Here is a 139,502-nt window from a genome sequence, read left to right as displayed (position 1 = left end):
TTCCCTTTGTCTGTAGTCATAGCTCTTCAGGGTATGGCAGAGGGCTGTCATGTTCCAGTACATCACCCAAAGCCACCAAACGACTTTTACAATCTACTCTAAAAAACAAGTCACTAATCTCTCAGACTAACATCTGCAGGTTGGACTAGATCAGATTTATTGATCAGGAGAAGTTCTCCCAATTCCCAGCAAAAATCTCATCTGAGGGCACCTGCTGTTCCAGATGAAAATACCACACAGAATCAGACCAGCAGCAGTAAAGAAGAACGAGTCACACTTGGAACAGGACTTCTGAAATCATGACCATGATTGCCACTGAGCTCCTGAATGACAGGGCCAAAGTCCCAGGAGATGGGAGTTAGAATCTGCTCCTCCTTTAACCTGCTGTGTGACAAAGGCAACTTGTTTTGTTTCCTGGTGTCAGGATTACTCAGCATGTGACCATAAACCTGCTGCACAAACAGTGGGGACAGCATTTGGCAAGCTGAAATGCTCTGCAGTTTCCTTTAGTTTGGAGGGAGCAAAAGCAATTGTGAAGATGCTGTCCCAGCAATAGTGCCTCTTCTGGAATCATTTTTAAGGAATTCATTGTAACAAAGTCTAGAGTCATATCCATGTCTTAAATTCCTGTTGCCCCATTAGAGCTCCTTTCACTTCTCTTGAGCAACTCCAAATGGAAGTGAGGAGCCTCAGTGAAAACACTCTCTGCCCACTCATCCCTGTTCTCCTTAAGGTTGGCAGAGATGAAAATGGGTGTGGGAATAGTGTAAAAGGTACCACTCCAGAACCTCTTGCAGCAGTCAGGTTACAGTATCTCAGCCTAGTAATTCCCCTTCTGCCAGCAAAGCAGAAACAAATTATGCTACACATCACAATCTACAGCTGATGGAAGGGATGCAAGGTGAAAGCAGGCAAGAGGACCAAAACCCACCACCTTGCAGACCCTGTTTACATGGTTAAGCAGAAGAAGATGCCTCTCCCTTCTGTACCTCCCACTTTTCTATATGACCAAGCTTCTTTAAGCCTCACTTCACAAGAATGATGCCCCAGGGTGGGGTGTGGGAAAAAGAACATATGCTAGTTCATAAAAACAACTCAGTGTAAAGCCTGCTGCCAGATGCACAGCTTTTATGAGTAAGACACTAACTAATCTCTTGACTCACAAGAACTGTCCCTGTTTAAAGGCACAGTGTGTCCTTGTTGCTCTTCCACTGAAGCTCATTCTTTCCCAGAACCAATAAACCCTGGATCTACTGAGAAGCTTCTTCCTTGAATGAAACAGATGCCAAAGCAGTGGCAATGCAGGAGGACCTTCCAGAGTATAATTCAAGTTCTAACAATAATCAAGTTCAACTCTACTGGAACAGGCTGCCCTGGGACATGGCTGAAACCCCATCCCTGGAGACATCCAAGATCAGCCTTGATGTGGCCCTGGGCAGCCTGATCTAGTTGGAGGTGTCCCTGCTGCCTGCAGGGGGTTGGACAAGAAGCCCTTTGAGGGTCCCTTCCAACCCAATGTAATCTGGGAATCTATATTTTACATCACAAGTCTCAGTTTCACTCAAGATCTTTAAATTTTAGAATGGAGAGGCAATCAAAATTAGGACAAACTTGAACCCAAATTAGTCCATTATTGCTTTTCCTCCAAGTTTGTTCTCTTCAGACAAGAAGCAGGTGCTTCATCCTTGTCCTAACACCATGTAAAAGGTTGGAACAAGGTCCACATGTGCCAGCTGAGAGGTACTGTGCTTGACAAGAGACACACAACAGCTTTATAGTCATTTGAATGAAGTTATCTGAAAGTTTTCCAAAGACAACACCAAGACCTGCAGAACTAGATCAGCACTCTCTGGCTGAACCAGGTAGACTACAAAGAGCAACCTTGAAGTGCTCCATTTTACTCTCCTGTGAGTTAAAAAAAAAAAAATCAGCAGAGAGCTCCTCCTGAGTCTGTCATTTGTTCACTTTTGTTCTTTAAGTAAAATACATTCAATGTGAAATCTGCTTAGTGGTGGAATTTTAAGATCAGAACATCAGTGTTTTCATAACCCATGCCTTGTACCTGGAACACTTCTTTAAACACTCTGGAATGGACTGAAAGGGAAGCTACAAGCCACTGGGAGCTGAAGGACATAATGTAGAGTTTGCAATAGCTGTCACCATCACCCCTGGTCATCACTGGAAGGGACTTTTGACAAGGGCTTGTAGTGATAGGACAAGGGGGAATGGACTGAAGCTTGAGGAGGGGAGATTTAGACTGCAGATTAGGAAGAAATTCTTTAGAGACACTGGAACAGGTTGCCCAGGGAGGCTGTGGATGCCTTCTCCCTCCCACAGCAGGGAGGTTGGAGTAGCTGATCTCTGAGGTCCCTTCCAACCTAAGCCACTCTGTGATGATTCTTCAGTCAAGAGATGATTTACCTTCTTCTCTTCTACAGATTTAAATAACTGCAATTCATTCAATCAACTAGGAAACTTCACTTCCCTAGCAGTGCACAACAACTAGAGCAAGGGTTCAATCTAAAAACCTGCCTCACTGGAGAGAATGGAGACATGAATTACACATCCCATAACACAAAGTAGCTTTTCCTCTGATCAAACTGTGTGGGACATGGCATGGGAGGAGCCTCATGAACTATAACCTCCCTGGAGGCATGAGGCCACAATGGGAAAATGTAACTCAATATTGTGATTTGAAATGAATCATTCAATAAACAAAACCAAGCTCCTTGGGGTTTTGAGAATGTCCCAAACGTTTCACATCACTTGGGAAGTTTTCTTTCTACAAATTATTTTCAGAGACCCTGCTCTGCAAAATAAACTATCAAGAAGATTAAAAAATAAAAATATGTGTGTGTGTGTATATATACACATATATATAAAAGACTTCTTACAGGATGAAATTCTGAATTTCATTTAGAATCTTCTTACATCTTCATACCAAATACCCTACTAGAAACATTGTCCAAGTGATCTCCAAGGACCCTTCCAACCTAAGCCACTCTATGCTGATTCTTCAACTAACCAGGTAACAGAAATCCTGTAAAGCCACTGCAAAAACTCTCTGGTTTTAAATTCATGTGAGGTATTGACTTGACAAAACCATTCAGAACAATGGCACTGAGCAGTGTTCATAAAACAAGGGTTGGGAACCTCACTAGAAAAACAGCAGCATGGATTTGGACCATGATCAATAGGACTATCTGCTGCCATGGCAACCACACATTCAAGCCCTGTGGTCAAGTGCCCCTTGCACTACTGACTGTTACAAGGGCACTGATGAGAGGCTTGCAAGAGTCCTTTCACGATCTGCAAAACTGGCAGTCACAACACAAAGACACAAGGCCTGAGGAGAGCTGCAAGAAACTGAACAGGAAGAGTCAGCTTGATTTAAAAGCGTCTCACCAGGGGTAAAATAATGAGAGTTCAAAAGAAAAATATTTTAAAAATCACCCCAAAGTTGCATGGGATATGTGAAAGAGCTCCCTATGGGGACAGGCTGTGAGAGGCTGTTCAGACTGGAGAAGGGGAGGCTCCAGGGAGACCTTACAGCAACCCTCTAGTACCTGAAGGAGAGCTGGGGAGGGACTTTTTACAAGAGTATGTAGTGATAGGATGAGAGGGAATGGATTGAAGCTTGAGGAGGGCAGATTGAGACTGGAGATTAGGAAGAAATTCTTTACAGTGAGATTGGTGAGACACTGGAACGGGCTGCCCAGGGAGGCTTTGGATGTTCCTTCTCTGGAGGTGTTCAAGGCCAGGTTGGATGAGGCCTTGAGCAACCTGGGCTGGTGGGAGGTGTCCCTTGCCCACGGTGGGTGGTTGGACGTAGGTGATCTTTAAGGTCCATTCCTACCCAAACCATTCTATGAACTATGAATTGTGAAGGCTATGGCACTAAATAGTCAGTTGCAGCTATCTAAAACTCCACTCACTCTCTCTCCTGATCACATAAAGCTTGTTGAATACATAGATATGAGATGGATAGATTTATGGAAGCAAATATCAACAGCATGTTTCATGTCCCTGCAGGTCAGCTTCTGTAGATCAGAACAATTTCCCTACCTAATCACTCTGCTCCCCCTTCCCAAGCCACTCACATAGTTCAAGAAACTCTGCTCTCTTGCTCCTTAACTAAGAATTTCAAGAGGTAAGAACAAACCCATACACAAAAGCCCCACCTCCTTTTCCTGCTGCCATTCAAGAGTTTTTTATTCTTCCCTTTCTAAGGGCTAGCCAAAGAAGCCAGCTAGCATCCAGTCACCAGCAAGCAAACTATCAGCACAGTATTTCTACTTCTAGCTTTTTACATAGTTTGGTCCCATCCAAAGCAAACAGCAGACTTCTCTACACATACCACAGAACCTGGGGAAAGCAGAGGGTAGACACAAAGGCAGGGCAAGGTCCAACACAGCAAAGGCCACAGGAAAGGAAGGATGAGTGGAAATTGCTCCCATAGATACTGGGCATGGATCGAGCATCTGCAGGAAACTTTGGGGGAAGCAAAGGCTTACATTAGGAAGTCATGTTTCTTTCTGCCACCCATGAAAAACTAGGACACTGCACAGACGCAGGGAGAAGTATAAACACAGATACATTCCATCAGGCAGACCAAATGTTTCCTGTAATTAACCTACAGCAGTTTGACAGCACCTCCAGAACATTACGGGTAAGCAGCACTAAGCAAAAAATGCAGGTTCAGGGCTCTAATAAAACCTGAGCTGTCACTAAGTAGCATGGGGAGGAACACACCAGGCAGCAGCAGGGCTTGTCCTGCTGGAAAGCAGCTCCATGGAGAAAGACCTCAGAGTCCTAGTGGACAGTTAAGCTCTCCATGGAACAGCAAGGAACTGTTGTGGCCAAGAGGGCCAACAGTATCCTAGGGTCAAGAGAAGTGTGGCCAGCAGGTCTAGGGAGGCTCTCCTCCCCTCTATTCTGAGACCACACCTGGAACACTCTGTCCAGTTTTGGGCTCCCCAGTTCAAGAAGACAGGAATCTGCTGGAGGGACTCTATTGAAAGGTGTCCCTGCCCATGGCAGAGGGGTTGGAAGCAGATGATCTTTGGGGTCCTTTGCAACCCAAACCATCCTATGAATCTATGAACTAAAGGGCTGATTCCACCATGCCTGTGTAGATTTAGAAGGAACTCACCAGCAATGGTGATTTTTGGGTTTGCAGGATATTTTTGCCTTATTTTTTAATGCTCCTTAGAAGGAAAGCTATGATGCTATCACTTCGTATTCCATAGGAGGTTTAAGAAGTTGTCTCCCACCTGGCAGTTTTATTCTAGTGGAAAGATGAAGCTGATAATGGAGGAGTTACTGCATCTGCTTCAAATCCCTCTGCCACAGCAGGTTATGCAGCAAGTAATTTTCTCAACAGAGAAAAAAAATCAGAAAGTATCACAGACTGTTTTACACTTCAAGAGAAAGAACAGGAAAGGGAAAAAAGGCAGCTCATGAATGGAAAAACATGAAATGTAGCAGTAATGGCCATGTAGCACTAAGCCTTCAAAAGCCAGAAGGATTCAAAAGAAGCTCCACCAACTTGGGAAACCTTCATGCCTTCCAGTTTCTAAGATATGAGTGCAAATATCTTTAGAGATCAGAAATTCCACAAGTCACTAACATAAAGGTAATATGGAGAGTATCCCAGTCTGGGGACTGACATATCTGACCCAGTGCTGTGTGAGGGCTGCTCCTCCCCCAGACTGTTGTACACCTGCTTGTTCAAGCCTCCAAGCCCACAGTAGAGCAATAATACACAACAATAAAGGACTGCCAGGGGAGATTCCCCTCTTGAGAATGGTGAATGAAGCTCATTTTCTTGTATTTTCTTAAATTACAGGCACATTTCTCCACTTCTGTGAAATATGAAAAGGAACTGACAAGACATCCTCTACAACCAATGCAAAAAGATCAATTGCTAGCTCACCCAGGTTAACCTCTGCAGTTACAGCAAAACACAAGATTTTTCCAGAACTAAAAAACCTCTGCTGGAGCCCAGCAGGAGCTGCATCCTCCTACAATGCCAACAACACTCAGTGGCACAAAATCTCCAAGAGGAGCAGTTCCCAGTCAGTTTTCCCCAACTATCAACAGCTAACAGGGAAAATCCAGCTGACAGCCTGTGCTTTCCAGCTACAGGTTAGTTTCCAGCAACTACAAAAAGCTACAAGCTGATAGCAACATTGAAACCCACTCCCTGCTGCAGAGCCAACCATGCAGATCATGTGAAGGATTACAAAAAAAAAAAAAAAAAAAAAAAAAAAAAAAAAAAAAAAAAAAAAGCCTTGGGTGCACAGACAGAAAGCAGGGAGCAGACTGCAAAGGTGCAAGGCTGCAGCAGCTGCTTGAGCTTACCATACGTCTCGGATCTACTCTCCTCCGAGCTAGACTTTGTCTTCTTGGAGGAGCTATCTGCACGAGAGCAGGAGAAAAGGAGAGAGAGATATAGAAAATATGGAGACCAAACATGAGAAAAAAACAACAAACTTCATGAAAAACACAGACTGATTTATTAGGTTAAATCGTGCAAAACATAAATAAGATGTGAACAAAACACAGGTGAAACACTTGGAGCAAGGAGTGAATAATATGAGCATGAAGACACAGGTAACACCACAAAGAAATTAATACAGGATCTAAGACATCATAAAAGAAGTTCTTTGCAATGAAGTACAGAAAGTATCGTGGATAAGAACCAGGCCAAGCAACTCTGGTAACGTTTATGTCCAGAGCAACTGCCACCTGCATTCTGAATTCAGCCCTTAAAAAGAAAAGGAGGTTACGAAGGCTACAGCACAAAGTTCATCTATCAGAGCAGATCACAAGCACTGCAACAGTGGTGCCAGCTAATAGCTCTCAAAATTGGAATGACTTTCAATCAGATTGAGATTAGAGAATTCCTGAAGTTTGCTTGTGAAGAAAACAAACCCCTACAACACAAGCCTATAGCCTGAGACCTATCCCCACCTGAAATAACTTGAGATTACCTACTGCTAAGGACAAAGGGAAATGAGACAAGCACTACCTCAGGGTTGTTTTTTTTTCCAGTACAGGACTTTAGTATATCTTTTAAATTGCTATTAAAATCCCTTTTTATTGGTGCACACTAGGAAGGAGTCATGCAGCTAGTGGCAGAAAGCTAGTGAACAGGATGGTTTAAAAAGATCAACTTTAAATGTCTTGTGCAAAAACCCCACATTCTACAAGTTCTTCTACCTTTCCATTCGACTCATCTCTTCCACAAGCCCCAGGGAAAAGATTGGACTACACAGGAGAATGCACAGACATGAAAAAAGCACATTGCATGGGGCCAGGAGGCTCAGACAAGAACCTGTCATGCATTTCATGAACATACACAGTAGTCATCGGGTTAGTGTTTCAGAGAAAGAATGAAGTATCCCTGCATGCATCCTAATTTGCAAGACAGGCTTACCAAGCTGACCCTAATTTAACCTTCTGCAAGGGTTAAAAAAATATATATAGGGTAGCATATCCTTTAAAAATAGACTATGGTGGAAAATAAAAGTTCACTTTAGAAGTAAGAGATGGATCAAAATCCACTAAGGCTCAAAGAAAAGAATAATAAATCCAACAGGAATAGTGGCTGTAGCAGAGGCTAGAACATCTCCAATTTCACACTCCAACTAAAACAGCTAATAGAACTACTCACAACTAATTACAGTATCTGCCTGCTGAAATTTCAGACTGATTTTTCTGCAAGAGGAAGTCGTTCTAATTATTCACTGACACCACTAATCCAGGTTTATTCTTGCCCAGTTAACAGCTGCTTTGTAGATCAGCGTCTTCAAAAGCAAGTCCATATTCATTTCAATGCCTGCATGCTTCAGAAAGGCTCTGCCACTGCAGAACAATGCAACTCTGAAACCCACCTCTGTTGACACATAAAAATAATTTCTCTTCCCAGCCCCAGCAAGTCTGGATTTTCCCCTGGGAAGTGTTAGGACCTTACCTGTTGGATCAAAGTCGTGTGCGCTACTGCAGCGTTCAACCTTCTGCTTCTTGTCAGCGGGAGACTCTCTGCTCAGAATGCTGCCGTGTCTGTGTCAAACCAAAGCAGAGGATCAGAAAAGCAGAGGGGAAAAAAAGCAAAGGAGCAGGCTGCCCAGAGAGGCTGGGGAGTCTCCTTTTCTGGAGACAATCAAGACCACTCTGGATGTGTTCCTATGTGACCTGCTCTAGGTGATCTGCTCTGGCAGTGGGGTTGAACTCCATGATCTTTTGAGGTCCCTTCCCATCCCTACACCATCTGTGATCCTGACCACCAAGCACTGCCCAGCTGTCTAGGCACCTGGAAATAACTACAGCTGGTACTGTTCGCTGACGAGGAAGTGGGATTAAAAGGCACAAATTAACCTCACCTAAAAAAATTCCTTATTCCCAGACTGAATTAAAGAGAAAAACTGATAGTAGAGACTAGATACTGTAAAGAAATTCTGTCCAGTGAGGGTGGGGAGACACTGGAACAGGTTGCACAAGGAGGCTGTGGATGCCCCTTCCCTTGAGGTATTCAAGGCCAGGCTGGATGAGGCCTTAAGCAACCTGGGCTGGTGGGAGGTGTCCCTGCCCATGGCAGGGGACTGGGAACTGGATAATCCTTAAGGTTGCTTCCAACCCAACCCAACCCATTCTATTATTTTTTAGTTTTAAAAGCATTTCTCCTCCAAAAAGGTTCTGTCATAATTTACAATACAGGTAAAACAGATTTCAGCAACTCACCTTGTAGGTTTTTTGAGAGGAAACCTGAAAACAAGAAAGAACAAAGTTTAATGATTTTATTTTTTTTTTTGGTATTGTAATCAGCTTCATCCCTCTCTCTAATGAGCGCTGCATTAAATCTGTTTACACCCAAAATGCTGGCCAGCTCACACATGCAAATTGCCCAGGCAAGCATGCACTAATATGGCAACTCTGAAACAAACATCTGATGACACATTAGACAGTGAAATTCAAATGTTGCCTGCGTGGTACTGAAAAATAATTACAGACACCCAGACACTTGCCATCTTTTAGATAGCAGCTTCAAATTTGGTTGAAATACAACAACCAGCTTCAAATGAAGAACCTTTAATTGTGTAAGACTTAGGAAGCCATGGGTAAAGCAGCACAGAAGTTAATAAATTGAAGAAAAAGGTTGCATAGGGACTCCACAAAGAGCAATAGCTCTCTTTCCTCCTCCCTCAGAAGCATTATTTTCATCTGAGAAGTCTGAGAAATCCACACTGCTTCAATCAAGAAACAAGAAGCTAATGAAACCTCTCTTCATTCTGTTCTACCTGCAGCAAAGTCAGTTCACACTTAGGCTAGTGTGGCTGGATCACTGCCTTACTTTCTGTCCAAGGATGAAGGGCAAATGTTTTATTTTAGAGGTCTAGAAAGTTCTGTAAAAATCTTTCTGTGTTGGCCATTGTCATCCCTTTTTTAGCAACAGAACCCTGACAGCACTGAAATCATCAGGAGTTTTGTCTGATGCTTTGACCTTCGCAGTGAGCACAGAAGTGTCTCTGAGTGAGGGCCAAAAGCCCACAGCAGCCTGGGTCCTGCTAGGACAGGGCTAAACCATGCCAGCTCATCTGGGACTCCCCAGGAGAATTCCCACCACACCCAACCTGACAGCTTCGGCTGTTAGATCCTGCTGCTTGCTCCCCCTGGGCTCCACCACACGCTGCTGTGGAGCAGGCTGGGAACAGCTCCTGGAAGCTCTGGAGACACCAACTTCCTGCTTTTCTTTTCTCTCCAAAGCCAGCAGGGAGGGAGGGAGGGACGTGGTGGGGAAGCAGGCAGGCAGCAGGTCAGCATCAGGGCCAAGCTTCTCAGGCACACAGAGCCAAATCTGCGTGCAGCAAAGGGGTTATGATCTGGTGGCAATGACAGAGATGTGGTGGGACAGCTCACATGGCTGGAATGTGGTCAGGGCTGGCTCTGTCCTTTTTAGGAAAGGCAGGTCAAGAAGGCGAGGTGGTGGAGCTGCTCTTCACATGAGGGAGCAACTAGAATGTATTGAGTTCTGTCCAGGGGCTGGTGAGGAGTGAGTCGAGAGTCTGGGGGTGTGAACTAAGGGGCAGGCCAGCATGGGTGGTGCTGCTGGGGGTGTCTGTTACAGCTACCTGATCTGGACAAGGAAGCTGATGTGGCCTTCTACAGGCAGCTGATTAGAAACCTCCCAATTGCAGGCCCTGGTTCTCAAGAGGGATTTTAACTATCCAGATATTTGCTGGAAGGCCTCCTCAGGCAGCCAGCCACCGTTCAGGAGGTTCCTCCAACGCCCTGGTAACTTCTTGATGCAAATGGTGGATGAGCCAACTAGGGGAAGGGTCTGGTTGAAGTGAAGGTTGAGGGTGGGTGCCCTGCTGCCAGAGGATCCAAAGGCAGAGCTACTGGATGCTGCCTTTGTCTCTGTCTATAGTGTTGGAGACTGTCCTCAGCCCATGGGTGCTGAGAGAGCTGGGTCTCTTTAGCTTGGAGAAGACTGAGTGACCCCACTCATGTTTATAAAGATGTGAATGGCAGGTTTAGGAGACAGAGCCAGGCTCTGCTCCGTGATGGCCAAGGATAGGACAAGGGGCAACAGGTGCAAGCTGGAGCAGAGGAGGTTCCACAGGAATAGAAGGAAAAACTCTCATTGTGAGGGTGACCAAGCCCTGCAGCAGGCTGCCCAGAGAAGTTGCAGAGTCTCCTTCTCTGGAGACAATCAAGACCCTTCTGGATGCGTTCCTGTGTGACCTGTTCTAGGTGATCCTGCTCTGGCAGGGGAGTCGGATTCGATCTTTTAAGCCCCCTTCCAACCCCTACCATTCTGTGAAGCTCTCCTCACTGTGCTATAGCCCCACATATAAGACACAAAACATCTACTGTAAACACCATGCAAGCTGAAGGCACAGCAGGGTGTGGTTAACAGCTGGAGACTTCATTCCAAATCGAGCTGGCAGGTTTAGGCTACACGATAAAACCTTGTAGACATTTTGGATGACAGATGAGGAACATCAGCACATTTTCAAACAAGTTGTTCCACTCTCCTGAATACCAGGAACAATTAAAAGCCAAGTCACACATGTTGTTTTTAAAATACAGGGTCAAATAATTTAAATGCATTAAATGACTAAAAGTATAAGTTATTAGTCATGCTGCACGGGGAAAATGAGTTACTGTAAAGCCAAGGGAAAGAAATATACCTCCAACTGGGAACACTGTGGAGCAGAAATCATTCTAATCCATGGCAGGGGGGTTGGAGTGGATGATCTTCAAGGTCCCTTCCAACCTAAGTCATGGCTTAAGTTGGAAGGGACCTCAGAGATCATCTATTCCAACCTCCTTGTCATGGGCAGGGATGCCAACTAGACTCAGCTGCTCAAGGCCTCATCCAACCTGGCTTTCGGCACCCCCAGGAAGGAGGAGGTATCTACAGCCTCTCTGGGCACCCTACTCCAGAGTCTCACCACCTTCCTACTGAAGAACTTCTTCCTCAGATCCAGTCTAACCCTGCTCTCCTTCAGCTCAAACCATTCTGTCCTGTCTCTAGACACCCTCATCAAAAGTCCCTCTGCAGCCTTCCTATAGGACCCCTTCAGCTACTGGAAGGCAGCTCCAAGGTCCCCCACGAATCTTCTCTTCTCCAGGCTGAACACCCCCAGCTCCCTCAGCCTGTCCTCACAGCAGAGGTGCTGCAGCCCTTGGATCATCTTTGTGGCCTCCTCTGGACTCACTCCAACAGCTCTGTGTCCTTCTTATGCTGGGGACAGCAGAACTGGATGCAGTATTCAAGGTGGGGTCTCAGCAGAGCAGAGTAAAGGGGCAGAGGAGAAGTTAGCTCACACATGCAAGCTCCACTCAGCACTGGACCACTGCCTAAAACTACCTTGAATTTTTAAGACATCAGTGAGGAAGGATTCCCAGCTTCCAAGAGTACAAAGCATTCCATTCTAGCACAGGAGGTTGAAAATACATCTGACCATAAATAGCACAGCATTCAGATCACCATGTTGGGGATTTTTTCCTCCCATACTAAAATATTACCAGAATCCAAGTATCTGCTATCTCAAAAACTCATCAAAGACAAAAAATATTTAGATACAGACAAGGTCTCCAACCTTGGAAATATTTACTCATGTGCCTAACTTTAGTTCCATTTACTTCAGGCCTATTCACATGCCTGAAATTAAACTTCTGTGTGTGTTTTGCGCCATGCAAGTAGAAATTACTCTGACTTGTGCTGAGATGAGTAAGAAATATTGTGAAACCCATACAAAAGGCAACAGCCAAAAACTGCTTGCTTGACATAACTCATCTTTAATTAGGAGATGAAGAGCTGTAAGAGAAGCTTCTCCATTGCTTTACTAGTTTCATTTAACTAAGAAGTTGCTTGTTACAGGCAAATCTTCTTCAAAGAAGTCTAAATTTGAAAGGAAAATACCCAAACTACACAATCACCCCAAACTCAGGAGAGATGAGAAATATTACAGGTTCACTTGTTGATTTTTCATACATTTAGAAAGAAAAGAGGAAAACCAAAGTTAATTCAATGTCAGATTTGTGCCCCCTCCCCCCCCCACCTCACAAGAAAAATCCCAAACTATGTCTACTTAAAATTACATCATCCTACTTTGGGTGGTTTGCACCAAGGAAGTAGTCAATGAGGAGCTTTTGGCCAGGACCACCTCCATGGATTTTGGTCAAAAAGTGAGTTGTGTGACTGGCAGCTACACTTCTGGAAGGCTGAGCTGGACTCTCCTCTTGCTTATAACACAGACACATAGAATGGGTTGGGAGGGACCTTAAAGACCACCCAGTTCCAACTCCTCTACCAGGGCCCAGGACACCTTCCACTAGACCAGGTTGCTCTAGGCCTCATACCAACCCTGGAGGGACATCACTTGTCACTGGTCTCCACTTGGACATTGAACCTTTGACCTCAACTCTCTGGGTGCAGCCATTCAGCCAATTCCTTATCCAGCAAGTGGCCCACCCCTCAAACCCATGCTTGTGCCATTTGGTGACCAGAATGTCATGTGGGACAATGTCAAACCCTTTCACAACTCCAGGTAAATGACATCAGTTGCTCTTCCCTTATCCACTCATGCTGTAATTCCATCATAGAAAGCCACCAAGTTTGTCAGGCATCATTTGTCTTTAGTGAAACCAAGTTGGTTTCTACAAGGAGTCCCATGAAGAAGATGAGGGGTGATGGGGATAAGTTACTGCTGGGGAGATTCCCATTGGACTCCAGAAGACAATTTTTCCCCATGAGAATGGTTGTACATTGGAATTATCTCCCAAGGGAAGCAGTGGATTCCCCTACATAGGACAGTTTGAAGACTCAGCTTGGCAGGGTGCTGGGCCAGCTCATTTCAACTCCACTCTCACCTAGAAAGGTTGGAGCAGATGATCCTTGGGGTCCCTTCCAACCTGGCATCCTGTGAGTCTATGAAATGCTATTCTGCAGACAATTTTCAGAGTTTCATCTTGAAAGAGACAGGAAGAACCAAGGAAAAAAAAAAAAAAGCCAGTTTGTTTGTTTCCCAGTTTGCAGATCCACCACTGCCCGTCCTGCAGGGGCTTAAAAGCCCTGAGAGAAGCATTCTGGGAGACTGCTGACACGACCTGAACAAAAGCAGTACCAATGTGACCTTACTATAGAGCTAAAGGCAGTCTCCTGTCACAATAAAAAGGGGTGGCTGTGTTCTGTATGGAGCAGTGGGTGAGTAAAGGAGTGATGAGATAGCAAATGACAGGCGGATAGAGAGAAGCACAGATGCAGCAAGTGGACAGCTATTAGCAACCAAGAAAAAACGCAGACACAAGTCTGCCATTTCCCTTTGCTGCCCACAAACTCCAGCTGTGACCACAGCAGCTCTTCTGTGGCCAACAGTGATTCAACACACTGAGTCTCTTCACTTCAGCATTAAGCCACTTAAAGAGCAGTTTTATGCAGTGTCATCTTTTGCCTGTATCAAAGCACGGAAGCTCAGGAAACCACAGAGATTTCTTCCTCAAATACAAGTCCACTGCATAGTGATGGCACCAGATTGTAACACAAGCTGAGAGAAGCAGCCAGGCTAAAGAAGGGACCCAAGGAGTGTGGATTCCTGGGAGCTGTCAGAGCCTATGGGCAGATGCTAGGAACTTGAGGCAAGTGCAGAAGCAGGCGAAACCGAGCTAGGCAATAAAAGTTTCCATGTTATTTTTGTAGGAGTCCCAGGCAGCAGCCACAGCTGATGCAGTGACTCATGGAAGAATCGTTCATGGCATTATTAGCTTGAGATTACTGACAGCTTTGTGAGCAGGCCTGGTCACTGCCTGCTGAGAAGGAGCAGAGGAGAGGGTCCAGAGGAGGCTGTGAAGATGATCAGAGGGCTGGAGCAGGCTGAGAGAATTGGGGCTGTTGAGCCTGGAGAAGAGAAGGCTTTGGGAAGACCATAGAGCCCTCTTCCAGTGTCTGAAGGGGCCTTCAGGAGAGCTGGGGAAGGACTTTTTACAAGGACTTGTAGTAACAAGGTGAGAGGGAATGGATTGAAGCTTGAAGAGGGCAGATTTAGACTGGATATTAGGGATCATTTTGCCTTCACACAAGGAGCTCCATGGAATTTGCTGATCAGACTGGCAGCATGGTCCACCCAAATGAGCATTGCTCTCTCTGGGAAACACTCCTTTGCAGAGAGATGTGACCAGCTCTAATGTAGTTTGCAAGAGTGTTTGCTAAACAGACTAAATAAATGAAATGAACAAGAAGCAGGGTACTTTGGATACACCATGGCCAACTGGAACTCTTTCCTTAGCACCCTCTCGCTCCAATACTCTCAATAGGTAAGGGTTTAGATTTCTCTATGTACAGTAACTTTTGGAAAGGGTAGAAGAAAAAAGCATCTCTAGGGAAGTTTCATCCACAGTTCAGTCATTCAGTCCCAGCCCAAGCAAGTGCCTCAGCTATTTTCCATGACACAAGCACTTGGATTTTTCCAAGAGCTGATGTCAGGGCTTTTCATGGAGACAGAACTGCATTTACAGGGCAGGCAAGGAAGGAGGGCTTCCCCAGCAGCTATTCTCAATGTGGCCTTTGTGCTGTCCTGCTGCTGAAGCCAGGACCCTGCAAGAACTTCTAGTCCCCACAAAAACTCTACAAGGGGAGGTGACAGAGACATTTTCAGCAGCCAGTACTGTTCTTCCACTCCTGACTGACTTCCAAGGCTCAGAAGCACCAGCTTGCCATCTACAGGGCCTGAAGTTACAACCTCTTAAGACAAGGACACCTATTGTTTAGTATCTCTACGATGGGGTGGAAGCAGGCAAACAAACTAAAACTGCAGAGGGGGGCAGTGGTAGAGAACATAAATAAACCAAGCTGCTCATGTCTCCCTAAGGCTGCTTTTAGGTTCAACCCAAAAGCAAGACTTGGGCAATAGGGCTATGGTTTCCCCACAAAGTAATGCAGAGCAGGAACAAACTCTGTTCAGCAACTGATAACGAACAGAGGTTACCAAATCACAGCTTATTTCCTACTAGTTTCCCAACATGACTGTTTACAAGTTACTAAATCAACCAGTTTCCACCTCTGGAAAAGAAAACCTTCCATCTATGAAATGGGGAACCCCCCCCCCAATGAGTGAAATACTAGAAATGCTATAAAGCACCAAGTCTTTATTTCTAAAGAGACCTGGGGCAAATGTCACCACAAGAAGAACAGAAGCACTGCAAGAAATGGCCACCATTTGTTCTTCTGCTGCAAGCTTTCATTGCATGACCCACTTAACAGAACTGACCAGGTACAGGAGAAAGGTCAAGACTTGTGATTTTAGGAGTCATGACCTAGTTTTCTCATGCCTTTATTTTTAAGAGGGTTACAGACAAATATTGCCAGGCTCAGAGAACTCTCAAGCTTCCCTGAAGCAAGGAAAGGGAGCTAAAATATGCACAGTTTGGCCATACTAGAGGTGCACCAAAATAGCCTTTTTTTCCTTCACATTTTGATATCATCTTGGCAACTGGAGCTTGAGTTCTTTGAGTGGTGTGGGGGGAAAAAAAAAAAAAAAAAGAGCAGAACGTGTGTGTGTGTTCTGATTCTCTTCTCCAATCTGAATGTCTGAAACTCATTTGAGATCCTTTTTCTGCCCCTCGCTGAAACAATCAAATAAAAGCACCAAGGTTTCTTGCACAGACAGGGCGTGGCAGTCAAAATTAACCTGCCTCCCTAAACTGGAGCTAATTAGGGGGAAATGAAATGTTTGCTTTGCTTGCCAATAATTGCAATACAGAACTGGCTCAATGGAAGCAAGCCCTGCTTCCCCGCCTCCCTACCACCACTCCTCCTACACAGTGTCTGGAAAAGCTTTCTAGTTAGATGCACACAGACCAAAAATCAAAAAGCAAGAGACAAAGGAACAAGAGAGCTGTGCCAGACAATTTTATTTTCCTAAACCAACCGTAGCAATCGAAAGCCATCGACCGCCGCGGGATTTGCTTTCACCCACCGCGTGCACGAGGGCTGGGAGCTCACTCGTGTTACCCCGCCGTGTCAAGTGCTCGTTGCATTTCATTAGGCACACAGCCTAGTTCCTTATTAAGGCCATACCTAGCTTGTGGTTGTTATGAACCAGCAAGGAGAGGAGTGTGGAAACAGTTCCTGAAAGCCAGCAAAAGACGGCAATTAGAAAGGGAGAAGGCAAACCCCACCGCGCTCAGTGCAACTGGAAATGGAGTTTGCAAAACACTGAAACGCTAACTCCAATTACCCAGCTTTAGGTTTTGCAAATATATGCACAAGGTTCAGAGTCTTCCACATTGGAGTATTTGGCCCGGAGTTCACATTTCTGGTGAGTGAGTACAGTTGCCTGGCACAGGAACACTGCACCTCCATGGCTTGTTACTAATAAACATAGCTCGGGTGCTAGATGCCAGTAAGAAAGTATCCAGATTAAGGCATGATCATAGAACGGCTTAGGATGGAAGGGACCTCACAGACCATCTACTCCCACCTCCTTATCATGGGCAGGGATGCCTCTCAACTCAACTCAGATGCTCAAAGCCTCATTAAACCTGGCCTTGAATACCCCCAGGGAGGAGGCATCCACAGCCTCCCTGGGCAGCCTACTCCAGAGTCTCACCACCCTCCTACTGAAGAAGATCTTCCTGAGATCCAGTCTAACTCTGCTCTCCCTCTGCTTCCAACCACTCCCCTTCTCCTGTCTCTAGACACCTTCATGGAAAGTCCCTCTGCAGCCTTCCTGTAGAAACTCTTCAGCTACTGGAAGGGAGCTCTGGGGTCCCTCCAGAGTCTTCTCTTCTCCAGGCTGAACACCCCCAGCTCCCTCAGCCTGTCCTTATAGCAGAGGTGCTCCAGCCCTTGGATCATCTTTGTGGCCTCCTCTGGACTCTCTCCAACAGCTCTTATGCTGGGGACACCAGAAGTGGACAGAGTATTTGAGGTGGGGTCTCACAAGAACAGAGTAAAGAGGAATTTATTATTCCACCACTTCTTTCAAAAGGTGTTTAAAAAAGAAAACCAGCAAGGCTAAGTTATTCTTCTGTCCCTCAGCATCACAAACTCATGTCTGGCTTAGCATCCCACCTGAGATTTACCTTGATAACAGATGGTACTACAATTTGAAAACAACAGCAGAAGTACTTAGCTCAGCAACACTTTCACCAATGGATTTATCTATTCAAAAGCTATTATCAGCCTGTCTGACCCAGTGCACAACACAAAACTCTTGTACTCCAAGAAAGACATCTTGTCTTAATTTAACTTCTCCTTCAGTGCTCTTGTTAGCTTGTTTTAAAGGTTAATGTGAGTTTACTGGTCTAGAAATGCAGTGCTGACACTTCAAACACAAGATCTGCCTGCTCATCAGAACCAGGAATTTATCAGTTCAAAGCTAAGCAGACACTCAACCCCCAAAAAAACCAAAAACAAACCCATTTTCAGCCCTGCTTTCCTTTTCCCAGCCAGTCATGAATCTTTGGTCAAACTACACCCATTCTGCATGGGGATGTGCAGACAACATCCACCCTTACGACCTTTGCAAAGCTTTTTAAGATTTGCCAGCTGCAATAAACTAATTTACACCTAATATATCTTAAACCACCCAAAGGCCAAGTGCTCCCAGTGGCCTAGTTTCCACCAGGGAAAAATTGGATGTGCAACTTAACAAACAAAACTGCAGCAAAGAGAGGACCAAGAAATCATCACCACATTGTTGCTCAACCTGTAGGCTGTTATTATTAGCTCTTAGTCCTTCCCAGCTCCCAACCTCACAACTACATTTTGATATTGAAGGGGACATACAGGAAGGCTGGGTAGGGACTGTTTAGAAGGGCTTGGAGTGATAGAATGAGGGGCAATGGTTTGAAACTGGAGCAGGGGAGATTTCTACTGGACATCAAAAGGAAGTTCTGTACAATGAGAGTGGTGAAATACTGGAACAGGTTGCCCAGGGATGCGGTTGAGGCCCCATCCCTGGTGAGATTCAAGATCAGCCTTGATGTGGCCCTGGGCAGCCTGATTCAGTTGGAGGTGTCCCTGCTGAGTGCAGGGTGAGTTGGACAAGATGCCCTTTGAGGGTCCCTTCCAACCCTATGCAATCTGTGAAAGTTTCTCAACTATACATCTCACTTTGTCAGAATTTAACAAAAAAGAAAATGTGAGGGAAAGTGAACTATAAAAAGATCAGCAACATTAAAGTTAAAGCTATCTTAGCTATTTCCATGACCTAAAAGCCCCAAGTAGACTTCTGTGATATGCACATCTATTCTTTCTGCCCTGAAATGCAGGTCCCATCTGTAAAACACAGAACATGCACACAGCATGCACTGCATGAGAGGTGAAAAAAAAAAAATCAGCACAGGCATTTGTGGCATGCTTTGCTCCTTCACATTTCATCTTTCCCTTCATCTAAATTAGAGGATATATTCAGAAAGAACTGTAAAGGACTGGAGCAGAGGATTAGGATTTCACAGCAACATCAAGTCCTGTTTCTTCTACTCTAAAATGGAAGAAAAAAAAAAACAGTAGTGAAGCCATGGCAGTTGTAAAATGGCTCAAGATCCTGAGAACAGCATGTGAGTCAAATATGTTGCTATTAATAGGCCTCCAAAGATGTTTGTATCAGTATCTTCCTCTTGGGTCTCTTAAAATAAATAAAAATACATGGAAAGGAAAAGAAAAAAAACACAAAACACATTTACTCAGGAAACCTACCAGCTGTTAAGAGGTGATTGCAGCTAAATTCCTCAGCACATGTGGCAGCAGTAGAGATATAAGCAAGCTACCAGAAACAAAAATAGCAGGTTTGTTTCCCCACCTGCTTCACTTAGAACAGTTCTTAGTACCTGCTCCTCAGCCAGGCACAATGCTGAGAACTGACAACTCTCCCTGATTTTGGTGAGAGCAGAGCTTGCAATAACTTCATTAATACAAGGACATGGGAGCTGTTGGAGCAGGTCCAGAGGAAGCCACAAAGATGATCAGAGGGCTGGAGAACCTCCCCTGTGGGGACAAGCTGAGAGAGTTGAGACTGTTCAGCCTGAAGAAGGCTCCAGGGAGACCTTATAGAGGCCTTCCAGTGCCTCAAGGGGGCTACAGGAGAGCCAGAAAGGGACTTTTTACAAGGGCTTGGAGTGATAGGATGAGGGGGAATGGATTGAAGCTTGAGGAGGGCAGATTTCGACTGGAGACTAGGATGAAATTCTTGACAGTGAGGGTGGGGAGGCACTGGACCAGGCTGCCCAGGGAGGCTGTGGATGCCCCCTCCCTGGAGGTGTTCAAGGCCAGGGTGGAAAATGAGCATTTGTCCCCAAAAGGAAGTAACCAGTATGTAGTATATCCACTCAAAAAACCCAAAACATAGCCCCCAAACCCCCCAAACTAACACACACACACACAAAAAAAGGCTTTTTACATGTCTATCATATATACATATGTAAGTAAATCTGTAAAAGGCCTTTGTCTGCCTATATATAATGTATGTAAAAACCTAATCCCCCCCAGCAGTGCTAAGCATCCCCCAGCCACACACATCAAAGCCTCCTACCCAGCCATTAGCAGAAACTATTGCAAATGGAGAGGAGTCTCCTGGTCTCTATGTTGCCTGTCACTGTATTAACACTGCCTGCATTCTGCACCCACAGTACTGACCAGACCACCACTGGGGCTACCTTCTACTGAAGCAATCTGCTTGCTTCATTTTTAGAAAACTTCCCAAGCAAATGAGAAAAAGATCAGTGAAAACTGTATTCAGAAGATAACCCCTGAAAAAAAAAAATCCCAGATGGTTTCTAGAACACCAGTAGCTAATTGAACATCAACAGCCAGAAAATATCAGCTTATCAAAAAAATCACATCCACTCAGACTGCAAAAGCTGGAGAGAAGGTTCTGCTAACATGCTGGGGTGTAAATTCAGCATTGGGAAATGGAAAGAAGGTAGTGCTGCTAGCATCTACATCTTAGGCATCCTTCCTAGCTGTCAAAACCTTTGTTCCTGAGCTAGGACACCAAGGCAGAGATTTTTCAAAGCAAGCATATGCAATTGGCCATTTTCACAATGAAAATACAAAAGAGTAACTAAGGTTCACACAGCAGCTATTAAAAGAGAGGAAAAAAAAAATAATAAAGGAGTAAAACCTTCCCTCCCACCCTTTTTCCAAGAGACATTAAAGGAAAAAATTCTTTCTCCCTCCTCTGCATTTGAAGAAGCTATTTTCTCTTCTCTCAGCATATTCATCTAACACAGAATGGAAACAAAGACTCTCAGATATTACCTGTTTTGGAAGACAAAGTCAGCTCAACAGGGAGATCCCAAAGGCCCATTTCCAAGGGGAGTAGACTCAGACCAAGTCCTCTTCAAGGAGCACAAGCTACCCCTCTTGGAAGCTTTCTGGTTTTTGAATGCTTATCCGATATCCTTAAGAGGCATCTGCCTGCTTGTTTCAGTGACCACTTGAGGGAAGGGAAGAAACTCCACCTCTTCTCTCCCACCTCCTCTCAACCACCATCAGCTGTGGTCCAACGCCGCACTGCTAATGGACACGGAGAGAACAGCATCCACATACAGCCCACAGAGACTGCATGCAACAAGACAGCAGGGGAGAGCTAGATTTTCAAATTGAGCATTGCCAGCCACCCTGAGGGACAGACCAATCTACCCCTGCAGAAGTATTTTATGAGTATCCAGCAGATATGTGCATCCCCTGTGTACTTATGCATATATACATATGCATGTGTATGTCTAGAGAAGTCTATGGGCATGCATGGCATTAAATCAGATCACTGATCAAAGAAACTGCTTCACAGGAGGCATAGAAACAAAGGCTTGGCAGAGGGCTGCAAGATTTCCCCTTCAATCCACTCACAGCCTTTTGCAGAGTCACACTGTGCCACGTAACGGGTTTTGTTTTCAGGCATTTTGAAAACACACGACCACTCCGGCACCTGAAAAGCACAGCCTCAGATGAAAACAGAGCCTCTGTATTGTTTCAGAAGGGCAGGAAAGAGGGTGAGCATGAAAGCGTGCCTCCTTCTGTCATCCAGGGAGAGAAACTGGGAGGTCATATCAGGGGGGCAATGAGCTTAGTGCTCTTATAGCTTCTCTGAGTGGTCAAGCCCTGGAGAAGAAGGACTGGAGGGTGACGGGGCTGTTTTCTTTTTCTGCCCCAATAACCTAATTAAGTTTGTGAGCACTGCTAGCAGGATAGAAATTTCTTCACGCTACACTGTCTGTTTGTGTTTGATTAATGTAAATCTTCCCAGGGCTCTAACCATGCCCCAGGCACTGTGATGCCTGCCTCTCCATTAACAACCACCCCAGCTGCCAGTACAGCAGGATGAGAGGGGGAAAAGTCAGATCTCTACCCCAGCCTTTGCCATAAAACCATCTAACTCAGTCAAAATAATTTCTGGTGATTTGAATTACCATTTCTAATTAAATTCTGCCTTTCCCCCCCCCCTCCCAATTCATGGGGTCTATCAAAAAGGTGAAACTGCAGCAAACCTCTTAATAATTAACATTAGTTGCTTTCTTTTGCTTTGCCTCAGTTCTCATGACCAAAGATTTTAGACTACACTCACCACAACTTCTGTGCTGCCCAGTCCAATGCATGCTGGTACCAAATATAATCTCCAAGCCACAACTGCATCAAGGCTACAATTACACAGCAGACAGGAAGCCAAAGAAATCAACTCCAACCCCTCTATCTATTTGCTCCACAGTTCTAAGCATGCAATAATTTCCCAGGCAGAGCTTTTATTTTCCATGCTTCTATCCTTTTCCAGCGGCATGCATCACCATCTCCTAAACTGCATTTCATTGGTTTGTTTTTTTGAAATATTTGCCCAGCTCCTCATTTTCTAGGAATTTCATAAATCAGAAGAAGAAAATGTCAGCTCTCGAGAAGAAAATGGTAACCGGAAGAAAGCAGAAAGCCCAATCCACAGCCAGCTGCTCAGAGTCTGGCCAGCAGCCCTTCCTTCCAGGGTCCTGCTGTATGATCTGAAGCACAGAGCAGAAGGAGGGAAATGACCAGGACAGGGTTTTCTTGAAGCAAACATCAAGTCACAAAGAGTTAAGGAAGAGAGGGAAAAGCCTTTGCGAGTGGCAGATCAGAGCTTCACATCCAGTTTGTTCATGCCTGAGTGAGAATCACGTGCAGCCAGCAGCCACTGCTAAGGCACAAAGAGGGTGTCAAAGCAGAGGTATTTTTAAACCTGGATTATATTTTAAAATAATAATTCTCCTAAATGCTCCTCATCATTAAGTAGACGAAACAATGTGAGCAGGCCAACCTGCCTTGCTTTACTCCATGATGGTTTGCTTCCCACTTCCTTCCTTGCACTTTTACCTACTGAAGCAATACACACAACGCACTCCAAGGAGCAGAGCTTGGAACAGGTGGGCAGAACCAGACCTGCTCCCCCTTCAGAGAAATTCACATTCCCCAGCTGCATGCCTCAGTTTACCCTTCAATAAAACTGCACATTGCCCTGCTGCAGGGAAATACCACAAGGTTAAGATTCACAGAATGGTTTGGGTTGGAAGGGACCTTCAAGATCATCCAGTTCCAACCACCCTGCCATGGGCAGGGACACCTCCCATTAGACCTGGCTGCTCAAGGCCTCATCCAGCCTGGCCCTGAACACCTCCAGGGAGGGTTCCACATCCACAACCTCCCTGAGCAACCTGTTCCAGTGTCTCCCCACCCTCACTGTAATGAATTTCTTTCTCATCTCCAGTCTAATTCTTCCCTCCTGAAGCTTCACTCCATCTTTGAGGTCCCTTCCAACCTAAGCCATTTGATGACTCATGGTAAACATAAAAACTCAACAGCATCAACACTTGGGAAAACAAATGTGTTTGTACCATGAAGCAATCTTAAAACCTTCAGAAATAGCTATTGCAGCCTTCTCTTCATTGTAACAAAGTCAAAACTACTTTGATGAATCCAAATGAAATTTCAGTCTCTCAGGAAAAGGATCAAGTAGAAAAAGGATTTAAGCTCAGTGCACAGCACCAGCACTTTTGGAAAGCTATTGCGTAAAAGAAGTCTTGAGTTGAACACAGAATTTGCTCATTTCTTGCTCTAGGGTTTCTCTCACACTGTAAAAACAATATGGAAAGCAGTGGTCTAAGTAAACAGGGCCAGTCCTGTAGATGGCTTCTTTGCTGAATTCCTGACTTTGTGTCAGAACATTGCTTTCTAAAGCACCTTTGAAAGCTGATTATGGCTAGACTCAAAATATCACAACGGTGGCATGCATCAGGACTTGAGACAAAGTTCTCCTGCTTACTAAAAATGAGGAAGGGCATAAAACCAACTGATTTTAACAGGATCACAACCCTGTTAAATCTACCCAGAGCAGGCACATAAGGCTTCACAGCTGGCTGCAGGGTTTTTGCCTGTGCACATCATAAACTTCTAATTTTACAGCATTCTTTTTTATTTCTATTTTATCTACAGCTTTTGGGGGAAAAGCAACACAATGCATTCCTTTCAAGTCCAAACCAATGCAGCTGCCAGGAAACAGTGTAAAAACAAGAAAGATTCAGGAATGGAAGCTTGTATCTTGCTTCCGACCCTGATTTCCCAGATTTCCTTCCCTCAGTACTCTCTTAGGCACAGGACATAAGAAGAAAACAATTTGAAGGAGAGAGAAAAAAAAACCAAACAAAAATCTTTGCAAAAAAAAAGTTTTTACAAGAAATCAGAGATTGCTAAGACTGTAAATGTAGTTTTTAGAAGACAACAGAAACGACTAAGACTGTAAATGTAGTATCCCTTTTTTTAATCTACTGGGGGTTCTACAGTCCAGGACAACAACAGGAAAGGAAAATAAGGAAAGAAAGCATGGAAATGGAACACCACTTTCCACGTCACTGAAAAAGAAATTTCTGCTAAGAACATGTCATGGAAAGAAAAAGGTCATCTCTCATACCTCACAGAATGCCTTAGGTTGGAAGGGACTTTAGAGATCATCTACTGCAACCTCCCCACCGTGGGCAGGGACACCTCTCAGCTAGACTCATCTGCCCAAGCCTCATCCAACCTGACCTTGAACACCCCCAGGGAGGAGGCATCCACAACCTCCTGTTCCAGAGTCTCACCACCCTTGTACTGAAGAACTTTTTCCTAAGGTCCCGTCTAACCCTGCTGTCCCTCAGCTTCCAACCATTCCCCCTTGTCCTGTCTATACGCACTCTATGAAAAGTCCCTCTGCAGCCTTCCCATAGGATCCCTTCAGGTTTTGGAAGGCAGCTCTAAGGTCCCCTTGAAGTCTTCTCGAGTACAAGCTAGAACATAGGAGGTTCCACCTCAACATGAGGAGACACTTCTTTACTGTGAGGGTGACAGAGCACTGGAGCAGGCTGCCCAGAGAGGTTGTGGAGTTTCCTGTGGAGATTTTCAAAACCCACCTGGATGCATTTCTTTGCGACCTGCCCTAGGTGATCCTGCTTTGGCAGGGGGGTTGGACTTGAACTCTGAAGGTCCCTTCCAACCCCCACCATTCTGTGATTCTGTGAGTAGAGGATGAGAAAATTCTTAACAGCTCTCTCTTGCTTTACAACCTCATTTATTGTGCACCTCACTGAATGATTCACCACTCAAATCCTCTAGCTCTGCTCTGAACAAAACCAACCTCCCAGGCTCCAGCCAGCTGAGGAAAAAGCAGATCTCAGCACAAGTTAGGATTAGACTGGCAACCTACTTTACAGAGTCAATCATTACAAGATTGAACCACATCTGTCTGTTTTTAATGCATGGCTGCATTAACCCTAAGCAAAACACAGCGGTTAAAAAAGAAATCTTTGGAAAAGAAAACACTGAAGTCATTAAAACTTTGAGCAAAATTGCTAATTGCATTCCCTAGAAATAGATAAGTAAAGAATCTGCTAAGCAGAGGGAAAGAAAAAATTCAGCAGGACTCACCAATTTCTGCTGTGACACACAACATGCTACTGGACAATTTCCTCCAGACAGTAATTAAAAGTTCCAGTACAAACAGGCAAACTGATTAAAAGACAGCTGCTAACTCTGTGACGCAGTCAAAAAGCCCAAACCTAGCTGGAAAAGGAAAAAGTGAAAGATCCTTTATGAAAGAGAATCCCAATTCTTTCAGTCTCTCATTGTCTGGGCTGACTTCTGGCATAGGAAAAATGGGGATATATAGAGCTTCATCTAAAAGGTCAGAGTGTTTCCTTCCTTCATCTTTTACCATGAACAATTTTAGAAGGCATTAAACATTCAGGACAGCCTATCTAAACAAATTTTTGCTTATCCTGTCATTGAATTAAGTTCAACCATTTCCAGTAAAAAAACAAACCAACCAACCAACACTCCCCAAATCAGCTCCAAAATATGGTATCTATCCCAGTCACTAAAGGCAAACTCGAGTCCATGCCAAAACAGCAAACTAAGCTAAAGAGAGACAAGGAATTATTGTATAGCTGAGAGTCTGAAAAGAGAGAAACTAGAACAGGGATACTGCATTTTCTAGGATGAAATCTGCTTCATTCATAAAAACACAGACTGGGTTGGGTTAGAAAGGACCTTAAAGCTCATCCAGTTCCAACCCCCCTGCCATGGGCAGGGACACCTCCTACCAACCCAGGTTGCTCAAGGCCTCATCAACACCTCCAGGGAGGGGACATCCACAACATCCATGGGCAGCCTGTTCCAGTGTCTCTCCACCCTCACTGGAAAGATTTTCTTCCTAATCTCCAGTCTAAATCTGCCCCCCTCAAGCTTCAATCCATTCCCTCTCATCCTAGGACAACAAGCCTTTGTAAAAAGTCCCTTCCCAGCTTTCCCGTAGCCTGGCAGCTTCACCTTGACACCCCTCACATATTTATAGACATTGGTAAGATGTCCTCTTAACATTCTCTTCTCAAGAAGACTAAACAGCCCCAGGTCTCTCAGTCTTTCTTCACAGGATGGATATTGAAGTTCCCCAATCATCCTTGTGGCCTCCACTGGACTCTCTCCAAAAGATCCCTGACTCTCCTGAACCAGACAGCCCAGAACTGGACACAGTATTGCAGTTGTGGTCTTGCCAGAAAGCTTTACCATTTTAAGTACAGCAGTGGAGCTGCTTCTTCCTTTGCAATTCCAAGGCAGAAGCATTCACAAAACTCATTACAGCAGTGTAATTAGGGGGGGACATGTTCCTCCAAGAGGCAGAGCAGCATTTGAGTGGGGCCTGGGAGCTGGATCATTTGATCTTTTTAACATTTGCTCACAAGCCCAGTACTGCTACAGCCTCACAAGACACTTCCTGCTTTTGTCTCTGGAGGGCTTTTGTTGTTTGTTTTATATAAAGATATATATATATATATAAAACTATTCAAATTTTAACACAGCAACTGCAGCTGCTTCGCAGCTAACATCTGATCAGCCAATACACAAAATTAAGTATTCTAATTTTCACTTAGGCAGAGCATGTATGCAGCTTATCTACAGAAACTTTAATGTGCTTGTTCTTATCAGCTAGATCTGAGAGTCATCCATGCTTGCAAGAAACCACAACTCCCTCAATGTTTTATCAAAGCATGCTCCAAATGCCAATATACAGACTGACCTCTCTTATGCCCCCAGCACCAGAAGGACATGGAGCTGCTGGAGCAGGTCCAGAGGAGGCCACAAAGAAGAACAGAGGGCTGGACAACCTCCCCTGTGGGGACAGGCTGAGAGAGTTGGGGCTGTTCAGCCTGGAGGAAAGAAGGCTCCAGGGAGACCTTAGAGCTGCCTTCCAGTATCTGAAACAGTCTACAAGAAAGGTGGGAAGGGACTTTCAAAAAGAGTTTGTTGGGATAGGATGAGAGGGAATGTATTGAAGCTTGAGGTGGACAAATTTAGACTGGAGATTAGGAAGAGGGTGGGGAGACACTGGAACAGGTTGCTCAGGGAGGTTGTGGATGCCCCCTCCCTGGAGCTGTTCAAGGCCAGGTTGGATGAGACCTTGAGCAACCTGGGCTGGTGGAAGGTGTCCCAGGGGGGTGGAACTAGATAATTTTTAAGGTCCTTTTCAACCCAAACCATTCTATGAATCTATGAATTTATGCTGGAGTCTTCTCACTGAACACTTTCCCTACCCATCAGGGGTTGTGCACAGTCATATATCCTCACAGGACTTAAAAAGATGTGTTTTCAGCATAACCAATATTGAGTTTAAGCACCAGAGATGATTCAAGTTAGCACAGATGTAAGAAGCTTGCAAACATAACAATTAAGCACTGATCAGCAGCAAAACATCAGGACTCAGTGCAGGAAATCAGCAAAGGAAAGAAGGTTTTGTTTAAATTTGTGAACGACCCACAGCAAGGCAAATTTCTCCCAAGCTATTTTCTGCCTGGAGTTCTGAGATGGAATAGATGTAATCAGAGCCACTGCAGCATGGAAACCACCAGGATGCCAACAGAAGTGCTTTAATCTAAAGCAAACATCTCCACATGACGGAAAAGAGAGAGCAAGGGGAGAGCAGAGGCAGCTTGCAATCTCACAAGACAAAACTCATTCGCTACTGGGCAATTCTCTGTGCACATCATCACACAGCTGAATTGGCTTGGCTGCCATTGAGAAACACGTCCTGGGGCCACGGGGACAGCCAAAGTATTTGTCACTGACAAAGGGCTGCCCCACAGATCTGTTATTCCTGTGCCAGATTCATGCAGCCTGACATCTATATCCAGTACGCACACAGCTGGAGAGGTATCAGAGACAAAGGGAGGATGAAGCCTTCATGGATTCTCAGAGCATGCAACCACCTTCAGGAATGCTACCAGACTTAGCACCACTGAGAAAGTATTTCTTCAAAGCCCACAGGAAACAGGCTTTCCATTTTTGGCTCCCAGATATTTGAGGAGGCTTCTCATTGCCATACAACTGATCATTGTATTTCGAATTTACCAGCACAGCAACCCCATCCAAGTACAACTTTGGGAAGAAGATGAAGAGATTTCACAGGGGGAGCTGAATAAACAAGGTCCCTCAACAGAACAATCCTTGTTCAGAGTGTCCAGAGTCCCCCTCCTGCCTGTCCTCAGAGCCTATTAACATTTTTCCCCCTCAATTTTTCTTTTCTTATTTTTAATAACAATCAACCAAAAAAAATCCCAACCCTCCACCACATTATTTCTATGCTCTCTGCTGTTTTTTCCCTCTTTACCTAGCTGTTGAAATGCTCTTTTGGGGCCAGTTGCAGGTTTGATCTAAAAGGAAAAAGGAAAAAACAAACAAATGACCAAGCAACTTAGTCCCCACAGGCTTTCTAAATAACATTTATTTAGGGGAAAATATATTCCCACTTCCTAATAAAACAGAGGAATCAGCTTATTTGGGAGGAAACTTCAGCAAGTTTCTGAAGCCATTTGCTGATCAAACAACATAGATTCATGGAATGGTTTGGTCTGGAAGGGACCTTAAAGATCATCCAGATCCAACCCCCTGCCATGGGCAGGGACATCTCCCACCAGCCCAGGTTGCTCAAGGCCTTATCCAGCCTGGCCTTGAACACCTCCTCTAGGGAGGGGGCATCCACAGCTTTCCTGGGCAACCTGTTCCAGTGTCTCCCCACCCTCAATATTCTGAGCAGGATCTTATACATCAGAAGGAACCATTTTCTCCATATATGAAGAGCAACAGATGGAGCAAGCTTTTTCAGATGGAGTGCTGCAACGTTCTTGTCACTGCAGTAAGAAGCAGGTTCAGTGAAGCTGCCTCCCAGTAGCTGCAGAGCCACGATGACAAAAACAAAGGGAGAAGAAAGGGGCAGGTTCTCTCCAGCTGGCTGAACTCCAGCAAGAGCATTTGGAATTTGCAGGCTGCCCAAAACCCAAACCTGTTGCAAAGCTATTTCCTCTCCCCCCCTTCCAGCAAATCTTAATTATCTGCTTCTGCTTTACACGTGACCCAGGAGCTCTGCTGAGAGAAAGCCTCCTCCAGGAAGCCTGCTGCTGTCAAAACAAGCCCTGAGCAGCACCCTGTGCTTCTTCCCCTCTGCCTGGCACCCAGGAGGCAGCGTTCCAGTATCTCACACCAGGCAAGCATGTTTCACGCCACCAGGAAAGAAACTTTTTTTCTGGCTTAAACCAAAGACTGTGGGTCTGGATGCACAGGGTCAGAGCACAGCCAGATAGCCCATCTGTGGAGGGGGAGGCAAAGAAATATCAGAACAGGTGCAGGCACCAAAAACCCAGAGTTACCATCTCACTGATGAGTGCAAAAGCTGATAATAAGTCTGCTAAAAGGAAAAGGGAGAGGAGGTCAAGGTTTGCTATGCAATACGTAGAGCTGAAGTTGCACTGGTTAACATCCAAAGTAAACAACACTCCAGCATTTAAAGTTATCCCAACCATTCCTACATCTTTCCATACTGGAAGAACAAAAAAGCCTTCTTATCTTGGGTTTTTTTCTGCCTCCCTCCCTTTTCCCCACTCCAGCATTGCAGGGTTTTATTCTTCCAACAGTTTCTATAATGTGAGTGGGCTGAACACTTTATGTAACTCCACAGCCCTGACAGATCTGAGTGTAAATCTCAGGGCTTTCAGTACTGCTTGAAGAGCTGCAGTGCTTGGCAACATCACACCAACCAAACGTTGAGTAAGTGTTAGCAAATTGTACACCAAGGCACCCACCACTGCAGCAACCAAACCAGGTACAGAGCAAAGTTCTTTCAGACCTTGTCCCCATCTTCAAATTATCAGAGATTCACAGATTGCATCGGGTTGGAAGGGACCCTCAAAGGTCATCCTGTCCAAGCCCCCTGCAGGCAGCAGAGACACATCTCTAACTAGATCAGGCTGCCCAGGGCCACACCAATGCTGATCCTGAATGTCTCCAGGGATGAGGCCTCAACCACATCCCTGGGCAACCTGTTCTAGTGTTTCACCACTCTCATTGTGCAGAACCTCCTTCCAACACAAATTTCCCCTGCTCCAGTTTCAAACTATTGCTCCTCATCCTATCACTGTAAGCCCTTCTAAACAGTCCCTCCCCAGCCTTCCTGTAGGTCCTCTTCAGATATCACGATGCAGCTCTAAAGTCTTCCTGGAGCCTTCTCTTCTCCAGGCTGAACATCCCCAACTCTCTCAGCCTGTCCCCACAGGAGAGCTTCTCCAGCCCTTTGATCATCTCTGTGGCCTTCCTCTAGACCTGCTCCAGCAGTTCCATGTCTCTCTTGTGTTAGGAGATATTTTCCTTTACTCTTGAAGGTTCTGTTGTAACTCAAGGGTAGAGAAGAAGTCTGCCACAAAGGTATTCATTTCAGCAGTGCCCTACAGACTTGGACGCATCCTTACAACAAAGAAAATCCCACAACAATTGCAAACAGCTCTCCCTGCAGTATCCCCATACCACCTTCACCAGCCAAAATGATTGAGCTTGTTGGTTTGCTAAGATCAGATCTGCACCCACATCAACCACTTCTGCTACTCAAACCACAGGGACTGTGCAAGGCAAACCACAACCTATCATTTTGTGTCTCTCAACAGACAGCAAGAACAAATTGCCAACTTGAGAGCTGCAGTTCATCATGAAGAGATCTCTAAGCTAAGAGCTTTTATCCTTGACACAGAACTATTTCTTATAAACCAGCATTCCCCACTTCCTTCACATTGAGGAAGTTCACATCCCATAAATTCATCCCCTTCTAATACAGCACCTCCTGAATACTTTTTTCCCCAAAGTTGTTATGGTGCTGCTTAGCTAAGTCAGGTTATTGATGGTTATACAGTGGGCTGCAGCAGCAGGAAGGAAAAAAAAAATCATAAATCACTCTTTTAAAACCAGAAATGATTTGAGAACAGCAGCTTGCTTTTGGCTGACATCCCTCCCTACCTTGGGGCACCACAGAAACGTGATTTTGCAGAAGGCAGAAATAAATATCTTATCAACACAGAGCAGAAGACAGAACTATTTGCTTCCTTGCAAGCACAAACTCTGAAAGGGAACATAGCAAAAGAACTGCAATTACCATCATCATGGCTCAAATATGGGATTGATGTCACTCAAACCAGAACAAAATTTTGGAAGGCATTACGACAGCTGAAAGAGTTTTCTGGTCCTGACCAGTACAACACAGCTTGCTCAAGGAACAGATACTCTCAGACACCAAACACATATTCATCCCTCCACAGAAAAATTAACAGTTGTAGCCCTAGTTTGCCAGGGTTTCTTGCCTTAAACCAGCAGGTCTCAGTTCCTGATGGCTGCCATGTGCCTTCAGAATGCACTGGCAGACAGGAAACCTCTCTCCTATCTGGCAGTTGCCACCACCTTTCACATTTCTCTCACTCATTTCCTATTGGCTTTCTCATCATCTTACACTGCAGCTTTTTCCTATTTCCTTTCTCCTCACTCATTATAGCTCCCCTCTTTCAATTCTCTTCTTTTTTCCAACGCTTTTCTGGTAGCTTTGATCTCAGTCTCTGCTCATTGGAATATTCCTTTACATCTGGGTGCAACAGAAGCCTGCACTGGTGCCTGTGTGCCACAGGAGTGCTGAGAGGAGACGCCTTGTCTGATGAGCTGCCAATAAGCTACACTAACAGCCACTATCATAAGAGGGTAAAAAGACTTGCAAGCAGCCATCAGATACTTTAGGTGAGCCTGCAGGTTGAAGCTTGTATGCTTATGGGAGTGGCAGACTCAGAACCCTGTACCCGTCTCGGAGCAGTCTAGTGCTTTATTACACAGCTGGGTCTTTGCCTCCAGACGGGGAAATGCTTGCCCAGGTCAATTCAGGTCCCACCTAAGCTTTACAATCCCCTTCCAGGACTACAGAACCATAGAACGGGTTGGGTTGGAAGAGACCTTGAAGATCATCTACTTCCCACCCCCCTGCCATGGGCAGGGACACCTCCCACCAGCCCAGGTTTCTCAAGGCCTCATCCAACCTGGCCTTGAACACCTCCAGGGAGGGGACATCCACGACCTCCCTGGGCAGCCTGTTCCAGTGTCTCCCCACCCTCACTGGAAAGAATTTCTTTCTAAATCTCCCCTCCTCAAGCTTCAGTCCATTCCTTCTTGTCCTACCACTGCAAGCCCTTGTAAAAAGTCCTTTCCCAGCTTTCTTGCAGGCTCCCTTCAAGTACTGGAAGGATGCTCTAAGGTCTCCCTGGAGCCTTTTCTTCAGGCTCAACAGCCCCAAATCCCTCAGCCTGTCCCCATAGGGGAGGTGCTGTCAGGAGGATGGAGACTCCCTTTTTACAAGGAAAAGACAAGGAGTGATGGGGACAAGTTACTGCTGGGGAGGTTCCCACTGGACTCCAGGGGAATGTTTCCCTGTGAAAACTGCCAGATGTTGGAATCATCTCCCAGGGGAAGCAGTGGATTCCCCCACATTGGACAGTTCTAAGACTCAGCTTGGCAGGGTGCTGGGTCAGCTCACTTCAACTCCACTATCACTTAGAAAGGTTGGATTAGATGACCCTTGGGGTCCCTTCCAACCTGGCATTCTGAGAGCCTGTGAAATTATTTCAAGTGCAGGCTCTCCTGTGCTATGCCTCAGGATCTTTTCCACTTCAGGTATTCATCCCCAGGAAGGACACCATTCATTTGCCTTTCCAGCTCCAGAGCAATTTAATGAGGTACCTCCCCAACTGACATTACAGAGCCCAGAAGTTTCAGTGTTGTCAAAACAAAGCTTAAAATAGCCACAAAGATAATATTTAAGCATTTGCCAACAAATGTAAACAGCAACATTTCTTATTTACCAGACTGTGCTAAACAGTGGAGCTGTGCAAGAAAGGTTCCTCCTGCCCATTGATCTTACAAGCCAGACACAATACTGAAAATACTCAAGGAAAGGCTGCTGAGTAACAACAAAGAGTAAAGTGACTTTTAGTAAATGATTGGTGAATGTCTCAGCCTGAACATTGTTTGGTTTGTTTTGACTATTTATACTTAGGCTTACATTTTAAACATAAGGACACTGTTTTTTCCTGTCATTTTAAATATATTTATTTTTAAATGTTTTCTTTTTAAAAGAAAAATGAGTAAACCCTGGCTCTTCCTGTCTTTTTTTCTAAGTGTGCTGTTCTTATTTTGGATGTATCCTGCCTTGTATTTTATCCCTTGTATATTCTTAATCAAACACTGCATGGTTTACAACCCTTTTCATTTCACTACTTGGCTATTGCTTCCCCTCTCTTTATTTTGAGCCCTCTTTTCTTATATTAAGACATTATATTATCTACATCCAAGCTCCTGATCCTTAGTTTAACCAAGCTGAGACATGAACTAACAATTCCATTCTTTAAACCTAATAATTATCCAGAACAAGACCACAGAACACAGCATCACCTACCCCGAAGTATGCATTGAGCTCTATCTTTCTCTTCATGCTATTGACATCTCTTACAAGAGAAAGATCTCTTTATCTCAAAGTAGATAAAATATCAGGGCTAGAGTGAACAAAGGCTTAGGCAGAGGAGCATTTGCAGAGCCTTAAGAATGATACAAGAAGCATTTTTATTAGCATGCTTGATCACCCAGTCTAGAAACAAAAGGATAATACAAATGGGAATTCATTAAGAAGTCTCCTACTGCTAATTTTCAGAGGGAAGGAAGAGTCATTCAATGAGAAAGCTGCAGGATAAAGCCTTGAAAACAAGAGCCTAAGCTTATCTTTCAAGCAGCACAGCCAACATACTTTCCCAGTGTCATGGTTTAACCAAGGACACCTGGTGACCCAGAAGGACCACCAAGATGTTTAAGTGAAGAATTCAGCCTCCAGACTGAGGCAAACACTGCTCCTCTTTGAGTCACTCTGCATAACTACAAGCTGCAGCAGTGGGCTAGAGTAGGGGGCTCACAGTTGTAACCATGAGAGGAAAACGAAGCTACCCAGAACACTGTGGAAAAAATGGAAAATAAAACAGTTTAAGTAGAAAATCCTGTTGATTGTACTCCAAAGCTCCTTGGGAAAGCAAGGAAATAGAAGCAGGTGCTGAAGCTATTTGCTGAATAGGAATCACATAAAATGCTTAAGGCCCAAATTCACCAGGAGACCCCACTTGAAATAATCAAAAGATCTTGGGATACAGTCATAAAATATGAAAAATAACTGGTACAGGTGTCTGCATCACTTTCCCCAGGCAAAGAGATACATGAATGCTCTACACTACCTTCAGATGGACTGCCAAATAATCTTCAATGCCTAAATCACTCCTTTTACACCACGATACACAACAGTGCTGAGAGCAAACAGAAGACTGCTTTGATTTCCAGCAGGAAGATTGTAGCCAACGCTGCCACCCTCAAGGACCAAGAAATTCTGCACCTATATGGGTCATGCTCCTCAGTACACAACTCAATTGCATAAAAACTGGTCTGAGAAGATAACAAATGAACACCCACAAAGCTCACCAGTGACCTCAGCAACTTCTGCTCCAAGGCTCTATCTTTCTTCACAGGTATCTAAACAGGACAGCAGCAGGCATTAACAAAACAGCACAGGGATCCTAAAGCACTCCAAGGTGCACAAAATTGTCCACAGGAGGAAAGGGGAGGGACACAGCAGAGAGGACAACTCATACATGACAGTCATTAGTTGTGCCAAGGCACTACCAGCACTCAAACACTACTGAGACAGCTCAGTCTAAGAGTTCTCTGCAGAAGAGACTACTTCAGCCTGGGAAAATCAGAGGTTCCCTCCATCCTGCAGCACACTCACCTAGGCCCCTCTGGATATCACTCTGACAGGAATGGTATCCAAAGATCTCAGATTGTCACCACCCCTCATCCCCTCCAGGCTTTCCATAACTAGTTCTGGGGAACCTTTTTTTTTTTTTCCTGCTAAACATATCACACCTTAATTCCTGCAGATCTGGACAAGACTTTTAAAAGCCTAAAACTGAAGTAGCTTACATCCCAGTACCGTTTCTAATCTACCCATTGCAAGCACTAATAAATACTGTAATAGTTTATGTGCACTGGGAGAATTATACAATTGAGCTAACAGATGAAATATCATTCCTGCCTCCACCCAAATAATCATGACGCCCACAGCTCTATTCAAAACTAGAAAATCAAGCTCACCTCAACTTCTGTCTCCAGTAAAAACCCTAATAAACTATGCAGACTGAACTGGCAGCATTTGCTTCCCAGCCAATAGTAAACATCACAGACAGCACTGTAACAGCTTCAGTAAAAGCAAAATAAAACAAAAAAGAAAGAATTTCTGCACCGACTATATCAGCTGCTGATTTGCAAACACAGTAAAGGCACAACCAGGTGAAGGACAAGATGGTTTGCCTCCATGATTGTTACACCTTTTAGTCCACAGAAACAGAGGCTGTGCTGCATCTCACTTTCCAGAAATATGACAGAATGGTTTGGGTTGGAAGGGAACTTAAAGATCATATAGCTCCAATCCCCTGCCATGGGCAGGGACACCTTCCACTAGAAATATTACATCTTACAAACTTTGCTGATTAAGATAGCAACATCCAGCTTCTCAATAATATTAAGGAGTGGCTTTCTATGGAATTTTTACCCTTACTCTGCTGGAAAAATAAATCCCTTTTTCCTCACTATACAATTAAAGAAGTCCCAGTTACTACATGGACTTACAAACAGACAAAGACAGGGAAAGTGCATCTAAGGAGATAAAAAGCAATTAGGGTCTACTTTAGTACCAAGTCAGGAGCAAATCAGTAATTAAAACTTCTCAGGGGTAATTACGTGCAAATTCTACCTCTTCTATTTTCCCATCATAGCAACAGAAACTACAACACAGTTATAAATAAAACTCATTTGCAAGTAAGTGCATAGGAAGAGTTATCAGTTCCTCACCAAGGTCCTGTGAAAGCTGCAAGAGCCTCCATTCTTTTATTGTGCTTTAATAAACAGAGAGAAACATAAAGCAAGTTCTGCAGCCGTGCAATTGCTCAACCCTGCAGCGTGTTTGGAATGGCTACAGGAAGATAAATACAGAGAACTCCGAACAGAAATCAGATGAAAAAAAAATTTAATCACGCACAAATATTTCTTTAGTGTCATAACAGGATACAGCAGAGTTCTGATCATCCTTTAACAGCCAAGCAGAGCTTGCAAATGGCTGAATTTCATCCTGGCCCCACTCTGTCCTTGCAAAGAATCAAACCCTTATCTCGCTCAGCCATGTGTGTCGCCTGCCACAAACGGCAGAACAGAGCAACGCCCAGAGCCAGCCCCGTGGTGTCTGGGCCAGAGGAGCTCTGAAGTGAGCACTGCAGGCACACTCATGTGCAGTCCCACAGAAGAAACAGGAAAACACCTCCTCTAACACACCCTCCTCAGAGTGAGGTCCCAAAGCTGGCCTTAGATGGTTGCTGCAGTCCAGTCTCCTCCTTCCAAAAAAAAAAATCCACCAGCCCAAAACAGCATCCAGCAGCAGAAATCCAGCCTAGCACTAGGAACTAGACAGAAAGTTTAGGAAGAACAATAGAAACGTTCAGGCTACAAGGTAAGGCTTACCTCACCTAAATGAGCCTTCCTGAAAGGAGGCTGGAGTGAGATGGGGGTCAGTCTCTTGCCCCTAGTATCAAGTGACAGAATGAAAGGAAATGTCCTGACATTGTGCCAGGAGAGGTTTGGGTTGGAGATTAGGAAAGATTTCTTTACAGAAAGAGCGGTCAGGGATTGGAACAGGCTGCCCAAGGAGGTGGTGGAGTCACCATCCCTGGAGTGTTCAAGAAACCTGGGGACATGGCACTTTGGGACATAGTTCAATGGCCATGGTGGCGTTGGGTTGAAGGTTGGACTCAATCATTCTAATTAGAGGCCTTTTCCAACCAAAACAATTCTATGATTCCATAAACCCAGAACTGTATTTTGTTATTCACCTGACCCAATTTTGGACACCTACTTTAGTATAAGTAATGGTCCCCTTGAAGTGTCTGTTTTCTTCCACAAAGGCAGTCTAGCTGAACAGCTCAGACATAGATGTCTACCTGAAAGACTTATTAAACAGGCAAGATAAATGGCAACTTAGGAGGCCTCTAAACAAACACAGCATGGCTAAGGGAAGATTAGATAAAAAGGGTGTAAATGTTTACAAACAAAGTTGCAGAGCAATAAGGCTGAAGATGAATTGTTTGATATGGTCTACTGAGCAACAAGATTAGGAAAAGAAGGTTCTGACAAAGTAGAAGAACATCCTGAAAGAAAGTAGTAAATGTCACTGCTTTAAGTTCTGACTCTTATACAACTAGAAGCTGTGTAGGGCACCATGGCTATGCTGGACCACTTTTTACTGAAGTATTCCTGTGATACAAGAGAAATCTTTTCCTGCTAGCACTCTCCAAATGCCAAGTTGCTGACCAGACCAGGAACATCATGTGTTAGATGCTTCTTCAGTAACTTTGCTGAACAACCATTACACCCTCAGAAGTCTTCACACCCCTTACATCTTTTTAATACTCATTATTCCCCACTTCCCTCCTTCTTAAGACACTGGAGGAAAAAGAAACAAGAAAATTATGTTGCTTTATGAGACAGGTACGTAACAGAATCCAATTCAGGGATGAAGTAGAAGTATCATCAAAATTAACTGGGTTAAGGTTTGGTTCACAAAGCAAATTATCCCAGACACACAAGGGATGAACTGGCACGACTGTATTTCAGCACAGTCTCAGACACTGAAACCCACTGAACTTTCTTGGGAAAACAAGAAATAAAAATAAATAGCAAAATAAAGGAGGGAGCTTAATGGAAACATTATTTATCATATTGGCTACAGAACAGCACTAGAAACAGCCACTCATTCATTCATTCCATATATATACGTGTGTGTGTGTATTTTTAATGCCATAGATTATATCATCAAGAATGTGAAAGACAAACCATGTGAAGGATGGGACAAGTGTAACATTAAACAACTATCAAAGCACATGGTATGATTGCCATCTGAAACTGGAGGGATATACAAGGATATACCTGCTGTCTGTTACAGGGATTTAAACAGTTATAGATAAAATGTCCACATGCAAAGCTAACATGAAGGAAAACACAGCCCCACGCTACCCTGTCATGTCCATTTGGCACAGATGCCAGCTGAGCTTTTCGGTTTTAAGGCAGTTTTCAACTTGATCTCACCATGGAAGGTCACTGATAAATACAGACAGAAGTGCACATGTCATGTGATTTACACCATGGAGATTGAATGACACTAGAAGCATCAAGTTTATTTATATTGCACCTGCTTTACATTCCAAGGGCTAAGGGCTAGGGATTTAAAGAGGCAATACAGAGGTTTCTTAGGCCTAGTGAGAAAGCAGCTTTTCACCAGTGCACTGCTAGGACAGCAGTGACCAAAAGCTCACCCTCCTCCAGGTCCTGCATGGTGCTGCAGAGAAAAAGGAAGAGGCCTTGCTCCAGACACCTGTAAGCAGATGTCCACATGATGAGAACAGGCACCATCACCTCACCCAGTGCTCTGCTCAAAGGCTCAGTCAAGGAACAAATGGTCCACAACAACTGAATCCCCTTTGCATTGCACTCTCACAGCCGGAGTTCTTCAGGCCAGAGGTGAAGAGCTGTGGCAAGGCCAGGCCCTGCTTCCCCACATTGCCCCAACCATCACACAGCCCTGCCACCAGAAAGCAGGTGCTCTTCAGCTGACATTAAAAGTCTTTCAAACCAAAACCCTAATGGAATATCAAACAGAAACATCTTCTTGACGTGACGAGCTGTTGAAATTCAACAATGGACAGAATTTGGTTCTACTAATAAGCAAATTAAATTCTCTGTCCTCACGCATTTCCCATGCGTCACTCAACTGCTCCATGGCATGAAAATCCTGTCTTTTCTTTCGAGATCTTGCAACCTGCCATGAGACACAGGCCCTTAAGTACTTGACAAAATGATCACAAAGCCACTGAAATGCCACCTTCTTTTTTTACTGTCACTGCCTTGTCACCTGTTCTGCTAGCACACATACAGTACACAATTCATTTCAAAGGGGCAGTACTCTATGAAGAGCACAGTCATGAACACAGATGAGACAGGACCCTCTTGCACTGCTCAGGCACTGTTAGGCCTGCGGAGCCATGTGAAGGCTTAAGTGTAATGAAAAGCACACTCCTGAGAAAAGGTGGAAGTCTAAAAGGTGATCCCCATCCCTCTGTCCCAGACTTTGATCACACATATTCGAACCATAACCACTAAATACACACAAGAAAGGAGAACAGAATAAAACACATAATAAAATATAAGTTTTTCAGCTTACAAGTATCAAAAAAGGTATCTTTACCTTATATCCAAAGACATACATTTCACACTTTTGTCTCAAAAGAACATAAAAGTGGTTTCCTACTTGTTTTTTTTTTTTTTTAGCTCACTATAGAAAATATGTTTTTCCCTGTTTCTGAAACAACTCAGGACAAGTGAGAAAAACCCCAACTGTTAATGAAACGAACGTGGCAGCACCCGCAGAGAAGCCCAGAGGCTTGAGCAGATATCTCAGGTGAGGAACAGATTAATGCTAAGGCCATGTAGACACCAGTAGACATTCCTGCTCATCAACTCTCCCTCCTGCCCTCACCTGAAGTGACCTCTCTTCAGAAGGCTTCAATGTTTGACCTAATGACAGGCAAGCACATCCTCCACGCTGTTTTTGAGCTCAGACTCCAGCTGCATCCTAAACTCCTGTCACTTTTCCTGCTTGACCTTCTCGCAGAAACAGTTCCTTTTGGTGATCCTCCCAGCACCAACCTGTCCTGGAAGCTGAATTACAATCCCTGGCTCTTACAAAGTCAGCCTAGCAGGCTTGAAAGCAGTTGGACTCGAAATACTTCAGTCTCAAAGTTAAGGCAGTTGCCTTGACGCTCAGCCACTCCAGGTACATCCCCATTCCCAGAAACTCAGATTTAATTCTGTTTTTCTGATTCCATCTGTCCCACTGTCACAGAAGTCAGAACACAAAGTAAACGAGCTCTGGTTGAGCCAAGACTTCAGAAAATGGATAAAAAAGAGAAGAAATCTCATTTTATACTGACCTGTCCGTGATTGTAGACTGTGTGCCACTCATTGGAGCCTTTGGCAAGAAGTCGTATTATCCAATATACATTTTACTATTACTGCAAGAATATTAGCGAGGCTTTGCCCCTCACTGAGGTTCAGGATCCAGCCTTGCTCCAGAAGAGGCATGCACAGAAGACAAATTCAGTTCAAGGGCACAGAAAAAAAAAAAAAAAAAAAGAAGAAGAAGAAGAAGGAAAGAAGAAAAGAAAAAAAAAAAAACCGAAACAAAACAACTCCAAAAGTCTTCTTGCAGTCACTCAGAATATCCAGACCACGGAAGTGGGGTGTGGAGGATGTTCAAGAAAAACTCCAGCAACAGAAAAACATCAAGCTGCTCCCCTCGCTGCTCCCTTAGTCCCGAGGAAGAGGGAGAAAGTAACCGAGAAAGAAAATCTTCGAGGCAAGCGCTTCTCACCGCTCCGGAGTTTCAGCGCGGAGGGGAACTCCCGGCGTCCGCGCAGGCGGCAGGACAGCAGAGAAAGCTCGGGGCCGGCTGCTCGGGGGCTGGCCGGGCCCGCACGCCCACTTCCCCGGCTCGCTCTCGGCAGGAGGGGGTGCCCGCCCGGCGCGGGGTCCCCCCTCCCCGCCGCTGTTTACAGCTTCTGGCCCGCGGGGGGCGGGCGGCGCGTCCCGCCAGCTGCCGGTGTCCTAAGGGCCGCAGCGCAGGGGCCCATGTCCCGTGCCGGCCCGCCCCGACCCCCCGCCCGCCGGTTCGCCCACAGGGGGGTCGGGAAGGGCGGCCGCCCTGCCAGCCGCTGCTGCCTTTAGGCCCGCAGGTCCATGCCCCACCGCTCCGTCTGTCCCGCTTCGGCCCAAGCTAGAGCTGGGCGCGGCGGCCCAGCCTACTGGCGAGGCCCGGGGCGAGCTCGGTCCGCTCAGCCGCAGAGCCAGAGGGTCCCGGCCCGGTTCCAGACAAAGTCCCGCGGCGAGCGCTGGCGCCACGGCCCGTTCCTGCCGCCTCTTCGCTCCTACCGCCCCGGTTCCGGCCCAGCTAACGCTGCTCCGAGGCGGGAGCGCTGCGTCCCGGCGGAGCCTGCGCTGAGCGGAGCCGGGCCGGGTCGGGCCGCCTTCGCCCCTCCCCGCGCCAACACCGTCCCCTCCCCCAGCTTTCCGGGGGACTCTACCTCCGGTCGATTCACACCCTCCCCTCCTGCCGAGTCCTTCCGCCGCTGCTCCGCCTGCCACACTCGTCCGCCGGCAGTGGGCCTCCCCCGCTCCCTCCCACGGGCGGCGCGCCGCTCCTCCCCTTCCCCCGGCTTCTCGGGGCGGCCGTTTGGGTGCCGGGGTCTTTCCCCTCCGCGCAGGATGGGGCCGGGATAGGGCTATCTTTTCGCCTCCGAACCGGGTCCCGCTCCTCACCCGGGGCATTTCTGCTCATCCAGGGCACTTCTCCTCACCCAGCCCCTTCTCTCTGCGGTTTCCCTCAGCCGCCCAGGAATCCCCTGGGCTCGACTCGGGCGGGCACACATCAGCCTCACCGGCACCCCTGGGCCCCCGTTAGGGCTCCTAGCGGGTCGCCAGGCCCGCCCGGCTTGCTCCGGCTGCGGAGAGGGCAGGCGGGTGCCATGCCGGGCTCCCCCGCACTGCTTGGCCCCTGCCGGGACGGCCTCAGTCTTTTCCAGGCCAGCGGCGTGTTTTCCTTTTCGTCCCATCGCCACTTATTAGCAGCTACTCTTCCTTTGGCCTGCCCTAACGCTGCCGAAGAAGTTTTCCACTCCATTTCCCATCCTTGCCGGAGCTCCAGCCATCCTCCTCCCCGCCCAGCCCGCTCCTCTGTTTTGTCTTGTCACAAGCTCTCAAGGGCAGGGAGTGTCACTGCCTCCATCTGCACGGTATGCGCTGTGAAAAATACGACGCTGAAGAAACTTGTAACAGAAAAGAAAAATTAAAACAGCGAAGTGCCGGGAGCCATGCAGCTCTGGAACCTCAGGTAGTCGCCGGATGCAGTTTCTGCTCGCAGAGCTTCCTTAGTTCCATATCGAATCTTGCCCTGCATTTCCACAGCAACGTTTCATTAAGAAATTTTCTGACAGGTGACGGTCAACAAAAATCCGAGGTCCCTGCGCATACCTCAGCATTCCAGAAGCGCTGCAGTCATGTGCCTGCCCCCACTCCCCTTCTCTTAACACAAAGAACATGAAAAGGGGAGCCAGGCTGTGTAACACCGTGCCTGCTAACCACAGAATATTGAGCATTCAGATTTCAACACATGGATTTCCCTCTCCTTGGCCACAGCTCTCCACAGAAGCCCATCCTTGCTGGTACACTGCTATAACTCTGCCATTTATGCCACATACAACACAGCTCCAGAGAGAAGTGCCTCTCAGCTCCACATGCATTTGAACAGCAGGGCCAGGTTCTGACAATGCATGAACAGCATGAAGCAAAGTTCCAGGAACATTACCTAATCCCAAAAATCTCACTGCCAACACAAGGGATAGATAAGATTCCAGCCAGGCACTCTTGTTCTCAAACACCCAGGAATAACATCTATATACTAGAAGTCCAGGAACCTTCCATGCTGCACCTCACATCACCAGGCTCTAGCCAGCCTGATCTAGTGTGGGGTGTCCCTGCCCATGGCAGGGGAGTTGGAAATAGATAATCCTTGTGGTCCCTTCCAACCCTGACTGATTCTATGATTCTAAAGCTCCTGGCCTCCCAGCACAGAAGAACCTGTGGAGCATCAGGCTTTCCTACCAGATGCCAACAGACCCAAATAATCTTATTAGCTAATTCAAATCACACAGGACACCATCCTTCTTCCCTGTAATTAAACTTACCTTGTTTTACTTCTTCAAAGCCAGGACACTGGACTTGGAAATCCGAGTCTAGAAAATAGGCTTCGGGAAGCTGAGGACCAGATACATCATTAAGCAAGCAGGAGTGTATCTTGCTTGAAGCTATATTCAGGACCTTGCTGCTCTACAGCACACAGCTTTTTCCTCCTTGGAGTTAAGTGAGCATGAGTCAGGAAGCCAGGAGACTGTTTAACGGTCTGAAGAATTTGTTGTTTTGAAGAACAAATGAAAGACTTTGTTGCTTTGCAGAAAGAGGGGAAGCATGGGATGAAATCATTTTCTACATGATACTTGACACATAGATATGCAGGACATTTAATGCTTCCTCCTTTGGTTTCCTTTTGAGGAAGATAAAGGTTTGGAGGGGGAAAAAAGGGAGGGGGGAGTGCAAGACATGCAGTCACGACTGCCTCTCCTTCTGCAGCTGTTTGCAGGGGTAATGGAGTGACAGAATAGCTCTGTATTTATTATGTATCTCTTTACTGCCTCTTCTCTGCAATAAAACCCTCCCAGCTTTTAACTTAGGGAACATTGAGTTCTGTGCCTTGAGAGAGAAGGGCTCCTGGGAGAAGTTCTTTTTCATGGCAGGCCCAGCATTTGTTTATTAGGCCTCGATGCTTTTTGGGTTTTTTTATTACTTTAATTATGTTTTATTGTGCGTGTTAACATAATGGCAATAACAATTAGCTGGAGGAAATCCTGGGGGGGCAGGGGGAAGGAACAAAAAGGAAACTTCTCCTCTGCTGCAGTAAACAGATGTAAAATTCAGTGCAGTAAGTGATTAACATTTGCCAAAGATTTACTCAGCGTTGCCAAAAGAAGCATCACACCAAACTCCATCAGTGACAAAAAAGGAAGTGCCACAAAGTTCAGTAGATTAGCTCTTGCTTATAATGAGCTGCGTTCACATTTCAATGTCTAATGCAGCAATTAAAAAATACTAATAAAGCACTAATACAACAATTCAAAAGTAAACTCTGAAAGCCGTAACTGCTCTTTTTTGCAATTGCTGAGGGTTTTTTGGTGGAAGCTGATTGCACATTTACATTAAGACAAATGCCTGTTTATGATCTGTCTGCTGCCTGGGCAGTGTTACAATGTGAAACCCACAGTGGGGGCTGGAGGAATCAATAAGCAATTACACTGTGCAGTACCAATTAAAAGAGATTGGTTTTTTGGGTAGCTCTAAAGTCATCACTTAGCCTGAGTTTACAGCTAGTAACCATCACACAGACATAGATGCTAGAAGTGGAAACTGCACATTAACCTCATCAGTCTGTGTCTCCAGGGCAAAGCACCAATGACCCTAAACAGTTGTGGGTTTTTTTCCTGTTCAAAACAGAGTTAAGCAGCTCCAGCAAGGACCCTGAAGCAAAGAAGATTGAGCCATACAAAGTGTAACTTCTTGTCATAAAATGGCTTAGGTTGGAAGGGACTTCAGAGACCATCTACTCCAACCCCCCTGCCATGGGCAGCGACTCTTCTCATCTAGACTTGGTTGCCCAAGTCCTCATCCTCATATCTATGCGAAGAATAACTTCTTACTTTGCCTTTAAGTGAAGGACGGCACAAGGGCAGATATTCGGATGTGCCTTTCACGGGACTCCTCCAAAGCAAGCTCGTAGAGAGAGAGGTTTCACTGAGGTCCTCCCTGCAGAGCCTCAGTTTTCCAGCTTCCCACCCGAGGCTCACTGAGGAACTGTTGCCATCTGCTGGCAAAGCCTTGCCTGGCACCTCTCTGAAAGCTTCCCCACTGGCAGCTCAACAGCGAGGTCCTGCTTACACCCTCGGTGCCCCCTTGAAAGGGGCATGGCAAAGCGGTGGAGCTTTGGGGTGCTCTGCTTGCTGCACTCTGACCGCTCCAGGGCTCAGATGTGGTGGTCTGGTCTGGTCAGGGTTTGCACTGCTGTGGCCTCTGCACAGCTGGAGAGGAAAGGCACAGGGGAAATGATTCCCAGGCTAACAGAGAAGACAGTTCATTTCTCATAATTAAATAATCTTTATTTTATAAAACATAATACAAAGCCTCTACACCATTGACAGGTGGAACATTAGTTGCTATTACACAGTAATTCAAACACAAGTTATTATTTCACACTAGTTCTGCAGTTTTTGCTCTATGGACTACCTCAAGTGCTCCCTAGCTTGAAAGTTTTACTTCTTCAGGGTCTTCCTGTCTGTATTTGAGCCCAACAGATAGACTAGGAGGCCTTGCTCTGAGACACTGTTCCAAGCTCTACTTCATAAAGCCGTTCCTAATTGCTTCTTATTTTCTGGCACCCTTGTTTGACTTCTGAACCCTCAACATAAATCACAGTGCTCTCCCAGTTCCAAGGGGATCACTCAGCCATTAAGTGCATTGTCTTTCAAAACATCTTCACACAAGTGTTTCATAGATTCCTGCAGTCACTAACTGCTATCTTTATTCACTTGGGCAGGTAGGGCTCTACCACCCCCACAGAAGGGCTGTAACAATGCATTAAGCTGCACACCAAACCTCAGCAGAGGTCAGGGTCTAAACCACCTGGACTGCTCAGGAAATTCTCCTTGGTAGGCAAGTGAAGAGCTGCACTGAGAAATGAGCAGGCTGTTTTCATCAACATTTCTTCATGACTTGCTGCTGAAAGCCCTTATTTCCTGGTCAGGCTGGCTGCTGAAACTATTCTGGCTCCAGATTTCCCGCAGTCCTTACTAGGCAAAACCCACCAGGCATCCTTGCTTCAACTTGAGGAGCCCAGCTGAACAAGCAGCAGCACAGCTGATCTTTATGCACGTGTCTAGCTTACTCCTTTTAACTCCTCCCAATAAGCACCACTGCAAAACACCTTGGACTCCTGGTTTTGTGAGGCAAGTCAGATGCTGGGAAGTGCCATGTTCAGGTAACAAAGTACTGAAGATGAGTCAGAGTGAGAAGTGCTTCACTCAAAGCAACAGCATCTTGCCTTCATACAGCACAACTTGACACAGATTACAAGCATTCATCAAAGGTGGTTTAGTGTTAACTAAAAACCCACGAGGTAGGTAATACTGTACCTGCTTTAGTAAGTAGGTTAGCTGAGGCAAAAAAGCTCCTTAACATGCCTGACAGCAGCAGCAGAGCTGGGAAAGACTCAGCAAATCCCAACCAGCCCTTCTTGTCTCCCTTCAAGGCTCAAAAGTTTTTATCAATGTGCTGTACTAAATGAGTCAAGCTTCCTTTTCAAGGACCAGCTCACCCATCAGTTGGCTTGGCTAATCTGAAGTGCTTTGGGCTCTTCAGGTCTTTGGCTGCAACAGGCAAGGCTCACAGTGGAACTGGCACCTGAGCTGCACTGGAGACCTGATGCTGAGGCTCTAAATAAATAGATAAATAAACAAACAAATAAGACAGCAACAACACAGGAAAAGCGCTTAAGAACATACAGCAAAATGAACACCAGAACCTGCCAGCTGGGGGCTAGTTCTTCCCTGCCATGGGACCAGGTAAGTCAGGTTCTCCCAGTCAGGTTCACTTTTCCACTTAGAAGAGATCAGATTCTGTGCCTTTCACTTCTTTAATTATTGGGTTGTAAAATAAGCTGCTCTTACCTTATAAACGCTCACTTTATAAAAGTGGCCCAAATCCAATCAGGGAGACAGAACTGAATTCAAAGCCCTGGGGTCAAGGCATCAATTCAGACAAAGGAGAGCCAAGCACAGGTGTCTGGCTTGAACAGGGCAGAGAACAGATTTGAAGCTGGGTAGCTCTTCCACTTTAGACACCTTGTTTTGAAGATATGTTGGCCACTCTTCAACCAGAAATCCCAATTTGCATGCAAGGAAACACTCTTGACAAAAATCTATGGCCATGGGAGAAACATCAATGCTTAGTTTCAAGTGTTTTAATCATTCTTCCATAGAGCTCCCAGTCATTTACCTACAGTACCCCACTACCCCCAAACACTGTGACAGACTCTGGGTTCAGATACACTGATCTGGGGAGACCCTTTCAAGGGCAACAGAAGTACACAGCCTCCACTACTAATTAATGGCTCTGCTCCCAGGTTGATGGTTGGACTCAATAACCTTGGGAGGTCTTTTCCAACCAAAACAATTCTCTGATTCTATAAATCAGATTCTGGCCCTGTGTTCTCCTGGATTGCCAAAATGGGCAAGTACAGATTGTCTGCAGATTGCTGCAGTCAAATATCTGCATTTACTGGGTTTATTTTTTTAAGTTACTTACAGCTTGAGGAAGGTATTTGTGTGACAATCTCAAGGCATGCCATTTGGTCTTGGGCTGGCTCTCTGTTCTGCCTGAATGTTGGGCCAATAAGCACAACAGAGGGAATTTTGGCAGTCTGCTGAAAAATCAGGGCTTGGTCCATTAGCCAAAAAAAAGAAAAGACCTACTGGCAAGTCCTGATGGAGCTTCTCATAAGGAAGAGTGCTGGTCACTCAAGGAGCTAAAAGTAGTATTTGGAGGGGGTGCATGGAGTTTGAGGCTCAACAGAGCTCTGGGCCACCTGATCTTGTTGAGGATGCCCCTGTAGACTGCAGAGGGGCTTGGACTAGGTGACCTTTGGAGGTCCCTTCCAGCCCAGCCCATTCTATGATTCTATGAACAGCCAAGGATGAATAAGAGGGGAAAAAGTCAGCAAAGAGTTTCACACCAAGGGCAGTGTCTTTGGCTGTATTCACAGAGCACCTAGTCCTGCAAGGTGCCAGTGCTGATTACAGCTTCTGGACATTGCTGAAAAACAAGTTATCAGTTATTTAATAAGTTATTAAAAGGAATTAGGGTAGGAAACAACAATCTCCCTAAAATACTCTTCTACTGCTCCACCAAAACAGCTTCTCCCAAAGGAAACACAGGGATAATGAGCAAAGTGCAGGTAACAACCATCATTTTGCATTTATATAGCACCCCTCAAGCAAAGATCTGAAAGTGCATAACACAGATGGATCAGCTCCATCACCCCAAATTCACAAATGGGGAAATTAGGCACAGAGTTAATTATGTGACTTGCCCAAGGCCACATAATGAGTTGGTGGAAGAGCCAGGAATCTCAGCTCTGATGAAACACTAGGACATGCTTCTTCCTAACACTATGAAGAGCCACTTTAGCTGTCTAGACTGTACAGAACACTGAAGATGAAGATCTAGTGTTATTGTCTCCACTCTCTTCACCTCTCTTCCAAGATTCTAGCAGTGCTGAAGGAGTTAGCTGCTAACATTACTATTTACACCTGCACTGCTGGACTAGTTCTGTTTGGTCTGTAAAATTAGCCCTTCTTTCACTGGTATCATTTATTGTGTGCTTACGTTCACACTGAGCCAGCCTCTGCCAGGCCAAACACTGCAGGTCCAAAGAATCCATGGCACAGCTCCATGGATTTCAGTGGAGTTATGCCAGGGATAAATTTGGCTCCAGAACTGCTAACGTGTGTTGGCTCCTCTCCTGACAGTGGCATTTCAGGCATGATCCCCTTCTTGCCAGACTGTGAACTCGAGGAAGTCTTTACTCAGCATCCACTCAGTGTTTTTTCAGATGTCCATTAGTTTTCAAGTGTAGCTCCTCACTCCTTTGACTCCTCCAGGCATGGTACTTCTTCATGCTCTTCCTCCTAGCGAAGCGACAGATGCTGACCATGAAAACCCAGGAGACAGCGTACATGATGACACCACCCAGCTTAATGTACCACCTGGGTTTGGGAGAAGCAAGCTCACAGTACATCAGCCAGGCCCCCACGCCAATCCTCACCCCAGTGAAGAGGACCACGAAGAAGAAATCCACCAGGTCACCTGTGAAGCTGTGGTAACATCCCATCTCCTTCAGGAACCAGCGGGCCTGCAGCAGTGGGTTAGTGATCTCACTACCAAAGATGACAGCATTGACCTCTGCAGCTGACTCCCCGAGTGCCAGTGATGCTGTGATGCCCAAGATGCTCACCAGATGGTGGGCCAGCATGAGGGCACCCTCTGTCTGGAAGTACACACACCAACAAAGGTCAAAGAGGAAGTAGCCCAAGCTAAGGCACAGCCCGAGTACCTGCAGAGTTGTGTTTGGTGATCCTGAAACAGAAAGACACCAGACAGAGCTTTAAAGCAGAGAGGCAAGAGGCAGCTAGGATCTGAGACAAGGAAGGGGTATTCACCTTCAGCACTGGCAGGCTGGTGTTAGCTTGTCCTGGTAACAGTTCAGCTGGGGAAGTCAGACAAGTCACAATACCAGAGTTGTTTGTCTAACAGCTGCACACACGTAATGGCCACGTGTGATCACACACTCTGCCAGACTGCAGCTGGGGAGGGCCATTCCATAAAATACAGCAAAATACAGTACCAGTCTCTCCACTTCTCTAGTATTTTAAGTCACAAAGCAGCTCAGATATCACTGCAATCATCACTCCTCAAGCACGCTGGCTTCTGAGGTCTAAGGAAAACCCTGCTTTGTGCCATCACCCACTGGGGGACTTGGGACCACAACTTTGGTTACTTACCTGGGTGACTCAAGGGCCAGGGACCATCAATAAAGCCAATGTAAGCAGAGAGACAGGTGGCAAGGATGCCATGGGTCAGCGTGACCAGCCTGCAGCTCCATTCGTAACTCCGGTGCTTGAAGCGATGGCAGAACCAGGCATAGAGAGCGAGCCAGGCAAGCAGGCTGCAGCCTACCCGCAGAGGCAGGGGGAGCAGCATCCTGTCACAGGAATGGAGACAAAATGCATCAGGAGATCCAGCAGCTGCCACTTAGCACAACCCAGTGCCCTAGTTCACCTGTCACCATCCCAGCACTCAGTGCTGTTTCCTGGTGGCGTTACTTGCTCCTGATGATTCTCTTTCTGCAGAGAAACTGCAGTTCCTCTGGAGAAAGGACTACATCAAAGAAGCCTACCACTGGGAATGAGGGCAGACTACCATGTGGCCACCAGCACCCAGATCCCACCAGTGTCACCTCAGCTGTAGGAAGCTGCACTGAAAGCAATGACCTTGTAAGGCAGTAGGTTCCTAGGCCAATTGAACAGAAAAACCACAACTTGGTAAAGCACCTCAGAAGACTTCCCCAACCAGTCTACCGTGCAGGATCTGCTGGGTATGTTAGTGCTCATCTGCACTGCCTGAGGGACAAGCTGAGGAGTGCCACATCCAGCAATAAGGCTTTGATCCAGAGCTACACCTGCCCCTTTATTTTAGTTTCCTTGCCCATAGATCTGCATTTGCCTGGTCTGTTTGTGTTGCCCCACCTGACCTACTCATCCTCCCATGCTGTTTGCTAGCTTGGTTCTTTCTCTCCTGAAACAAAAAAAAACCCCAAGAAAACTCAAAAAACATAGTCTCTTGCTGGGTCCACCACTAACCAGTCTTTCCAGTGCAGTGACACCAACTGCAAATAACTCAAGAGAAACACAAAGGAATGGATGGCCCCTCCCTGGAGAGGTTCAAGGCCAGGCTGGATGAGGTCTTGAGCAGCCTGGGCTAGTGGAAGGTGTCCCTGTCCATGGTAGAGGGGTTAGAACTGGATGATCTTTAAGGTCCCTTCCAAGCCAAACCATTCTAGGAATCTATGGATCTCTGTGTCATTACTCCTGAGCTTCAGGGAAGCACATCAAAAGAAGTTGAGTCACACTCTGGGCCACTCAGACTTTCCAGTTGTGTAATAGCAAAAGTGCCACTGGTCCTGCTGGTATCTTCTGACCAGCATGCTGGCTTCACACCCAGGGCTGGGGAACACCATGAGGACTACTATACACATGGCAAGGACTCAAGAGTTGTGATGCTCAACCTTCCTGTTTGGCCTGTTGCAAGTATCACCAGGAATGACTGAGAAGGCTGGGTAAACAAAACCATTATGGAATAATGGGCCCTGAGAACAGGGGAGAACAACATAAGGAAGTGATTAACTGCTTGGATTAGATGCTTCCATTGACATCCCTTGTACTCAAGGTCTGTATGCATCTAGAGTCAGGGCAGGAGGAATTCTGATGTGGCAGAAGGGATTGACCAGCTGAAGAAGGCTGGCAGAAGGAAGAAGAATGACCTTTTGAACATTTTGAGGTGTTTTCCACACCTCAAAGCTATTTCTCCATCCCCTGGAAAGAAAGAAGGGGGCTATCTGCCAATTGTACATCACAGCTGAGCATCTGTCCTTAGCATACACAATATATATTGCACCTGTCCCTGCCCACTGGAAAGGGCAACAGCCTTTAAAATCAGCAGTATTATATTTTGTACCACCAGTAGCAATGAGGACTGAATAGAAACATGGGATTGCAGGTAGGATATTGATTTCATTCACCCACCCTCAGAAGATTACTTAATTCCAGACTTCCTGGATGCTAGCAACATAATCTCAGTATCTCTTCTACTCCAGAACTGTCTCTCATTCTCGGAGAGGAGAACAATCAAAGCAAAGTCATCTTTGCACATAAGGATGCAAAACAGAATACAGTTAACTACATGACCCTAAAAACCTGATCCAGAACAGCCCTGCTCTCCTTCTAACAGCTTAAAAACGAGATGGGCACCGCCAGCAAAGCACCGTTACCCGCTTTTGGGGTTATTTTTAGTTGGTTTGGGGTTTCGATTTGTACAAATGAGAAAATGGAGGAGCCCAGAGAGCCTAAACAACGCGCCCCAAAACACAGACACCCGTTGCCCAGCCGACCCGGACCCTCCCGCCGCCAGCCTCCCTTGCTCTGCGGGATGCCGACACCGTCCCCCCGCCGCCCCCCGCCCGTGGGCCCGGCGGCCAGCACCGCTCTCTTCCAGCCGCTGCCGCAAGATTTGCGGGGTCCGGGCCCCCGCATGCCGTCGCCGCTCTCGGCGGAAGAGGGCCGCTGCTCGGGCACGGCTGCGGAGCGCCCGGCGGCTGCAAGGCCTGGCCCTTACCCTCGCCCCGCTTCCCGCAGCCTTCCCGGCCCCCCGCACCCACCTGCAGGGACGCGGCTGCTAGGGCCGGCCCCGGCGCTCGGGAAGAGGAAACGGCTGCGGCCGGGCCGGGCGGCGGCCGAGGGGCATCTGCTGGCGGGGAGGAGGGACGGCAAGGGCTGCGGGAAGGGAGCGGAGAAAGGAAAGGGGAGCGGCAAGAGCTGCGGGAAGGGAGCAGGGAAGGAAAAAGGGACGGCAAGGGCTGCGGGAAGGGAGCAGGGAAGGAAAAAGGGACGGCAAGGGCTGCGGGAAGGGAGCGGGGAGGAGGAAGGAGCAAAGGGGCCCCAAGCCAGCCCTTTGCACAGGGGGCTCTGCGCAGCCCTTTTGCGCATCGCTCCCAAAGCCAGCCAGGAGCTGGTGATCCTCGGGGCTGGCCCTGTGTTTGCAGGGCTCTCTGCCAGGTCAGTGCCCCGCAGTCTGTTGCTCACAGAAGGGACAGGTTACGCTCGCACGGGCACGCACATACCGCATCGCTTTAGCCTACGGGCAGTGGAAATGAGTCCCACGCACCCACGACCCGCTCCGATAACCTCACGTGTCCCAGAGATAAGCAAGCATGAGCACACAGCTGCAGGCAGATGTGGGCTTGCTTTACTCACACCCAGGCAGCACCTGATGTGAGCAGAAACTGCAGAGCGGCGTCAGAACGGCACCGGCTCGAAGGTAACGCAGCCTGCGGGGTTCATCAGCCAGGCACAGCGGACAGCATGCAGCTTCAGCAGGTTGGGAAAGCTCACAGCCTTGCCCGTAGTCTACCCACTCGGCCACTGCTTATGCAGCAGTTACAGAGCCCAGCAATTTCACAGCACCGCAGAATGCCAGGTTGGAAAGGACTCTAAGGATCATCTGGCCCAACCTTTTTGGGTAACTACAGTTGAAACGAGCTGGCCCAGCACCCTGGCAAGCTGAGGCTTCAAACTGTCCAATGGACAGGAATCCATTGCTTCCCCTGGGAGATGATTCCAATCTCTAACTTTTCTCATGGGGAAATATTTTCCCCTGGAGTCCAATAAGAATCTCCCCAGCAGTAAGTTGTCCCCATCACACCTTGTCTTTCCCAAGGGATTCCTTGTCCAAAAGGAGTCTCTGTCCTCCTGGTGGCTATCCTTTATGTACTGTTCAGTGGCAATAAGGTCTTTCCTAAGCCTTCTCAAGGCTGCACAAACCCAACTCTCAGCCTTTCCTCACATGGCAGGGCTGCCAATCCTCTCATCATTCTCATGGCCCTTCTCTGAACACATTCCAGCTTGTCTGCATCTTTGTTGTACAGCAGGGACCAATTTCTTCTCACTGCACACATTCAATGCTATAAACCACATCTTTTCTTTCTCCCACCCTCATCTACACCCAGAGTAGCAAAACAGGGCTTAAGCAGGAGACCTAAAGCTCACAAAAACTCTTCTAACCAACACACAAACTCCTTTTGTAAGTTGCAATCAAAGCAATCTGTCACACCCAGAACTCGAGATTTTTTTTCTTCCTTCATCCTGACAGTTTTTACCTTTTGAAATACAGATGCTGGGAGTGGCTTGTCCTGCCTCTTACAGCACTTGTAATAAGCCTGTTTTCAACTGGCTATCTCTCCATCTCTCTTTTCTAGTTGAGGCCTATTGCTACAAATGCTCATCCTTCAGTTGCTTCAGCACAACATCCTCACTAGCAGTAACAGTGCACTTGCTTCTCTGACAAATCTCATCTTGCTAATGAGGGACAGACCAAGAGGGAATGGCCTCAAGTGGGGAGGTTCAGGCTGGACATCTGGAAAAACATTCTTCAGTGAAAGGGTTGTGAGGCATTGGAACAGGCTGCCCAGAGAGGTGGTGGAATCACCATCCCTGGAGGGCTTTAAAAGCCATGTAGATGTGGTGCTTGGGGATATGGCTTAGTGATGGACTTGGTAGAGTAGGGTTAATGGTTGGATTTGATGATCGTGAAGGTCTTTTCCAACCAAAATGATTCTATGATTCCTGAACTTTTGCTGGACCAGGCACCAGACCCATTCCCATAGCTTCAATAATAACCAAGATGGAGCTGTCCTAATATTTAGCTTCAGACAGAGCCCTAAGAAAGAATTAGGGGGGTGGGTGTGTGCAATTTGTCCTTAGTCATACAATCTCCAAAACGTGCATCTAGTGAGATGCAAGGTAGTAGGTTAAATCATCTCCCAGTGGATTATACTGGAAGTTAGGTGCAGTTTATACACTAATTTTCTTGTTTGCTTTGTGCAGAGTCAGCTGTTTGATTAGGCAGGCTGAGTTGCACTGGCTCAGTTTGCCTGCAGATGAACAGCATTCAGCAAAACAGCTCAGGACAGGAGCCTCTGCTAACAGTTATTTGCACACTGCTACCCAGATGTTTTGTCCTTTTTTTTGTATAGTAATGGCCAAAAAAAAACCTGGAAGTGGGTAAGAAGTGGAAATATACAAAGGTATTCCCTTCCCAGCTGGAAACAGTGCACTCAGCAGTGGCTCAGTACATTTCATAACACCAAAGGTGGTGTCATGCTTGCAACTTCTTCTCCATAGTGTAGCCAAGCCACTTTGTAACCCAAGCTGCTCAAACAGGTCATTTTTAAGAGGAAATGCATCAACAGACAGGCACTGGTGCTGCAGAAGAATAAAGAGCAACCTGAGATGTAGGCCATGACTAGAATTTAACAGTTATCCTGTGACCCCGTGTCCCATGAGTAAACACCTCAGTTCAGTGGCCCATTCTTAAGCTCCCTGCAATATGGACTGTGACTCACTGGCAAAGCAGGTTATGGGTACATTAGTCACAAATCTGGGCTTCAGTTTAGCTTCATCTGTCCTTCAAACCTCAAGCCTGAGCTCTGGAGCACATGGCTCAGTCTGTACTTGTTTCCCCAATAGCTCACTCCTTCCTGAACTGCATGAAGGACTTGAGCCAGAGCTTTGACAGTGCCTACTAGCCTTAGCATGCTTAGGCTACCCTCAGACTTGTTTTCCTCAACATTAGCTTCAGTTCTGTCCTTAAGACTCAGCACAAAAGAACATAGCAGCAATCTTTTTGTTTTTCTTAAAAAAAAAAAAAAAGTGTAAGTTTATTAGAAGTCTCATCACTCATAGGAGTTTTCAGAAGAGCACAGTAACTCTTTCAAGAGAGCATACCTCACAAGGCCAGGCCCTCAGAGCCATGCTGGCAACCTTGCAGGAGAGCAAGCCTCCTGTTTTTCTCAACATATTAGCCTGGTAATTTGCCTGGATTCACAGCTACAAGGCATTCAGAGGGTATGTCAAAAGTCAGGTTATTCCATGTCATTTTTTAATCTCTCCAGACACCTTATTTTAAGCCCCAGCTCAGGCAGATATCTTCCCTGAACAGTGCCAAAGTTGGTGAGATAAGAGGCATGGAGGAGCTATGGCAACGCTGCTTCCCAACAGAAGACTTATTCCCACTGCTCCCTTCCTTCACCTCTGCAGCAGGGATGAAACCTCACTTGAGCAAGAGTCACGCAGGGTGTTTAAAGGGCTCTCTAGCTCCAGAAGAAGCTCTTCTAAACTGTCTTTGAAAGCAGGAAGGAAAGGAAACCAGACTTCCTCAGCCTGAGGGCAACACAAGGCCATTTGCTTCTCAGCTGCAAGCAAGGCTTTTATTGGAGGGTAAAGCTGAACTGCAGCTTTAAACAGAGAGAAATTCACATTAAAACCCAAGGAGAAATGTCAGGACACAATTCTGAGAGGTAAAGAAAACAAGAGAACTGGTCCATACTTCAAGACCTGCTAGTATGGAGCAGATGTAGCACTGAGATCTGCCTCAACTTCACTGTCACCTCTGAAAATAAGTCATTTATTAGACTTGTTAGCCATGCATTCAATTTAAATGGCCCATAAATGAGCCAACTCCAAGACAGAAAGGGCATCCAGAGAAGGATGTCTTATGTCTCACCCATAGAATTCCTGATTTTTTTTTCTTTAAAGCAACCCAAGGCTAGGTGAACACCTGCTTACAGAGTTTATTGGCACAAGTCTAATTCCTGACTCGTTTGCAAGGGCCTGAGCCAATCCCAGTGAAGTCACACTGGTCTGAAATCAGTATCTGCTTGAATGCAAGTATTGGAAAAAGTTCAATAAATATATAATTAAAACCAAGGAGGTAAAATATTGCCTCACGTCAAGTACCATCACTTCACACACTCAAAGGATAACTCCACTGTACCCCTGCAAGCACTTTCATTCAAGTGTTTAGACAAGCATGCTGTCCAACTCCAGGATTAAGGGAGAGTGAGGCTCAGCAAATCTTTGCTAGGTCACATCCCTACCCACTCTCTCTGGCAGGAAGATGGGATTGTTCAGATTTGATTTTTCCAGCTCTGTGCTGCAAAAATGATTCTACCTCCTCCAAAACGATTACAGAACACACAGACTGTGCAGTTAATGGTTGCAGACTGAGCAGGTCTGGCATTGCCACCCTCCTTGAGACTGTAGAAGGCTGGAGAAGTCAGGGTGGTCAGAGGTCAGAAGATGTGCCAGGTTCCTCAGATTTCCACTCAAATCCCTCTTCTCTCAGCTTTCCCACTTTCCTAGCACTTATTCATCTCCTCCAGGGGTAGCAGACCACCGCCAGTGCCAGAAAGTCAATGCCACATCACTTTTAGGAGTCCTTTTCCCCAGAGCAGACTTCAGTAGCCAGGACTATTGCCCAAGGGATTGTCATCCAAACCTATCATTGAGCTGTCAAGTGCCCGTTACTTTTCACAGGTGTAGCCACACTCCTCAGGCCTGTCCAGGAATGATATTTTTTCAACACTTTCCTCCTGACAAAGCGGCAGATTTCAACCATGAATGCCAAAGACACAATGTACATGGCCAGGCCTCCAGCCTTGAGGAGCCAGCTGGGATCAGGGGATGTCACCATCGCATACATGAGCAAAGCTCCTCCTCCGATCCGCAGCACCAGGAAGAGGAACACAAAGAAGAAATCCACCACCTCTCCCAGGAAAGTGTGGTAGCAGCCCATCTCACGCAGAAACCAGCGAGTCTGGAGCAGTGGGTTGGTGATCTCACTAACAAACACAACAGCAGTGACTTCTGTAGCAGACTTCCCAAAGCCCAGCACCAGGATCATGCCGCAGATGCTCAGCGTGTGGTGGAACAGCATTAGGTAGCCCTCTGTCTGGAAATAGAGGCACCAGCCCAGGTCAAAGAGGAAGTAACCCAAGGTCAGGCACAGCACATGGATCTGAAGAGATGTGTTTGGTGAGCCTGAAATGAAAGATGTGCACATCAGCCTGGGGTCTTAAGATGTTCTTCTGCAACATGCAGCAATGCAGGTTGTGAACATACCTCTTTCCTCATTAGTTTCCAGCCTATGGGCCAAGTGCCCAGCTGAAAGTTTGGATGCCTGGTTCTGCTCTCCCTTCACATTTCAGCCTGCCCAGCAAAGCCACCCAGGCCATCCCATCCTGGCACACTTCTGTTTGTCTTTTTCTCTCCACCCTTTTAGAAAACAGGGATGGAAAGCCTGACTCACATCAGCAGAACTATTTCAGAGAGAAAACAGTGAAAAAAGAAACCCACAGCCAAATGCCAGGAGTTACTACACTTAAAGATGTGAACAGCACTTAGTCTGTTCTCAACACATTGCTACTACACCTAGTGCTGCAATAAACTCAAGCTGTCAGCCTGAAAAATTTCAGTACATACAGGGGTAAAGCAAAAATTAAAATATTAACTGTAAGAAGTGGTAGGGGCTGGAGAGGAAGCAGGGGAGTTAAACAAAACTCTGCCCCAAACATGCCCCCAAACCATATATTATAAGACAGAAAACAGCAAAAGCAATCAGCCCCCCCACTCCACCTGTATGAAAACCAGACATGACCCCACTACATGACAAAGAGATGTGTCAGGGTAAGCTCCAAACATACCTGCATGGGTCAGAGGCCAGGGGCCATCCAGGAGAGTAACATAACCAGAGAGGCAGGTGACAATCACCCCGTGCAGCAGGGTGACCAAGCGACAGCTCCACTCGCAGGAACGGTGCTTGTTCCAGCGGCAGAAGCAGATGTACAGAACCAGCCAGGCAAGCAGGCTGCAGGTCACCTCGAGAAGGACAGAAACCATCCTGCTGAACACAGAGCAAGGACGTTTGGAGCCCAGCAGAGCCCTAAGCTGTTTCTGCAGACCCTCATCTTGCTACGCACCTCAGCACATACGTGGAAACCCCGGGGGAAGGGGGAGCAACCAAACCCAATGCATACACGACTAAAGCAAACCAAATGACCACCCCCAAGCATGCCTTGTGCCCTTACCGGGAGCATGCTGCTCTCCTGAGGCCTCTTCAGCACCATTTCCCTGCACCCCTCTCCTCCTTAACAAGCTCCAAATGTGTCTGGGGACAAACAAGATCCCAGCACCCTCCCGAGCCAAAGTGCCCCGGGCCTCTCGGGCCCCCGCTCCCCTTGGTGGGGGCAGTGGACACCGCGGGAAGTGGGACGGCCAGAGGAGCCAGACCCCATTCCCGACATACACGGGACGGGGGTCGGAACAGACGTTTGCCCCAGGGATCCACAGCAGCCTCCCGCCCGCTCTTTATCCCGGAGTTCCTCAGCAGCCCCCCGACGGCTCCTTACCCCGGGCTCCCCACGCCGGGACCGGCTCTGCGCACCCAGGACCTGCCGCCCGGCTGCAGGCTCCAGCACTGCCCGGGAAGGGAGGCGGCACCGGCGCCCGAGAGGCTTTTATCTCTCCTCCCCTTCCCTCTCCTCCCCGCCCCCGGCCAGGGAGCAGCTGCCATGGAAGATTCCTCCTCTCCCGTCGCCGGTTCTCTGTTGCCCTTGCCCCCTGCTCCCCATCCCAGTTTGCTCTGCTCCGGAGCGCAAAGGGCTGCGTGCCCCGGGGTAGGGAGAGCTGCCGGGGACAACACGGACGGAGGAACAGGAGGTCGGAAAAATGAGGACAGGCGTTTGGGGGGATGGCAGCCAGGCTGAAACCTCTATCCAGAGTCACATAGAGTCCCCAAGATCTTAATCGGGCTGAATGTTTTTCTCGTTGGTGAAATTGAATGAAGTGAAGAACAAAGCTGGATCAGGCAAGAGGTGGTGATGGTGTGGTGTGATTTCTTTTTTTGCCCTTTTGTCGTTGTTCGTTTTTTAACAAGTGGAGTCTCCCTGGAGACTTTCAAAACCCACCTGGATGCGTTCCTGTGCGGACTACGCTAAGTGATCCTGCAGGGGGGCTGGACCTGATGATCTCTTGAGGTCCTTTCCAACCTCTGATATACTGTGAGACTGTGCTTTCAAATTTTATACCTGTTTTGAAAAGAGAGGCTGGGTGGGTAGGCTTAGAATGGGTGGGCTTAGAGTGGCCACCTTTGTGTTGTCCTGTGCTGGTTGCAAGGACGGGAGGCTGGGCGAGAAGTCAGTTTGGGATCACAGGTTAACAGATTGCATCGGGTGGGAAGGGACCCTCAAAGGTCATTTTGTCCAACCTCCCTGCAGTGAGCTGGGAGCTTGGGTCCGGAGCTGGGGAGTGGTGCAGGATGCCCAGGGAGATGTGACACAGAACATGCAGAGCAGGGTGAGTGAGAGAGGAGCTGAGCTCGGGCTGAGCAGAGACAGGAATGAGTAACCACCACAGGGCTCTGCTTCCTCCCAGCCCTGGCAGAGAGCTCAGTGACAGTGCCATGTAATTTCTGTTTACTCAGTTTGCTTTAAAAGCTGTCTGAAGGAGATTGTTTGTCACAAACAATGAAAACCTTCCCCACAGCCAAAAGAGCTCTGCTCTGGGAGTGAAACCAACCATTCAGAGAGACCTCAGCTATGGGTACTTAGGTCTGTTGTGTGTGCTGCACTCCATGGCTCTCTGTGTTATAAAAGTTCTGGACACTAAAATATGCTTCTGGTTGGATTGTGAATAAGTTGCTCTTATATTTGAGCTGAAACTTCCTGATTTTTTTTTCTCATTTGCCAGCATTTTGTCCCCCACTCTGGAGGCTGTGTAGCCAGGGACTCCCAGCACAGAGAGAGGGCATTAAAGAAGGACCATAGCAATCAGAAGAGTTAGATTAATACTTCCCCATCTCCATTTCTTCCTTTCCCAGCACAAAATGGTTTTAAAATCACAACAGAGTTTGTTGAAAAAAAAAAAAACCAAAAAGTTTCTTTTCATTTTAATGTTTCCACTGAAAAACAGAGATGATGAAAGTGTGCTCAAGAGGTAAATGGGTGGGAGGGGATCCAGGAAACAGAAATAACAATTTCTCTTTGTTTTGTTAGAACATTTTGAACAAACTTGGTTTAGTATTTTAAGAAAAAGAAATATTTTTTTCTTGATTTCCATTCCCCCCCCCCTCAGAAATGTTACCTGATCTTTTTTCCAGTCCTCTCTCATTATTATCAGCGTCTGCTTCTACACCAAAACCTCACTCAAAGCAACAAATGCAGTGCTATGTACAGTGTGCATGTAGGGCTCAATACTCTGTGTGAAGGTAGCTGATAAATTCTGTAGGTCCACAGACTCCCTCTAGCAATTAATTCATCACACAAGATTGGGCAAGTAGGATAAGAAACAATGGATCAAGTATTTTTTTTTTCCCCCAGAAATGACAGAGGATAATATTTACTTAAAAAAAAACCCCAAACAAAACAAAAACAAAGCTCACATTTACCTAAAAAAAAAAAAAAGTCATCAGAAAAAAAAAAGACTACTACTCAAAAATATCTATTTACAATCTGTCAACTGGATGCTAATTTACTCTAGTTCCACTGAATTCACGACTTGTACCCATTGCCAACCTGACCAAGATTTTGTATTGCTCAAATCTGCTTTAACAAAATTCAATATCTGCCCCTTTTCAAGTGGAGAGCTGCAAAGGTGCAACGATTTCGCCTGGTGATATGCTGTGGAAGTGGAAGTTTCCTACACTTTGGCATCTCATGAAATTAAGAAACACTTGCACACAGGACCCTCAAGATTCACACCTGAGCAATATGACTTTGTCCTCCCAGGAACAGAAGAACAGGCAAGCTACATGACTTACAACCCAACAAAGACCAGAACATATGCACACCTCTACTCCAGAGCAGTTGTTTTCATTTGGTAGTAGAGGAATCCCAAAAGGATGAATAAAAGAAAGAAGGGAAGGTCAAGACTAATCCTTCTCCCATCAAATCAACATCAACTGCTTTTGTGTTCAACAGAGTCAAAAGTTCACCCAAGGTTTTCAAACAGTGACATCCTCCAGTGGGGCAGCAAGGCCAACTGGGAGCAATAACAAGACCTGGACACAAATTTTGCAAAAGACAACAACTTTTTTAAAAGGGAAAAAAAAATAATAAGAATGCTCTAAAATACTTAATTAAAAAAAAAAAAAAAGGAAAGAAAGGAGAAAACAGCTTTAGAGACAGCAGAATGGCTCAAAGCAAAGCAGGTTTGGTGGTGGAGAAAGCAGAATGCCATTGACCTTGGAAGTCTGTTGCAAACCAAGGCTCACATCTAGACAGGTCTCTGGTGAAATGAACTGGGTAACCTTGGCTCAGTTTGGGGGTGTGTGGGATGTGTGCGTGACACTAACAGCAATGATAGACCCTCCTTGGGGCAAGCTCTGAAACCAGTGCGGGGGGGGAAAAGAGGGTGCTGAGATAGAAATCCTTCCAGATTACAGAGGTGGGCAGGCAATCCAGTGGGAATGCAGGGATTGGCAAGCAGAGGGCAGTGTGTCATGCGAATAGAGCTAAGCAAGGGCTGGGTCTTGGAGTGAGGGCCTGGAAGAGCATGGCCATGTCACTGTTGGCATTGAGAATCCCTGGGGAACGGCAGCTGCAGTTTGGAGTCCCTGGAGAGTTCCGTTGCTATGGGTTCCCTTAAAACAAGACCTTCATTTTGGCAGCATTTTGAAGGCACTGGAACACCAGGTGTTGCCCCAAGCATTGCTCCTAGAGAAGTTGGTCCATAGCTAGAAGTCAGAGCTCCTTTGACACATGATGGAAGAGCCAGCTCAGTGGAGGTAGGTAGGTTGATTCCATCGGTACCAAGATCTGTTTGTAACACAGGAAAGAAGAGCTACGATTGCCATGCTGTTAACCGTTTCCCCATGAAATAAAAATCATTATTATTCCATTTCCAACCTTACTTTTCAGCCAGCAAGTGATCCTTCACTCCTACAGGAAGCTCACAGAAACCCCCATGACTTTCTAAGCAACATCTTCCATTGTGCTGCTGATTTCACACACACTACGTGGCTGTTGGACTTCCTCTGTGCCAGAGGAGGCCTGATTCATGGGATAGGGTGATCCATGACTCAGGAAGCCCAGCAGCTGTGAGTAATGCCCTCTGCTCTCTTTTGCCTTCCTTCTAACACAGCATCCTTGATGCAATGTAGAAACTGCAAGAGCAGGGAGGCTGGAGCAGCACAAATTAGGGCAGAGACATGTTCAGTGAAATAACCAGAAGAGCTCTGAGCCCATGTGAAGCTAACAGAACCCAGCTCTAAGCCCACAAACCCTTACAACACCTAAAGGCAGGGCAGGGGAAAATCTGTGTTGTTGTTTCATCTGCCACTGTGGAACGATTACTCTGCAGCAGAGCTCTCTGGGTGGCACTGTAGGAGAGCAAACTGGCTGTGGAGGGAGTTATCCAAGCATAAGCAGCAAAATAAGCCTTCTGCTGCTGCTTCCTCCACACAAGGAGCTAGTTTAGGACAATCCTTATGGCCAGCATTTCTATCAAGTTTATGTGTGTTTGGGTTTTCCTTCTTTTTAGAAACCAGTACAGTTTTTCTGGCAAAACTTGATATACTATTTGTCTTCGAGCAGAAAAACAGCCATTCCTAAGAACCTCAGGTTAGAGTCACAGATTCATAGAATGGTTTGGGTTGGAAGGGACCTTAAAATGCATCCAGTTCCAACCCTCTTGCCATGGGCAGGGACACCTTCCACTAGCCCATGTTGTTCAAGGCTTTGCCAACCTGGCCTTGAACACCTCCAGGGAGGGGACATCCACAACCTCCCTGGGCAACCTGTTCCAGTGTCTCCCCACCCTCACTGTAAGGAATTTCTTCCTAATCTCCAGTCTAAATCTGCCCTCCTCAAGCTTCAACCCAACCCCTCTCTTATCTTTCCAAGCCCTTCACATAAGAACCACATAGCTCCATGCTGCTGGAGCCTCTAAGGGCTTGCACGTTCTTCTCTAAGGTCTCATTGCTTTCCTCCCAAGTCCTCCAACCCCCTCACCAAGGAGCAAGCTGTGGGGCCCCTGCTGCCTTACCCTGAAGAGTTGAAACCGGACGAGTTCATTGCAGCTTTGGAGTTGCTCTGGGCTGTGCCGGGGCTGCTGGCATGGAGGGCACTGCCAGGGGACGAGGGCCTGCTGGAGTTTCCTGGGGAACACGATGATGTTACTGTGTAGCAGAGAAAGCAGAATAAGACTGGGCATCTCTTTTTCCTGACAAGGGCAGCCCCAGCCCAAACACATCCATCATATTTTGCTGCCATCTGACTCACTGTCTGCCCTGCAGCAGCAAGGCACAATCTGTGCCCCAGCCACAGAGAGCCAGGACTGCTCTCCCTCCAGCACTTGGTTTCTGTGGGGTTTTTATTTTTATTTTGCTGAAGCAGCACAGTAACCTACCCCCAAACACTCCTCTTGCTTGGCTCCCAGGTGTGCCTGGCTCCCAAACCTAAACACCCCAATGAGATTTGCCTAGGATTGTCCTGGGAATGTTTCCATGCCCAGGAAGCTCTCCATGTCTTTGCTGCTGCCAAGAGGAAGACTCAGCTGCTCTCAGCCCTTGTACACTAGTTATGTGGGCATACTTTCCCAGGTCAAATCCAAGGGTCTTATGAGGACTGATCTGCAAATGTCACCTAGACACCAAGTAGACAGAGAGCAAGAGCAGAGGAAGAAGAGAAGGAGTGGTGAGGAAGGTTTCTCGAGGCTTACCAGTCCCAGGCATGGTGCTGTGCACCGGATTGACTGAGAGGGGCCCCAAGGACCCTGAGGTAGAGACCTAGAGAGAAACAGAAACAAAGAGTCAGCACCTGGTAGTGTGAGGGTATAGATCACAAAAGGCCAATCCTTTCACACTCCCTTTAGAGTGTGATGGCTCCCAGGCAGATTTTTTATTTACATCTGAGGCTCCCACAGATACTTCTATTCATACTCTAGTGCAGAAGCACCATGCCCACATCCACAGCCATAGAGGGAAAGCAGAATGAATATTACAAGTGCCTGACACTCTCTCTCTAGGTCTACATTTATGGATCACCCATGGAAAACCCTGAAATGATCAAACTCAGGCCAGAATTGTGGAAGTCCTGAGGTTCAGCTGCTGGCCTTTGGATATTCTCAGTCTAAAACTTCCCAGCTCACTCTGGTCCTGGGCACAACTAATCCCTTTTCCTACAGGGAGTTCTTGGCAGATGAGAATCCTCAGGTGACAATTAGTAATTTGGTGGCTGCAATCAAAGCAAGCCTGCAGCATTTGCTGTTCAACCATGATACTGTAACTGAAGGCAAGGTGCTGTTCAGAGTGACTGATGAGCAAAGGCACAGTGCTGTTCCACGTGCTCACAGGGAAATTGTTCACCAAAGCTGATGCTTAAAAAATTCATGGCTTGCAAGCAGCATTTCGTGCTTGTGACTGTAGACTGAAGGTGCTGTGCAATGAGTGACCAAACCTCTTGTGATGTTTGCCTGCCTTCTGATGCATAATTCCAAACTCCAGGAGATTTCCAGATAAAATATTGCTGGTGAGTACACACTCTCCCTCCCACTCACGTGTACTCCAACACTGTAGGGAGGTTTCTTCCCACTTTTATAAGTGGAGGCAATTAAGTCACTACTGACTTGCCCAGGGGGTTGGTAGAAGCCCCATCCCTGGAGGTTTTTAAGGCCAGGCTGGATGTGGCTCTGAGCAACCTGATCTAGTGGAGGCCCATGGCAGGGGGGTTGGAACTAGATGATCCTTGAGGTCCCTTCCAACCCCGACAATTGTATGATTCTATGCCTAATAGAAAAGCAGTAGAAGCTTGTAATCTGCTGCAGCCATTGACAGCAAATGCCAAGGACATGCTTTCACCAACTTCTCACAACAGTTCCTCTTTTCCCCATCCTTTCTGGCACTTGTCCACTTGTGGGTGGACACCATGAGAAGGACAGTTTCACAGATTCATAGAATGAATTGGGTTAGAAGGGACCTCTAAGGTCATCCCATTCCAGCCCCCTGCTGTGGGCAGGGACACCTCCCACCAGCCCAGGTTGCTCAAGGCCACATCCAAACTGGCCTTGAACACCTCCAGGGAGGAGGCATCCACAACCTCCCTGGGCAACCTGTTCCAGTGTCTCCCCACCCTCACTGTTAAGAATTTTTTCCTGATATCCAGCTTAAATCTGCCTTCGCCAAGCTTCAGCCTGTCCTATTACAACAAACCTTCATCTGGTTCTCAGAGCCTCCTCCTGTGTTGGTTGGTTGAACCAAGCTGGAGCAGCCCAGGGGTGGCACTGCCTGATGCCCATGATCTGCACCCTCCAGCTGTCTGGGCAAGGATCAGCTCAGGTGGATGATGGGGTCTGGGTGTGCATGCAGAGCTGCCTTCATCACAATCTATTGTTATCTTGCCTTCATGGATTTGTAATTGATTTTGTAGCCACAAACTGTATAGTTTCCTATGTGACATAATATCAAATATGCTTTGGCTATACACACTGTCTAGAATACAGTTAGCACTACCCAAGTGTATCCTGCATTTCTGCCCACAAACTGATATGGAAATGATTACCACTAACAAGAAAATTGACATGAGTGGGTGTAATCCTCATCCCTCCCTGATGTGATTTAGGACACTCCCCCATCAAACTTTGGAAAGCTTTTCTTTGCTAATCTCAGGATGAAAAGTTTTGAGCTAACCTCTACTTGAATAAATTAGCCTGCAACTGATCTGTGCCTTCTAGGAAACCTTTCTCTTCTTCCTATTGCTTTCATTAACAGAGCAAAAAGAAATGTTCTGGAAGTGCAGGCATGAGATTCCATTCAAGGTGGGATGTGGAGTGTTTGCCCAGCTGCCTCTCCACATGCTCCTGCAGGTGTAGTCTCCCACTGGACACAAGTGGCCTTGCCAGCAACTCAAGAACTTGAGAGCACAAGGAAATGTCTTCTGCTGTTTCCTTTTCCAGCAAACTTTGCTGCATCCTCCCACCCTTTTCCCTGCTTGTCTGGGATGGCAGGTAGAAGTCCTTCACCCAAAGTCTCTCACCAGTCTGGAATTGTAGATAGGTGATTTGATGGGGGATGGCATTGGGCAGCTGATCCGCTTCTCCTTCTGGCGCCGGTTGCAGAACCAGACCCGAACCACCTCCTTTTCCATGGAGAGCTGCTCTGCTATCAAGGATATCTCCTCTGAACTGGGCTTGGGGTTCTGCTGAGAAAAGGCAGGAGGTTAAAGAAAGCCCCAAGGAGCTGTAATTTACAGTGTCAATGTAATGCTTCTGCTGCTGGAAAGGTGGAGACCAAAGGTGGGGTTGGCTGTAAACTGGGGAGGGGACAAAATTTGCTTCTAAGACAAAGGGTAAATATTTTGGTGAGAGATTGTGCTCTGTGAACCAGAAAGTGCCTCTGATTCAACAGTGGGCAATGAGTCACAGCACCTGGCCCTGTTATTGCACAAACCACCACTCTTTGATCTTAACCCTAAATCATTGCTCAGGGGAAAGTGAGTGGCTGGAGGTCTTCTTATCACTACACAGAACATCCAAGCTCTAAGTGCTGCTTGTGCACCTGCCTGCACCATCTCAGAACAGCCATTTCTTCCCTTCCTTCCCCTCTCCCTTATTTAGAAGGGGAAATAATGGTACCTAGCTTTTCTTCTGAGTCACAGAAATGATCAGGGGGTTGGAACACCTGTTCCAGTGTTCCATCACCTTCATGGTGCAGAACTTGTTCCTAACATCCAATCTAAATGTACTCTTCTCTAGTTTAAAGCCATTGCCTCTTGTCCCCTCACTACAGGCCTTTGTAAACATCCTTCTCTCTCCATCCTTCTTGTAGCCCCTTCAGGGACTGGAAAGCAACTCTAAGGTCTCCCCAGAGCCTTCTCTTCTCCAGGCTGAACACCCCCAGCTCCCTCAGCCTGTCCTCACAGCAGAGGTGCTGCAGCCCTTGGATCATCTTTGTGGCCTCCTCTGAACTCATGCCAACAGCTCTGTGTCCTTCTTATGCTGGGGACACCAGAACTGGATGCAGTATTCAAGGTGGGGTCTCAGCAGAGCAAAAGGGAAATCAGTGGCTGATAATGGGGAGATGTGGCAAGGAAACTAACTCTTTGAAAAGCAAAATTTACCAAGGGGTCTCATTTGCTGATGAACCCCTCCAAGCATTTTCTAACCTGCTATCAAAACAAATAAGAAGACTTCTCTCTCGGGTTTTTTTTTTTTTGTTTGTTTGTTTTTTTGAGGATTCAATGCTCCTATGACCTAGCAAATGTCAAATTCAGAGACAGTTCACTACAGATGGAAAGATTTTTCCCCTCACATCTTGAAATCTCTTCTCCAGTGTGGAGCGAATGTTGGTCTCAATGCTGGTTCTCTTCTTTCTTTTCCTTCCAAACATCTCATTCACTGAGGGGTAGGAGTTAGGAGTGCTCATGGAAGAATCCAAAGGAGCAGATTCTGGGCAAAAAGGGAGAGGAAAAGAGTTATCTAAGAAGATAATGAGGGTTTTATTCCTAGATCCTTTCTGGGAGCTGTGGTACATCCTAAAGTAAGTTACAAGTTCCAACATTGTGAACCCATCCCCAATCATGATTAAAATTGCTCCAACAGTCCCAAATCCATCAATGATCCTTTCCAAATCAAGAGAGAATTAAAGAGTGCTACAATATTAATCAGTGCATCATTTCTCCTTTTCCCCCAGCTGGATTCCCAGCCTGGGGACCAGGTATTTTCCAACTACTTAATTTGATGCAGTTAAAGATGTTGGCTTGCCTCACTGGGATCAGGCCTCATGTAGCTGAGACATCTCCTCACATGGTAAATTGGCCAAACATGCAACTCCTGAAGGGCTGGATGAAGCACATGAGACTAATGTCTTCCTACAGTGGTTCTCAGGCAGCAGAGGACACCAGCCCAGTTCTGCTGCTGCTGGGGATTCCCCTTGCAGTGCTATCTTCCTTTCCTAATTACTGCTCCTGGGCTGATCTCTGAGCGCTTGTAGTCCCTTCCTATTCTTTCAAGTTTACACAAGGAGGGACTGGATGGATCAGCCCAGTGGTTTGCCCCAGGCCATGCAACAGAGCAGGAGGTAATGCAGGATAGAGCTGCCCCAGACACCAAATTGCAACATGAATCCCACGCTGCCAGAGAGACAGGACAGATGTGGTTTGATATCAAGGCCTCTGCTGTGTGAGGAATGCAGCCTGAAACCAACCCAGCCTCACATCTCAGAGGTCTTAGCTCCAGCTCTGACCTTCCAGGCTTTTACTGGAGGTTCCTGGAAGGATCCCCTTGTCCTGGCCAAGACGTTTCTGCATGCTGTGTCACATACCTGCATCACTCAGCCACTTCTCCAGCAGTGGTTTGAGCTTGCACATGTTCTTAAAGCTCAGGTTGAGAGCCTCAAAGCGGGAAATGGTGGTCTGGCTGAAATCATTGCCATAGAGCTTCCCCATGGCAAGTCCGACATCACCCTGCAGGGGAGATCCAAATCACAACCAGAGCTCAGAAAAAGCCCTCACAGCTTCCTGCTGTCAGACCACCCCTCTCTCAGGTTGCTTCCAGCAGAAGTTCAGCCCTGTTTCCATGACCTGCCTTCCAGAGAAAGTGGCTTCTTTACCCACAGGAACCTGGCCCATACCCCTGAGTCTTTGTGTACTGGAGAAGGAGCAGATGATGAGGTCACAGCAATGACTTATTAGGAAGGGTTTCTCTCTTCATATCTTTGGAAGGGATTCCTCCAAAGAGCACCAAACTGTATCCAATCCAGCCCTTCCTCCATCCACACCTCTGCCACAAACTCCCCCAGCCCATCATGCCCAGAAGTGGCCCCACCATTCCCACTGCTGAGGCTGCTCACCTGTGTGAACCCCAATTTGATTCGCCTTTGTTTGAAAGTCTTAGCAAACTTTTCCAGCTCCTCCAGGTCGCTGGGTTCCTCAGATGCTCCTGATGGAGTTAGGTGCTTTGCCACTTGCAAATGCTGGGGTACATCCAGGTGGGGTTCAACTGATGAGCCAGGGAGGCCAGAACGGCCCACAGCCTGTTCAGACAACAAGAAAAGAAGATACAGAGAGCCACAAGAGGAGAAAATGACACAATTTGCTCTGCCACCTTCCCTGAGAGAAGCAGCACTCCTTGCAGGTGAGTGCTTCTCAGGGCAGGATTCTATGTTGGATCATGTGCTGAGGCAAGTTACCTGTGATGCAAGGCTGGGTCCTGGCTGGGAGAGGAGAAGGCTGCCTTGTTGCTGAGGGAAGGAGAGAATGTTTGGCTGCAAAGCTGAGGAGAGGAAAAAAAAGAAGAGACACTTCTGATCAGCTCCTTGATCAGTGGCTAGGCAGCTGAATGTCATTGAACAGGAAGGGCTCAGGAAGCTCTGACTGGAAACTGTTAGCTCAAAATAGGACAATTTCAGCCATTGGAACAAACATGGATTATCAGAAAAGTCCTTGTCATGATGGTTTGTTTTTTTTTTTTAGCCTGAAAAGTGTCAGAAGCAAAATATTTCACCCACTGTAGCTCATTAACCTAAGGCTGAAGTAAGGCACAGATATTTCACACAGACACCAAACTTTGATTTCAGATGCTCAGCAGCAGAGAATTCCCAACATCCTTAGTGGTGATCTCTCCCAGTGCTTCATCTTTGGAGCTATTGGAATAATGTGCATCTTATTTCCAGTATTTCTGACTCCAACTTTCAGCCACTTCATCTCATCAAAAAAAAAAAAAAAAAAAAAAAAAAAGGAAACAATCCTGGTCCCACAGTTAATCCCCTGAGCCTGCACACTCTGCTTTCTACATTTCACTTGGGAGTATCATTTTTGAAGCTGCCTGACCCTTTCTTTTCCAACTCTACTGTATTTCAAATAAATGGAATTTCTTTTGGAATATATAAACCGAGGCAAAATGATGTAAGGAACAAAAAAAAAAAAAAAAAAAAAAGAAAAAAGAGAGAGAGAGGAAGGGCAATCTATAAAAACTAACAAACCCTGGGTATTTATGGAGGCTGTGTAATTGTTTAGTTGACAAATGTTCAAGCACAAGCCTATATCTCTTACAGGGAATGTCCTAAAGGATTAAGTAGCAAGTGAAGCAGTGTAGTCCCCTAGAAATTTAGTCAGGTTCTTCAAGCCTGCTGTGGGTGAAGCCTCTAGAATGTAGTGAGGATTTATAACCTTTCTGGCAGCAGTCAATATATTCTATTGATTGGAACTGACATTTATAAGGAAAACCATAGAAATTTATGGACTTCTGCTGGGAAAAAAACACAAAAGGAAAAAAAAAAATCTCATCTCCAGAATCAATCACTCCCCGTTCTTTCTCTTTTCTGTCTTTCCCTCTTTTAAAATTGATCTCTGAATGTGCAGGATCCCATTTATTTATTTAGATTGATGTTTCAATAAGCCTTCCCTAATGCTGGAACAACTTTGAATTTCAAATGCAGGCAGGTAATGAGGTGCACATTTTGAAGAGTGAAGGTAATTAATCACTGGAATGACTTGCCTAGGGACATGGTGGATGCTCTATCATTTGGAGTCTTTAAAATCATGATTGAATACCTTTGTGAAAGCTGAGCTCCAGCTCAAAGGAAAATTATGGACTGGAGCAGGGAATCACCAGTTTGACAGCTGATGGCACTGAGGCTGTGGCATTGTAGGATGAGGACCTCAGCAGCAATATTTTGGCTGTCAGTATTCCCAGCATCTATCTGGCTGTGTGTTTCCACTTCTAAGGCACAGAGCTTTCACCTCCTTATTCAGGTGTGCCAGCATTAGCTGATCAAAAGGCAGCACAATGAGGCACATCAGGGCACAAGCAATCAGACCTGAGGATGTATCTAGCTTAAAAGCAGCTTTAAAACATTGAAAGCAACCCAAACCCTGTGTCCTCTTGGAAAAGTTAAGCCCACAGCCAAGTCCCTTTGGCCATGAGATCCATGAACTGATGTCCCCAGCAGGAAACATTGAGAGTGTTCCCATGACAGCCCAACTGACAGCTTCAGGAATATTTTGTGTATCCCTTTGGTACCAGAGATTCATAAAATGGTACTGGGAAGGGACCTCTGAAAATCATCGAGTCCAAGCCCCATGCCAAAGCAGGATCACCTAGGGCAGGTCACACAGGAGTGCATCCAGACTGGTCTTGAAAGTCTCCAGAGGAAGAGACTCCACAACCTCTCTGGGCAGCCTGCTCCAGCACCCTTACAGTACAGAGGTTTCTCCTCACATTGAGGTGGAACTTCCTGGGCTCTAGTTTGTATTCCTTGCAGAATGCTCCACCTGTATCTGTACCAAACAACTAACTCCACAAAACCAATCAGTTCCTTCACTCTCACTCCTCAGTGGCTCTGCTTGCACATGGCAAAGGATCATTAAAGCTTGGTAATCATCCATTCAAATGGAAGTGCTCTTGCACAGAAAGCCAGCCAGTGGCCAGAATATCCAGCCTTGATCAAGCCTGGAACCAGAAATGGTCACAGTCAAATAAGTGGCCATCTGTTGGAGGGGTTATAGCTGCCAAAGGAAGTAAATTAATAGAAGAAACTAACTCTGTGAAAGGAAGCAAGTTCTGTTTGGCAGCAGGATGTGCTTCTCATTATGCATCAATAAAAGCAGGCAGCAAGCAATAGATTAACCTGGCCCTGCCGTTTCAAACTCAATTCTAGATAGAGATCAGATAGACATCAAACAGTTTCTTTATACATCACTCAGCACCGTTTGGCAGAGTTCAGAGTTTACAGAGCATCAGTGAGAAATAGATTTTTCCACTTGCCTACAACACAGGTTTTCTTCTGGAGTGTACACAGCAGTGAATTCAAGCTGCAGGGATTTTTAAGGTCTTAATTCTGAATGCTGGTTGATACAAGAGGGACCTCAGTGCTGGAATAAATCCAGAATGTAAAGCAAAAGACCCTTTGCATCTCTCAGGTTATGGATCAAAGCCTGTGCTTGTCATTGTCTTCATCCTCATGGTTGAAATGACATTAAAAGAAATCAGCAGTAAAAACAGAAACCCAAGGACTTTCTCAAGCATTGAGCTCAACCTTCACACCTTTCATGGAACTTTCAGAAGTAGTTAGACCTCATGTCCTCTCCTGCCCCATGGCTTGAAGCAAGATTTGGGAACACCACAGGCAACTCCAAACCTCTCAGCTCTCACCCCTGGGTTGCTCCTGGCTAGGTTGGACCTGTTTGTTCTAGTACCAGAATTGCTCTTCCACCAGAGCAGCTCATCTCCTTCCATGGATTTGCTCTCCCTCTAAGATATTTTGAGGGATCAGCTCTAGCTCTCCTCAATTCTCTGCAACAATGAAGAGTGCTAAACCAGCGAGGCTGGGAGCTCAGGCAGGCTGCAGCTGCTCCTTGCTGGTTTGCTGAAAGCCAGCCAGATGCTGTCCTGCTCTTCAGAGGTGGGATCCATCCCCAGGCTGCCAAGCCTGGCCCCAAGGTGGCACTCTTGGCGCACACAAGCCACAGGTGCCAGGAGCATCTCCCAGACCAGACTTTTCCGGCAACGTATGGGATAATCCCAGGGGTGGGAACGAGAAGAGCGGGAAGAGTGTGGGGGGAAATGCATCTGCTAAGGTTGCAGCAGAAGAGACACCATCGTGCTGGGACCAGATGAAAGGCTACAGCTATGAGACAGGAATTTTTCCTAGATACGTATCGGCTTCTAATAATTCTAGGCTGAGAGAGCTGGGGCTGTTCAGCCTGGAGAAGAGAAGGGTCCAGGGAGAACTTAGGGCAGCCTTCCAGTAAATGACAGGGCTACAAGAAAGATGGGGAGGGACTTTTTTACAAGGGGTTGGAGTAAGAGGATGAGAGGGAATGGGTTGAAGCTTGAGGAGGACAGATTGAGACTGGAGGTTAGGAAGAAATTCTTTACAGTGAGATTGGTGAGACACTGGAACAGGTTGCCCAGGGAGGTTGTGGATGCCCCCTCCCTGGAGGTGTTCAAGGCCAGGTTGGATGAGGTCTTGAGCAAGCTGGGCTGGTGGGAGGTGTCCCTGCCCATGGCAGGGGGGTTGGAACTGGATGATCTTGAAGGTCCCTTCCAACCCAACCCGTTCTATGAATCTATGAATTCTCCTTTCAGCTCCTATTGCTCTTACCTTGTTGCCCAGCCTGAGACTGAGACAGAAGAAACTGGGGAACTGACTGCATGTGACCAGGGAGCAATACGAGCTGCTGCAGGGTGTGAAGGGAGCTCATATCCTATGGGAAAAAGCAAAGGGAACAACACAACTCAGAGATATCTGCTCCTTGCGCAGCACCAGCTCTGCTGGAGAGCTTCCCTGCTCTCTTAGACTGTCCTTGACCTCATTCACACTTTTGATTTAACTGCTAACACACCGGATTCGTCTAATTCATGCACTGGAGAGTGAGAGATCCAGGGGGACTCCAGGATTTGAAGTTTTCAGCTGTATGGAGAGTTCTGTTCACAGCCAGCCACATGGAGAGCTGTCTCCTTTCACAGGAAAAGGTTACTTCTTGGAAATGATGTTTTTGATGGACTGGCAATCAAATATTTGTGAAAGCTGTTGGACCTCAGTGTCTTGGCATTGTCTCAGCCTCCCCTTATTTTCAGTTCAAGGGATTCCCTGAACATGGTGTGCTTTGCCTGCTTAGGAAAGCCTCCAAGGAAATCTCTTCCAAGTGCCTGTCCAGTCTGCCTTTGAACCCATGGAACACTTTCTGCAGAAAGGAGAGAAGCTGACTTCTGCCAGCACAGATTCATTTCTCCAATTTAGTGTCCATCATCCCCTCAAGTCTCCTTTGATCACTGTTTAAAGGCAGATGTAATTGGACAAGGGTCTCAAATCCAGCCCAGAGCTTCACTTCCCAGTGCCATTTCAGATTTCCAGATCCCTGAAGCAGCCAAGTCACTTACCCCTGCAATTTGGCTTCCAGGCATCATTGATGACCCCTGCACGAGGTGTCCTGACCTAGGGGGGATTGCAGATTGCAAGGAGTCGCTGAGGTCTTCAGTTTTAATCTGAAACAGAGCAAAGTAAGTGTAGCATTAGGGAGCAGAGATGAGGGGCTGCAGGATGTGTGCAAGGGGCAGCTAGGGGGTGGAGAGGCTGGAAAGGATCAGGAAGGGGCTGCTCCTTTCAGAGAAAAGTTAAAGGTCAGGACTCAGTGCTTCCATCCCTGGCTTTGCAGCATGGCGTGGTCCTTCCTCACCTCTGCTCTCCAGTCTGTAACATAGACATAGCTTTTCTGCCCTGCCAAGCCAAGAGGAAGCTTGCAGCTTGCTCAGTTAAAATGTGTTAATTAAAACACTTTAGGAAATACTCAAGTTCCAGTGGGCTTAGCAAGGTTTAATGCAGGTGAGTGCTTTCCTCAGAGAAAACATAGAGGCATCTGGGGTTATAAGGAAGATATGAAACAATTCTCCTTTACAGATCATGACTTAGAACCTGATGGCAGGGTGGGCTGTGGATAACCTCTCATTTTGTTCTGCAGGCAGCAGAGAATGATGCTAGAAGAAGGGGATGGGAAAGGAAGGATCATGAAGTAAAAGAGTTCAAAAAGCAGTGTAATCTTCCAGACTTGAAAAAGCAGCACCCCAGGCACCAAAGGCTTTCTGGGAGAAGCTGAGAAAATACAAGAAGAAATTGTACTCTGGCAAGGACAAATCTGCTTCCTTAGGTGTAGAAAAAGAACTGGAAAACTTCACAGGTGTCAGCTCTTTGTCCAGTGGGCATTCTGACCTGCTTTAATGTTCAAGAAAGATTCATGTCTACCAAAAAAAAAAAAAAAACCAACCAAACAAAAAACCCCACAGGATTTCTTGGTCTACAATTTTAAGAGAAAAAATTTACCCAGGGACCAGAACTGAATCCTTATTTCTGGTTATAGTCTGCATGTCGATTTCTGACATTGCTACTATGCTAAACCAAACCAAACCAAACAAGAAATCCAACAACAACGACCCCCTCCAAACCAAACAAAAAACAAACAAACAAAACCCGAACAAACCAACTCCACACACAAGCAAACGACCAAAAAGCTTCCAAAGACAGAAAGAAAACAAACAGCCAAAAGAGAAATTCTGCATCACTTCATGCTAGCTGAAATCCTTTGGTAAGGCTGACTGGGACAGCAGAGAGGGGAACCTGGTTGGAGAGATTTTAGAAGTTTTGAGGTTAATTCCTGAAAGCTGCCTGAGAGGTGGACATGGGCAGATGCCACGAAGAGGAGACAAAATTCATACAGAGCTCTTTGAGCAGAGCAAACGATTTCCAAACTTAGGCTCAAGTTTTTCCTAAGCATGAGAATGCCTCAAACAAGCCTCACATCACGAGTTCCATTCCTCACCTAAGCCTTCCCAAATCAAGAAGATAACCTCTTTTTGGAAGAGATTTGCCCCCCCTCCATCTCTTTTCCACAAACTCTAAAAGCCAGGAGGACACCAGAAAGCACACATCATGAAAACCCTGTCCAGGGGCTCAGCATTGCAGATTGACTCTTCCTACTAGGGCTGAACCTCACCACCTCCCATCAAATAACTCCTGAGCCCAGCATCCCCAGAAGACAAGCAGGGTCTCGTTTGCAAGGTTTTTTTTTCTGCAGTGCTGATGGGGACTTCAGGTGGTACAACCTCCTACCAGCAGAGGGGGTCAAGAAATTCAGCTTTAAAAAACAATGGCCCAAGCAAATAGTTTTGGTTGAGGGAGGTTTTATCTCTATTTGACTAAACCAAACCAATCCTCCAGAGCAGGAGCAAAGGAGAAAACGTGTTCCAAGCAGGAGCAAAGGAGAAAACATGATCGCAAGAGGCTTGCAGCTGCAGCACAAGGAGCTGGCCCTGTAGCATTAACCTCTGCAACTTGGAAGGTGCTATGTAGAAGGAAGAGGATTACAACATCCACTCTCATTACAATCTATAGCTCTGGACACTGCCGAAACTCGTTTTGCAATAATATTAGCTCCTTGCAACAAGAGTTTTACATGCTAGGTAATTCCAGTTCTTTCCTACCTTTCAGGTTGGCATGATCATCCTCTTAGTCTGGTGCAAAAAAAAAACAAAAACAAAAACCAAAAACAAAAAACCAACAACAAGCCAACAAAACCAAACCACCAAATCAGCTGGAAAGATCTTCTTGATCACTATCAATGTGGATAGTGTCTAAGTTACTAAATGGTAGACAAAAGGCTCAGGAGAAGACACCGTTAGCCCTGAATCATCCACTCATTGCAAGCAAATGGTTTGGTGCTTTGTTTTTCTTTCTGAGAGTGCATTAAAAAGAAGTCATCCAAGCCAAAAAGAAAAAGAAAAAAAAAAAAAAAACCACCACACAAAATCAAACTAATGAGTTACCCCTGCTTGCAATTCATGGGTGTCTGCCTCACACAAGGCAGGCATCCAAGCCTGAGCAGCCCCCAAAAGAAAAAGTTATCGGCGTCCTGGAGAAGCAGCCACTTGATCCCAATGATAGTGAAGTGTTGAAGAAGCACGAGCCATTTCCAAACTGGAAGAAAATCTTCACAGCTGCCAAGTGGAATGATTTGGAAGCCTTCCAGGGTGAAAGGGGTGTGTAGCTGCATCCCGGCATCACACAAGCTGAGAACGGGAGGTGGGTTTGGCAAAGGACCGGTTCCCGACTCACAAACAACAACAACATCTCCCCACTGCTCCTTCCCCCGGCCCTGGAATTCTCTGCCTCCCTCCTGCGCAGTGGGCGGGCACCTAGGGTGCTCTTGATAAATCCTTCTCCCCTACACCTAATTTTTTTTTTTTTCATCGGGTTTAAGCTCAAATTTACCTCTCCCTCCTCTTCCTCTCCCCAACAGGCCTGCAGCTGGCTAATTGTTCATTAGCAAGAACTCAGGGTTTATCCAAAACTTTGGGGATGGTTTATGCAAATCTTGCACCTTCATATATTTTTTATTTCTTCCCCCCCCCCCCTTTCCTGGCTAAACCAGCAGTGTTACCAACTGTACATTAAAAAAAACCCCAAACCCCAAACCTCCCCCCCAAAAAACCACACACATTGTGGGTGAGGCCACTCAATATCATAAGACTCCCTTAAAATAATGTAAATTTCCAATTAAGAAAACGAAAGGAGGAGTTGGCTTCTCCTTTCCCAGTGCACCAGACTTGCAGCTTTTTCATACAGACAGGAGAAAAGTTCTCTTTAAGGAACCAAAAAAGGTTGAGATTATCACAGAATCACCTCGTGTGGGTACTTGGTAAGAACCCTGCTAAAAGACCCTGCAAGCAACATTGATATAGTCAAACATTGATATAGTCAAAACCAGGACCAGATCCCACTGGGGTTCCTTCCTCAAGATTATGGCTTTACAGACAGGCCAGATGGGGAATGGAAACAAGAAGTCATGAAGAACAAATCTCAATTTCATAGATTGATCGAACAGTCTGGGCTGGAAGGGAGCTTAAAGATCATCTAGTTTCAAACCCTCTGCTATGGGCAAGGACACCTTCCACTAGATCAGGCTGCTCGCCCAACCTGGCCTTGAACACTTCCAGGGGGAGAGCATCCACGAGCTCCCTGGGCAGCCTGTTCCAGTGTCTTACCACCCTTTTCCCATTCAATTTGATTTGGGTAATCACTCTATTTAAGGAAAAGTTACCTTGTGAATCAGCAGGGCCATGCAATGCCCTGCAAATCACTCTCTTTGGGTTGGAAGGGAGTCTGCAGGCAGGGCTGGGAGCAGCTCTGAGCTCCTCCAGAGCAGGTAACAGCAGGTGGCGGCACCAGCACGTGGAGCTACTTGGGGCTTGTCGGGATAGGGAAGGAATCACACTTGCAAATCTCAAGTGGATGTTTTCACAGCCTTAAAATAGGGTCAGCTGCCCCCAAGCAATCAACGTGAAAAACATAGGAAGGGTGACTGGAAAAGAGAGTCCTTTCCTTAGTTGGCTTGCACATCTGCCGTGCCTGGCCAAGGATGGATTGCTTCTTGCCTCTCTCTGGCCGAAAAACAAAAACAAAAAGCAAAACAAACTAAGAAACATATTGAGGGCGATGGAAAGTGATCAAAGCTCCTGCAGCTTGCTTGCGTAACCGATTTGTGGAAGGTGTTTCATAAACATTTCATAAGAAGGAGAATTATGAAGAAAACATCTCCCAACCTGCCTGCAATTACTGCACAAACTCTTCCTTACCAGTAGGAAGAAGGGGAGGGGAAAAAAAAGAAAGAAAGAAAGAAATAAGAAAGAAAAAAAAAAAGTACATCTGTTTTGTAACTGATCTGTGAACTTTTGGCAAACACCGGGCTCAGGAAAACATCCTGCAGACAGGGTGCAGAGCTGTACAAAGCCAGCCTTGCAGGAGGAAGTCAGAAAGATTCACCTCAGCAGCTCTGATTTCACTGCATGGAAGGCCATTCCCTCCTGCCACACCAGCCAACAGCCTTTGGATTCATGGACTGAGGGGCAGATTCCATTGGCTGCAGCCCTCCTTATATAAACCCAGCTCAGGGTCACTGCTCACTGCTAATCTGCTCTGGTCCTCCTCACCTGTTAGACACCAAAGCAGGCAGCCTGAATGCAGCCACAAGCCACCTCTCGCTGATGGGCACTCCTGACATAATGTAAGCACCGCTCTGTCATCCACCAAGGTGGAACCCACCAACTGATTCAGCACCCAAAGCCTCGAATGCTTTCCCCAAAACTAGATAAGAGATCTTCATAGCCTGCCAGAGTGAGGCTGTTGAAGCCCTGTCAGCCTTCTCCAGTGCCATGTATGGGGCAGGAGTTGTGGTGGTTGTTGTGAGATAGAAGACAACCAAAGTTGTTGTGCAGTTTCTATTTAGACGGCAACCTCTTTGAAGCAGATATTTATCTGCCTTCATATCTGCCTTATCTCACAGTCAGCAACTCCCAACTGTTTAGGAGTTTAACCTGCTCACATCCCTCCCTCCCACCACTGCAGAGCAGTGAGGCTGCTTCACTGCAGTGAAGAGGGTCAGGTGCACACAGACTTCAGAAGGTCTCAACCAGCTGCCCCTCGCTGCGAGCAAACAGATCTACCAGGGCTGAAGCACTCCCAAAGTGCTCTTTAATTCACCAGGATTGTCTGCAGCTGACCCAAAGTGATTTGCCTGAAGAGAGAAGGTTTCATAATAGAAACATCTATCAAACCCAGATCCAGATTTAAACTCCAGCAGGAGAGATTTAGGTTGGACATCAGGAGGAAGTTCTGCACAATGAGAGTGGTGAGCCACTGGAACAGGCTGCCCAGGGATGTGGACGAGGCACAGTCCCTGGAGACATTCAAGATCAGCCTGGCTGTGGCCCTGGGCAGCCTGATCTAGTTGGAGGTGTCTCTGCTGGGAGCTGGACAAGATGCCCTTTGAGGGTCCCTTCCAACCTGATGCAATCTGTGAATCCAAGGCAATTGCAGTAACTAAACCCTTCTCACCTTGCAATGGCGTAAGCACACTTCTGGTGAATTACCTGCACACGTGGGCACCATCAAATACACACAAATAAAAAATTATAGCAATAATAATAATGGGCTTGCAATTACTATTTCCACATGTACTATCCTGCATGTATGGCAAAGCTTAACAGACATCCAGGAGGAAAGCAGAAAATCCTTTTATCCATGCAACAGTGCTCACCCTGTAACCTTTGCTTGTCCTTCTATGCTGAAGGGTGGGAAGAGACTTTTTACAAGGGCTTGTTGTAATAGGACAAGAGGGAATAGATTGAAGCTTGAGGAAGGGATAGTTAGATTGGAGATTAGGAAGAAATTCTTTCCAGTGAGGGTGGGGAGTCACTGGAACAGGTTGCCCAGGGAGGCTGGGGATGCCCCATCCCTGGAGGTGTTCAAGGGCAGGCTTGAGGAGACCTTGAGCAGCCTGGGCTGGTGGGAGGTGTCCCTGCCCATGGCAGGGGGTTGGAACTGGATGATCTTTAAGGTGCCTTCCAACCCAACCCATTCTAAGATTCTACGATTTTTCAGAAGCTGTCAGCATGACAAAAGGGGAGTCAATCCCATGCTGAATGCATTACAAGCTGTATCCTAAAACTCAGCAACTCAAAAATTAAAATGTAATCCCTAACCTCAATACAGCTGTATGAGTCCTTTGAGTTGATGAATCGAAGCTTGATCTGATATGCTTCATCCTCAGAGCTTCTGCTCAGGATGTTAATAGTTGTGCCTTAGCTGCAGTAAAAGTGAGGGTGGGAAATCAAACTCCAAGAGTAACTGAGCTACCTACTGCACAAAAGATAACAAGCAGAACCACACTCAGCTTCCCATTCATGGGTTTTCAGCTGCAGCATTTCCCTAGCTTTTAGACAGAGAACAAGACAAAGAAAGAAGCCACCTCCCCCCTCTGTGCTGGATTATAAACCTCAAGGTGATCAAATGTAGCACAGCAGGCTTCAAAAGCAGGCACTGGGCAAGGGAGTGGAGAACCACAACCAGAGGTGGGAAGAGCACCTGCTGAGAACAGCCATGCCTGTATTGGTTCCTGCTCAGGTAGGTGCAGCCTGATGAAAGGCTGCTCTGCACACTGGAGGCTGCAGCCTCTGCAAAGAGCCTCAGGAGCAGAGAAGCTAGCTAGTGCTGTTGGAAGGTGAGCTGTGATCAGGGAGCACAGAACTGGCAAAAAAATATTGAAAAGCAACCACTCACAGCATCTTGGTTCTTGCTGCTGGTACTCAGGCATGTTGTACCTTCTCTGCCAAAGCCTGAGGATGTACCAAACGTATTCAAAAACAGGGAAGGAAAAGGTGCCATTTACATGGTCAGAATGGTAAGAACCTCCAAACAAAGCATGGAAGCATGGAAAACAATTTTACCACCATTAAGGCTGTGATTTCTCTCATGTCTCCATTCCAGATCTCTCCCTACCCATCCTAAGCCCAGAGGTCCTTCCCTTCTGCCCCAACCTTCTCATGAGTTGCAGCATGGCGTCCTGCATCTCTCTCAATTTCACTTGCCCAACCTCCATAGCTCTCCAAAACTCCACCTCTGCCTACACCTTTGTGCTTATCTTCTCTACTCCCACCCTGGCCTGCATCCCTGCCCCTTTCCTTATCAATCCGATTTCACACACACCGAGCTGCATGGCTTCTCCCATGCCATCCTGCATGCTCACACAGGTTCCCTGAAGCCTAATCATGTTCCTGTTGGAGTCAGCAGCAAAGTTGCCTTATTGGGCTTTTCTGGGGCCTGAACTAGATAGCCCCTTAACTGTTCTCCCTGTTCCCAACATGACAAATTTCTCCTTTCCATGGCTCTCTTGTCTGTGAGGAGCAGATTGTGATCGTTCTGATTTCTCCATGTCCTCTGGCTACCAACTAGTCACAAACCATCTAAATACCTGGCACTGCCTCCTAGCTGTACAGTGCTGATGTCCCTGGATCAGGCACCCATTAAAAGGGCAGAGCAGTGTCCACCTAGCCAGCTGTGGCACAAGTAGCCTTGGTAGCAAGGCAGTTTCCACCACAGCTTGCATTTGAAAGGAATTAACCGGGAATCAGACAGCTCCCGTGACTGGGCTTGGCTCCATCCCAGCTCCCTAAGTTTCTCTGATTGGTTCACAGTAGTTTTGGCACCAGCTGCTATGCCCCAGGGAGCTGGGACACAAGAAGAGCAGCTAGAGGGATTGCATTAAATACACACAAGTATTCTAATTAAAAAAGAAAGGGAGAGTGAGAAAGATCAGCTTCACCAGGGAGCATCACAGAGCTTTTCATTTTTGGGTGGAGGGAATGAAGTCTGGTGATTGAGGGGAACAAGGAGCTCAGAGCCAGTTCTCTGCTCCCAGGCAACTTCCACACTTTAGGGAAGCAGGGCAAGAAGGCTCCTTGCTAGTATAAACCCAGTGTCTGGCTCCTGAGGGGCTGGCTCAGCCCACTGATTTCACACGGAGCGCCAGCAGATCAGCACCTCTGCAGGGAGAGAAAGTGCACTCTGATGTCAGGCTGCCCAAATTAGAGGCCTTGCTTCAAACCCCATTGCCTTCACCTTCTTAGGCTGTGACTTGACCTCCTGCAAAATGGGTGCAGGGCCCCACCCTCGCTGGGTGGTGCATGCTTTTGATTGAATTCTTGGAGCTCACCAGATGAAAGGCTTTTGAGAACCTGGAGTCCTCTACTTATTAACAAATGAGCCAATGAGCCATTCTCCAGTGGGCAGGAGAGTTACAGCCAGGCACAGCAGTTTGTGCTACTCATCACTTATAAAGGTGCTGGGCAACCTGGACAGTGGCTTGACAGAGACACCATGCCCTGAGCTTAGTTTCTATAGTGGAAACAGTATTTGTGTCCCATTCTAGAAGTCCATGAAACTCAGGCTTGGTCTCTGCAAAGCCTAGAAAGCATTTCTCAAAGGATGATTGAAGTCCAGTTGGAGCAGGGAATTTGCATGAAGAGAAGACCTATCTGTCTTTCCCTGACCTCTCAGGACAGCTTTGAAGCAGTTGTGCAAGATACATTGCCAGTGGACCAAGGCAGCAGGCACTGGAAATAGCCTTTAAATAAAGGTTGCTCTTCAGAAGCCTGGAGCAGGGAAGCAGGAGTTTGTGAATGGGTTGCAGATGGATCTTAAGGAGCAGATACAACCCAGCCAGCTCTGAGGTGATGCTGGGTTGTTGTCAACTGTTCCTGACTAACATTAAATGAATTCAGAGGTTTCATTCTATCTCTTGAGAAAAATTTTAAGGCCAAATCCTTCCTCCTACTTCTTTCCCTCGTAAGCTTCTCCAAAGGCTCACTGGCTTGTTTTGGAGTTCATTCCCAGCAATCTCATCTGAGGACCTTTGCAAGGTGCCAAAACAGAACTAGCCTGAAGAAGAGGTTCCTCCACATTATCTGTCCTAAGCAAAGCAGTGCCATATATAGAAACAGAGGACTTTCCCTCAAGCCAGGGCTTTCTCTGATGCTTTCCCAAAGGGCTGCATTTCAATGAAGAACCAGAGCACACATACAAATTTATGCAATCAGTTTATCCCTAGGACAGAGCACGGAAACTTCAAAAGGGAAAGGCCAAGGTAGTGTTCTGCTCAGATCCAGTGTCAGGCAAGGCAGATATGGACAGCCAGGCTGATTTCCAGTTAGTGAAGGCTCAAGAGATGAAAAGCAGATGCAAGACTTAGGCAGATACCCTGGGGCAGTGCAGAGAAGAAGAGAGAGTGAAATCTGAATTGATCCCCAGAGGGGAGAAGGAAGCAGGATGTAAACCTCCCCTTGAGAGGAGGGTAAAACAGGACTGGGATGGAAATCTGGAGGGCAGACTGAAACCTGAACTACCCAGAGGGAAAAGCCAACCAGGAACAGAAATGGCATATAGGGAGCACATGAGATTAGGGGGAGGTGGGAACACAAAGTGGAATGAAAAACTATGAGAGAGATCCCTGGGGGAAGGGAAGCCCTGATTGAGCAAAATTAAATCTGCAGGGAGTTTTGCATCCCAGATGTTAATAACAAACTACCTAGCAAGTTAGGCCCTTCTTGCCACCTTCAAAAGGATGGAGGGGAGGAAGAACTTGTCTGTGGTTGAGCACAAGACTATGAATCAGAGAATCAGAGTCCATATCCCAGCTCTGGCAGAAAGCAGGTCCCTGGATTACAATGCACCTCAATGTCCACAGGCAACTGTCCTAAAAAGCATCCACTGATTTCAGCTGCAACCGTGGTGCTCAGCAGCTTTGGGAAAACCAGGTAGTCAGCCTGCCTCTGCCTCATCAGTAGGACAGGGTGAAACACCTCCCTACCTTCCAGAAGCATCAGGATGCTAAATTCATTAGCAAAGTACCTTCAGACATGTGGGTGGGAAGTACCAAACAAGGCCAGAGTGTTGTTAATGGCACTGAAAAGAGCCACTGGTGAGTTTAGATCTCAGGTGTACTTTGCCCACTTTAATTTCTCATCTCATAGATTCACAAGGTTCATAGAATGGGTTGGGTTGGAAGGCACCTTAAAGATCATCCAGGTCCAACCCTTCTGCCACAGGCAGGGACACCTCCCACCAGAGCAGATTTTGGAGTGGAGGAATCTTTCACTGGCCAAAAAACAGACTGCTCAGGTCCTCAACTTGGCAGGGTGCTGGGTCAGCTCATTGCAGCTCCACTCTCATCTAGAGAGGTTGGACCAGATGATTCCTGAGGACCCTTCCAACCTGGCACTCTGGGATTTCAAAAAAGACATTGAGTGCCAGCATTGGAGTGCAGCTCAGTGCTTGAGAGCATGAAGGAGAGGAGATCTGAGCCTCCCTTCCTCCCCCCTGTCTGCAAGGCCCAGTGGATGGTCCTGCACATCACTTTGCTGATGGAAAGTGAATCAGTGATTCAGCCTTTGTGCACACTCCTCCTCCAGCTGTGGCTTGGTGCACAGCCCTGTGCTGGGCTGCAACACTCACCACCAGGCACACAAGCCCTGTCATCTCCCATATCCATGAGCCTTGCTCCAGATGTGTATTCCAGGAGCTAATCTCAGGGATTAACTCCAGACAAAGGGTGGTGAATTATCTGACTATCTAGAACAGCTCTCTCCAGAGCCATCTACAAAACTAAACAAGGCAGTCATTTCCTGAAAGGCTGAGCACTGAGCAATGAGGAAATCAAACAGGACCTGCTGAGGCCTCAGCAGCATCACCTGCTGAGGACCATCACCACCTTACAGTGAGGAAAAGCTCAATTCCAATACTGTCAGTCTGACTTTTTCCTGGTCCCGATCAATGCCCTTTCATGGCATGGCTCAGGTTGGATGTTAGGAAAAATTTCTTTACAGAAAGAGTGCTCAGGCATTGGAACAGGCATTGCCCAGGGAGGTGGTGGAGTCACTAGGCCTGAAGGTGTTCAAAAACATGTGGATGTGACACCTGGGGACATGGTTTAATGGCCCTGGTGGTGTTATGTTGATGGTTGGGCTCAGTGATCTCAGAGGTCTTTTCCAACCAAAACAATTCTATGATTCTCTGACTCCAAAGCCCTCATTTGCTGAGCTACTCATTTCTATCCCTGACACAATCCCAAAGCATCAAGAAGCAGATGTCCCTATCCAGGTTGCCAACACTGAAGGTGAAAGTTTATTACTGTCTCTTTGCATTTCCCTTGATATAAACAGGAAACAACCAGCATTAGACTCACTAAATAAAAAGCCAAACCAGATGGGCAAGGCAGCAGATTCTTCTTTTTCCATACACACCCTTTTCCCTCTCATTCACATACAAATTACTGTTGCATCCAGGTGGGAGGAGAGTTTGAAGAGGGGAGGGGGGAAGAAATGTTTGCCAAGTAGGTTGAGGGATCAGAAGGCAGCTTTCTCATAAAGCTCAGGGCTGACCCACAAACTGCAAGAAAACCTCAAACTCCACAAGACTTTCCCCTCCTCCCCATTTTCAGGGTGAGAGCAGCCACAGCAGGGAATTGGTAGGCAACCAAGGGGTCTAACCAGGTCACTCCACCCTTCTCTTCCCGCCTGGAGCACAACATGGGAGGGAAACAGACCTGAAATGTAGGCCATCTACAAAGACTGGGGGAGAGGCTTAAACGATGTGAGATTTATGATCTTCAAAGTGATTAGCACCCAGCACTCCAAATAAAGTCAAAGAGAGCTCAGCAGCTCTTGCATTTGGTTTGGAGTTGGGTTTCAAACCAAACTTCTCTGGCTTCAGTTTGAAAACTTGAATTGCAAGGTTAAAAAAAAAAAAAAAAAGAAGAAGAAAAAAAAGCCACCCAAAATCAACCTCAAACCCCAAAACCAAATTAAAAACCCTACCAACCTCCATCCATAATGAAAGAGCTCAGCACCTGATTTTACATGAAAGCACTTTGATATTCCCCTATCTGCCTTCTTCCCTTTGCTGCTCGTTGGAAACCTATTTGCTGAGTTGAAGATGAATTCAGCAATAGCTGAGGTCAGCCTGAGATGGGAGCATGCAGTGCAACCTGTGTGCATCTGGGCATTCAGGATGAAGATGATGGCTGAAGCCTACAGAGGGCCTGGGGAGGACCAAGAGAGGGAGACAAAGAGCCATTTGCACACACCTGTGTCCACTCCCACGGACATGCCAACCACCCTTCTGACACCACTGCAAAGCTCCTTCTGCAGACACTGTCTCCGTTTTGGGGAATCATAGAATGGGTTGGGTTGGAAGGGACCTTAAAGCTCATCTAGTTCCAATCCCCCTGCCATGGGCAGGGACACCTCCCACCAGCCCACGTTGCTGCCTCATCCAACCTGGCCTTCAACACCACCAGGGAAGGGGCATCCACGACCTCCCTGGCCAACCTCTTCCAGTTCTCCCCACCCTCACTGTCAAGAACTTCTGTCTAATCTTCAGTCTCAATCTCCCCTCCTCAAGTTTAACTGAATCAAATCAGATTTTTACCAAAACACTCTAAAATTACTCTAAAAACCACTCTAAGATTTCTTTGCACACAGGCTGTTGCTTATTAGGACACGGTTTCATGGTGGTCTTATGCTGACAGTTGGATTTGATGATCTTAGAGGTCAGGAAAGGGTTTCATGACCATGGTGGTCTTATGCTGACAGTTGGACTCAATGATCTTAGAGGTCTTTTCCAACCAGAACAATTCTGTGATTCTATGGCTCTACGACAAGTGTCTGGTCTGCTTTGCTACTCAGTTACATGAACAGAGCTGCTGGTACAAATGAGAGGGATTTTGCTGTGCCCCTTTGGAGAAAGGAGAAAACCAGAAGTGGGAAGCAAATGGTAGGAAAGGTTGTCACAAAAACACAACCTCTTCTTGGGAAGAGGATGTTTTAATCAAGCAGACTCTGGCCCAAATTTAACTGATTGCAAAGCTGTCTGCCCCTACAACTCAACCACCAGCTGCCCATTCAGTGGGGTGCAGGGGACTGGGACCTTAAAGATCAGGTCAGATGCTCAGTGGGTGTAAATGAGAGCACTGTTTCACCACAGTCAGTAATATTGCCTTGATTAACCTCAGCCCTGCTTCTAGTCCTAACACCTCTGTGGTGTTGCCATTGGAAAAGTTTGCAGCATGTAAGGATCTCATCCTCCCAGAGCTTATTTCTATCTTGAGGGAGTTTTCTTTTATCACTACTCATAAAGCAGATTGGATCCTTCTCTTGGCGTGCAGAAAGCCTCTGCTTTGGGCTCTGCAATCCACAGAGCTGGAGACACAAGACTTTTTGTTTTCAGCTGGGTATTCCAAAAACCTGGAAGATGGCTGAACGTGTTAAGACACCTTTGATAGGAAGTTGTGACCCACCCAAACCCCACACAGCAGCCAAACCAAACAACCAACCAGCAGCTGGCTGACATCTATCAGACAAGAGCCACCAAGGTGAGCTTGAAGGACAGGAAAGGCATTTCAGCTGTCCACCTGCTGCTAGCAGGAAGCCTGTGCAGAGGATTAAACTCAGGGAGTGCACAGCTGGAAGCAGGTAGGTTGCTGTACTGTTAGGAGTGCTGGCATCTGCTCCAAACTCTGGTGACTGCCCCTGAACTTACAACCACTTTTGCTTTCCCTGCTCCAGCTCCAACCCCCAGAGTCCTGCACAGATCCATCTCTAAAGCTGCTCTTTTTCTGAGTCCAGCTCCACTGATGGCCACAGGAATCCTTAGCTCTGGACTCAGAGAGGGTGTCTGCATAGATTCAAGATCTAGAATGCTTCTGGAGCACTGGCACTTTCCTCCCCTTGCAATTCTGCTGTGAGGTTCAGGGGTTTCTCAGAGACAGATGTGAACATCTCCAGGCACTCAGTGAGGCAAGAGCTGCTTTTAGCTGCATGAAACAGGAGGATAAGAGCAGACACAGCAAACTCAGAGGTCCCTCACACATCCATTCACAATTAGGGTTTGCTTGCCCTGCTTTTATCTGCTGTCCCTTTCTCTGCTGTCTTGCAAAGAGGAATCTGCTGTTGTAGGCAGGTCTGGTCTTGACCTACGCACTCCAAGACCTCAAACCACCTCTCCTCTTCAGCCCTTACTGATATGTCTGTGAGTCAGCCTTGCTGCTCTTGGGCTTGCATACCACACTGCTTCCAGCACCAGTGTCACAAGCAGGAGAATTGCATGGGGCTTTGGGGCAGGGTTTGCACATTTGCCAGTGTAACTGAGGTCCCTTTTGTTTCTAAATGACAATGGGGGAAAAAAAATAAAATTAAAAAGCCAGAAAAAGCCTCAAGCAAATGATTTAAAGAAACTCTATAATTAGCTGAACTTCTCTGAAATAAGGAGGCCTGGAAACCAGAACTTTAATCTGTCATTCTATCCCACAAGGGGAATTGGGAAGAACTTCTGTGGTCTGTTTAATGGTAGCTTCTGACCTAAGAGTTTTTTTATCTCTTAGAAGTAGCTGCCTGAAATTCAGCAAGGTGAGCAATTAAAAAACAATCATTCAAGAAAGCAGGAGAATACCTGGAAACCCAGGGAGCTTCTTACCTGCCTGTTAAAGTCCAGCCCATTCTGTTCATTTCCTACAATGAAACAAAGAGAAGAACATCTCAGTGTTAATGACAGTCAGCATGGATGGGAACTTTCCATCTCCTAGCACACACAGACACTGCTGGCCCAGCTCTGCTTACTGTGGGAACGAGGAGAAGAGGAAAAAGGTGGAGTCCATGTGAACACAGCAGCTTTTGCAATATTTGGTGGTATCAGCCTTTGCTGAAGTACCCCAGAAGTGCTGCTGCCTGGGGAATACCTGGCCAGGCAGCAAGGGTGGGGGAAAGCTCACTGAGTGCAAGGGAGATTCCAGCAGATGTGAGCTGGAGGATGGTACAAATCTCCAGGGAAATCCAGCACCAAGGCACTGTGCATAAAAAGCAAGTAACTGTGGGAGAAGCCAGCACTGCTGTGGCCAAAGCTGTTAACCAGGGATCTTAAGGAACCCATGTGGCACTGAGTAATTATGGGATGTCTAAGGGAACAGAGGGTGCCGTGGGGTTGCGCTCAAGAGGCGTCTCCTTGATTCCAAAAGAGATTGGCAGGCACAGGGGGAAAAAATCAGACAGGTTTCAGCCTGAAGGTACTGCACAGGCCCTCACTCATTCCCCTTTGATGATAAACATTTCCCCCCCCCCTCCTATCACACCTGCCAAATTCATCAAGAACATCACAGAGGAGAGGTTGTGTGCTCCACAGATATGAATGCTTTAAGGGATTCCACGAAGCCTCTTTGGTTGCAAAGGCAACCCCAAGAAACCCCTTCCCTTTGCAATCCATTCCCTAAGTTATTCCCTTCCAGTCCAAGTGAGTTTGTGATAAACAGCCTTAAATTGTTCACATCCCATCAGCTCAACCCCCCAGGGCCTCCTCCTCCTGTTTTTTTTTTTTTTTTTTTTCCAGGATAACGTTCCCCATAAAGCACAGACCATGCCCTGTGATCCGATCAAGCTACAACACATCAGTTTTCCAGTAGTTCATGTCTCCCTTGCAAAAAAATAAAAGGTTGGAAAGCAGTTAAGAGAGGCTGTGCAGGCAAGGAGTGCAGGTCCAACTCTCCCACTGACTTGTCTTTGAGTGACTGAGCCTCCAGCCTGACCTAGCACACAGCTTTTCAGCTCATAGCACACACTTGATATTCCCAGGTGAATCAGCACGGTCCTTGGAGATCCTCGGGGGGAGGATGCTTGGTACAATTATTCACAGGTGGCAAAAATATTTGAGAGAGTCAGGGATAACAATTCCATGGCACTCTGTTCTCTGCTGTCTGGAAAGAGCTCTGGAGATGTAATCTGCAACATGTTCACAGCGTTGGCTGTGGAAAATCAGATGCCTGTGTTGCTTCTGTTGGGCTGAGCTATAGGTGTTCACTATCAAACAACTCCAGAGCATCTTCCACTGCAGAACAAGCTGTTGCCCCCCTCCCTCTGAAACCTCCTCTGTATTCTCACCAGATGCAAATCACATTCACAGATTGCATTCAGTTGGAAGGGACCCTCAAAGGTCATCTTGTCCAACCCCCAGCAGGCAGCAGGGACACCTCCAGCTAGATCAGGCTGCCCATGGCCACATCAAGGCTGATCTTGAATGTCTCCAGGGATGGGGCCTCAACCACACCCCTGGGCCACCTGTTCCAGTGTTTCACCACCCTCATTGTGCAGAACTTCCCCCTGATGTCCAACCTAAGTCTGCCCTACTCTAGTTTCAAGCCATTGCCTCTCATCTTATCACCCCAAGCCCTTCTGAACAGTCCCACCCCAGCCTTCCTGTAGGTCCACTTCATGTACTGAAACACAGCTCTAAGGTGTCCCTGGAGTCTTCTCCTCTGCAGGCTGAACAGCCTCACTGCTTTCAGCCTGTCTTTGTAGGAGAGGTGCTCTTTGTGGCCTCCTCTGGGCCTTCTGCAGCAGCTCCACATCCCTGTTGCGCAGGAGGTCCCATAGCTGGACATAGTACTCCAGGTGAGCTCTCAACCTCGATCCAGCTCTGCACCTTCTCCCCAAGCCTGTCTGCATCTCTGTGGTGCTGCAGCCTGCTCTCACTTCCCCCTTCCCTCCTGACCTGCTTCTCCAAGCTTTTTCTTTTCCCAGACTCAGGTCTTTTTCTTCCTGCAGGTAATTCCTTCCTCTGCTACAACCTCCAACTTGCCGGGCTCTTCCATGCTCCTGTGCCTCTCACTGCAGCTCTCTGCTCCCTGACCACCTCTCTCCAGCTGCTCCTGCCTGAGGAATTTGTTCATTCATTGTGTTCCAGCTCTACACCCCACGAGCCAACAACTGCACATCTAACGATGGGAGTGCTGATAGTGTTAATAGATGATTGCAATCAGTATCCACACACCTGAGCAGCACTGGGTGAGGATCTTCAAGGCCTGCAGAGTCTACCTTTGAAACCCACAGGGGGTTGATGCAATCTAAAGGCACAGTAGCTGAAGGGAAGAAAAGCCAGGAGGAGAGGAGGAGGAAATAAAGTTCCCAGCTGCTAAAACAGACCGGGAAGGAAAAGGTAATTTCTGGTTTCTTGGATACAAGAGTTTTGCTCACACTCAGGTGCAGCATGTTGACGAGGCAAGATCCCAAGGCCTTGAGGGAAATCCCTAGGTCCCAGTGATGATGGCTCTGAGTCACTATCACACACCCCAAAAAACTTGGAACTGGAGACTTGCAGCTGGAAGAGCTGCAATCCACATCACTGCCACCAGGCTCAAGTTCTGCAGCATATTCTCTCCTCCTCTTCCAAGCTTCTCATCTCTTACGTTTGCCTCCCTTCACAAGCACGTGCAGCTGACAGACTCCTGCCTTTCTCTTTCCTGTCCTCTCCTGCAAGGCCAAACAGCTTCCTCCAACTCACACACTCTGTTCCCAGGCTCATCCCACTGCAGATCAACAGGGGTGTTTGGGAGCACCTCAGCCAGGTGCTCTGTGACAGTGGAGCACACTGCACATATGCATGGAGGTTGACATTAACTCAGTCCTATCTTGGGCGTCTAAGTCAGACAGAACTGCCCCAGGCTCTCTTGGTAGACAGTGAGAAGAAATAGGCAGCTCCAGAGGCCATTCATCTGACCTATCTTAGATGCCTATCTTAAGCTGAGATGAATGGCCCTCTGGAGATGACTATTTCTCTGTATTGACTACAAAGGGACCCAGGGGCAACTAGTTCAGGCTTAGATGTCCAACACTGAGATATTTAAAACTGGGTGAGGTGATTTCTGCTCCCAGTGGTTATGTAAATGGCAGCAGGATACACAAATCTCTCAAAAGGCTGCAGCAGGACCAGGGAGTGTTTGTGCACTGATTTATTTGCAAACAAACCTTGTCCTTTTCTCTTTCAGTAAAACCTTGCATTTGAGTGAAATTGAAACAATTCCAGCTGCAAAGGCAAGATTTGGGTGTGATAGGGATAAACGACTCTCCTCTCTCAGTTGCATCCATAGCTTGATTTTTGGAAGCGGACTCCTTTGCTCCCAGTTTCTGCCAACATCAGGATTCACACCAAAGTACTCAGTTCTCTCCTTAAAGGAACGGTCTGTTCAAACAACAAGGAGCTGCACTTAAGATTTAATCTTTTCTAGCTGCAGGAGATAAAAAGAAGGGAAAATAAAAGGTGGCAGCAGATTTTCTGCTGCTGTAAACTGCCAGAACTCTGCTCACTTTCATGGAGCTTCACACCAGCCAACAACTTGCCTCTTGCTACACCAGCCAGACACAATGGTATCTAAACTCTCCAGCATCTGCTAGAGGCAGTCCTCTCCTCCTTAAATTGCATCAAATTGGGAAAGCCCTGGGATTTAAACGGGGAAAGATTGTTCTGAGCCCCTTTGCTCTATGGTTCTGGGGAGCGTCCCCATCAAACAAGCCTTCCTTGCTCTCTGTATGGGTGTTCTGGACAGAGGGAAAGCAGCAGTGATAAGCTCAGCTGGTTCCCTGCAGCACTGCAGACAAGGACTGTGCTGCTCTCCTTGGTTCACCTGGCAGCTGTTTTGCATAGCACTGGCATCAAATCTGGTGCGAGTTTGCCTGGGGAGGTTTCTCTGGGGATGGGAGCTGCAGAACAGTTCCGGACGGCTTCCCCCCACCCGCTGCTGTTCCCCCTGCCTGGAACTCAGCATTTGCTGTGAAAACCAAAGAGAAAGAAATGCTTTATCAGAACCAGCAGGATTCCCACTGGAAGCCACCGAGCCAGTCCAGCACTTGAGGATAAAATGGAGAGAAGTAAAACTGAGACCGCAGTGTCCCTTCATCTGCACAAGGCAGACACATGCAGCAACATGCAGGAGCCACCTACGGGGAGTGACAGCCACCTGTGGCTTTCCAGCCAGTGACAAAAACAGGGCTGCAACCAGAAGGTTAACCTTCTCCCCCTTCCCACCCTAACTACACACTTGATTCACCTCACAGTTTGATTCTGGGACAGGGAATGAGAAAGTGATTTCAATCTTTAACAGGTGTTGGGGAATTCCCACAGGGAATCAGTTTTCTGCCGCATGCATTTGGGAGGGAAATTCAGAACAGCTGAACAGAGATGGAGGAACAGTGCCAGGCAGGGGATTCAGCTGCCTGGGCTTAGATGTCTAACTTTTAGGTGCCTAATTCTGAGCCAATTGCTCTAGGCTCCCTTTACAGCCAGGGAGAGGAAGCTGATGCTTCCAGAGGACAATTCATCTCGCCCCCAAGATAGACAGCAGGGAGGTGAATCACCTTCTGGAGATCCCTGTTGTCATCACTGCCTGTACAAGGACCCCGGGGTGAAGAGGTCAGCCTTCAGCCTCCAAGTGTTGAATATCTAAAATGAAGAATAATCTCACCTATCCTGATGATTTCAGTACTCCAGCTGATAAAGCACAATGGCACTAGGGACTGACAAAGCAAGCCAGGTGCAGAGCACCTTGTGATGTAGATTTTCTAGAAGCTGAGGTTATTAATTTGTTCACATTAACTGAGACAAGAATCAAATCTCTCACCTCAAACAAGGTGTGAAGTCAAGAAGAGATTATCCAAGAGCAGGTGAAGAAAAGAGTGGCAACAATCACTATAACCATAAAGAATACCTGACCCACTTGCTCACCTGTGCTCAGAAGGATGTGGTTCTATTAAGCAAAAAAAAAGGTTTTCAGCATCAAATGCACCTTCAGGATTTCAACTCCTTCTGGAGATTCAGCCAAACACCAAGTCATAGCCCTCACACTGCTGCTGCCAGCAGCCAGAGCAGAGGCTTCTCCAGAACCAGCAGAAAAAGCCCTGGGAGGTAGGAGCTCACCTAAAGCAATTTCTCTGCCTTCCGTGGCTAACTCTGATTCCTTCCAGCTCTGTCCAGTGGCACTGAGGAGCAGAAACTGAAGCTGAGCAGGCACCAGTCAGCTCCCTGGGTCCTTCCATGCCCTACTGTGATGCTTCTTGTTGTTCCCAAGACTTACCTTAAGAAGGAACAGGGGAAAGTGTGAACAGGATGAGGAATTTTGGAGGTTAGGGCAAGTTAGGGCTGAAGTTTTCATGTTAACCATTTGCTCTAAAGACCTAAACAGACCACACTGAGGCCTCAGAGCATCTCCATGGGAAAGTTAAGGCTTGTTAGAAAGAAAAGTGAATATGTGCTGACTCAGATGGTTACAGACTTGAGGGAAAGCTTTCACTAAAGACCTGAGTGTTTCATTTGGGTGGAAACCCCTGGGTTGTAAAGATGCTTTTCCTTAGACAGCAATGCCTCAGAGAAATCCCATCCTCTAATCCTCCTGCAGCTGGGTGTAGTATGGCTTTCATATGGGGATGGGAGCAGGGGGGATGAAGCAGGACAGTGAGTGTGGGAGACACAGGCACCTTCCAGAAGGAAACCCGAGGGCAACAGTTGTTCCCACGGAAAACATTTCACCTGCAGCTGCTGGGAGAGGGCAAGTCTCTTCTCTTAGACCAGAGGCAAGAGGCAGATCAGACCAGCTCTTCCTTTGCCCCTCTAATTCAAGTCAAACCAGCCTTTTGTTCCCCTCTCCCCTCCCCATCCTTTTTTATCCTCTTCCATAATGGGATGTTTAAGAGAAAAAAAAAAAAAAAAAAAAGAAGAAATAACCCAACCTCAAACCCTAATCACCTTCATTTGAATTTCAAATATCCCCCTCCTGGCCTCCCCCACGCCCCAACTGACTCAGAGCTGGGAATATGGAAATTTCTCCTGCTTGCCTTAAATGTGGCTGTGCTATGAAAATCATCAGCCTTATGCAAATCCTGAGCAGGCCCAATTGCCATAGCAACCAGCTGTTTCCAGCCCTGCTGCTGCTGCTTTCATTTATTTGGGGCTTGTCCTGGGGCTATGCATGGCTGCAGGGGGAAGAGAGAAGAGAAATCCTGGAGGCTTTGAGGAAAGTTTCACGAGGGACAGCTAAGCCTTGGAGAGCAGAGGTGTAGCCAAGGACTAGGCTCAGTGTGGGGCCGGGGAAGGCTATGTTTCCTCAAAAGACTTTGGCCTGGCAATCTGTTTCCAGCTTGAACTGAAAAGGTAACAACAGGAGGCAAAAGAAGGGATGTTCAGAGTGGGCAGCCCTTAGCTCACCTCCTGAGCTCAGCAAGGAGTGCATGTCCTGCATGAAGCAGCACAGGCTGAGCACCCACCCAGCCCTTGCACCAGGCACTGCACTGCTCAGCCTGACAGCCCTTGGTTGTGCACAGAGGTCAGAGCCTCCATACCCTGTTCCAGCATGAGCCAGATCCTACCCTGACACCTGCAACCGAAATGGCTTTCTGAGAGCCCAGCAGAGACCAGGGCTGCCTTCTGCCCAGAGCTGGAGAGACCAGCAGCTGCATCCAAGAACTTACACCCCAGCAAAAAGCAGGGAGAAGAGATCACAGGATCATAGAATCACAGGATCATAGAATCGTAGAATCACAGGATCATAGAATTATAGGATCATAGAATCACAGGATCATAGAATCATAGAATCACAGGATCATAGAATTATAGGATCATAGAATCACAGGATCATAGAATCATAGAATCACAGGATCATAGAATTATAGGATCATAGAATCACAGGATCATAGAATCGTAGAATCACAGGATCATAGAATTATAGGATCATAGAATCACAGGATCATAGAATCATAGGATCATAGAATCACAGAAGGTTAGAAGTTGGAAGGGGTCTCTGGAGATCAAGTCCAAACCCCCTGCCAAAGCAGGGTCTCCTAGGGCAGGACACACAGGAATGCATCCAGAATGAGTATTGAAAGTCCCCAGAGAAGGAGATCAGAATCCTCACCTCACAGCTGAGGGACACAGAGAGACTTAACTAAGCTTGCACAGGGAGTGTGTAGCAGAGAGGCAGACTGAGACAGGGGCTCAGTTTTCTCACCTACCCCAATCTAGATTTAATGCAAAATGCACTGCCACAGAAGCCAGGGCACTGGGAGGGGTTTTTGCTCAGGTGGAAGTTTTGGTGTCCAGTTTCAGAGCTGCCCTTGTTTTCTCTCCTGCTCTACGTTAGGTGTCTTGTGACAGCAATGAAGGAAAGGAGGAGTGGAGGAGAAGAATGACATTCACAAGAGCATCCCCTCCAAAGGGACACTCTGCAAGACCATAGGAGCAGATGCATCACAGCTCCTTACCACTTGCATTTTCTTGAGGTTTAAAGGAAAGGGTCTTTCCTACCCTGAGAGAGAAGATACCTGCTTCATTGCTTCCTAATGCACTCAGATAGGTTACCCAAGCTGTGAGGGTTAGAAACCACAACTACCACGGCCAGCAGAATCAAAAGCAGGCCAAGAACTCAGCTTTCTGGCTCCATGTGCCCTCCCCATGAAGCCAGCAGTCTGCTGCCTTTCCAGATAGAATCACAGAATTGTTTGGAAAAGACCTCTAAGATCATTGTGCCCAACCATCAGCCCAGCACCACCATGGCCACTAAACCATCTCCCAAAGTACCACGGCCACAGGTTTCTTCAACACCTCCCAGGGGTGGGGACTCCACCACCTCCCTGGGCAGCCTGTTCCATCCCTGACCACTCTTGCAGCAAAGAAATTTGTCCTCATCTCCAACCTAAACCTCCCCTGGCACAATTTCAGGCCATTGCTGCTCATCCTACCACCTGATACTAGGAAGAAGAGACCAGCCCCTGCCTCATTGCAACCTCCTTCATGGAGTTGTAAAGAGCAATGAGGTCTCCCCTCAGCCTCCTCTTCTCCACACTAAACACCCCCAGGTCCCTCAGCTGCTCCTCCCCAGCCCTGTTCTCCAGACCCTTCACCAGCTTTATGGCCCTTTTCTGGCTACACTTCAGCATCTCAACGTCCTACTTGCAGTGAGGGACCCAAAAACTGAACCCAACAGAGCGGGGGGGTCAGCCAGGCACCAAGCATCCCAGGCAGCAAAAGCAGCAGCTGCAAGGGCAGGGGCAGAGCCGTGGGGCTGTCCTTTATTGCACCCACACATCCACACCCCAGCTCCTCTCCCGGGGTGCTGGGCTGCCCATTGCACACCCTGCCCTGGGCTCCTGGAAGGCTGGCCAGTTCCCCGGGTTGCAGGGTGGGGAGGGAAGATGTTCGGAGCGCCTGCAGCTATTCAGTTACCGATGGTTGCGTTTGAAGAGCTTCCCTATCGCCCTTTTGTTAAAGCTTTGGCTTCCCCCCCATAGCCTCAACAGATGAAATCAAAGGGAAGTAGCTTTGCTTGGTGTAACCTGTTTTGATCAAACAGATAAACGGGGAACAAGTGTCTGACACAAACAAACAGACAGACAGAGGCAAGTCCCACCTCAGCATTTTGTTGCATCAGATAGAGAGGGCTTAGATAAACCACAAGAAGGGGGAGATCTCTGCCCCTCGGCTGCAAGACCAGGGGCGACACTCTGCAGTGCCAAGCCCCCACAGTTCCCATTAAAAAAAAAAAAAAAAAAAAAATCAACCCAGAACTTGCTGGCATGGCTTTCATCAGTTTCAAAAGGATGAAAAGAGCTTGCAGCCAGGGCATAAAGCTCACGCTTGTCATTACCCCCCATGGAGGCAGCGGCGCTGCCTGCGAGCCCAGCCACAGCCAGCCCCTGCCAAGAGTTAAACCAAGGGTGAAGAGCACCCTCGAAGTGGAGAGGTGACCCAGTGCTTGGACTAGGGCTGACCCACACCGCCTGGGTGATGGGGGAAGGCAGTTCAGCCCCCAGCCCTCATGGGAGGGCTTATTCCCTCCCCTCTTGCCCTTCACACACATTCTGGGGGAGGGGAAATGCAGAGCTAAAGTAAAGGAGAGCTTAAGATTCGCAGGACTGGGCAGGGTAGGCAAAAATTCACCACAACCTTTAGATATGGAGGGGTGGAATGAAATTAAAAAAAAAAAAAAAAAAGGGGGTGTGGGGTGGGTTTGGACAAAGCTTTGAAGCATTTTTTTTCTGAAATTGGTGTGGATGACAAAGAAATGAAGAAAAAAAAAAGCCTCAACTTTCCTCACCTCCCATGAGAGCTGAGCAATTTCGAGCATTTTCTCAAAAAAATAAAGAAAAAGAGAGAGAAGACAATAAAAAGCCCCACAATTATTTTAAACACTTTCAAAGTAAAACAATGAGCCAAATTACCCTCTTTTTTTTTCCTTTTTCTTTTTTCCTTCCCTCTCTTCTAAGCCTAAAACTGGCGAAGATATGAAAGGCTGAGATTAAGGCTTCTGCTACTGCCACTTCCCATCAGATCTTTGGGCATCAGTTTTAGATCAAGGGCTCGGCTTACAAAAGCATTTTGGCACCCAGCTCCCTCCAGTATTTTATTTTATTTTATTTTATTTTACTTCTTTTTGGAACCAGCCTGCCTCTTTTGGTGATGAAAGGCTGTTGGAAATCTGCAGCTAGAAGGATTTCCATTCTTTGCAAGCTGTAAGATTGTTAAGGTTGGTAGCTGCCCTCTCCTTTTGGGGGTAACAACAACCCCCTGGGCAGCTGCAGTGGATTGGTTCCATTCATTAGGAAATGGGGCTTCAATTAATGAGTCATTGGGAAACAGATTTTCCCACATGAAGCCAGTAACCAAAACACTATTAGGTGCTGCAGTAAATAGTCCTCTAACAAGGTGTATAAGGGAAAATAAAACTTCCAGGGAAGTTCAGTACAAAGAGCTTTGCTGTTTGTAAACAGAATGGTCGGAAAGAGGAAGGGAAAAAAAACCCAACCCAACGAACTGGCAGGGATGTGGAGAGGGTTTAGGGAAAGCATTGAGGCAGACCCTCTGTGGGCTTGGGGCTGATGTGCCAGGTTCCATCACACAGAGGCTTGTAGTGCCTACAGGGCTTGTAGTGATAGGACAAGAGGGGATGGGTTTATGTTTGAGGAGGGCAGATTTAGACTGGAGATTGAGAAGAAATCTTTACAGTGAGGATGGTGAGACACTGGAACAGGATGCCCAGGGAGGTTGTGGATGTCCTCTCCCTGGAGGTGTTCAAGGCCAGGTTGGGTGAAGCCCTGAGCAACCCGAGCTGGTGGGAGGTGTCCCTGTCCATGGCAGAGAGCTGGAACTGGATGAGCTTTAATGTCCCTTCCAACCCAAACCATTCTACAATATACAGCTGAGCAACACTCTGTGTCCTGCCCTGACCTCCCTCTTCTCTGGGAGTCCTGCAAGGGGTTGATGACCCTGCAGGAGCGGTTGTGGTTGTTTGCTGAGTCCCACAAGAAGCTCCTAACTCACTGCGGTGTCTCTCATCACAGCTGGAAGTCTGATGAGGTGATCACTGAAGGTCCTGAACAGACCAGCCAGTCACGAGGACTGCCTTAGAAAGAAGAATAATTGAAACAGGTTCCCTCCATCAGTCCTCAGGGAAGTGTCACTCTTGCAAATGAAGGAGATTTACTCGTTCTGATTTCCCTGCTTGATTTGAAGGCTCCCACAGCAGGGCTAGCGCCGCCGCAAACGTTTTATTTTTGTTATTTTAAAACAAATTGACTTCTCTTCTCTGCTTTCTTTTCTCAATTAGCAGCAGAAAGAGGTGCTAGAGCTGACACTGATGGCTGGCTGGGAAGCTCAAGCTGAAAAGCAGATTTTATTCAATCAGCCGCGGTGCCAGCTTCTCGCCCTGTTTACCACTATTGACTACAACAGCAGCAGCCAGAGCCTCCCACTTAGGTTTAGTAAGAGCCAACACCAAACCCAAACAACCAACTCACCACACGGCATCACCTTGACTCGCTGATGCCATCCCTCAGCTCCGTCAGCCAAGGCACACAAAGCGTTTTGGGAGGCTCTGGTACCTCACTGAAGACCCTGCAACAGCTACCAGGCTTGGTTTGGTTTGAAAGGGCTTGGAAAGTTTGGGACACCTTTGCTATTAGGGAACATCGATCTCAAAACCCAGCTCGGGGGCATCTGAAAGTCCTGAGCAGATCCTGACCTGATTAGAGTCAAGCAGAGGTTGTGGATGTGAATACAACCAGATTTTATTTATTCTACTTTTATTTAATTGATTTATTCTGTGTTTATATATTTTAATTTTTTCCTGTTCTTTTTTTCCCCTGGGTTTATTAATCTTTTAATTTTATTTTTTTCTGGGTTAATTAATTTTATTTTTTCTGGGTTTATTTATTTTTCTTTTTTTTTTTCCTGGGTTTATTAATTTTTTTCTGGGTTAATTAATTTTTTTTTTTCTGGGTTTATTTATTTTTTCTATTTTTTTTCCTGAGTTTATTAATTTTTTTCTGGGTTTATTAATTTTATTTTTTCTGGGTTTATTTATTTTTCTTCTGGGCATATTGAAATTTTTTTTCTGGGTTTATTTATTTTTTTCTGTTTTTTTTTGTCTGGGTTTATTCTTTTTTTTTTTTTTTTTTCCTGGGATTATTTTTTTTAGGGGGGTTATTTTTCTGTTTTTTTTTTTTTTTTTTCTGGTTTTTGGGTTTGGTTTGGTTTGGTTTTTGTTTGTTTTTCTGGAATAATTTTATTTTTTCTAGATCCCCCCCCTCCCCGGTCTTATTAATTTTATTTTCCCTCGGGGTTTATTCATTTATTCTCTTTTTATTTATTTTATTTTTTCTGGTTTTATTTCTTACATCATGTAAACTAACTCCTCTTACTTTCTGTCCTGCTTTTGAGCCACAAGTGGATCAGGCCCAAGTGACAGAAAAGGGTCTAAGGGACAAACCCACCACACTAGAGAAAAGCTCAGAGGATGTATAATCCCTCAGCATTTAAAAATTGGTAGTTCTAGTCCCATTAAAACCTGCCTTGAGTTCTCTGACTTTACCAAGGTCTCTCTTTTTTTTTTTTTTTTAAATTTTCCCCTGAGTTCTCTCAAAAATGAAATAATAAAATCATTCCATGGAAAGTTTTATTCTGCTTACACCTTCCCCCCCAGCTCCTCCAAGCTTAGAGCTCTTCATCACTCAAAGAATGATTCTTCCTACTGTCTCCAGCACTTTGGGGTTTCAAAGGTGTTTATTTCCAAGTCTCTAGATGATTCTCATGGTTGCTAGCAACCTTAATTTGCTATACCTACTGGGTACCAAAAATACATCTCAGTGTTGTTTCTTTGCCTAAAAAGGAACCTGCCCTGCCCATGAGCCTTTTGGTGAAAGCACAGACTCCAGGGCTTGCATTCGAAGCCCACTGCAGGCAGTGCTCACCAGAAGTGATGCCAGAGAACACAAACCTGATCTTCTCCTGGTGTTTATCACACCTTTTGGCTGTGCAGAATGTGATGGGTAGCCAGGCAAAAATCGGTGCTGACACCACCCTCAAAGGATCAGTCAGGGGTTCTTCAGTCTTCCACATTCAAGGAAAACTGAGGCATCCAGCCACGGAGTGGCAAAGAGTCTAAGCAGCCCTCAGGTGGGAGTAGTGGAGATGAGAAATCCAATCATGCTTCAAGATGAGGAATGATAAATTATTGCTGGAACTACCTAGCTGGATTTCACTATTCCCAAAGTCCCTCCCATTTTTCTACTAAGCCAAAAAAAAAGGCTTAGTCCCCAGGGAGGTTTCTCTGAGGAAACATTCCCGACAGGAATCCTACATGAAAGGAAGAGCTGTTGGTGCTGAGCTGAGCTGAGCAAGACCATTTCAGGGGCATTATTCTGCTGGCAAGATGGGAGAGCATTGCCATGCTGGAGCCACGGAGGACATCAGTGAGACACAGACTGATTCCCTGCTGGTACAGAAGGATCCTGCATGCTGAGCAAGCTAGGAACACGATCCTAGCCCAGAGCACATTCCTGACCAACTCCCGGGCTGCTCGGAGGAGGACAGTGCAGCAGCAACAGGAGTCAAGCACAGCACAGACAGAAACTTCCAGCACCCACATCCCCTTTTCTTTTCTTTTGCCTCCTTCCTCAGGCTCCTTTGCCTGTCCCCCACATCCTGGACCCTCCTTACCTGGCTCCACCTGGTCGGGTTCGTGCCGGGTATCTGTGGAATCTGCAGCATCACCGCTCATCTTCATCTCTGCAAAAGGAGGCACAACTGATTTTAATGACAGGTCACAGTCCCAGGCAACAGGCATATGTGGCTTCCACTAAACAGCACAAATGAATGTGTAATTATAATAAACCATCAGACTTTCAAATTTCTGATTCCTCAACATACAGTCACTAGAATATTCATCAGCTCCGAGGATGCACTTTCCCTCCTGTTGCTCTTTGCATCCCCCTCACTTCTTTCCCTCTCCCCAGTTTGCTGCTGTCTTCTCACCTCCTGCATCACTCCTCTCCAGCCCAGAGGATGAAGAGTTGTTTCACCAGGAATCCTCCCAGCCTCAGTGGCCTCTCCTCTGAGCTTTATGCAGCCTTCCTGACCCAGCTGGTGTGGCTCACAGTTTGACACTGTCCTCCACCACAACTGTGGAGGAGCAAGAGAATCTCTCTCCCAGCTTCCACGTCCTCTCCTTGCCCCTGGAGTTGGCTCAGCCATGCTGGTGCTTAGGTGCTATATGAAGCTGCCCTCAGCAAGCCACCCACAGAGCAAGATGCTTCCAGAGAGGGAAGCAAAGTCTCTCTTCTCCTCTTGTTCCCTTGCAAACTGAGCTTGTTTCTCTCAACACCCCAGCCCAGGAGCAAGAAGAGGCTCCTGTGTATTTCCTCCCCCCTCAGAGTGACAGTGGTGAGACACTGGCACAGGTTGCCCAGGGAGGTGGTGGAAGCCTCATCCCTGGAGGTTTTTGCAGCCAGGCTGGATGTGGCTCTAATCAACCTGATGTAGTGTGAGGTGTCCCTGCCCATGGCAGGGGGGTTGGAACTGGATGATCCTTGAGGTCCCTTCCAACCCTGACAGTTCTATGATTCTATGATTCTCCTTAGCAATGCCAATAAACTTGCCATTTACCCTTGAAGTGATGGCTGCCACCACACCCGGGGCCACGTTCTCCTTCGGGGACAGCTGCAAGAAAAGGTGGCAACAGTTAACTTAACTCTGGATTGCTCATCTCCTCCTGAAAAGAGCCAAAGTAGGAGCCAGAGAAAAAAAGGAAGAATATCTATTCAAATTCAGATGGACACCCCCTCACCCTCGTCTACCTTTTAGATGGGAATTTTAACTCTTTCCAGACTAGTTGGGGAAATAAACAAACAAACAAATAAATAAATAAATAAGGGTAATAACTTTTTTATAAGGAACCAACTGATTTGCATGAGCTTCCTGCAGCCAATCCTGGCCACAGGAGTCATCCCATTTGCATTGGTTAATAACAACAGACTGGAAGCTGGGCTACTGTTTGCTGTGGTTTTAACTGGGGTAGAAAAGGCAGGTGGAAGCCTTCTTAAAGACATCATGCAAACCTTTTCCTCTCTCCTACAGATGCCCTGTGTTGTGTCCAAGTGGCCAAAAGGGTGAGAGGAAGCCTGTAGGTTTGTTTTCATACCTATTTCCCTCTTGCTCACACCAAAGCAGGCAGCTTTTTCATTTGTGTGTTCAGGTTTTCTTTGCCCCTTTTCAAACTTCCAGGGAAAATGGCAATTTATTTGCTGTTTGGACAAAAGGGGATAGCTTTGTTTAGGCTAAAGTTTGAAGCTTTTTCTTCAGCAAATGAATAAAGGAAGGGGGAAAAATGGACAAAAGGGGATAGCTTTGTTTAGGCTAAAGTTTGAAGCTTTTTCTTCAGCAAATGAATAAAGGAAGGGGGGAAAAAAACCCCAAACCTGACAAGATTTATTGTTTTTACTGGAGATAGAGTGCAGAAGCATTCACAGACTTCAGAAACTTCCTTTCTTTAAATTTTGTTAAGGAATGAGAGGGAAAAGCAGAGAGAAAAAAAAGTTGTGGGATTTATTTTTCCCTTCAAGTCAATCCACTGCAATTAAAACATGAACATTTAGTGGGGCTTCTAAGCATTTCTACTGCAGGAAGAGTAATTATCATCAGCTATAAACATCTTCTTGTCTTGTAATACTGCCAAGGGACCCTAACTTAAGTAATCTACAAAGCACAAAGTTTTGGTCGCTGCCAAGAAGTATCTTAAAAAAATTTTTTTTTAAGTTCTCATGGAATAGAGGAAGAAAAAAAGAAATCACAACCTGTGCCCAGAAATTTGGTGCTTGCTCTCATGATAAAGTCTGCAAGTTGGCAAAACAGAGTAATGGAGGTTTCCTTGTGAGCATACAAATAACAAATGAGGAAGAAAATTGTCTAACCCTTGAGACCAAGGAGCTCCTAATGGTTGCAGGAGGTGGAAAGATGTAAAAGCAAACCATGGGAAGCTCTCTCCCTCTCACAGGAGTGAGCCCTCAGCCCCTCTGCCATTTATAACCTGGGGTGGGTGGGGAGGAAAGTTGCTGCTGCAACTTGATGACCTCTCACATGCTCTCCATCCCTCCTTCTGCAGCCAGGAGATAATGAGGCATCCTCTGATTCCCTCTTACACAGAGCAGGAGAGTTTTATTTTCACAAAGATTCAAATGCCCACCACAAATGTACACAAGCTCAAGTATCTGGTGGAGGGAAAACAAAAACAAACAAACAAACAAACAAACCCAGGAAGAAAAAGAAAAGCCCTTGGATCAAAGTGTACTGATCTGGACTGGGGCTGGCCAGATTTTGCAGACCTATGCACACCTGGTATAGTGCCAGTCATCTTCCAGGGAAACTTTGAATCATAGAATCATTTTGCCTGGAAAAGCTCTGTAACATCATCCAGTCCAACCATCAACCCAGCACCTCCAAGGCCATTAAACTATGTCCCCAGGTGCCATGCCCACACATTTTTGAACACCTCCAGGGATGGGGACTCCACCACCTCCCTGGGCAGCCTGTTCCAATCCCTGACCACTCTTTCCATAAAGAAATTTTTCCTCATCTCCAACCTAACCCTCCCCTGGCACAATTTCAGGCCATTTCCTTTCATCCTATCACCTGATACTAGGGAGAAGAGATCAACCCCAACCTCACTACAACCTCCTTTCAGGGAGCTATTGAGAGCAATGAGGTCTCCCCTCAACTTCTTCTTCCCCAGACCAAACAAGCTCAGTTCTCTCAGCTGCCCCTTACCAGACCTGTTCTCCAGACCCTTCACCAAAGAAGGGTCTCTCACTCTTCACTCCTTGAGAACAAGGAACAGACATACAGAGGAATTACTTCTTAATGTGATATAAGTGTAGCCAAGATAAAGGCAACACCCAAGAGCCTTCCACCATAAACCAGGCTGGAGTGATGCATCTGGATCTGACAGCCCACCCCATCTGGCAAAAACAGCTCAAGAAAAGGCAGGCTGTGAGCCTCCTGAGTCCAGCCAAATGCAGGCTCCTGCCATGCAGCTCTGCAAGGTTGGCAGTATGTGGAGAGTAAGCAGGTTGTAAAGCAATCTCTGGGAAAAAATAATGCACTTAGGACTACCCAGCTCCTAACCACAGCCCCATTAGGAGCTGCCACTGCGGCCTGGGCCGTATTAAATATGTGCTGCTAGACCTCAGCTAGCAAACATCCCTAGAGTAGGGGCAGGATGGTTTGTTCACCCAGCCCAGTGCAGACATCTCTCCTCTTCTGCTGGATGCATCTGCAGCTCTGGTTTTGCTGAGACCAACAGTGTCAGCAAATAAAACTTTCCCAAGCCCTTGCTCCTCGTAGTTGTTCAGACACGGGCACGAGGGTGAACCACCCTGAGGACTTTCAAAGGTGCTGGTGGTGGGAACTTAGCTTGGCTAAGCCCATTAGCTGCAGCCTATTGAATTTGCTGTGCTTTAGGTGCCAGAGCCCCTCTGGAGGCTGCAGGGAGGTGAAATATCCAAATGCCTGGGGAGGAGGCAGTGGTACCTGCCAGGGAACACACTGCTGCAGGGAAACCTTCTCAGCAGAGAAGGAGGAGCACGAGCAGCCACCTTCACCCTGCACACTGCATCTTCCCTTCACAGCCAGGCAAGAAACAGAGCACAGCTCTGCAAGCAGCTTACTGCAGGGCCATGCTCTTCAGGGCAGAATGTATGGAATGAGGCTGGGGAAACATCCTCCCACCAGCGCTGGAAGTGGTGGGGGCCAGGCTGGTCTCCCTCCCTGCAAAACGTCTGTGCAAAGCTTAGGCTCCCCTGAGAGGTGGCAGGGAAGGACGATGTGAGCATGGAAGTTCAGCCTGCACCTGGCCAACCCCAGGCTGGGCCTGCTGCTGCTGGCTTTGACACAGGGCACAGTATCGATCTGGGGAATCTTCTCATGAAGAAAGAGTCGCCCACAAGCAGAGCAGCTGGGTGGATAGCAGCCTGCGGGGGCTGCGTCCCCAAGAGACACCACACAGAAGCACACCCAGTGCAGGTGCTCAGACTAGTCAGGCTCACAGGCTGAGCCAAGACCAGGAGCCTCCTGCTCCCCACAGCCTCTCCTTGCGGCTGGCCACAGTGCCGGGGGCTCCCCAGCTGCCCTCCCTGTGGCTGGCACGGGAGCCAGCCTGCTCCATGGGGTGCCAACCAGCCATCAAGGGGCTGCTGGCATTCCAGAGCCTGGCAATGCAGGCATGGAGCAGAGGCTTTGGCCATCTCTGCTGGCCCAATGGCATCACCACAACATCTGTCTTTCACTGCAGGCCTGCCTGTGAGCTTGCAGAGGGGCTAGAAGCACCAGACATGGCCCCCATGGCCCCTCCACACAGCAGGATCACCAAAGCCCTGAGGCTGACTGCAGTGTGCCAACAGACATGCAAAGGGAATGCGCCTGGGACACCTCGATGGAGGTATCCGCTCCCTCCCTGGGGACAACACAGTGCTCTGTGTTGCACAAAGCACTGGACACAGGTGATGAGCAGGGCACAGACTTCCCATATCCCCAACACCCTGCTGCCTGCCAGTGCCACGGAAGGGGTTGTCAGGATCTGGCCTTCATTGCTGACACCCTTCTACTCCTACCTCTGTGTCACCCTCATCTCCAGCATGCCCAGGGACACAATCCCTCCCCTGGAGCATGGGGGCCTGAGGTGGAGGCAGAAGCTGAAATCACTTTTTCAACTCAGCACTGCTCCAAAGGATTTGGCAGTGGTTGCTCTTGCTCCCCAGCTAATTGCAGAGGGGAGCTCTGCCTGGAGAAGATGTGTGCCTGCCTAAGCTGTGCTCCTGGACCAGGCTCCCTGGAAGAGGTCTCTCTCTTTCTGAGTCTCCTTGTTCATTCATTCTTCACTCAACCAACCTCCTACAGCTCCATCCTCATTAATTTCTCCTTCCATTTCCCACTTTGACATCAACTTTTCTCCTTCCAGCCCACCTCCCATCCTGTGCTCGTGCACACGCAGGCTCCTCCACCCTTGCCACATCCCTCTGTGAGTTTATCCTCTCTCACTCCTCCCAGCATTATCGCAGTGACTGCACCCACAGGTCAGGCACTAAATGTCCATCTCCCAGGTACCCAAGAGACCTCTGTGCCCTGCTCCACAACCCACGTTAGGGCTGGCAGAGTGTGCAGTGCACCCACAACATGGACACAGCTTGGCAGTGCCCTGCATAGATCAGGGCAGCATCCATCCCCACTTGGGAATGTGGGCACTTAACCAGGCTGTGATAGCTGACTCCAGCAAGAGAAAAGCAGAGGGAAAGGCGGGAGGAAAGGTTGCAGGAATCAGAGCAATCCCAGTTTTCTGCCCAAGTCCACGATCCTAGCTACCTGGTGAGCTCCAACCCGATCCTTCCTCAAATGCCCTTTACCTGCATGCACAGACTCCAGGTTCACCATCCTGCTGCTGGAGGGAAATCCACGGTGTGCCCAGCCTCCTGCCGCCAGCCCCAGGTTGCCAGGGGCTGCCAGTTTGCCCTCGCTCCTCTGCCACCCGCTGCCTCTCGAACCAGGCGTGGGTCCGCCGCCGAAGGGACCTAGAGCTCCATTGCCTGTTGCCATGCAGGGCCAGGTGAGCATGCGGCGCCGTGCCACGCCTCGCCCCACCTCCGGCTCCCTCGGCTGCCCTGACACCCAGCAGCCTGGCGCCCGGCCCATGCAAAAGCCTCCATTTGCATATTAGTAACTCGGGAATGGATGAGTCCCTGCAGCACTACCAGGGCGTGGGGTGGGGTGGGAAGGAGGCAGGAAGGAAGGTGGTTTGCCCGCCCTCAGCTGCTCAGATACACCCCACAGCACCTGCCTGCTGGCCTGCCAGAGGTGGGGATTGCAGGGGCTTTGGTGTTCTCCACCACCCCCAGATCGGAGCTGACCCCTTGTGGGTAGGCTCTTGGCTCTGCCCGTTGCTGTGCACAGGTGTGAGAGGCCAAGGCACCGAGGCAGGCTGGACAGCAGCCACTAGCACCCAGAAGGGAAGGTGCCCAAGCTGCAGGAATAGCTCCTCCAGCAAGCAGTCCTTTCACTTCGATTCTGGCCACTCTGATAAATCCTGTGCCTGCCCAGAGCCAGCTGTGAGAGCAGTCTGTGTGGCTGAGTCCCTGCACCCCCTAGGTGAGGGCTGACCCTGAATGATGCCATGTGAAACAATCAGCAGGAAAAGGAAAGCTAAGAGCACAAAGGTAACCTGGCTTGGCTAAAGACACCCCTGTGTCCTTAGGGGTAGGGTCAGCACATGGAGACTCCCCTTTCCTGACTTTTGCTCTCTGCAGCATGTCAGTCCCCCAAGAAGAGGAGAGAAGTAGCAGACAGCCCTTCCTCCTTTTCCATGTTGTTTAACTGACTTTCAGCGAAGCCAGGGAGAAAAATCCCCTAATGTTGGCCTTTTTTTTTTTTTTTTTTTTTTGGTAGGAAGCTTCCAAAGTCCAGATCCTCACACTAGGCTCTGTGCTTCCATGGGGACCAACAGCCACCCTGAGGGACCCAGGCGCCGTGATTGTTCCCTGTCCCTGCCTTGCAGCACCTTGATGACCCCTGGCACGGCTCAGGGCAGCAGAACATCTGAGCTGCAGCGCTGCTCAACCCCCTCCTGAAAGCGTTAACAGGCTCGATTGTTAGCTGCCAGGTACAAGCTATCACACATTCATCTCTCCCTTGCTCATTCACGTTCCAGGGCTCTCGGCTTTCCCACATGCTGCTCTCCCTCCCTGGAAAGACAGGTTTCTCGGAAGAGATGGGTGGGCGGGCGGGCAGGCTCCCCAGCCTCACCTGCAGCCCAGTCTGGGCTTGCGTGGTCATTGAGGACATCCTCAGGAGAGGGCACCTCGCTGGGAGGAAAGGGAGGAAAGGGTGGATGTGCTAAATGAAACTCTGACAAGGAAAAAGGGGAGGAAAGCATGGAGAGATAGAAGGGGGAAGGCAGGGTGGAGGGGAAGTTCCCGGGTCAGACAAACATTTTGCAGGCTGGGGTGTGAGGGGGAAATTTCTGAGGAGTGTGCTTTGGTGCTGCTCCAGGAAGCAGAGAGGTGACAGGGGGTGGTTTGCACAGGCAGTGCGTTTGGAGCTGCTGGAGGGGCTGGACTCCTGCCGCTGATCCCAAGCCTGTGGTGGAACCCCAGCCACTCGGGCCCTAGTTCTCAGGGCGTACATGGGCAGCTGCTGGGTGTTTTCTGCACGACCCCCACGTCTGGGGTTTCCCTACCTTGAAGGCTGATGTGATCAGGTGTCTTCACAGCGTCAAACCAGCCAGCTTTAAGAGCCTTTGGGATGTGAGAGAAAGGTCCTGGAAAAGCCGAGGAGCAGGAGAATTCTCCTTCCTCTATCTTTTGTACCACAGTTGGCATTTTCACTTGGTGCCGATCTTTACTCCCTGCTTCCTGGTACCTTGCTACCGAGTAGCCTATCCCAGAGCCCAATGGAGTCAGGTCGTGCCCGGTGGCACCTCAAGCCGGGCAGCATCCCGGGCATCCTCTGTCCTGGGATGCTGGCCCGGCCACGGGCAGGACCGCAGTGCCCTCTCCTGGCCCTGCCATACACAGCCGGGGATCCACCGCAGTCCCAGCTGCAGCTGGTGGGAGTTCTGTTTTTTCTGATCATTATTTTGTGGACAGTGGAGTAACAGGGGGGGGGGGGGAAAATAGGTGCTTTTCTTCCCAGACAGCTGTGGGAGCAAAGCCCTTCACCTGGGTACCCTTGGCATCAGTGTTGTGGTATTGCAGAGAAAAGATGACACTGCCTGAAACAGCTCTGCTACCCAGAGAGAAAAAGGAGGGGAAGCAGCACAGCATCATCACTTCTTTCTGCTGTGGAAACAAGACCACCCTCCCCAGGCAAAGGCAGGCTTGCTTCAACTGTGCCCTGAGATGATCACTCCTAGCTTCCAGCAGATATGCAGCTGCTCTTTTACCATGGTCACCAAGGAATGATTCATCTGCTCCCATCCTCACTGTCCTCATGAGCTCCTCCACTCCTGCTGCCGACATTTATTCCCTTCTCAGAGGAAGAAAAGCTCTGCGACTAGCACTTGGTTTGTGGAGTATGGCCTTCGGAGGAGCCTGAAAGCATGAACTGCAGAAAGGTGTTGCAAAATCCCCCACTGCTAGCAGCAAGGATTTACAGCACTGCTCCTGGCCAGCTGCACCTTCTCTCTGTGCCAGGAAGGTCTCCTGTCTCCACCTGCCGCAGCTGCTTCTGCAGGGTGTTGCTGAAGCGCTCGGAGGATTTTTCTTCGGAAAAACAAACGCATTGCACCGCAGTTCTCCTCTAGCAATGCTGGGGAGCCAGCGAGATCCTGCAGGGATCAAGATGCGCGGCTGCGAGCTGCGCCGGGGGCCGCACACGTCCCTGCCCGGGTACCCTCCCGCTGCGCGGGGCAGAGCCGCGCTCCGCCAGCACCCACTGGTGGAAGCCTGGAAACCTGCACCGCAAGCTGTGCCCGCAGGGCTGCCCGGGCAGGATGGGACCCCCGGGAGCCTCGGCATGGGCAGTGGGCATTGGGAAAGCCGAGGTACCACCTCCATCCCACATGCTGGTGAGTGGGCATATTGCAGCACACCCAAGGGACAAGATCACAGGATGCCAGGTCGGAAGGGACCCAAGGAGCACCTGCTCCAACCTTTCTAGGTGAGAGTGGAGTTGAAATGAGCTGGCTTAGCACCATGGCAAGATGAGACTTCAACCTGTCCAATGCAGGGGAATCCACTGCTTCCCTTGGGAGATGATTCCAATCTCATTGGGAAAAATTATCTTCTAGAGTCCAATGGGAATCTGCCCAGCAGTAACCTGTCCCCATCACCTATCTTTTCCATGGGACTCTCCTTCTCAAAAGGGAGTCTCCGTCCTCCTGGCAGCCATCCTTTATGTACTGGTCCATGGTAACAAGGCCTCCCCTAAGCCTTCTCTTCTCAAGGCTGAACAAGATGACTTTTGAGGGTCCCTTCCAACACATTCTCCAATTTTGCTGACTGCAGGGGGGTTGGACTAGATGGCCTTTAGAAGTCCCTTCTAACCTCAACTATTGTATGATTCCATGACACACTCCAGGTGCTCACCTCCCCTCCAAGCCCAGCTCCACTGGAGCACCCTCCCATCCAGGAATGACCATCAAGGTGAGCTCAGTGTATGCTGCTCACAGTGGAGTCCATGTCCTCACTTATCCACCACCCCTGGAGCTCCCACAACACAGCACTAGCCCTGCTGCACACACAAGCTCAGAGCATCCTTTATCCTGCCCTCCCAGCCGTGTCCAGCTGGTACCAGGTTCCTCTGTCACCCCAGAGCCAAGACAATGGCTTGGTGCTGCTGTGCACCATGATGCTTTCCCAAGGTGGCCCTAGCTTGGTGCTGCCAGGAGAACCAGGGAAGGACTAAGCTATCTGTATGATCCAGAGCCCCAGTGCTACAAAATAAGCACATTCAAGCTTGCTGAGGTATGACCCAGTGCTCCCAGAGCAAGCTGGTATCATGTTCCAGCAGCCTTGTACAAGAGGCAACAATGGAAATATGCTGCACAGGGCTCCCAGCTGCAAGCACACAGCTCTCCTGCAGTCCTCTCCCTCTCTGCTCATGCTCCACCTTACCTCACAGCTGGATTTAACTCTGGCTACAAGGGCAAAGTCCCACAGCGTCCTGCTGCAGCAGTAGCCAAAGTGGCAGAGAGCACAGGCCTGCAAGTGGTGACCATGTAAGTGAAAAAGAAGCAATTTCAGCTTTGCTAGAATGCACAGCAAGAGGGCAAGCTGCTGGAGCTGCACAAGTCCCTGTCCCATCTCTGCATTCACCACACTAGGGGGAATCAGCACTCCACGTTTCTCCCTCCAGCAGCCATTCAGCCAAGAGCTCTGAGCTGGCCCAAAATTCTTCCACTCTCATCTCCCCTCTGCTGTAGCTGCCGAGGAAGAGACAAAGAATTCTTTATTGAGGCTGCTGGACCCAGACAAGCCTCCAGCCACATCTGCATAATATCCCTCATGGGACCCCCACCACTGCTCAAAGAGAAGAGCAGGCACCCAGGACCTGTCTCTACTGCTCTTTACTTCACCAGAGCTTGGGCTTCAAGCTTCCATAGTTGATAGTGATGAGTCTAAAGGGCCTCCCTGCTGAGGGCTGGGTGGATGGTGTGCTTGAGATGCAGAACCACATCAATAAATGCTGTGGTGGGGCTGCTGTTCCCACCCCAGCCATAAGTCTTCAGTATCCTAGGTGCAGGCTTAAGGCTAACCCATAGAGGAACAACACTTAATCAAGAACCCAAACAACTGAATCATGCACAGAGAATCTTTCAGGCCAGGGATGCTTTAAAAAAAAAAAAAATCAGTTTATTTTACCTTACAAATGATAAATAATTTGCTTAAAAAAATTCATTTCAAGTGTGTTTTACTTCATGTTGCAATATTAAAATACCTTTCTTTTCTCCCCTCCTGTGAGTGATACAAAAATAATTGTGACCAAATTTCTTCTGTCAGAAAAAAAATTCCTGTATTTTAGGCAAAAAGGCACATTGTGAAGGCTTTTCCCCAGGAGGTACAGGAGTTCACAATGACCCCCAACAACCTTTCTCCCCTCCTTACTTGTTCTAACTCGAATTGAAGAGGACACAAGAACTTCCTGCAGTGTTTTTTTGGTCTGATGCCCTCTAGATACATATCAGGGCCAAGGTCAGCTTCAATGTTGTCCCTGCTTTACATACAGGTGAAAACAAGGCACAGCAGAGCAGTAGAAACTATCCAAGAGCTTCTTGTGGATAGGTGGCAGAGTAGGACATAAAACTGGACAGAGATGGAGAATGTTTGCTTCAAAACAACAGTGAGAACCCACCTGGGATCCTCCTCCCCCCTTGCAGCCACGATGTTATCATGGTAGCCACAAGGCTCTAGATGTTGGTTTGCCTTTTTAGTTCTTAGTGGGAGAGTCACAGGACCAACACAAAAAGTTGGGCCTTCACTACTCTAAACAGGGATTAATTAGAGCCCTAATTGCCAGCCCTTTAGGGGCAGAAGTTATTGCTGGGATATATCCCCCCCATGTTATCTTCTAGCCACAGGAAGGAAGTAACAGCCAGTTAGAAAAAGATGGAGGCAGGCTCTTGCTTTGGGTAGGCTTTGTACCTTCCTTGTTTAGGGGATGTGGTCCCAATCACTCAGCTGTTTTCCCACTGGGAAATGCTGCTGTGTCACCAGGATGTGAAGGCAGTGAAGGGGCTTCTTCAGTGGCAGAAATGTCTGACAACCCAGATCATCAAGACCATTTCTCTCCCTGCCCTGACCATTCATCAGCATGCTTGAGGCTGCCAACTGATCTAGAGCTGCCCTCTCTTCACACCTCACAACTCCAGAGCCAGGCAAAACACAGCCCTCCTGGTGCTGCACCCCAAAAACCTGCATCTCCTGCTTCCTCCAGGAAGCTACATCTCCTGGCAGCTGGCAGGAGAGCATCAACACACCGTGAACTGAGCCCACCTGTCACAGTATGAGGCAGTTGTCAGGTGGGGAAGGAGTCTCAGAAGGGGCCAGGAGGGAAGGCACACACACAGAGCTCTCCTGGCACAAGGCATCGCCGGGAACCTTATTCCTTCTTTGGAGCAGCCAGCTCCAGGAGGCCCTTAGCATCACCAATGGTGGCAGGAGGCAGGTGAGCTGCCCCTTGGGAAGGTCTGGCCTGGCTCTGCTAGGTCTCCTCATCCCAGAGACAGAGCTGCTTCTGTGGCACGTAGTAATCAAAGGTGTAGCCCTTCTGGCAGCTGCGGATGCCGCACTTGTAAGAAGAAACCTTGCCGCCAGCATCCCGACTCCGGCAGTACTTCAGCATGCAGGGATACCACTCGATGCTCAGAGAGTAGCTGCAGATGCAGGGCTTCCAGAGGTCTGCACACAGCTTGCAGCGCTGCAGGTCAGGCAGATCAGAAGTCTGTGGCAGGACCTCGAACATGGAGCCGTCCACTCCTGTGGGAGAAAGCAAGAGAGGCACAGCTCAGGGCACTGCTGAAAGGCAAGGCCAAAGGAAAGCACCACCACAGCACCTGCTGTGCAGTCTGCAGGGTCTCCAGGACAGCTGAGGAGAACGAGGTTAGGCAGTGTTCAGTGACAGGATGAGAGGCAATGGACTGAAGCTGCAGGAGGGCAGATTTAGACTGGAGATTAGGAAGAAATTCTTTACAGTGAGACACTGGAACAGGTTGCCCATGGAGGTTGTGGACACCCCCTCCCTGGAGGTGTTCAAGGCCAGACTGGATGAGGTGCAGGAAGCTATACACAGCCTTACCCATGGCAAAAACAGTGAACAAGAAGCCAAAATTATCTGTGCTATCACCAGAAACCTGGCAGGAGCCATCACAGCAGTGCCAACCTGCTGACAGGAGCAGTTCCAAGGAAACTGAGAGAAACTTACCTTTCTCCAGCCAAAATTTGACATCCTCCTCTCGGGTATAAATTGCTTCTTTGGCCTCTGCACAGACATTGTGGATGTGGGAGCTCAGCTGGGCTCCCTTGCTGAAGTTGACAGCTACATCCATGCTGAGGTGCTCCAGGCCCCGCACCTCCTCAGCCTGCCGCACTGTCCTGGGATTCTTCTGCAGAGGATGAAACGAGGAAAACTTAAATCCTGGTTCCAGCCAATCATTCCCTGTACCATGTCATGATTTCATGACAACATAAGACGTGCAGATGGATGTTCCTCTGCACATGTACCTGCATCCTGTCTGGATGGAAGGCTGGAAGGCACTTCCTGATGCTGATGAGGGTGCCCTGATTTGCCTGTGATCATTTCTTAATGCTTTGCCCTGATGAATGGTTCCAATTCAGTATTTCCTTCACTGGGCACTGTGGGGCAGGGATTTGCATGGTGACTGTTCTAGTCATCCACCTACCCTTGGATATAACTAAGATGAACAAAACCATATCCCCTTCTAGAATATCTGAAGGGGACCTAAAGGAAGGCTGGAGAGGGACTGTTTAGAAGGGCTTCAAGTGATAAGATGAGGAGCAACGGTTTGAAACTGCAGTAGGGGAGAGTTAGGTTGGACACCAGGAGGAAGTTCTGCACAGTGAGAGTGGTTGCCCAGGGATGTGGTTGAGGCCCTGTCCCTGCAGACATTCAAGATCAGCCTCGATGTGCCCCTGTGCAGCCTGCTCTAGTTGGAGGTGCCCCTGCTGCCTGCAGGGGGCTTGGACAAGATGCCCTTGGAGGGTCCCTTCCAACCCAATGCAATCTGTGAACACTCTTGATGATCTCCATTTAACACTAAGCCTCTCCAGCAGGAGGGGTGGTCAAAGGAGGGTCTAATAACTGGGCAGCAGCCTGGGAAGAGTATCCAGAGAGCTGTAAAAAGCCCTGAATGGACTGGAGGATGGAGCTGGCCCTGAAGGCAGCTGCAGGGAGCCTCTTACCTGCCGCAGCTTTGCCATGGACTCGCTGGGGATGATCTCGTTGCGGTGAAGCCTTGTGACGAAGCAGAGAGCTTGAAACTGGCTCTGGCCCCTCTCCAGCTCCCCTAGGATTAAGGCACGGAAAATCTTCACCTCCTAGCAAAAGAGATAAATAAACAGTTTGAGTCACAGATGTTTGGCATCAGAAGGGTGAACCCAGAAGCTGGGGGTCAAAGAGAAAGGCTCCAGTCAAAAGAACAAAACCAAAGGTCTCATACTTCTACTGGCTGAGCACAGGGGTGGAGTCCCAGGTGGAGTCTCACCCAAAAGCCTGCAGCATACCAACTGGTGCCTGTAAAGAAGGAAGGGTTTTGAAATCCCACTGGGGCGAGGACAAGTTACTGCCAGGTCACATCCCAGATCCACGGCTTCCTCAAAGAGCAGCTGGAGGTTTCTGGCCTTTACCAAGAAGGGAGACAAGCCTCCAAGAAGGCTCATTTTGTTTGGTAAAACAAATATCACATAGCCTTTACACAGGCTTTACTTAGGGTTGGCAGTCCCAAATTCCCTCTGCTTTCCCTCACTTCTGAGCAACTGGTGTTCTGGTGAAGAAATTATTCATTTTTTTAACCCAATGGCATGTAGAACAGAAATGAAAATCAATTACTAAAGCCAGAAGGAACTACTATGATTAGCTGCAGCTGACCTCCTTTTCTGCCCAGGTCAATATTTTTGGCATTATTTAGAGAGCTTCTGACTTGGGTTGTAGGTCATCTCCAAAGCCAGCTTGGAAAGGAGTCCAGTGTTACTTGCACAGAATACCCTGTTCAAAAGCAAAAGCTCCCCATATCCTGTGCTGGCACACATCATCATTGCTTTCTATGCAGGTAGAAATTCAGCTGGCTTCTGGCTTCAGGGGCATTGGTACACTCAGTGAGAGCCCGCCACCCCATCTCGGTGTCAGAGCCTGCTGCTACAAGGGTGCCTCCTCCTCTGCTGAAGGGCAGTTACTGCCATTTGGCACCACCTCAGCCATCCTTCTTAACAGAGCCATCTCCACAGAGAACTGGACAGATTGGTGGCTAGGGACCAGCAAGCACAAGCTATGCCAAGCTGCTAAGATCACCCCTCCCCTCCTGGCCTGAGCTATTCCTCCTGTACGGCTCAAACTCAGATTCTTCCAAACCTCTTTCTGTGCCAAGAAGGAAGCCTCTCTCTCTCTCCAAGCTAAGCTGGAGTTTTCTGCAGACTAGCTCCTGCAGCCCATCATTTATTCCCTGCAGCCCACCATTTATTCCCTGCCGCCCACCATTTATTCCCTGCCTTCTCCTCCATGCTCAGAAAAGGGTGTGTGCAATTCAGTGCACATCTGGACAGCTGAAAGAACAGCTGCAGCCTGGGATGTGTTTCCCTCCCAGCATAGGAGAAATGATTTTGCTCGATGCATTTGCTGCCTGAAAACTCACAAGAGCAAGACATGCAGGAGGTTTGGAAAGAAAGAGATAGCAAAAATGCTTGTGAGATAACTATGGAGTCATCATTTTTTTGACAGCTTTAATGGGGAGAATTCCCACTGAGAAACTGGCCCCACTGGAACAACCTTGTTCCCATCCACATTTATCCTAGCTGAGCTCTCCTGCTGTAAGCTCCCACACTGTGCAGTGCCCAAGGATGAGCAGATTAAACCCAGTAGCTGACCCTGGCATATTCTTTGGCTGTGGATTTCATTTCAATTCACTTTGTACAATCAGCATTCAGGCTGGAAAAAGCAAGCAGGGGTAGCCGTGTTTTGCTTTCCCCTGCTCTAGCTGTGCAACCTCAGATGGAGCAAGAACTGAAGCCTGTCACATCAGAAATACGTGAGGCTTCTCACATGGAAAGAGCCATAGAAGTTTTTCCTACTCAGAGCCTTTCCCTCCCCAGCCACCTCACCTTTCCCACTAGCAGGAGCAGGGTGGATCAGTGCCAAGGTGGGTACCCCGCCAAGGCAGCAAACAGCACTTTCAGCTCTGGGTTTCTGCAAAGTTTCCCAGCAGGGAACAAGCCCCAGCAGAACACTGCCCCAGCAGAACGTTGCCTCTGCAGTGTGGGGACTCTCCGGATGAACTCATCCTGGGGGCGTTGGCCCTGCCCCTCTCTCCTGCGCTGGGTACAGTTACAGCCCTTGGTTAGGTTTGATGTAACAGAGACCAACGAGCTCAGCAGCTGTGCTCTAAACCATGGCACTGGAGGTAACCACAGCCTTGGCTTTCACAGCAAGAGCAAAGCAGCTCCTCTTTCCTAAAGGCAGAGAGGAAATCAGAGCACCGAGCTCCCAACAACCCTGACTGCCTGCACCTAAGAAAGGGACTTCCAGCAAAGACATGCCTGCAAGGAGGAGCAGGGAAATCAGTCAACTTCTTCCCTGCTCACACTGTCCTCAGCCAGCTCCTTCAGGGACCATCATCTGGGGCACAAGAACAATTCAACCTCCATTTCTAGGGTTTATCCAGTAGAGACTTACAAGCCTGTGTGGTCTAGATCAGAGCCCAGCATCTCAGCTTCACGTTGAGTGGAGCAAAACAGTTCCCAGGGAAATTGTAAATAAATTATTTCAATGCCTTCTTCCCCACAACCCATGCAGCTTTCCTGCCAAATTTCACTCCCCCCAAGACATCAGTGCTGCTGTGGGACCCACTTTTGTCTTTGCTGTCACATGGCTGCTCAGAGTTGGGGGTACACACAAAGGGGACATGTTGCCTGGGGCATTGGGTGGCACCAGCACTCCTGGGTCCAATTCCTTACCCTGTCAGCAGCCTTTGCTGTGGTCAGGGCAGTGTCTGCACTGCCCTGAGGGAACAGCTACAGCTGGCCAGAAGTTGTGCTTGTACAACAGAGAACGTGCTATTGCATCCACACTGGGGGTCCAGCCAGCTGAGTTACCCTGATGGGATGGGGATTATGCTCTTTTTTAACCCCTTTCCTACTGGAAACTGCTAGAAGGAAGACACTTTGATGTCTCTTGTAGCCTCACATTCACCTTATCTACAAAGGCAAATTAAAGATGTGCTGGGAGAGGGAAAAAAATAAACAAACAAACAAGGTACATTTTCAGGAGCAATGAGGTTTGAACTCACAAAGTTTTCCCCATGAGAACAGTTAGAGATTGGAATCATCTCCCTAGGGAAGCAGTGGATTCCCCTACTTCGGGCAGTTTGAAAAGTCAGCTTGGCAGGGTGCTGAGCCAGCTCATTGCAACTCCATTTTCACCAGATGATCCTTAGGGTCCCCTCCAAACTGGCATTCTGTGAGTCTGTGACTCTGTTTGTTACAAGCACTGAGAAACCCTCACAATGCTCGGAGACACTTGGGAAAACATCCTCTAGTTAAGCATCCTAACACTCAGCACCCACGACCTCAGCCATGCTTACAAGTAACTCTCAGAAACCACTTTTGAAACTACTTAAGAAGATTTCCCCAAAGGCATGGAGTCAGCTGAAGGGCATCTCTGGCCATAAGGCAGGAGTTCAGCCTTTCAGCCCTGGGCACAGCTCAGCAGTCACTGCGCAGCCATCATGGGTGGCACAGCTGCCATGTACCCATACTTGAGTGATGAGCTCTAAGGAGAGCATAGACCTCCCTACAGCTCAGGGAAACAAACATCATGTTTTAATGAGCCCACCTCATCCCTCCTGCCCTCCCAGAGGGTACTGGATGTCCTTCCTTTTATAGTTTTGGTATCTCTACAGAGCAGAGCCTGCTTTCCAAATTACAGAGATATCCCTGGGCAGATGCTTTCCTGTACCACCTGTATCACTTGGCAACTAACAGGATGGACTTCTGGCATAAGGAAATTCTCAAAACACCACCCCAGAATATCACAGAATGGTTTGGGCTGGAAGGGACCACCAAAGGTCATCTAGTCCAAATCCCCCTGCAGTCAGCACTGGATCAGGTTGCTCAGAGACTTGTCGAGCCTGACCTTGACTACGTCCAAGGATGGGGCCTCAACCACCTCCCTGGGCAACCTGTTGCAGTGCTCCAGCACCCTCATGGTATAGAGCTTCTTCCTAACATCCAATCTAAATCTGCTCTTCTCTCATTTCTCATCCTCATCCTATCCCTGCAGGCCTTTGTAAGCAGTCCCTCTGCAACCTTCTTGTAACCCCCTTCAGGTACTGGAAGGTTGCTCTAAGGTTTCCCCAGAGCCTTCTCCTCCCCAGGCTGAACACCCCCAGCTCCCTCAGCCTGTCCTTATAGCAGAGGTGCTCCAGCCCCCTGATCATCTTCATGGCCTCCTCTGGACCTGCTCCATCAGGTCCATGTCCTTCCTGTGTTGATGACTCCAGAGCTGCACACACCAGGAACCCAAAAGTTCTGGCAGTGCAAGTGTTAAAACACTGTGACCCATGCTTCCTCCCTTGTGCTTCCAGCACAACTTTTCCAGCAATCAAAAGGAGAAAGAAACTTTTCTGTATCTTTGTGCTGACCTTGGAATAAAACCACCCACTTAGTTCTCAGGCCACCCTTTAACAACTGGCAAGATCATGCTACTCAAATTAGACCCAACATTTAGGGTTGCTCTTTTCCCCTCACTGTCGTTTTTTGCCATATATCTTATGCCTGACGATACCACACAGGGAAAGAAGAAAGGTTTCAATCCCATTCTTTCAAACTGCAAGAAAAGAAATGGTCTTCACTACTGCACAACTGTCCCAGTTTGGACTCCCACTGACCCATGTGTGCTGCACTAGAGAGTGAGGAAAAAAAACAGGGCTTTGTGTGTGCTCTGGGAACATGGCTGCTTCAGCTCTGGAAGGCAGGCATGAGTGGAAGAGAAATTAAAATCTCACCTCTCTGGAAGACCCAAGAGAAGTCAGAAGTCTCATCTAGCTTCCACCAGTGTCAGAGCAGAGAAATGAACCACCACCCTTTCATTGCAACTGCCTTCTTCTCCAGTCCCTGGTCTAGTAGCAGCTCCTTGTCAGCAATGAAAAACATTAAAATCTGCTTTTGGACTAATCCCCTGCAGTTTAGGCCAGAGGAGTGGAAAAATCATTTGTGCAAAGCTCCAGCGTCCTGGCCACAGCATGACCACACAGCCTAGCTTGTGAAAGCCAGATCAACAACCCCAGCTGCTCTTGCCAAGGCTCAGAGCCTCAAAACCTTCTCTCTGGTGAGAAGAAGTTGTGTAATGTTAGAGAGATGAGCACCAGCACAGAGCAGGATAGAGAAATGCCTGCATGCAGCCAGAACAGGTCAGAAGGGGAAGCCTGGCCAGGCAGCTGTGGGCTCACTCATTGCATTGCTCATTACTCATTGCCCTGCAAATTCATCTCCTCAGTCCTTTTTTTGGCTTCCTTCAACTATTTTCCAGCAAAGCTATAAAACAGAGAGAGCCAGTATCCAACTGTCCAAAAGCTGAAGATTAGGAATGGACTTCTGCAGCTCCAATCTTGGCAAAGCCTTCCAGGGACCATCTCCTGTCTCTTTCCAGCAGGAGCTGAGGGGATGCATGGAGCTAAGGATTTCACATACTGAAGTCAAGATACCTTCAGAGAATCTCTCCCAAGAAGCAGCTCAACTGTAAGAGGGATAAGAGTAAGAGAAGAGCTAACATACACTGTAGGTGAGATCTGAGGGCAAGCTTCCCTCAAGAAGAGCTGAAGCAAGTGAAAAATGCTGAAGAGATCAACAGCTCAGGACACCAGAAGTCCCCAGGCTCCCAAAGGGCCTACCTAGAGGACCTGTAGTGAGTCTGGATTTCCCTTGGCCATACACTGTGGTATGCCAGTTTGCAACCTGCAGGCCCTTCCTCAACTTCCCTGGTGTGCTGGGTCTTCTCTGGAACTTTTTTTATGGGACTGCCTCCCTGCAGTGTGCTGGAGTGCACTGCACATGCCATCACCTCCAAAATCACCACGGCTTCTGCTAGCATCTCAAAAAGAACTGGGCTTGAGCCTGCACCCTCCAGATGCAAGAGGGCTATCTGAAAGACCTGCAAGGAGACTGGGACCAAAGCACATAGCCAAGAGGGAAAGAGGCACCATAACAACCCCTGACAAAAGGTTCCAAGGTTCACAACAGGTTGGGACACAACTTTCCTATCTCACAGATCTCAGCTTCCTCCCACTGCAAACCAAAGTCCACCTGAGCAAACAGTCTGAATGGAGGGTTGGAGCAAAGTAGCAATGTTGTGCCACCTGGACAGCTGTGCCATCCCCAGAGCTGCAGGCAGCTCTTCCCTGTGCAACAGAAACTCTGCTGCATCCAGGCAGGCTTGGCACACTCTAAAGAATGCCATGCTGGCCCAGAGCTACTATCTTCTGCTCTGCAAGTATCACCTCCTTGGAGAGATGAGCTGGAGACTACTTAAGGTACTAACTGTACTCCACACACATTGTGGAGAGACATCCCAGAGCTCCAGCAGAGCATGAGCACACCCAGCCAGGAGCCAGGACGAGGTGAGCTCTCCTCACCTCACACTCTCCTGCCCTGGCCATGCCCCATGTCCAGCTGCTGCTGGAATGTGCCATGCAAAACGATGCTGCTCACAACTCAGCAAAGAGAAACCGAGCTGCCAGGTGGCTTCGCCACGCATCCCACAGGGATCTTTACCAGCTGTTGTCATCACAAAGGCAGCCCAGGTTACAGGTGTAACAGCCCTGGGGACAGCAACCTGCCCGGAGCTATGCGTGTGCGAGTACTGCGCGGCGGAGACTGCGCACAGCGATCCCAACCGTGTCTTGAGCTGGACGGACTTTTCCCTGCACACGCCAAAGGACCCTCCTCCATTCCTCAGCGAGGCTTCTGGCTCCTGGACCCTCAGCCAGGGTTTTCCCAGGCTCCAAGCCACTTCCAGGTCCGGAAGGACCTCATGTACAGATGCCACCAGCACTCATCCCACAGCAGACAGACAGCAGCATCCTGACCCGCTCCCCTGGCTGAGCCCACCGGCTGCCCCGGACCTCCCATCCTGCGGCTTCGCTCTCCTCCAGCTCAGCCAGGAGCCACCGCGGGAGCCCCAATCCGCAAAACACGCCGCGACTCACCGCACCGCTGCCCTCCCCGCCGCCGGGACAGGCTTTCGGCGCACATGTCCTGCTCGGCGAAAGCCGTGGGCAGCCGCCCGCATCCCCAGAGACCTCCCACACCCTCCTGGGGTGCCCGGGACGCCTCTCCTGCGGGGCGGGCGCAGTGCGCGGCGCTGGCAGGCGATGCCGGGGCAGGACCCCCGGGGGCTCCCCGCTCCCTACCTGTCTGAAGTCGGCGGTGAGGGTGACGAGCGCGCCGTCGGCCGTGCGCAGCTCCAGGCTGATGCAGTCGAGGCGGCTGTCGGCCTGCAGGCTCTCCTCCGTCACCTGCCCGCCGGGCAGCCGCACCCGCACCCGCAGCTCGGCCCTGGCCGCGGGGCCGGGCGCGCCGGGCAGCGGGGCCAGCGCCAGCCACAGCAGGGCGGGCAGCGCCGGCAGCCGGCGCCGCGGGCCGGGCATCCCCCCGCGCCCGCCGCGGGCTCAGGGCAGGGTCGGCATGGGGCGGGGGGCGCGGAGCGGGCGGCGAGCGGGCGCGGAGCGGCGAGGGAAGGCAGCCCGCCCCGGCACCGGCACCAGCCCCGGCCCCGCTGGGGTGGCTCAGCGCGCCGCCCGCTCGCCCTTTTCATTCAAGCCCTCGGCGGGCTCTTCCCTCGCCCCCCGCCCGTCACTTCCTTCCCCCGGCCCAGGGACCGGCCCCACGGAGGCAGCGCACCGCCCCGCCGTTAAAGGGCCAGCGCCGGCCCGCGGCGCTGCTCGGCCGGTCCGCGGCCGTCGTGGGGTCGGGGCGGAGAGCGCTGCCCGAAGGAGCTTTCCTGGGCTGGGTGCCGGGGGATGCAGAGGGTCATCGGCTCCTGCCAGCCCCGGGCTCTGCTGTGCTCGCTTTGGGCGGCTTCGGCTTTTTCCTTTGGGATGCACAACTGTCCACACATTCCTTAGAACGAGGAAAGGCAGCGCTGGCCGCAAACTCCAGCTCTGCTGCTTGCACAAATGCAGAGAGTCCTCTGAACACGAGGTGGTTGTGAATCGAACTGCAGTTGGGACCAGGTGTTCTTTACAGGTCCCTTCCAGCCCGAACCGTTCTGTGATTCTATGGTGTATGTGGTTGCTTAGGCTCTTACTTTCCAGGTCTTTTGTGGGCACATTGGATGTGTTCCTGCCCCCGATGAGGATGTAGTGTGGGACACTTCAGATTTTCTTTCACAGGCATGTGGACCTGGGACACTTCAGACTCTGCAGTTCACAGTCAAAAGGCTCCCAATCTGCCCTTCACCCACCCACTTCTGCAATCACTTCCAGATGGGCAGATGCTTGTGAAGGGTCCCTTTGATTTCAAAAGGTCTCTGCAAACACAAAGGTCACTGTGGCAGCAGGATCAGGGACTTAGAAAAAGAGCCTGGCAAGAAGAAGCACAGAAATAAATAGAAACAACATTTAAATGCACACTTCCAGGCAAAGAGATCACTCTTGTCCAAGTGGGGCTTTTTGTGGGACCTCACACAAGTTTTAACCCTAAATCCTCACATCCTCTCTCAGACAAATTGAATCTCTTTGAAATACTTTTCAGGATAATAGCAGTGCTAAAAGCAGTGCTAAAAGCAAGCAGAGGAGAAGAAAAAAGTTAAGTGCAAACAGGGGAGAAAAGAAAATGGCTCAGCTGGGATACAAAAAGAGAGGGAAAGCCAACTAGGTAGAAACATAGAGGAAAAACAGTTCCTCATGACAAAAGCTGACAGGGAGAAGGCCCCACTCACAAGGCATTTATTCAGAAGATATGATGCAAAAAAAGGCAGGGGGATCCTAGCAGGACCTGGCAGGAAGAGTGCCACAAGGTCAGGTGTTTAGGAAATGAGTAAATGTGGCACCTCAGGACATGGTCTAGTACAGATGGAGGTGTTTAGAAGGTTGGATTTGGTGCTCTTAGAGCTCTTTTCCAACCTTAATGATTCTGATTCATTGATTCTATGAGGTCAGGGGGCACAAATAACCCTTGGAAGACTTCCAGTCCAAAGGGCCATACTTGCTTCTAAGCACAAATCCACTTTCCTGTTGCAGTAGAGTTACTCCAGGTCCATCAGCTTGCAGCTGAGCCCCAAGGACCAGAGCTTATCATGGTCCCATGTCCTTGCTGGAGGATCAGGGGAGGTAAGGCTGCACTCACTGCAGCTTTATGTGTCTGTGGGAGCATGTGGTGGGTTAAAACCACCACAGAACACATTCTCCCAGCTGCAGGTTTTAGCAGTGCCCAATGGGTACCTGTATCCTGGGGTGAGAGAGGTGATTCAAGACTATCCTTCACTGTGTTGCTGAGCTAGCAAAGTTGGCTTGGAGTAAGTGGTATCATTTTTCTCCTGATGCCTCCTAGAGCAAAGGAAATCAGAAGGCAGTCTGTCTCAGAGAGCTCCTTCCAAGGCTCAGCACCTTGCCAGGAAAGCTGTAGTCCTGCAGACCGCAATCTGAGCACGGCACAACTGAGCCTTGAATCTGACCTGGGAATGGTAGATTTGATCACAGTCCAAAAATGAATGGATACACAGACGAGAAATACTGGAGGCTGTGGAAGGGATTCAAAACACTGGGCAGGCAACAGAATTAAAGAGCAGGTAGCTCTTCAATAGCAGATGACAGAAAAGTAACTAGGAAGCACAGGAGAGAACTTTGCTGAGGTTTGAAAGAGACTGAAAGCTGACAGGCAAAAAGGGACAGAGAGTGCTGGTCAGCATTCCAGCAAGGGACACTTCAACAAATGAGTGCTGGGTAGGGAATTAATGGCCAGTAAGGGTAGCCAGAAGAGTAAGAACAGCTCAAAGAGTTTTGGACAGGTCCAACTGGCCAAACCAATTCTTTACTGGTGTCAATCAGCGTTTCTACCTTTGCTAACATGGGGCAGCTTTTTGTACCTGGGATCTCTTCTCTGAACTGTAGGCTAGGTGAAACGTGTTACAGTTCAGTGTTCCCACTGCAGGATCAGCTGCTGGGCTGCATTTAGTTTTACTCAGTGTTAATGGTCCGAGGCAAGAGCTTTTGGTATGTGTGCACACTGCAGTCTTTTTACTAGGAGGAAATTTCCATTAAAATACCTCAGGCCTGCTTGAGAATAAGGTTAAGGAAAAAAACCCATGCTGTTAAAAGAAAACACTGCTGGACTTTGCTGTGCAGTTCCAGCAGGGCAGTGCGTGGGAGCAGGGAATCAGAATTTGACACGAGATTTGCCTTGGTGCCTTAGATACAATCCTTCCTCATCCCTGGGGAAAACCACTAATATTTGGCCAAGCTACAAACCTTCATTCCCTCTTCCTCACCTCAAAACTTCATTTACAGAAGCTCAGTGTCCCATTGGCACCTTGGAAAACCAGGAAGGGATCAATGCCCACAGAGACCTGGATTCAGAGACAGCTTTTGCTGTAAAAGCTTAGAAGTTTAGCAGGGAAGGGAAGAAGTAGAAGGTGTGAGAAGTCCTTAGCATCCCACACAAGGCTCTGTGGGTAAACTGTTGTAAGAGGCTTTACCAGGCAAACAACAAAATGTGCAGGCACTCTGTCTTCACCACTTACCACCCACTCACTGCTGCATGTATGCTGTCAAACTTGATGATGCATAAGTACCTGCACCATTCTCTACCTTCATCCATTCCAGGAAAACATCTGCCCTGTCTCTCCTCCTTCCACAAAAATCTTTCTTCTCTTAGTACAAAATCAGCCTGCTGCAGCTATCTCTTATGTGGTCTGGGATGCTTCCTGCCCAGCTCCCTGAACACAGCAGCATTTAAGAGAAGGAAGGTCCTTGCTTTCCCCTCACTGTTTCACCCCAAAGTGAGTAATCAGTCAATACTCTGGAGGCCATTAGCATCTGAAGTTTACCCTCCCATGGAGGAGAGAGCAATAATTACTGCTTCTTTCTCATCAACTTACAGTAAGGCTCTGTGGCCAGTTTTCTTGTTATGAGCACAAACCTGAGGTATTTCAAACACCACAACAGCAGCACCACCAATACATCAAAGAGTGAGGATGTTTGTTGTGAATGAGATGCTTATTCTAAGAAACAATCTTGTTAAACTCAGTGGGGAGCTGGGCAGTGGGAAAGAGCAGCTTGCTGAGAACTCCTCTGCTGCCAGCAACTCGCCTGCAGCCCTCACTTTTGGAGGGACAAGAGGCATCCCTTCTATGCTCTGTGGCAAGAGAGAAAGCAAGCCCTGCCTGTGTCTGCTACCTGGAGGGCTGCAGGAGGCTGTCCTGCAGGTGCAGCACCACACCTCTTCCAGATCTCAGCTGATCTTAGTCCCACACAACTCTGCTGTTGCAGAAACAACTTTATCACTGCCACTGTGGTTCCCCTCAGACTGCTGAATCAACAGCCACAGTGGGTCCCAAGAAGCTCTAGTTCCTCAAAATGTCTCTGCTTCTTCCTCAGGGCCTCTTGTATGCCACTTCAGTTGTCTTTGCCTCTATCACCATGCACTCTGTTGAACAAAAATTCAGTGCAGAAGCCATGAAGCAGCTAGGAAGCCCAGGAGGCATTCTGTCACTGCAGCCCCAGGCCTTGTGCCTGGATCACACTGCTAATCCAGCCAGTAGATCCTGAGAGCCATCCCTTCTCCCAGCCTTGCCTGTGGTTTACCAAGGTTTTTTACCCCCTGCCCTGGCCTCATCAGGTTTATTTCCTTTGATGGACTGAGAGCCAGGCAGAGTTCTCCTTCCAGTATTTTGGCTAACTGGATGCACAGACAGGGCAGTAAAGTGAAGGTAAGGGGAAAGAAACCCAGACTTTGGGCTGTGCTCTGAAAAACCCAATCAGCACTTGTTGAGAGCAGCCTGAGCAATCTAAGCCTTCAAAATGAAAATCGACCCAGAATAAGCCTTTGCTGCATGCTCAGACCCTGAATTTCTCTTCTTATTTACACTGGTGTTAATCTCACCTAAAGTTGGTGTAACTGGGGTCAGGGATCAGACACAAGCATTCTGCCTTCTCTCCTTGATCTTCCAGCCTTCATTTTTATGCCAAACTCTTCCTTTCAAAGCTACATGAAAGAATCATCAGTGCTTTTTGAAGGATTCAATCAAGTCAACTATTTTTGAGATCTGAACACATAAACCTCTGCTTTTTAGTTCTGTTCATAGCACCTCAGAAGTAAAAGAGCTCTGGGAGAGTTAATTGGATTTTGTCTGTTTGGGTTTTTTTTGGTGGTGGTGGGTTTTTTTGTTATTATTCTCTTGGTCTCCCAACTTGTTGATTAAATCAAGAATATTGCTACAGAGGACCTATGGCTTGATCTGAAACTCTGGGAAAGATCTGAAGACTGTGTCCTTCAGTAGAGAACTCAAAGAAAGGAATTAGGCTTCAAGTAATTTTTCATTAATTAAAAACTACTCTGCATCCCTTTCGAGTGTTCCCTGCTGCCCCTCCTGAATGCCCTCCTTTTCTCAGCAATTACATAAAACAAGCTTCTGAATGGTGTTTAAAACCATCTTTACTGTCTCAAAACAATGCCTAATGTCTTCTATCTCTGACCTGTTTACCACGCTCTCCTCTGTCCTGAGCAATTAAAAGGTTGAGGAGGGGAGCAGCTTGGGTGTAATTAAATGAACGGGCCCCAGTGGCAGAGCACTGGGAGGTTAACTGAGTGCTCAACCTCTACAGCCAATGCAGACTCTTCCAGAGATGCTGATGTCCTGATTAGATGAATGTTAATTGAGATACCACGCAGAGGCTGGATGCAGCTGCAGGGAGGATGAGAAAGGCAGGGAAGTGGGGGAGGTGAGGAGTTAGCATTTCTCAGGAAAGGTTCTGTCCCTTTTCTCCTGGGTAAATTCATGGGAAGAGACTCAAGAGCATGACCCTGCTCCTGCTGTGGTCCTTGTGACCTGCTTCACAGCTAGAGTGGAATAAGGAAATACCACAAAAATAATATCCTTGGAGCCACACTGTGCAATACAGATGAGGATCTCTCACATGAGGTAGGAGGGCCTAAGAGAGAAATCCTGATCCATGGGAGGCAGTGGGGACCATCCACTAATAGCAGTCAAGATCTAAGTTGCCCTGCTTTAGAAAGGCCATGAGAGCTGGAAAAGTCTGGTTTGTCTGAAGGAGAGACCTCAGACTTTATGCTGATGGTGTAGGTTTGGGAGCTAATAGGAAATGCTTGGAAAATCTTCCCTGTGGCCAGTACTGTTCTACAGCTCCTGAGAAAAGTAATAGCTGCCTTTGTGAAGCAAGCTCATGACTAAGCATTGGCTGTGAATGCCTTCTGCAGAAGAGCCTCTTGGTGTGGGCCAAAATACATCACAATGGAATGAGAGTGTAGAATTTGGTTGGTTTTGCAAGTCAGCCTTTCTCTTGCCCTGAAGATCTGGGCAGGCTTCCCTCTTGGTTTAGCTTCTGTCCTCTGCCAAGGGCAGAATAGGAGCTGTACCTGAAGAGTCAAGCTCACATCTCTTTTGTGTTTAGCTGCTCTAAATGGCAGCCCAGGCTTGGTGCCTCTTATTTTCTCCTGCTCCAGCCTTTTTCTGTCCCACTGAAACAACTCTGCTACTTCCCTTAACATCTGGATTCAACTACCAAGCAACAGGCTTTCTGTAACACATTCCTCACCTCCCTCCCTGCTTCATGCCTCATGGGGTTTGTCCTCTTCACAGAGGGGGAGGTCAGAGAGAGACAAAGCAGGAAGAAGGCACCAGTTGGTAAAAAAAACTTTTTTCTTTCCCTTTCCTGAACCCAGCTCTTGGCCTGTTTGAAGTGGGCTCCTAAATACAGGAATCTCACTCAAACCCACTGCAAGAGTCTGCTGAAACTGTGCCCTGAAAGCTGCCCTGCAGAAATCCCAGTGAGCAGCAGGGAAACCTTCCTGCAATTTCCAGGGCTAGGAAGGATGTGCACCCCTCTGTGCTGCTCACAGGCTGTTCTGACAGGCAGGAATCCCACACAGCCAAGCCCCAGGTACCCTAACACTGCATGGCTCATAAGCCTGTAATATCCCTGGACACACAGCAGGCTCCAGTGTCAGGTTATATTTTGGGAAAGAAGAGGTTCAGGAGGTTGTTTTTGTCTGTGTGATACCTCTGAGTGAGTGCCAAACTGGGTGCTGGTGGCTGAAGATCTCAATAGAAATTAAACTCCCTCAGTTCAGGCCTTCCTTGCTTTGAGAGATAAAACTGGGTAAGGTCTGGGAGCAGTGGTCCACTGTCCTGCCCTCCAACAGAGCTCCAAACCATGTTCCCAGAAAACAACCAAACATCCTGCTGTGACCATCTGAAATAAGAGCCCTCAGGGACATCTACTGACCCATCTCAATCAGAGGTTGGCTTTTGCCCTGAAGCATTTGGATTTAGATCCCTTCTAGCTGATTTCTTATGCTGATGTGATCAGAGCCAGGCAGAAAATACAAAGCCAGGTCCCTCCATGGCTGTTAACTGGAAGAGCAGCTTCTCAGGGCACTGCTGCTTTCTTCCTGCTGTGGTCTTGGCTGGGGTGTCAAGGGACAGGCTCTTACCCTGCAATTTCATGTCCTGCAAGACCTCAGCTCAAAACAAGGAGTGAGGAGGCATGGCCTTGCCCTCATGCCTGCTCGCCTTGCAGAACTAGTCATGGGAACACCAGCAAGTGGGAAATGCTAAGGAGGGAGAGGCTACTATGCCTGAAATTACCAGGTCCAAGCTCTCCTTAAGATGTTTGAGTATTTTCCTGGGAGAAGGAAAGTAGAGAAGGAAATGCTGCTGCTCCCTCAACACTCAGTTGCTTCACAGATTGCACTGAGTTGGAAGGGACCCTCAAAGGTCATCTTGTCCAACCCCCACCCCCTGCAGTCAGCAGGGCCACCTCCAACTAGATCAGGCTGCCCAGGGCCACTGAAGTCTGATCTTCAGTGTCTCTGATGATGTCTTCATGATGACTTGCTTGGACAAGGAAAGCTCTGTCTGGGCCTCTGTCACCCAAGAGGACACTGACCCTAGGGTCTTGCTCTCCCCTGATTCCCTGCCATGCTGACAGCCTGTGCCCAGCTTGGTGCCTGATGGTGTGATGCTTAGGAAGAGAAAGGAAGAAGAGTGGTATCTCACTAACTGGACTCCCACTGGGTATGCTGAGGAATCCATTTAGTGTGCTGATCTCCACTGTGCTCATGCTGCTGCTGACTTGGAAGAGGTTAATTTACATCAGCACAGTTTATGCTGGAATGATCCCAGAGGAAATTATTGTTGGGGGGGGGGAAAAAAATAAACAGGTGGTAAGTTCTTGCTTCATATATCTAATTGGAAAGCTGACCAAAGTCTAGCTAAAGCAACATCAGTGTTGAGTTAGGCAATATCCTTTAAAACAAAAAGGCTGTGAATCTCCTATGCAAGACAAGCCTGGTAAAAAGAGATAAATCTAAGTGAAGCCCTCAAATTCTAAAGGGATATAAATCTAATTAAAGTGATATAAATCTAACTGAAGAAATACCCTGTAAATCCAGCCAAAATGATATCCATCTAAGGAAAGCAATGCAAATGCACTAGAAACACCATAAATAAAATCAAAGCAATGTATCAGATGTAATGGAAGCCATCTGAAACCTAAATCAAGTGATATAAATACACCAGATTGATATAAAACTAATTAAAGTGATTTATAAAATGGACATTTCAAAAAGAGTCACGGCCAACAGAAGATGAGAATAGCTGAAAAGAGGGACCAGGGTAGGTTTATGAGCAATAAAACTGCCATCAGTGGGATCATTCCACCTGCCATGTGAGGAAAGGCTGAGAGCTGGGTTTGTTCAGCCTGGAGAAGAGAAGGCTTAGGGGAGACCTAATTGCTGTGGACCAGAACAAAAAGGGTGGCTACCAGGAGAATGGAGGCTCCCTTTTGACGAGGGAGAAGACAAGGGGTGATGGAGACAAGTTACTGCTGGGGAGATTCCCATTGGACTCCAGAAGAAAATGTTTCCCCATGAGGACAGTTGGAGATTGGAGTCATCTCCCAATGTCAGCAGTGGATTCCCCTGCATTGGGCAGTTTGAAGCCTCTGCTTGGTGCTTGGCCAGCTCATTGCAACTCCACTCTCACCTAGAAATGTTGGAGCAGATGATCCTTGGGGTTCCTTGCAACCTGGCACTCTGTGACTACCTACAGCAATAAAGAATTCAGCAAGGTTAGGTAGGTGCTGTGCATCAGGGCAAGCTCCAGCTGCAGAAAGGGTCAGGAAAGCTGCTCTGCTCCGAGCGTAAACCTGAGGCACAGCTGCTTCCGACCCGTGTTACATGAGCGGCAAGAAAGCAAAAGGGGAACATTTGCATGGGGTAAATCCAGTGAAGAAAATGACAGCAGCGCTCAGGGGAGCCCCAGTGTCTTCCAGCCCAAGGTTCTGTGAGCTTTAGGGGGTAGGCAGCTAAGCAGGAGCTGGTGGGAATGAGCATAATCCCCTGCACGGCTGACCGCACTCATCCGACTGGATCAGACCTGACACAGCAATGTGGGCTGGGAGAGTCACCCCCCAGCTGAGGGTGGCTCTGTCACCAGCTCAGGCAGCTTGGAGCCTGAGCTCAAAGCAGAAGGTTGGGCACATTTTAGCCATGCTTTGCTGTGTGCTGGTGCTGAGTGCACAGTGCCAGCAGCGATGGAGCCAGCACTCAGAAAGGACCTTGAGTACTCTGACCTAGTGGAAAGTGTCCCTGCCCATAGCAGAATGATCTTCAAGGTTCCTTCCAACCCAAACCATTCTATGAATCTATGAAGCAATTAATGTAGCAGGAGGGATGGGCTGTTGGGTGGTTAATGGCTTCCCCTCACCCCTGACCTCCCAGGGGCCAAGAGCAGAGTCAGCCAGCACAGTCCTGTCTGAAATTTCTTCCCCAGGGATGCTCATTTTCATTTCAAACTTCCCTGCATACAGAGAAGTAAGAAAAATAAAATGATTTGGAGACTTTTTCCACTTCAGTTATGAGCAATGAACTTCTCCCTCACCCCTCTGCCTCTTGTGTTTAAGGGCAGAACTGTCCCAATTGTGTTTGCAGTGAGAGGGTGGTTCATATTCTTCTCTTAAATTGGAAAAAACCTCATTGGTAGTTTTCATTTTCGTCCGCTTGCAAAGACAATAAATGCCTAAGGATCTTTTGGGTTGCACTTGAGTGATTTAATCAGTGACCTAATAAGACTACAACACAATTCACAAAGCTGTTGCTTGTCTTTAGAAGACAAAATCAGTTTCAGAAAACAGCCAGATCTGCTCAAAAATTCTGTCTTCCTTTGGCTAAAAGGAAGCTTTTTTTATTATTATTCTGAATCATAAAATGTCCTTAGTTCAGCTTTACAATTGAGCTTTTCCCTTCCAATCCTATTCCAAAGCAGAGTGCCATATGTTTCATACTTATGACTTCCAAATTTTCTCGTGCTTGAAAGTCATTTGGCACTGGAGCATCTGCAAGCAGCCTGAATTTCTTCTTCTTTTTCTTCCAGAGTAAAGGAAAATATCTATTTTTGTGGAAGCTTACTGAAAAGCAGCAACCCCCTCCCCAAACCCCCAACCTCAACAATTTAGGTTAGAAAGAAGCCTAGAGGAAAATGCAAATATTATATTTTCTTTTCTTCTTGCAGATTTAGCTGGAAAGGTTTCCTGTGCTTTCCTGGAACATGAATGTAAAATTTGGCAAGTCCTGTTGGTCTGATGAGCCACTGAATCAAATAGCTTTAAAAAAAACCTCCACAACCCAAAACAACCTCAAGTTAACCAAAATGTCTCTTGACTTCATCTAGGGACAGATGCACTGCATTCTCTGTCACCTAAAAATCTTCTGTGGTCTTAATATTCAGAGCAAAGAGTTTCGTAAATGATATTAGATTCTGTTTTATTATCCTAATTGTGTTTTCTTCTCATCAAACCCCATGTGTGGGGTCTAACCATGGGGATCAGCTTGCAACTGGGTTAAACATCTGGGGGTGAGCAGGGGAGAGTGACTGAAGAAGCCACCCTTAGCAGAACTGGTTGTATCACATCTCTATTTTAAGGGCCCTCCAGCACCACCTCACAGAGCTCATGACCTAGAATGGAGGAAGTGGGGCAGACATTCAGCATCACCAGAATTCAAGCCTGATTTAGCCCAAGCTGGAAGCAATGAGATGTGACACTTGGAATTAGTGAATGAGTTGGAAAATTGGAAAATAGGTCTGGTGACTGACAATTAGAAGTTCAGAGGATCATAGAATGGTTTGAGTTGGAAGGGACCTTAAAACTATCTAGTTCCAACACCTCCCACCAACCCAGGTTGCTCAAGGTCTCCTCCAATCTGGCCTTGAACACCTCTAGGGAGGAGACATCCACAACCTCCCTGAGCAACCTGTTCCAGCGTCCCCCCACCCTCACTGCAAACAATTTCTTCTCCAGTCTAAATCTCCCCTCCTCAAGCTTCAATCCATTCCCTCTCATCCTGTCACTACAAGCCCTTGTAAAAAGTCCTCCCCAAGGTTTCTTGTAGAAATCCACCAAATCCAGAAGTGAAGTCAGTGGCAGTCACCCCACACTGGGGGCTTCAGTGGAAGAGAGGAAGGAGAGAGCTGCTTCAGGTCCAGGTAATAGTGATAACCTCACCCAGTGAACACAGCTCTTGACTAAGGCTTGTTGTAAATCTTGCAGGGTTGCTGCCAACAAGCCATCAAACTAGAGATGATGGAAAGAAATCCTCCCTGTTAGTTCCTGCAGTCCCTTCCTGCAGCTCCCCAAACAAGCTGCTTCATCTCCAGCTGCTGGGGGCCATTATCCCAACGCCTGACTCCTGGAAGCAGTCCACCCTTCCTCATCTCTGTCTTCCTAGCTCAAGGTCCTCCTGTCTGATGTCCCTGCCAGTAGATGAGATGGAGGCAGGCCAAGGGCCAATCTGTTCCTCATTGAGGTCATCCTGCAGCTTACAGCTTGCTGCTGATGTGGCGTTTGGGGGATGGAGTGAAAAAAAAAAAAAAATTAAAAAGTCTCTTTCTCGCCTGGCCTCACTTCCAGCACTGCTGGGGGACTGAGAAAGCAAGAGAAGCACAAAGCCAGCAAAGCAAACCCAACCCTTCCAGGTAACCCTTTACACACCCCCATCCTACTGCCAGACCAGTGGCTAAACCACAACTCACCAGCTGGGCACAGCCCCAGGACTTTAGAGGAACATTTTCTCTATGCTTACTCACTCTTTCCAAGGTCTTTTTCTGTGTTTGCCTCTCCCCCACTTATTTCAGAGCAGAGGCTTCCCCCAGCCCTGCTCCCAAAGGCCCCTCTGTGCTGGGGAGCTCCCCTTCCCTCCAGCCCAGCCGAGCTGCTGTGTCATTTTAATGACCCAGCTCAAAGTGCAGCTGCCAAGCTCAGGCAGTTTCTCAGGTTCTGGTGAAAAATCACAGCTGTCTGAGAGTTTCCTGTTGCTCTGCTTCCCCTTGTTTGTCCCCTGACTAAGGAGGTGGGGAAAGTAAGACTGCAAAAGCTGAGAAGTTTTCAGTGCTGGGAGGTGGTTTTTTTTTTTCCTTCCCTCCAGGGCAAGATGCCTCTGCCTTCCTTTTCTGTAACATGTGGGAGAAGCATAGAATCATGAATTATAATGATAATAAATAATAAGCAGCATCTTTTGAGGAGCTACCTGCTCCCAAACCCCAGAGCTCCCAGCCCTCCCTCACAGAAGAACTGGGCTCTGAATTTCAAATCCCCCAAAGTCCAAAGACATTTGGCTCAAGCTGTTATTCTGGAGTTGGGAGTGAGTCTGTCAGTGATGCTGTGGTGCAAACCCAGAGCCCATCCTATTAGATGGAGTTTCATGGGAGCAAGGAAGTGTGAAAGAAAACAGAAAGAGGGCACAAGAGCTGGAGTAAGACAAGAGCTACCGCTGGGCAGCCTGGAAAGCTCCCTTTGTGTGCCCAAGGCACCGTGGCACGAAGCTCAGAGCTTGGCTAAGGACAAAACAAGATGTTCCTGCTCTCAGCTGCCCTGCCAACCACTTCCAGGCTGGACAAGTCACTGAGAGTGCCAGGCCTGAGAGGATGTATCGTGCTGTTTGTGAGGCACTGCTGTGAGGAAGTCTGCAGATCAGAATTAATTGAGCAGCTCCTAGCACTGCAGGAGAAATCACATTATATTCCCTTCACAGCTCCTGGGGCAGAATGGTGAGAGAACAAGAATCCCTGGCTGGGATAGAGCCACAAAAGGGTCAGGGCAGTCTTGTCTGTATTAGTGAGACAAGAGATACCTTTTGCTTGAGATAAGAAGCACTAACCACAGCAGGGGGGAAAGCAGAGCCTGGCACTTTGTGCTCTGCCTGTTTAGAGCAGAGGCAGGAAAGCAGAAGCTCACGAGGCACATGCTGCATTCTGGTGGTGTGCACAGAGGGGCTCCTGACCCTGCAAGCAGGCTCAGCAAAGGCTTTTACAAGAGGGGGGCTGAATTCATGGGGAAAGCTGCAGCCCTGGGGATGCTGAGGAAGTTTGCAGCAAAGCCTGGGCTGTGGAAAAGCAATGTCTCCTTCCTTCCCAGTGACACTTCTGCTAGCCATCCCAGGGAGCAGCTCGGGGGGCACCACAGCCAGCTGACACTGAGCATTTCCTTGGCTGCTCCCAGCTGTACCAAGAGATGAGGAACGACCCCAGGCACCCACCCCCAGGGAAGCATCCCACTGGGTTGTGATTCATGGTTACAGGAGCGTGGAGCCTGGGACGTGCATGTAGCTTCCTGCGTGCTAATCACAGCTCAGGATGGAGATGGGGGAGGTAGGAAGTGTTGGGGGATGAATTCCCATTCCCTGCTATGAAGAGATCCAGACAGCCCACTGAGTCAGGGTGAGGTCAGCAGGGTGAGGCCAGACAGGCTTTGATTCCCCCAGCAAACTGCCTTTCAGTTGGTGCCTTCTCACCATGGCCCCTGGCATAGGAAGCACGTGTCCCAGGGCAGCCAGCTTCCCCCTTTGCCTCTCGTTCTCACCCTAACCTTAGCTGAAGCCCTTCCCCACAATCACGTGGCAGACATGGCTCCATTTCAAGGGACAAAGTGCAGGAGTTTCTCATTAACGGAGAATGAAAACTGCCTGCTGGGATCCAGCTGCAGTAACTCTGTTGGAGGAGGGAGAAAAAGTGCTGTGGGGGAAGAAGGAGGTGGAAAAGGAAATCAGACAAGCACAGTTGCCTCACAAAGCCTGAGCCATGAGCTCTGTGCCTTGTGGTGTTGCCCCTGTGCTGTTTTCCCAATGCAGCTTGTTGAATGCTCACTGACCCCAGCATATCACACTGGAGAGGGTCTTGCTCTGCTCCCTGAGCTTCTTGGGGTAGCTCAGTTGCAATGACCTTGACTTCAGCATAACACCCAAAAGGTCCTCTGCACACACAGCATCTCTCTGAGGCTCCCCTGTCTCACCCAGACATCTGCAGCCCATTCCAGGATGTTGGGAGCAAGGAGCAGGAGCCTTCCCAGGCTATTTAGGAGCAGGGAACTGAATGAAAAGGAGGGGCAGAAGCAAGGGAAGTGGTTGCTGCAGTGTTTATATCCCCCTCTGTTCTGCCCCCAAAAAGAAGAAACTAAGATTTGGTTGCCCTCAGGCAGCTCCCAAAGAATTTAACTGGAATTCAAAGGAAAAGGCCTCTTGGCATTTTTTTTGTTGTTGTTGTTTTTGTTTTTCCCACCTACAGAGCTGGCTGCAAATCCAGCCAGGGGAAAAAAAAAAAACCCAAAACAACAACAAACCAACCCATACTGTTAGTGAGAGTCCAGTACTGCCAAACAGACAGAGCCACGTGGGCCAGGGCTTGGGAGCAGGAGTGAGACAGGGAGGGAAGAAACCAAGCCTTTATCTGCTGCCTGGGTTGCCTGGGCTGGGGGTGATGCATAGTTAGCATAACTGGGAAGGTCAAGTTTCATAACAGCCTGAAGAGAGGGATCTTCCTTCTTGGAGGAACGAGGGGAGGGATAAGGAGGAGTGTCCAAGGAGCAAAGAGCCAGATGGTCTCTGACATGTGGATGCCTCTTTCATACCACAGGGAAAAAGAGGAATTCTGGCACAGTGCTGTGTGCATCACAGAACCTAGGGAGAGATGGGAGAGCAACCCAGGCGACCTCCTTTGGCAGCAGCAGATTCCTAAACTGTGGAGATGAAAGAGCAGACAGGGCAGAGGTGGAGGTGGGGAACTGGGTGGCTGTGGGAGAGGTGGGGTGACAGCAGAGGGCAGAAGGGAAGAGGCTGAGTTTAGCTGAAGCAGAAGCAGTGTTTTCCTTCCACTGCACTGGCTCAGCACCAGAGAAACCCAGTCCCAGGAACTGTGTTTGTAATTGTTTATGAAGTGAAACAAGCTGCTTTCCTTCTACCCCAACACACACATTCACTTGCTGGCATTTCATGCAGCAAGCTAATCTAAACTGAGCAAGGACCTGCCAGCATCTGCTGCAGCTTCCCTGATCCTCCCCTTCCCAAGGGAGGTTACAGACAGTAGAATCATCTTTGCCTTGTCCTCCCAGGAAACGCCTCTGCTCTTCCCCAGAAGGGGGTGGTGGTGTTGGCCAGAGTGGCAGAGTGTTCCCTTCCCACCTCCTCGTAGAACCTCTTGTTGAGGGTGAAGGGCAGGTTGCAAGAGACAAAGCCCTGATCCTATTGCCATGGAGATGTTAATTCAAGCTGAGTTCAAAGGAAATTGTTCCAGCTAAAGCTAACAAGCCTGGCAGGAAAGCCCTGCTGTCAGTTGAAAGAGGCCAGCTTCTCATAAAAAGGGAAAGGAGGTGGGGTCAGAAAGAGGGGGCCCCCTTCAAAACCCAGCTCCAAATAGACACAGCCCTCTTCCCTGCCTTTGAGCAAAGCTTCTCCCTCAGCACCAAAGCCACCAGCTGTGAAGCAAGCCAGCAGATTATGCCAGGCAGTCTTCCCATTCCTGGACCCTTACAGAACAGCAGCAGGGAGGCAGGGGGTGGAGGAGGCAGGAGAGCAGCCTGTGCCACCCAGGGCAGACGTGGTGGGCATGCACTCAGGCTGCCACAGCTCTGCAGCCAGCTGCTGGGTCCTGCCCATTCAGGTTGCTCTGCACTGGTACATGCTGGTGGCCACACACAAGGTCCCACACAAGGCTGCCTGCCTCCTGCCATGCACCAGCAAGCACTGGGGGCAGGGGGAGAGAGGGAACCCTTGACACCAGTGTCACAGCTCCTGCCTTGCTGCCATGCAAACATTAAAGACACCATGTGCTGTTAGATAGAGATTAGAAAGATATCAGATAGGAAAAACTTCTTTAGAGTGAGGGTGGAGAGACACTGGAACAGGTTGCCCAGGGAGGTTGTTGGATGCCCCCTCCCTGGAGGTGTTCAAAGCCAGGTTGGGTGAGGCCTTGAGCAACCTGGGCTGGTGGGAGGTGTCCCTGCCCATGGCAGGGGTTTGGAACTGGATGATCTTTAAGGTCCAACCCATTCTATCAATTTGTGAGATAGCTGCCACCATGCTCAGGAGGCTGCAAGGGACTGGCTGGGGACAGGACATGAAGGGCAGAGCAGTGAAGGGCAGGGCAGCTCTCACTTAGCTTTTCACTGATATCACTCAGGTTTTCATGTAACCTCTGCAGCTTCAGGTTTTAGTGGAAGTATTCCAGTTGGTGTAATGATTAATCCTGGCAGGTGAGACTTGTTGGCTGGCACAAAACCTGGTGTTCCTGCCTGGTGTTAAGGGAGTGTTCTGTCTGAGAGCTGAGGGTGACTATCCACAGCCTCTCTGAGAATGGGTGAGACTGACCCTTGGCATTGCTGGGAGGGCAAAGTGGAAGATGTGCT

At 47.9% G+C, this 139,502-nt stretch overlaps 4 protein-coding genes across 5 annotated transcripts; all 4 read right to left on the bottom strand.

The window, feature by feature from the left end:
- Positions 1 to 48,800: 48,800 nt before the first annotated feature.
- Positions 48,801 to 49,964, bottom strand: LOC128977965 (TLC domain-containing protein 5-like). 2 transcript variants are annotated; one of them, XM_054395682.1, is made up of 3 exons: positions 49,765 to 49,963; positions 49,267 to 49,339; positions 48,801 to 48,909 (listed from the first exon to the last, which is right to left on the bottom strand). In XM_054395682.1, the coding sequence occupies exons 1-3, from the start codon at positions 49,961 to 49,963 to the stop codon at positions 48,801 to 48,803; spliced, it is 381 nt and encodes a 126-aa protein (XP_054251657.1). The 2 variants fall into 2 exon arrangements, with proteins under 2 accessions (XP_054251657.1, XP_054251658.1); XM_054395683.1 differs by having other exon boundaries at positions 48,801 to 49,339; positions 49,765 to 49,964.
- Positions 49,965 to 56,875: 6,911 nt separating this feature from the next.
- LOC128977875 (TLC domain-containing protein 5-like) lies at positions 56,876 to 58,272 on the bottom strand. The gene is made up of 2 exons (XM_054395568.1): positions 58,077 to 58,272; positions 56,876 to 57,414 (listed from the first exon to the last, which is right to left on the bottom strand). The coding sequence occupies exons 1-2, from the start codon at positions 58,270 to 58,272 to the stop codon at positions 56,876 to 56,878; spliced, it is 735 nt and encodes a 244-aa protein (XP_054251543.1).
- A 3,874-nt stretch (positions 58,273 to 62,146) lies between these two features.
- On the bottom strand, positions 62,147 to 108,067 carry POU2F3 (POU class 2 homeobox 3). Its single transcript, XM_054395645.1, has 14 exons — positions 107,782 to 108,067; positions 102,995 to 103,048; positions 102,050 to 102,118; positions 88,721 to 88,755; positions 74,248 to 74,352; positions 73,469 to 73,571; positions 69,554 to 69,636; positions 69,215 to 69,397; positions 68,687 to 68,828; positions 67,676 to 67,812; positions 66,402 to 66,563; positions 64,090 to 64,156; positions 63,415 to 63,547; positions 62,147 to 62,186 (listed from the first exon to the last, which is right to left on the bottom strand). Exons 1-14 carry the CDS (start codon positions 108,065 to 108,067, stop codon positions 62,147 to 62,149), a joined length of 1,599 nt encoding a protein of 532 aa, XP_054251620.1.
- A 6,003-nt stretch (positions 108,068 to 114,070) lies between these two features.
- On the bottom strand, positions 114,071 to 123,239 carry OAF (out at first homolog). The gene is made up of 4 exons (XM_054395717.1): positions 123,003 to 123,239; positions 115,789 to 115,923; positions 114,791 to 114,971; positions 114,071 to 114,345 (listed from the first exon to the last, which is right to left on the bottom strand). The coding sequence occupies exons 1-4, from the start codon at positions 123,237 to 123,239 to the stop codon at positions 114,071 to 114,073; spliced, it is 828 nt and encodes a 275-aa protein (XP_054251692.1).
- Between the last annotated feature and the right edge of the window lie 16,263 nt (positions 123,240 to 139,502).

This window comes from Indicator indicator, chromosome 34 (genome assembly GCF_027791375.1).
Source record: "Indicator indicator isolate 239-I01 chromosome 34, UM_Iind_1.1, whole genome shotgun sequence".
In the NCBI taxonomy this organism is placed as follows: domain Eukaryota; kingdom Metazoa; phylum Chordata; class Aves; order Piciformes; family Indicatoridae; genus Indicator; species Indicator indicator.
This window is presented reverse-complemented; position numbering and strand designations above follow the sequence as displayed.

Coding starts and splice junctions, on each gene's coding strand:
- LOC128977965 (XM_054395683.1), bottom strand. CDS start 49,963: ATGCTGCTCCCCCTGCCTCTGCGGGTAGGCTGCAGCCTGCTTGCCTGG. Junction 49,340..49,764: donor CTGGCCCTTGAGTCACCCAG/GTAAGTAACCAA, acceptor TTTCTGTTTCAG/GATCACCAAACACAACTCTG.
- LOC128977875 (XM_054395568.1), bottom strand. CDS start 58,272: ATGGTTTCTGTCCTTCTCGAGGTGACCTGCAGCCTGCTTGCCTGGCTG. Junction 57,415..58,076: donor CTGGCCTCTGACCCATGCAG/GTATGTTTGGAG, acceptor CTTTCATTTCAG/GCTCACCAAACACATCTCTT.
- POU2F3 (XM_054395645.1), bottom strand. CDS start 108,067: ATGGGCCGGGCGCCAGGCTGCTGGGTGTCAGGGCAGCCGAGGGAGCCG. Junction 69,637..73,468: donor GTCTCAGGCTGGGCAACAAG/GTAAGAGCAATA, acceptor TCCTCTCCTCAG/CTTTGCAGCCAAACATTCTC. Junction 67,813..68,686: donor GAAGTGGCTGAGTGATGCAG/GTATGTGACACA, acceptor CTTTTTGCCCAG/AATCTGCTCCTTTGGATTCT.
- OAF (XM_054395717.1), bottom strand. CDS start 123,239: ATGCCCGGCCCGCGGCGCCGGCTGCCGGCGCTGCCCGCCCTGCTGTGG. Junction 114,972..115,788: donor CCATGGCAAAGCTGCGGCAG/GTAAGAGGCTCC, acceptor CATCCTCTGCAG/AAGAATCCCAGGACAGTGCG. Junction 114,346..114,790: donor CAAATTTTGGCTGGAGAAAG/GTAAGTTTCTCT, acceptor TTTCTCCCACAG/GAGTGGACGGCTCCATGTTC.